General features: G+C 40.0%; 6 protein-coding genes across 10 annotated transcripts in view; 4 read left to right on the top strand and 2 right to left on the bottom strand.

Moving 5' to 3' along the window:
* Positions 1-52,053, top strand: part of FAM171A1 (family with sequence similarity 171 member A1) — an 86,109-nt gene extending 34,056 nt beyond the window's left edge. Inside the window, exons 2-8 of the mRNA XM_084207936.1 lie at positions 14,645-14,872; positions 21,019-21,111; positions 26,027-26,185; positions 31,078-31,254; positions 44,592-44,708; positions 47,250-47,364; positions 47,999-52,053. Of these exons, the coding sequence (XP_084064062.1) occupies positions 14,645-14,872; positions 21,019-21,111; positions 26,027-26,185; positions 31,078-31,254; positions 44,592-44,708; positions 47,250-47,364; positions 47,999-49,703 (2,594 nt within the window). The 3' untranslated portion in view covers positions 49,704-52,053. The remainder of the gene's footprint in view (positions 1-14,644; positions 14,873-21,018; positions 21,112-26,026; positions 26,186-31,077; positions 31,255-44,591; positions 44,709-47,249; positions 47,365-47,998) is intronic.
* Positions 52,054-61,326: 9,273 nt separating this feature from the next.
* On the top strand, positions 61,327-92,412 carry NMT2 (N-myristoyltransferase 2). Its single transcript, XM_084209231.1, has 12 exons — positions 61,327-61,456; positions 69,790-69,925; positions 74,838-74,982; positions 79,028-79,146; positions 79,241-79,332; positions 79,439-79,555; positions 80,086-80,256; positions 81,421-81,529; positions 84,948-85,118; positions 87,294-87,461; positions 91,410-91,547; positions 91,746-92,412. Exons 1-12 carry the CDS (start codon positions 61,347-61,349, stop codon positions 91,764-91,766), a joined length of 1,497 nt encoding a protein of 498 aa, XP_084065357.1. The 5' UTR covers positions 61,327-61,346; the 3' UTR covers positions 91,767-92,412.
* A 3,756-nt stretch (positions 92,413-96,168) lies between these two features.
* Positions 96,169-99,452, bottom strand: RPP38 (ribonuclease P/MRP subunit p38). Of its 3 annotated transcripts, none has more exons than XM_084206895.1 (2): positions 99,395-99,452; positions 96,169-97,166 (listed from the first exon to the last, which is right to left on the bottom strand). In XM_084206895.1, the coding sequence occupies exon 2, from the start codon at positions 97,137-97,139 to the stop codon at positions 96,291-96,293; it is 849 nt and encodes a 282-aa protein (XP_084063021.1). In that variant the 5' UTR covers positions 97,140-97,166; positions 99,395-99,452; the 3' UTR covers positions 96,169-96,290. The 3 variants fall into 3 exon arrangements, with proteins under 3 accessions (XP_084063021.1, XP_084063022.1, XP_084063023.1); XM_084206896.1 differs by lacking the exon at positions 99,395-99,452 and adding an exon at positions 99,084-99,321; XM_084206897.1 differs by lacking the exon at positions 99,395-99,452 and adding an exon at positions 99,037-99,163.
* Positions 99,453-100,813: 1,361 nt separating this feature from the next.
* On the top strand, positions 100,814-109,037 carry ACBD7 (acyl-CoA binding domain containing 7). Its single transcript, XM_084202451.1, has 4 exons — positions 100,814-100,927; positions 108,498-108,615; positions 108,719-108,781; positions 108,869-109,037. The coding sequence occupies exons 1-4, from the start codon at positions 100,916-100,918 to the stop codon at positions 108,940-108,942; spliced, it is 267 nt and encodes an 88-aa protein (XP_084058577.1). The 5' UTR covers positions 100,814-100,915; the 3' UTR covers positions 108,943-109,037.
* Positions 109,038-109,518: 481 nt separating this feature from the next.
* On the bottom strand, positions 109,519-120,656 carry OLAH (oleoyl-ACP hydrolase; the record flags this gene model as incomplete). The annotated part of the gene is made up of 7 exons (XM_084212649.1): positions 120,629-120,656; positions 114,508-114,639; positions 112,729-112,867; positions 112,044-112,143; positions 110,851-111,020; positions 109,885-109,970; positions 109,519-109,649 (listed from the first exon to the last, which is right to left on the bottom strand). Exons 2-7 carry the CDS (start codon positions 114,635-114,637, stop codon positions 109,519-109,521), a joined length of 756 nt encoding a protein of 251 aa, XP_084068775.1. The 5' UTR covers positions 114,638-114,639; positions 120,629-120,656.
* A 173-nt stretch (positions 120,657-120,829) lies between these two features.
* On the top strand, positions 120,830-139,964 carry CROT (carnitine O-octanoyltransferase). Of its 3 annotated transcripts, none has more exons than XM_084224992.1 (17): positions 120,830-120,920; positions 121,446-121,657; positions 127,577-127,701; positions 128,701-128,882; positions 129,066-129,190; positions 129,770-129,878; positions 131,333-131,426; positions 131,520-131,645; positions 132,067-132,168; positions 132,809-132,892; positions 132,992-133,099; positions 133,351-133,481; positions 134,785-134,908; positions 136,750-136,828; positions 137,628-137,721; positions 137,896-138,015; positions 139,038-139,964. In XM_084224992.1, exons 2-17 carry the CDS (start codon positions 121,543-121,545, stop codon positions 139,156-139,158), a joined length of 1,839 nt encoding a protein of 612 aa, XP_084081118.1. In that variant the 5' UTR covers positions 120,830-120,920; positions 121,446-121,542; the 3' UTR covers positions 139,159-139,964. The 3 variants fall into 3 exon arrangements, with proteins under 3 accessions (XP_084081118.1, XP_084081119.1, XP_084081120.1); XM_084224993.1 differs by having other exon boundaries at positions 120,856-120,920; positions 121,449-121,657; XM_084224994.1 differs by lacking the exon at positions 120,830-120,920 and adding an exon at positions 120,929-120,964.
* The last annotated feature ends 2,923 nt before the right edge of the window (positions 139,965-142,887 follow it).

The following is a 142,887-nucleotide window of genomic DNA, read 5'->3' as shown; positions in this document are numbered from 1 at the left end:
ATATTTGCTACCACTGCTACTTAAATAAAATGAAGTTTAAAGAAGACATATTGTCCCAGTGTACATCAGTTTATTACATGTTATTACAGTTAATTGCTCTTAGCACAGCTTTCTCTGTTTTTCTTTTTAAAAAAATGTGTATTAGGGAGTGATGGAGTCTTGGAACATGAGGACAGCAGGATGAAGGTAGCTAAATATGAAGTAAGGTGTTTCACAAGCAGTTTGAAAATTAATAGCTGAGGTCTAAATATACCATGTTAACCAAGTTATTTTGGCATTAAGTCATCAAGCCAGAGAGGTGGCAGATTTTAAGCCAAGTGAGTCTTCAGCACAAGAGCAGAAAGTAGCCCAGGATTCCTGGGGGAGACCCTCAGGCATGAGCATATTCTTATGCTTTTCCAGGAACCCAGGCTGGGAAGATGCTGTGCAATGGCTTTGCCTGACAGAGAGGATTCCTGGCTTGGAGTGCAGCTGCCTTTCACAGACCCTTTCTGCACATGATGTAGCCTGGGCAGCAGAAACAGGAGAGTTGGCAAGGTGAAGGCCACATCTTCAGAGTCCAGGCTTTGTTAGTGCTAATGTAACAGGCAGTTCCCAGGACATTTTGCCAGGAAACCCCTCTGATTTGTGGAAAAGGATAGGCATGGTGCAAAAGTAGCTTATGGCCTGCAGAGCCATCTGCTTCTACCACTCTCTATGTTGACAGCAAGTTTAGCACTGCATCCCGAAGTGGATCATGAAATCTCACCCGTTCTGCTTCACAGTTACCTATTTGATTTTCTAAAAGTCCTTTCTACCAAGGGAATTGGAGCAGTGGCTCTCAAAAACACTTTGGCTGAGATTCCTAGTTAAAAAGAGATTTTAAGAAATTCCACCCACTTCACTGCAGTTTTAGCATGGCAGTAACAAAAATGAGTTTCTAATCCAAACTCCAAGGTAGGCAGCAGTGTTTTATATGTAGAACACTCATTGAAACGAATATGAAATGTATTTTGCCTGGCTTTGGTCTTGCAGCTAACGTAAGAATCATAATGTTTTAAAGGAGTAGCTGTACACTATGAGTTGCTTTACTTAGCTCAGCTATTATCTTGCTGTTACATGCTGTTTGAGACCCAGACATTTTCGGCTCCATGTGAATGTAACTACAAAATAATTTCAGCCTAATTTTAATATTAATTTAATGGCTAGAAAAATGAACTTGAAATGTAAATATTAATTAGCTGGTAATAATTCTTACTTGCTTCAACTTTTCTTTATTTAGCTAGCAACTCAGATGGGAGTATCTGATTGAATGGTCCAAAACTGAAGTTAAAATCCTTCTTGTTCACCTTGGACATCTTAGCATTATAGTAACTCCATCATTTCTGAGAGAAACTTGAGTCTGCAGATAAGCTGTTTTAAGTTGCCATTTAAGGCAATTGCATTTTATATTTTTTTGTTTCTCATATATTGCATCCACATGTGTATGGGTACAGGACATTAATGTGTCTGTAGAATTTTATTGTAACTTCATAGAACTGCCACTATTTTGCTGTGGTATTTGTTGCTGATCCTGTACTAGAGCAGTGGACCCAAAGTCCTTTTGTCTTTATAAACATCTAAGGCAACTGAACTGGGTGTTGTCATCCTTGCAGTAGACCCCTGGTTCCTTCAGGATGGGTGCTGTGGAGTTTCCTAACATCTGCACTTCCTGTGCTCTTTAAAGGGGTGCACGTTGTGCTTGGCCAGCTGATGGCTGGAAGTCTTTCCTGTGCTGTTATGGAAGCACAAGGCTGGCTGGGAATTCAGGCTGGCTTTGAGCAGTAATAGCAATCTGCTGTCTTTTTTCCTCTTCCCTTTAGTAATTTTGCAACCTCAAGAGAACAACTGACCACTTTTGTTGTTAGACCTGTTGTTGAAATACATAAATCAGCTTTCCTGTATAACTGTGTGCTGCAGATTGTGAATGTATATAGATACACACATCCTTTGTGTTATGTGGGCTGGGTTTTTTTTTTCAGAGTCTTAGTGTGAAGAGGGACAAAAAAAGTGAAGAGCAATTTTGATTTAGAGCATATGCTCAGCGAAGCGGAAAGAATACCTTACTTTTATATTGCGGAATGTTAATTTCCCAAGTCTCAGGACATGTTGAAATGATGTGAACTTTAAAATTAAATGTATAGTGATTTAGATAAGTGAATGTCAAAATAATACATAACTTGGAGACACTGAATATGTTGCTAAAAATTGGTATTTATAGATTTCCTACAGCTGTTAAATTTGAGAAGGAAGGATGAGGAAATGTATCTCTATTTTACATGTTTACTAGAAGGTTAACACTATGGTATTACTCACTGGAATTGCATTTATGACTCAGTATGGTAGAATATGTTTTAAATTTATTGGACTAGTTCCTTTAAAGTAATGATTAACTGCTGAATACTGCAATTTTTCTTAGCAGCTCCTTTGTAAATGTGAGAACAGAATAAATTACAAATGAACAAAGAGAAGATATCCCTGTGTGAAATACATGTTTTCTTAACTTCATAAAAAGTATCTGTGAACTTGGTTTTTGAATGGGTTTTAGGGAAGTGATAACAACTGGTACTGTCCAGGAAACTTCTTAGTCGATGCTGTATTTTTTAGTGTGATTAGATGTACCTTGTGTTTTCAGTTTAACTTAGCATACATGTGTATGTGCATAACATACATCAACCTTTTATCTGCTAATTATAGAATCTATAAGGTCGGAAAAGTCTTCTAAGATCATCAAGTCCAATCATTAACCAAGCACTGCCATGTTCATCAGAAGACCATGTTCCCAAGTGGTAACACTATATTCATTCTGGGCACAACACACAGTAGAGCGTATTTTACTCTTTTAGAAGTTGATCATTGCTCTCTTGTATCTCCTTTTTCATTTGCATCCCAGCAAATTTCCCAGCACATCCTGGTAATGCAACATAAGTGTAGCATCTGTATGATTTGGGTATTTAGAAAGGCCTTCCTCCTGCTTCTCCTGTAAGCATTGTTTGCACACAGTAGATCACTTTCCAGACATACAGCTGTTTGTTTAAACCAATATAATAATAGTTTATAATGCTTGCTTAATGCATAGACTAAGTAGCCTACAAAATATTCATGTTGCTGTCTGTGCCAAGGAAGCAGAGCACGCCACTGGAATGTTTTCATTTTTAAATATCTGCTTGTCAGTGGGAAAGTGGCCGTATTTGTCCAACTGAAAATACCAGCAGCCCTTTCGTGATGGTGTTGCTTCTAAGTAGATGTGTGTTTTGTAACGCAAGTATAAGAAACTGACAAGGTAAAATGAAAGAATTTGAGGGATTCTTTGCTGAGGGAAGGGACTTGAGCAGAGTGCTGCTTACAGCTATAAATATCTAGAATGGGCTTATGCCAGAGTAAAAGCAATAAGTGTTTTATGTTGTCAAATGGACAAACTAGTAAATAATGTCAGCATTTGCCAGAATCTTACATGCTCTGACTGGACTCTTTTAGGTAGGCCATATGTGTATTCTAAAGTTTACTTATTTGAAGATACATTTAATATTACATGGGATTTTTGATTTAATAGAATGATAAAAAATATACCAAAATCACAATGTCAATGTAATTTGTACTTTGTTAATATGAAATACATTAACAACAATAATAATTCAGTTGCTACACATATGTGGTACATGTTCTTGGTCTCTCTAATGAGCTCACCATCATGATGCTGGCCATCACCAGCTGCTGAGAAGGATACTTGGGTTGAAACCAGCCCGCAACTGTCTTTGATTTTATTTAATGTTGCTAATTGTTCCATTCTTGCACACTTTGCTGGTCTGAGCTGTATACATACGCCTTCCCTCTGCTAGTTTGAGAGACGTTCTCACTTTTTAAATGAACTTGGAGAAATATTTGATCCACTCAGCAGTGGTGTAGTCAATTGATTCACTCAAATGACATAGCTGTTCATCTAACACAGAGGCCACCCTCGGGTGCCATTTGTGTTGAGACACAGTCAGCCCTGTGTGCAGCAGCTGTGGTCAGTCCCAGCCTGCATTATTTCCTGAGCCTCAGGGCACATAGCCCTTGCCCATCTCTTCTCAGCCTTCCTCTGCAATTTATTGGCCAGTCACAGGATTTTACATCAAGATTGATCTCTAAATAGAACAGATAATTCACTGATCTGTTTGATCAGCTGTGATTCATTGGTTTTTAGCATTTTGATTTGTGAACCCCAGAAGTCTTTCAGCAGAGTGTTATCCCTTTCAGACATCCCCCTTAGAGAGGCAATTATATATACTACCTAAAAAAACAGGCTACTCCCAAGTTACTTTCACCCATTCCCAAAGCCTGGTTTCTGGACCTCCAAACCTTCATTTCTAGCTACAGTGGTAATCATGTGTTTATGATAAATAGCTCTGGAAATCAGAGCTGCAAGGCAACCAAGAGATACAAAGATATTCTCCAGTGCTCTTCCCATCTTGCAAGGCAAGATAAGGCGTGTGAGCAGCATGTCAAACCCTCATTGTCACATTGTGGTTTTTATATACCACAGTCTAAGTGAGTCTAAGAAAGATGAATGTTGCCAGTGTAACTGTACCTTTCCATTATGATTTTGAATTTGTGGAAGAGCCAGTAACTTCTGATCTACATCACTGACTTCCAGTGTAGGGGAATAAAAAGTAATTTTTCAAAATTCACAGTTTCAATCTGATTAGAATTATTTTTCTCATGAAATCATAATGGCCCTTAAAAATAATCCCTTGCCAAGAATTTAGATCACCATGGCTGTTACAGTAATTTAAACTGACGCAAGTTTTGCTTACTGAGTCAGTTATGTATGCTCTGCATATATATGCAGTCATCATAGCTGAAGTATAGACAGTACAGCAGCCTGGTTCAAAAATATTCATTGAAAAATTAATTGACTTGGATCAGAAGGCTTCTTCTGTGTGACTGAGATTGGATGAAAGAGAAAACAAAGTGTAGTGATGAATGACCATGTATTAATCTGGGGTTGTTTTACAGTGTTAGGATAAATGGAACTGTAACGAGTCCTATTTTATTTAAAGTTTTTATTGATTATCTAGAAGAAGACCTAGGTTAATTAAATGTTTAAGCTATTCCAAATGAGGAAATAGAAATATTATTTTGAACAGAAAAATCTCAAAAAATTTAGAAATAAATAATTTTGGAGGATAGGAAAATTTCAATATAGACAAGTTAGGTGGCATTTAATGTTGGTGCTACTGTGACAGAAGTCACAGGAAGTGTCATGTAGAGATGTTAATTAAAGGAAGCTTTTTAGGATTGGGAGGAAACGGCAGTAAGCTCCTCCATCCACCCTGTTGCAAATACCAACTGACTGTAGAGGTTTTTGGGTGTTCAAGAGCTGTGTAAACACTCTGTAATGCCTGTGCAAAAGTCCATGCTGCTTCATACCAGCCCTTTCCTGGCATTGTCACAAGCATCCTGTAGTTATGGAGCCAGGAGATTTTACTGCTGTAGTGCTGGTATGCAGCAGCAGAGATTGGGAAGTTACTGGGGAATCAGTATGGGATTTGGAATTAATGCAAAATAAAGATTTACTGCAACTGTACATGCCAAATATTGACCTTAAGCTTGCCTAGGTCAGGAGATGGGCAGGTGCCCTTCCAAAGGGGTGCAAGAGAGCTGACTGAAATGCCTGTGAACCAGCAGGGGTGGTCCCAAATCCTTTCTTTTCCTTGGCCACCACTCTCCACCCCCACACCTGCCTGTTCTGCTGATTCTGGCACGTGGGGCTGCTTTGCTTCAGCAGTTCAGCCTGATAAGCTGGCATTGAGCCACTCAGTTTGTTAGGCTGGTGCAGTGCTGGGTTAGTAAATGCAACCAAGGCTGCGGCAGGTCCAAGGAGAAGTGGGATGGCCCAAGAGCAGGAGCAAGAGTCCACAGCCAGGCCAAAGAGGTGGGGAGGAAAAGGATGCTCCTGGTTTTGCTGTGGAGTAGCTGATCAGTAGTGCTGCGCTCCTCATCACTCTGCAGAGCTCTCTGCTCAGGCGGGCTGGGTTGGAGGACTGAGATGGTTACCATGTGTAGCTTCACCTACGATTTAATTTTCCTGTCTGCCAGCTGGGGATAACCTCTTCAAGGAATGCAGCGATTATAAATCGACTGTCGAGTTATTTGAAGAAAGGGTACGTGCAAGAGCCTAGACAGTTTCAGCGCAATAGTTCGCCTCTGTCTGTGCATGAGCTTACGTCAGTGCGTTACTGAGATGAAAGTGGAAGTTTGCACTGCAGGCTGCAATGGGAATGTAGAGAAGAGGCCCTTGAGATGGGTTTGTTTGAATTGTTACAGTGGTTTTTTTAAAAACAAACAACCCAGGTAAAAATACCCTCTTCCAAAGTGATATCTAGCTTTGCTTTCACAACAGGCTTTGGAAATTAGAGATTAAACCTAAGATTAAAGCTGCTTGAAAATGAGGGGAAAAAAAGTGCTTGTGTCCTCACAGCCCCATTGAACATACATTGGATTGCTTGAACATAGAATCATCTGCTTTAAACTGCTTTCATCAGATGCATACTTTATTAATGCAGACTTAGGATAAAGTTGTTTGGAGAAAATGTAACACGTGCCTTTGTCGCTAAGCAAATCCAAGCTTTCCCTTTCTGCACTCCCCCAAACTAGACTGATGGTGCAGTAGGTATAAAGTTGGCTTAAAACCCCAAGCAGCTGAGCACCGTGTGGCGTTATCCTCAGAGCTGATGTCACAAAATCAGCTGGGGTCTTGAGTCAGTAGAGAACTCTTATGCTGAGCAACTGGAAAATATCCGTGCATTAACTTCTCATTCCATATTGATCCCCAAACAGAGTTTCAAAGAGCTCTATTACAAAAAAAAGGGATTACTTTTTCATGTCTTGTAAAGAATATGTTATGTGTGTGGCAAACTAGAGCTTTGAAAGTCAACTTCCATCTGCCTTCCATGACAGTATTTTATTTAATTCCATGTCTAAGAGACAAGGTTTGGAAATGAAATTAGTTTGTGTCATGCACAGTTCCTGTAGAGATCAAAGGCAGACCTGCTAATGCAACTATTGCTATTCATGAGTTTCATAGCCGTGTGAGTTTCAAGTTAATTATAAATGCTTGTTTAATCACTTAACAATAGGGTATCGGAGTCTCATCTGGGCATAATGCATATGGCTCCCATTTTTTTTAATTAAAGCAAATTCCTACCTTTTTTCCCAAGAAATTAATTTTGGTGGTAATGCTCTAGGCCCTAGCAGGTCAGGATATGCAAATCTTCTTTTACATGTTGGACTGTTGCATGATGGATGTCTTTATTTTATTATCCTGTAACTGCCCCTCCCTCCCCTTTGAACACAGGGGTTGTATAGTAGCCTGGTTTTCATTGCATGAGGCATAAATTGCTCTAGTTCATATAGTAGAATTCCTTTTGTGACATTTTACTAAAAATTGTGTGCATTATCCTTAGGACATAATGCATTGTGAGATTAATGTATTTATCATTTTAGTTTATGAACACTTTGTTTAATGGATTTTAAACCTGAAGAGGTAAGTAGGGCACCTGCCTGACCTTCATATCACCGACAACTGTGCTGTATTTGAAGACTGAGGATTAAGACTAATTATTTTAGTTAAGATAAATGATTTCAATCCCCTGGAAATTAAATTCTTGTGCACTAGGGGAACCAGCCACAGTGCCAGCAAAGCCTGAGGCACTTGGAGCAGCAAGGATTGTTAGATGAGAAATACGAATGAATCTACTTGAGCTGCAGCGAAGGGTGAAAAAGCCTCAAGTGCTACCCAGGTGTAGCTTCCTCCACAACCCTGGATCCTGATTGTCCTCAGAGATGAGGTGAGCAGAATGCTCTGATCAGGCACCAAGTGGGGGCTTCTCTGTGTTAGCCAAGAGTGTCATATGCAGTTGTCATTGCACTCTGATGTTTCTGAGGAAGAGCAATAGAGAGGAAGGAAAGAAAAACTCAGAAATCCATCAGTTGTGCATTTGAGGAAGAAAGGTCCTTCTTGACTTCTGAGGTGTGGGGTTAATTATAGTCATCACACTGCAAGTACCCAGTGATAGTCATCCCCTGGACCTCTAAAGTACAAAGTGTTCAGCAAATTCAGATTGCAGTGCTAAAAAGAAGTATCCCAAACAACCACTTGGGCTGGCTTCATGACTGTTCTAGATCAAACATTATTCTCTTAACTCTTGACATTGATTGTAAGCCTTAATTAAACACCTAGAACTAAAATTAAAGCTGTTAACCCCATTTTTTTCTCACAGCCGGAGTGAGTCTACTATCTAGTAAGCTGTTCTCTTGTTGCCAAGAAATGACACCTGAATTTGCTTAGGTTCAGTGTACAGCTGTTGGCTGTCTCTGTCAGCAAGACTAAAGGTCCTCAGCTGACTTGATCTTTTGCAGTTTTGTTGTTATGCATGGTGATCCAGCCTTCTCTTGCAGGTGGAGGAGGTCATGCTCCTCTGATGGCCAGTCCCAAGGCTGCTTCACTGTCCCCTGGGTTTTTATTGTCTCTTCTCTGAACCCCTCTGCTTTCTAAATCCCTTCTGAATCTGGGTCTGAGAACCAAGCTGTCTTGTGTAGTCCTTACTGGATTTCTGACTACTGTAGTAAGGAATTTTTTTCCTGATGCCAGAGACTGTGCAGCCTTGGTATCATTCTCCAATGGCTGAACAGGCCCTGAGCAGACCTCCTCTGTCCCATCCTGGTTGGGTTCCCTGGAAACCACTGCTGGACACTCAGCCCAGCTGAAACCTGAGTCACCTGTGGTGGAGGGGAGAGTTGTGTAGCACTATTGATTTTCCTGTAATGAGGGCCAGAGCCAGTTCTGAGTAGAGGATGTCATCATCCTCACTGCAAATCTTGTTCAAGCACATGTAGTCTGCTATTTGAGGTGCTACTTGAGAACTTACTTTCAGCAGAAAACATCAGAAGATCAGAGTCTGTTTACTTCTAGAGGGATGTTACATTCACATTTCCTTTTCTTCATGCAAACTTATTCTGCTGCTATTTTGAAGTGTGATTGGCAGTAGAGCCTTCTTGATGTAGCACATTAGGAAGATGCAATATGTAAATGCTAGAGTTGGCATCTGTGGCTAAAGCACAGGGAACACTCCTTTTCTAGGAAAATGTTTTCCTTTAGATAAATGAAAATCCTGTTGTTTGGCTGAGGATTGACCTCACACATGGGCAAAAGGTTAAGAGACAGAAAGGCTTATCCATTTGGCACGTAGGATTCAAAGCTAGGCATGTTGCCAGTAAGCTCAATCAGAGCAGGGGACACAGTTTTACATAAAGTTCATAATGGCTTTTTTTAAATGAGCAGGAAGCTTTCTTTTTCTAATCAAAACCTAGATAATTTAAATATCTCTTTCTTTGGTAATATCCTGCCATTGTCCATGGATAAGGGACCCCCAAAGGAAAAGCTAAGTGATCGCAGCTGCCTGTGTCAGCCTGCTCCCAAAAGAGATCATCTGTCCAGCACACGTCAGTGGGAGTCTGCCTGACACAGGGGTGTGTGCACAGAAACCAAATTGCAGGCTTGGGATCTAAATAGGATTGTGATCTTTGATTTTCAATCTGTGTCATAACTTTTCTCTGTTTATTCCAGTATGTGGAATCTGAGAGTTTGCCTTTGCTCAGGTCGATCAGGATTTTATCTTCTGTTACTGACTTAAAAAGAACCAACACAACAAACAAACAAAGCCCCAAACCTCCTAAAACCAGTGCTTTTCTCTTTTCAAGAGTTCAGTTGTAGAAGACAGCAGTGATGATAGCAGGAAACCGTTCCCCAACTGAGAGTTCACAGTGATGTAAAGAGCAGTTGTGAGTATAAGAAGGGGTTACAAGTGAAGAAATGCTTTTTTTAAGGTTAATTGTATTTCAGGAGAGGCAGTAGGGTTCATAGAGCAGATGGCATAGGAAGGATTGCTCAGAGAAAGTTTAAACTTAGTAAAATCTCAAAAATCAGATTAAGAAGACAGATGGGATTCTGGATTGGAATGCTACCATTTAGTGGGGTTTTTTTGGTCTTTTTTTCACTTTCCCAAATTATAACCTTAAAGATGCTGGAGTTTTTTTATACAGCTTACAATAATTTTAGTACTACACAACTGGGAGGGTGCTGCACTTAAGCAGCTGTTTTCACAATAACTAGTAGTTTTGGTTTGTACTCATTTGAGGAACAAGTAGGAGGTTTAGTGTTTAAAAGAAGACAAAGGACTATAAGAGAACAAATTTACACTAGACTTGCTTGAGCATACCTATACATCATCCTTGATCTTTTTGTGGAATTTACCCCTGCATTTGCTGGTTTTGTTTTCTCTTTTCCCACTTACCTTCTTTTCCCACTTTGGGATTCTTGAAGCAGAGTTGAAGGGTTGCACTGTTTAACATGTGCAAATAGCCCATTCCTACCTGCACTTATAGACAGGGAGACACAGACTTTTTGCCCTTCCAGAAAGGGTGTTTTTGCCTGTGGTTTTTCTCCTGGAAATGACAGTTATCCTAAGTGGTTCTTGTTTTGGAGCTGAATCTTTTCTGTAAGAATATAATGGCAGGACACACAGTAGTGGTGCAGACAAGTGACTCTGGCTCTGTACCTGTGCCCACCTGTGCTACCAGCCAACAGGGAAGTCCATGCCAGACAGATGGGGTCTGAAAGAGACACATTCACACCACACCAGTCAGGAGCCAGGTGCATCAGACAGGGCTGTGGCTCAAGCATAGCCTGTTCTGACTGTGGCTGGCTTGTCTGGGGAAGTGAGAGAGACCACAGCTGCCCTGGGTGAGTTCCTCAGCCCAGGCTGTATCACCTCAGCCATCTCTGCTCTGCTCTTAAATGAGGAAGCATCAGCACTCTTCACCTTTATGTCCCATTCCTCCAGGACCTAACTAGTAGCACAGAACAAAGCTCCAGAACTCAGCAAACACTTCTACTGTACATACAATAGTGTGAGAATGAAGTGGGCTTGGTTTCCCTCATCTTTTGCAGTGCTTTCAGTTCCCTGCCTTCATCTGCAGCTGTGCTTCTTCTGAGTCCATGTGTCTTTAATTCTGTGTGAGCTCCTTGCTGTGGTAGGCTGCAGAACTCAGGAATAATGTACCTGCTTTATACCCACTGTTTGCTGAGAGTTCCAACTAAAAAGTTTGCCAGATATTTTAAATACTCTATTCCTTAGTTTTAAGTAAGTCTTCTAAACAGCTTCTAATTGATTTCATCCAGTTTATCTAGTCTTTCAATCTAAGACTTCCCCATTAATTAGAGATCAGACTGATCTTGGGTCACTTGTTGTCCTTACTCTGCTGTCTTACTTCCCTTCTCCAGTTCCCCTGATCCTTAAGAAGTGCCTGAATATATCCTAGCAATTCTGAAACTTACTGTCTCTTTTTATAGGCTTTTCTCATCACGTCACTATTTGAGAGGATGTTTTCTTCAACCATTTCTTTCCAGTGTTAAGCTTTTAATCATTCAGTTGCTGTGGAAATTACAGTGATAATGTAAGTTTAGTGTTCGTGACTTCACTGCTGCATTAGATAAGAAAAAGGAGCTGTTGCGTGGGAGAAGGCCCTGAATTAAGCAAGTTGTATACATTTCACATGTTTGTCAGGGAAGATAACACATGAAAAGGAATTAGGATTGTTCAGGCTGCTAGGGTTTTCTCTATCTGCTCAGGGAAAAGCATGTTAACTATCAAAAAGGAGAAAACAAGCCCAGTGTGTGATCTAGGGACTGTGTGGTTTGGAACAGCAGTTCCAGTCTGCTGCCTTTCAGGACATCAGTATTCTGTCTTAGGTGATTGCCTTTGTCATTTCTGTTTAGAAGAAGGATTTTGGAAGCCCCTGTCCTTCCTTATCAGAAAGCGAGAGGGATGCAGAAAAAGAGAAGTGTGCAGACAGAAGCCCATACATAGCTATGGAGTGGGAGATAAAGAAGTTTCCTATTGGAGATACCCATGGCTAGCTCTCTGATTTGGGAAGAGAAAGATGGATTTGTAAATACAGGAAATTCTTTTTTTTTCTCATGTTCAATTTTAGTAGTAGTCTCTCTTCTAGAATTTTGAATGTATATAAGGAATTAAATTGATATGAACCTTCTGTTGTTTTCTTACCCTCTTCCTTAATTAGTATTTAATATTCCAGAGCTCCCTGGTTCCTTATATGTGGTTGTTTTTAGAGAAGGCTGAACTACCATGTTACTGAAATTGCTAACAGCAATGTTCAGCTTGTCCTGTTCTTTTGCTTTTTCTTTAATGCACCACCCATTACTCTTAACCTCATCTATTCTTGCATTCTTTACTAGGAAATTCAAAGTGAGAAATGCTAAGGGTGCAGCTATCTGGCTTTGGATCTAAGCATATCCCTCCACTTTGAAAATTAAAACTTACACTGTTCGTTGTCCTCCTGTTTGTAAATACATGAATATATATATTTTCCTTCCTTGATTAATGTGGCTGCATTTAGCATACACAACATGTCACAAGTTGCTTGGTAGTCAAGGCAAGGTTTCTAAGGAGGCACTCTGTACTGGACATCAGAGTATGTGGACACTGTTTTTCAATGTACATTGCTTCCTTTGACTACTAAATGCAAAACTGGGAAGAAGTCCAGAATCTTTAATAGCTGGAATATATTTCATGCTGATCCCATCTAAATTGGCGTCCTCCATTGCCAAGTTCTAAAGCAGTGGCTACGATGATGATGAATTTCTCTAATGGGGTTTTTGTTCAGGGCTGCTTGATATTGGTGTTTTCAGTACTGTAGGATTCAAAGAGAGGGTCTCTGCTTATGAAAGGGCCCAAGATATTGATCTTTCTGGCTGAAATGCCCTTAGGACAGATGTGCTGATACTTTTGTATTAGGTCCTCACCTCCTTTTAAACTTCTAGGTTGTTACAGTGTGTTTCTTCCCATACTCGGTTGTGTCATTTCTCTATTGAAACTCACCACAAAGATTTTGTTAAATTCTGTGTTTTCTTCTTGGTGTCATGTCTGGTTGACCCAGGGCTAAAAATAAGTTCTTTTAAGGCATTAGTAACAGAGCAGAACTGTACCACCAGTACTGTTCTGTAGAAATCAGTGTAATGTTTTTGAATATATATGAACAGGAGGTCATGCCCTCTTTCCTGGGTGTCCCATGCAGAAGTGTTTACACACACAGTGGGAGGAGAGGATCTTGCTTGTGGAAGGCTGAAGCTTCCTGACACAAAAAGGGAGTTTGCAAAATACCATGTACTACCTTAGGGAATGGAGTAAGCTGAGATAGGGAACTTCATGCAAGAACAACAGAATTTCCAGATATTAAGATGGGAATGACAGAAAGGGAGCATTGGAGAGAAAAGAGAGAGGAAGAGGCCGACTGGAAGTGAAAAGAACCCAAGGAATGTCTTAATGGAAGCATTGCTGTCTTGGACCCAGCATTGCTCGGTCTTTTCAACACAGCATTGGATTTAAGTCATGGTTATTGCAGAAAGGCAACAGCTGCTGCTTTAGAGCATGAGGCAATTGAACTATTGTAGGCACAGAAAAATAATCATAGATACAGAAGAATGCCTTCCAGAGGGACTGTCTTGCACAAGCCACTCCATTTTATGTAACAAAAGCCTGGTGACACAATGCATGGTTTAGTCATAGGAGTGCCCAGAGTAGACAAATATTGTACATCTGGAAACATTTAAACTAGTAATTATTTTCTGGAAAAATGGCAAATTACTCAAGAAAAATGTAGTCCATTGTGTTGGCTTCAGACTGCGTATCTGCAGGATGTATGATTCTCCTGACTGCCTTAATCATCACTTCTTTGCTTCTCACCATTACTATGTGGGGACAGGTGATACAGTACTGTCAGGGCTGCTGCTGTCACTGCTAGCACTCTGCATCCCACCTGGTTGTCCTGTCCTTTGAGGACATGGACATGATCCCGTGGGACTTCTCCACCTTGGTTAGACATCATCAGGGAAGCCCTGTGCCAGCTGGGGCAATCTTTCCCACCCTAGCTGAAAATATCCGACTGTAGCGCAGCCCACTCTATTGCCCGCTTTCTTCCTGGGCTTCTGTCACAGCAGATTTCTGCCATTCCGTTGCTACACAGAGAGAATTGCTGTGGGAAGGAGTGAGGAGCATACCCAACTTGCAGCCTTTCCCTCTCCCCACTGCTGCTGGAGAGGACAGGCTGGAGCAGAGGCACAGCAAGGCAGGGACCTTACAGAGAGTTTCATACCCTGCTGTCCGTGACTAACACAGGATGTTAGCACACATTTAGAATTGCCATAGTACAGCAATACTCTGTGATTGACAGGTTGCCTCTCAAAGGGAGCGTTGCCTGCTCTGGAGATGTGCTGCCCAGCTGTATGTGGGTCACAGGAGGCATGTGGAAGATAGATGCCTCCAGAGTTGAAATTAGCTGTTGGGCAATAATTCAGGACCTGGTCTGGCTTGTAGCAGACTCTGCAGTGTCTCTGAAGAGTGACTGCCTGAGATGGACAGCTTCAGGCCAGTGTAAGAAGTCATACATAGCACCAAAATGTCAGAGCTGGTGTCTTTTCAGTCACTGGTGTCAGCATGTTCTAAGTGCTGCCTCCCACAGAAGCTTTACAGACAATAATCGCTGTGGTTGTTTGTCATTACAGAAGTAACGCTGAAGGTCCATGTAAGCGATGCCAGCACCCATCAGCCAGTAACTGAAGCCTTCATTGAGATTTTTACCAACCAGATCTCCATTGCATCTGGAACCTCAGGAGCAGATGGCACTGCCTTCCTCAAGTTTCAGTATAAGTTGGGCAATCAGCTGATAGTGACTGCTAGTAAACATGCATATGTGCCAAATTCTGCACCATGGAAACCTGTAAGATTGCCTGGTAAGAGATCTTTATTTTTGTTCTGAGGTAAGATATTGCATCTAAAGGAAGCTACACAGTTTTGTATGATGTGTTTTAATGCTTGAGATTCTGGGTGGGAAGAGAAACATCTGCACATTTCAAAAATAGTAACGTTTCTTCCTCAGTTAAACTGCAGCATCAAGGCTGAGCGGAGATTCACTCTCTTTCTGAAGGTCCTCGATGCAGTGCTACATCAGTTTTCAAACACCTGTTGGTGCTCCTACAGCTCCACAGAAAAGAGAAATCTCTTCCAGATATTTTTTTTTCTGGGAACTCTGTTTCTAAGAACCTTGTTTCAGCAGCTGTGGTGTATTCTTGCTTCTCTTCCAAGGCGGAGCAACAACTGTTGCACCATAGGCTGTAGTGTACAAAAATGTCCTGTCTTTTAGTTCTTAGCCATGTCAATAAAACTGCAGTTATGTTATCCAGATGTAAGGACTTCTACTAACTTAATTAGCATGCCTTTGCTTCTTCCACAGGCAAACAAGTATAACAATAATACTTGCATGTTAGTTTTTTTCAGAATGCCTCAGAACCTTACATTAGTTATACAAGAGGAAAAATTGAGTCATGAAGCCTATTTTTGACTGCTAAAGAGAACAGATTGAGGGTGGCTTTCAAACCTTGAGATGTAACATCTATATGAAGATCATATCCCAAATTTCACCTGTCTTTCTTGTAATCCTCAGCTACAATTAGGATCCTTGTAATTTGGGAATGGTCTCGGGCTTGTATTATACCCAAATCACACCTAAATAACACAAGCCTCAGGTTTGATAATTAGCCAGGGCCAAAGCCATGGGAGGTTTTAAATGCACTAATATTTAAATAGTGTATGTGTTCCCAGGGCAGTGTTGAATTCCGTGCCTTGGCTCCATTTTATTTATTAATATTAACATAGCCAGGAGGGCTGCGTGACTTGCTGCAAGGTCGAGTAGCAAATGTATTTTCAGAAGGGGAAAGGAACGGGAATCTCTTCAAACCCAGAATTATGCTTTAGGCATTTCAATGTGCTGTTTACTTATCTGCTTTCGCTTGCTTCAGATAAGATAGGAGTGCCTTCCTCTGCATTTTCTGTACTCTATTCCACTGTGTTTTTCAGCTTCTTAATGGAGCTAACAGCAAAGACTAAGTCAAGTTCTTTGGGGTGTAGTGAAAGAATAAGAAGCAACTGAAAAGAGTTGCAGCCACAAGACTTTTAAATAACTAAAAGGCAACAATTCAACAGTATGCAACAGTAAAAGGCAACAATTCAGAGAGTGCAACAGTAGCAGCTGTCACAGCTGGTCTGTAGCTGAGCAAATAATTTAGTTTTAAATAAGAAACCCGGCCAGGTTCTATAAACCAGCCCCTGCGTTGACACCCAGGGACTTCAACCAATCGCCAATGGACTATGATCAAATTACTCCACGAACTTCCTACGCTGCAGACATCTCACTGGTCAGGAAACTGGGAGGTGTTAAGAGCAGACCAAAGAGTATTATAGACTGGGATGTTTCAAACCTGCCATATAAAGATGGGCTCAAAAAATAAAGGTCTTGGTATTGACACAGGGAGCTTGGGGATGTGTGTCTGTCTGTCCTGACTCACCCCTCCCTGTTACCAGCAGCAAAATTGGAATAGGTTGTGCAGAAAGGTTGTGAAATGTCCACTTTTAAAGACATTCAGAACTCAACTGAACAACCCCTGCTTGGTGAAAGAGATGACGTCTAGAGGTCCCTTCCAGCCATAATTGTTCTGTGACTCTGTTTAGAAATTTCCTTTGAGTTTTCTTCTCTTTAAATAAGATGAAGTGCAGCTTTCTCAGCATACTTCACATGATTTTAACAGATGAAAGTATGCAATAACCATGCCTTGTGTCTTGTCTCTTTCTGACTTATACCCTAGGTCTTTTGAATGAGATGTACTCTTCTGTAGCCTGGAGTTTGTTTGGTTAGTTTTTTGCTTGGTGTTTTTCTTGAATACTGATTTTGAGGGAAGGGAATGAAACAGGGCATTTTTGTTTTAGTAAATCATTGAAGTTGAAGAGCAGTAATTGTATAGGTTCTACAAAGTCTTTCTTTTCATGGTTGAAACATGAGCTTAGCTCTGAAAGTAGATTAGTTTCACCTCTGATCATCCCCCACTGAAACTGGTAGATAGTTTGCCATTGATTTAATTGGAAGTAGAGTCCTTTACTTTGCTTCCTGTACCTTGAACTTATTCCTTTCTTTGATTAAAGAAACAAGTTATAACTTGATATGCCCTACGTAGATTTGATAGGGTTGTTCTTTGAATTAGAGCTGAAAAGGTACATGACATACAAGTTAAGATACTTGGGCTTTTATATTTTGTATTGACTAAGACACCTATAGTCTTTAAAAAACTTTCCAAGAAATGTTTGTATTTAAATGCCTATCATGCTTTTAAATAGCATAGTATAGAATTTTGGAAAAATGTATAAGTTGTTTTGTTGTTATTTTTAAGCCGGTTTGAACGATGGGGAACAGGCAGCACATCTCAGTCTTCGTTCTGCAGTGTGCAGTCTGGGCACACCCATACAGCTGCACCCTCATTTCCCAGAAATGCTTGTTAACAGTCCTAGGAGCTGTCCCCCACGGAGCAGATCCCCCACTCTGGGAAGCATTCTACCCAGGGCATTGTTTAAGCTGCCATCCTGTGTGCTGTGGTAAATAAACAATGGCCATATTTACCTCAAATGGGAAAATGACAACCATGAGCAGGGAGTAGGTTTGAAAGCTAAAGGCTGGTAATGTACTGTAGGAGAACTTGGCCAAAGGATCAGGATTCCTCCATCACGGGCAATGTGCATGGTGTTATGCTGAAAAGCTGTGCAGCCACTGAACTTGTGATACTGTTGTAGTAGCTTCAAGGAGTAAATATCGAGGGGTTTCTGTTCTTATAATTTGGCAGAAATTAACTTCCCTTATATTAACGAAAATAATTACCACCTCTTTACTGCTTGAGCAGAAGGATTATTTATTTACATAGTGATAAATGGTAGGAGGAAAAGATTTAAGATCTCTTCTTCCATTAAAATATTTATCAGCAGTGCCCTGACTCCACTTATTAACAGTTCATAAATTTAACATCACTTGAGTTGTTGAAGTGTTCATGATGGAAGATGTGTTCATCTGTCTGCTCTTAACTACGCTTAGATTTTTCTTTGTAAAAAATTCGGAAGAAAACATTTGTAATCCTTATTTAAAAGGACACTTCTTTTGGAGCAGTGTATGCAATGAAGAGAGCGGCACAGTTCAGAATTCCTTGGTAGAGGCACTGTCATGGTTTAACTCCAGTCATCAACTAACCCATCTGCTTCCTCCCCCCCAGCCTCCGTGGGGTGGGGAGGAGAATCATAGAAAGCTAAAAACTCTGGGTTGAGATAAGAACACTATAACAATTGAAATAAAGTAAAATTTTATAATAATAGGAAGAAGAATGAGACTTAACAAAAAGAGAGTGGGGAGTAAAACAGAGTTAAAGCAAGTGATGCACAATACAATTGCCCCCCAACTGAGCAGCAGTTGACCCCTGCCAGACGACTCCTCCCAGTTTATATACTGGCCATGACATTCTATGGTATGAAATTTCCCTTTGGCTAGTCTGGGTTAACTGTCCTGGCTGTGCTCCCTCCCAGCTTCTTCTGAAGCTTCTCACTGACAATGTATGGAAAGCTGCAAAGTCCTTGACTGAGGGTAAGCACTACTCAGCAGCACCCACACCATCAGTGTGTTATTGACATTTTTGTCATCCTCAATCCAAATCACTGCCCTGTACCAGCAGCAGAGAAGAAAACAGCTGCATCCTGGCTGAAACCAGGACCATCAGTCAAAGAAAACTATCGTGTTCACTGTGTTGAGATACAGTTTTAGGAGCAGAGGATGACGGCTATGGTATTTCTGGGAGAGGAGAGCTCATCTGGAATTGTTTACCTGTAAAATAAGGTTAAAAACTGGGAAAGCAGAGTATAGTATTTCAGGACTTGTCCTTGGCATAGTCATTCAGGGCTATGTGTGTCCAGCTCTAGATCCATGCTTCAAGAAGAATGTTTAAAACTGTGGACTTTTGTCAGGGGTGATTAAAAGATTGGAAAATGCAGTTTACAGGGAAAGACTTGGAAGTGCTTAATTTATTTTGTTCATTAGTGAGAAAGTTCATGGGGTAATTTGATCATAGTCCATCAATACCCTCATAGAGAACAGGAAACGGGTAAGAGAGAATTCTTCTGTCTAGCAGGCCTGTATAAAAAGAAGATCAAATGGCAGGAAATCGAACCTCTATAAATTTTGATGGGTAAAGAGGCACATTGTTTAACTGCCCTCATAATTATTTATTAGAACATTGATGTTGTGGTGTGGTCTTCACACTGGACACTGTAAAATAAAACTGGAGTTTTTCTACAACATATTTTCAAGTTTTGGTACAGTTATTGAATCTGCAGCAATAATTAATTCGAGGAAGGCTGTAGTTATACAGGAATAAGGCTGGATCATCACTGTCATCCTTCTGGCCTTAAAAGCTGTGTCTTTCTGTCATTGTCATGCTGAGAAAGGATTGTGCAGAAAAGCCCAAGGGAAGTTTAGAGGTTATATATTCGTTATAGTCTGGCACATATGGAAGAAGATGTTGGCATGGTTGATTGTATTGAGCTCCCCAGGGTGTCTAAATTATATTAGCTTTCTTCATACAAATTAAGTTATTGGAGTAAAGACAAATTTTGTAATTGCGTGGCCTTAGTGCTACTTGCACTAAGCTTTCTTACTTACGTTGCCAAATGTGTAGATCTGTTTCACATTTGGGCATTGGAAAGAAAATGCCCAGCTGTACTTGCAATAACATTATATGTCATTTTTTTTTAATGTTTATATATATTGTTAAGACCATCTTTTAGATGGAAGTTATTTTCAGGGTGTTTCTCCTAGTTTTTTTCTCCTTTCTCCCATGCTTCTCCCAAACACTAAAATTTCTGTTCTTTAAAAGGAGAATATATTTCTTAAAGCAGAAATAGTGTAGTCTTCCTATTGGTAGCTAACATCTATATGGTCTCTTGCATTAATTAACGTGTATTAATTAAGAGAAAAATCATAAAATTTCAGAAAATCAGAAGAGTTTGTGTTGTTCTTCTGTTGACTGTTTCTGAGAATGCCTTCCTCAGCTTGCATTTACTTCAGACTAGGATGAGTACTCTCCAGGTATGGGATGCTGCCCAGTTATTACTAGTTATAAATAGTAACAAGTTATTACCAAAAATAACTAGTCTGCATTAGTCTTCTCTTCTTCCATCTTTGAAAGCCACATGTGGGCTGCAGGCAGTCGTGCTCCTTACTGTTTTCATAGCTGCAGGAGGCAGGTGGGCTCTGTGGCTAATTCCTTCCATATTTTGGGTCTTCTGGGTCTGAAGAACTTGGCATGAAATTATATCCTGTTTTTCACTCTGCAAAGATGTGTGTGCATACTGACACAGCCCTGCAAGGAGTGTCAGTACCAGTGGGAAGGGAGGTCCTTGCAGGTAGACTTCTTGCAGCAAATACTATTTATCTGTCCCCTTTCACACCACCGAGAGGATGACAGTAGTTCTGCTACAAATAGCACTTCCCTGGCGTAGGTGGTGACTCAGTGCATGCTGCATTTTAAAGCAAATTGTTCTGACTTAATCATCATACTTTGCCTTTCTGTATAACTTACATAAGCATCTCAAAAGTACTTAAAACTTAAATTTCATTAAAATATTCCTGAGGTAAGAAGTATAGCTGTTGCATGAGAAATAACTCAGCCAGACTGAGTTAGCATTTCAGTTCTCTTTATGTATTTCTTGTCTTTCTGTGGAGCTGGGAATTGCTTCATGGAAGGCATGAAACCCTGCTTTCCACTGCACTCTCCAGTGCTGTGAGCTACCATGCATGACATGCAGGAGTCAAAGCACAGAACATTTTTAGTTCAGTAGTTACTCTGGCAATTTAACTGTTTGGTTCAGAATATGCATGTGGTTTCTGTCATGCATACAATATGATTTTAATAGTTTGGGTGGCCTGCTTTTGCAAAAACATGAAGAAAGTAAATGCTGTTGTTACTGGATTATGAGAATTTAAATATGTGCCACTTAAACCACTTCTCTCCCACAGTGTTCTCTTCACTGAGCCTCGGCCTTCTTCCTGAACGCTCAGCTACTCTGATGGTCTATGATGATGTAGTCCAGATAGTCTCAGGATTTCAAGGTATGCTGGCTTTGGGAAGTCAGAACTGAAATTTAAGGGACACTAAAGAAAAAATCTGACAGCCTGACAGAAAGTCTGAAAGCACTGACAGTTCAGTGCTTTCTGAACTCTGTCCTGTGAGTGAGACTGGTGTTCTGTGGGGAGTTCTGAGTTCCCTGAGGAATGCTTCTCTGTGGGATTGTTTTACCAAATTAATAGCTGAATTCATCCCTGACTGCTGTGACTAGGGAATTCAAGTTACATGGTAATAAATGAGTTTGGACTTTATTGTGCCATTTGAGAGCTAGAGATTAAATTTCTTACACTATCTGTTGGATGTTTTTTCATCTAGGCTCATTTAACCATCCTTGAAGGAGACATTTTCTGGTGTTTTAATGTCTAAGATTTTTCTCTGGTTTTATTTTCTTTTTCCTGCTTTCTAGTGTAAATTACTTAGATGTTTAGAGCATAGAAAAACTGAAAATTTTTTGTATCTGCATTGTTGTATACCCTGTATAAACTTGGTTTTCCTGGGGACCCCTTGCCAGACTGCCTGTAAACCCAAGTCCTACACATTGAAACCCACAGTATTAGAAAAATAAAGTTTAAATTACCTTTTTGTAAGGCCAAACACAGATGTTAAAGTAACTGTAGTATCAGTTAGAGGAACGGTGTTTTCTGAACTGCACAGTGAAGAATAACATGTTCATTTGACTTAGGGGTCTGACATAAATTAGTCCAACTACTGTGCTGGCTGAGGTAAGTCTGTTAACAAAAGAACAGGGGATTTTAAAGATACTTTGAACCAGAACATGGGCATATCCTTCCTATGGGCACTCATTGTGCATAAATGGTGTCTTACTCACAATAAGTTTTATGCTTGCCATCATTTTAAACTCTACTGTATAGTTAATAAACAAGGAAATAGTGCCCTCAATAGTATTCCAAGTTAACCTTGTTTTATCTGAGAGGATAAAATACAATTATGCCTTCCTGACATATTTTTTAGTTAGAAGCCATCCAGACACAATAGGCTTTTCATTAGTGATAGCACTAGATATGGCTGGGGCTGAAAATGCATTAAACAAATTAGGTAGCTGATGGAATGCTCAGAAGGAGCTGGAGAAAGAGCTGCTGTACATACATTCTGCAGTTTGAGAGCTGGACATTGTCTAATGGGGTAAATTAGATGGATGGTGAACTGTGTTAAAACAAGGGATTCCATTAGGCAAGACATGAAACATTGTTTACCAACAGTATTCCATTATCATGCTGTATTAAATACTCTTATTCTTATGCAAATGTGCTAATAATATGCAATTAACTGAAAAAGAACAGTATTTTCATGTTCACAGCTTCCTTCAAATAAACAGGGAATGCTGAAGGACTAGAGGGACGTTTAAGAGCTGAGTGAGACTCATAAATATTTTCAACATAATCTTCTTTCCTTCAGTGAATTGGTCCAATGTGTTAACAATATATGTGAATTAAAATAATTCAACTGCTTCTTCTGGGATAGCATTAAAAAACATAAAGGAAGAAAGGGGTACCTGGAGTATGCTAAGGATTGGGATTTGAACTTGCAGTCTTGCCCAGTAAAATCTATTTTATGGGTCCAGTCCTCATTTCTTTTCTTGGGACTTCTCTTGTGATGAAGCCTAAAAGAAAGACAGCCTAGACATTGTTCCAGTATTTGAATGGAGCCTCTCTAGTCTCCATCCAAAATCCTTGTGACCTAGTTTTTCTCTGTTATTTCTCTAATTTACTTCCCAGTAACCTCACACTCTTTCAAAAGAGCTGATCAGGAGTTACCTTAGTGCAAAAATGAGAGCAAACCAGAACTCATTAAACCAGGAACAGAGTGGGACCACTGGTGTTTGAAGCACCAGTCAAAGGGAAAGAAAAGCCTGCCTTGGTACACTAAGTTACCAATTGCATTTGAATAATTAATCAAGCAAGCAATGTATTATGCAGCTGAGAAATTTGTCTGAGTTGATGCAGGCAGCTTCATTTTCAGGATGGCATTACAATCCACTGTCAGTAATTGTGAGGGATGGGGCTTGCCAGCCACTGGGTCATTGAAGTTATTTAATGCCAGCACAGTGATGGGCTGAATTTCAGTGTGCAGTGAGTGGAAACTGTGTGGGGACTTTCTGTCTGTCTCTGACCCATGAGCAATCAGAGCATGGACTGGTGAGACTTCAGATGTTACTTCACATAGATTAAACCTCAAATGCTGGTGTGGTGCCACATGTCACATATGCAGTGTGACAAGAGGTGCCTTACAGGGACTCCTTGAGGTTACTTCCTCGGGAGTGTACTGGCAAGCTGGAGGTGACAGCATTTAAATCTGGCTGATGTGTTGACAAGAGGCTGTTTAAAGAAGGTAAGATCAGTGCTCAACAGTCTTTACCTCATGGCACACATCATGTGGGAAGAGCTCACATGCACATTTTACACTCAAATGTGCTTGGTTTTTATAAGTAAAAACTGGATTTTATAAGTAAAAAATAGGTATCTTCTGTAATAGAAGCAATACTAATAACCCACTCCCAGTGATAAGTGACAACTTGTTGAAAAATACTCTTAAGAGTCTGGTCAGCACAAGTTTCTACCATGTACCCAGACATATGCCCCAAAATCCACTATGGCCTCTGATAAAGGAGAACATTGGATTATCTTCCAGCAAGGTGGTGACAGAAGGTGAAAGCCTTGGTAGCTGCTTCCCTCACAAGCCTTTCTTGGGAAGCTCTCAGTCTTCTGCCCCTTTGGAGTCTCTTGCCAGGTGTGGGAGACCCAACTGAGGAACTGAGGGGAGAGTCAGAGTGAGTGTCAGGTTTTTGGTGAATAATCAATATGGAGAAATTTGTTTTTGTAGGGTGTGAATTAACTACTCTGCACTGATTTATTAAATGTCTGGGTATGCACTGTCACAGAGGAGGCTGTTTCTTCGCCCTCAAAGCTTATAGCTGAGTTCATTGTTGTGCAGCTTTTCTGCCATAAGAAGGCTTTGTACTGCTTGTAGGACTGAAGGAACTGAGGTTGGCTTTCTGAGTCCTCCTTATCTAGTTAAAATTTGGCAGCTCATGGATCCCTCACTGCTAAAATCCATCATTTTTTTTTTAATAGAAAACCCTTAAACTACTGTATTGCAGACTCAACAATAGTTACTTGGTTTCTAATTTTTGCTTAGTTTGTATCTTTGGAAATAAAACATCAGTTCTTGGCAACTTGGGTAATGCATCCTAACTAGAGATTTTACATTGAACTATTGGTGATAATCCTAAGGCCAGTTTCTTTGATGTGGAGGTTTATTCCTGTTTTTTTACTGTGGATATGTATACCCAAGGGCTGTAGGAGCCCACTCAGCAGTGCAGTCAGAAGGTTCCAAGGTGCCTGAGCACATCAGTCCCTGAGGTACAGCAAACTGCTGCTTGCAGAGCACACGAGATAAATCCTGCCTGAGTTTGCTGCAGTCAATTTAGTTAATCTTTTACATAGTTTTCCATTTATGCTTAATGACTATTTTAAACACTTAAGGCTACTGCCAGTTTTGAGAGCCTGCTGTAAACACTAAAAGGTTCCAGAAATTAAAAAATAAAAGCAATTTCATAGCTCTTTTTTTTTTTTTGCAGAATTACCAAAGAAATGACAGCTAAACAATGATCAGCTCTTTGGAGGTGCTTACTTCTGTACACAGGCATTTTTCCTAGCCAATACAACATTTTGTTCTGTTGAGTTTTGTTTTCTCACAGCTAGAGCTCTTGCTGGAAAATTATGCAAGAAAGATCCCAGTCTCTAGGTTAATGACACTGGCATTACAAAGCTTAGGAGGAAGTCAAGCTCGTTATTCTTTCTCACAGTGAAGCTACGTGTAACCTAAAAGTGCTGCCAGAGACTAATGGGGGAAAAGATGCAAAATTGTTTTGAGTTGACATCTTTGAATCACATAGTCCAATGTGAATTAAGAAGAAAACTGCTTGCCTCTTGATTTTGTGCTGTGTGGGAAGTGTTCTGTGTGTATTCAAAATGAGCTCTGGAGAATACAATAGCTTTTGATTTAAAAATTAATTTGCATGTTGTGCACACAAACTTGCAGATGGAGTCTTGCTGTGTGTTGCTAAACAGTATTAATGGTGAGTATCTTTTGAAAAAGACTATTGACTTTATAAGCTGGGATTTAAATGAGACATGAAATGTACATGAAACAGTCTTAAATCACATTGCTGCAAAGACCCTTCAATTAACACCTAGGGAGCTTGAAAGAAATGCTAACACTGTACAAAGCTGAGATAAAGAGAGAAATCTTACAGGCCAAGTAATCTGGTTCTATTTAGATGTGTTCTTTGCATATGGGAAAATATGGAAAATCTTTTCACCCAAGTGAATCTTTTTGTTCAGTGATTTCAGTAGTCACCGGTCTCAGTTCTAGAGTTAGTTTTCATGGCCAGAGCTTCACAGAAGTTAAATAACTTAATTGAGACTACAGGTAGAACTGTCTCTTAGAAAATAATTTTGAAAAGTATAAACTACATTTATTTTGCTATTTCAGGGAAAACAAAATTTGAACAAATATGGTGAACTGGATGCTTTCCTAAGCTTTTGCATACCCTACCTCTGAACTTTGTTTTAGTTTCAGTTATACTGATTAAAAGAGGCATGCAGTAGAAGTGGAGGAGAAACAAAATAGCCAGAAAAGCTTCTGACAGTAGATGCCACTGCAATTTTGCTCTGGAATACCTGTGGAGAAATAATGGCAACTGCAAAATAAATGTAAAAATACTGTTTTTCTATCTTTCATAATAGCCTTCTGATGTCTCTGTCCTTCTCAAGTTACTGCACTTTATAATGAAAAAAATGTAAAATTGCTTCCATGAATATGAACACCTAAATGTTCTGCCCACCTTGGATATAAAGTCCCTTTTAATATTTTTAGGTGCACGGACTCAGCCACAAGTTCACTTTCAGAGAAGATCTGTGAAATTGCCAGAGAACACTAGCTACAGTGATTTGACAGCATATCTGACTGCAGCCAGTTCACCCTGGGAAGTGGACAGTTTCCCTTATTTGCAGGGATTAGATGGAAATGGAACAGGTAACCCACTGCTTTGGTTTTGCTCTGATTTTCATATTAGTCCAGGGCTTGACTTTTGATCCTATAATTTTTTCCATTCCCTATTCCAGCAGACATTCTTTCAAATTTGGGTGACATGACATTTTCAACTGCCCTACCAATATGCTGTTCCAGTGAGCAAGAGGGCAAGGTCTCCTATCCCTTAAATGGGGCCACTGAATAGCAAAGATTAAAACTCCTTGGCCTTGGGAGATCAGACAAGTTGGTCACACTTTTAATTCAGAGCTGAGTGTTCAAATGCACTGCATGTGCACATAAAAGATGGAAATTAATGTAAAGGAACAAGAGAGAATTTAACCTGAAGATGCAATAAAATTCTCAATCTTTTTTTCTAAAAATAAATAAAATGCCTGCATATCAAGTATTTAATACTGTGTTGTTTCAATGGCTTTGTGGATACTTTTGAATGTAGCCAAAATGTGCAAATTTGTCTAGCACCAAAGAGAAAACAATGAATATTCATAGTAGAAACAAAATCACTGTTAAATTCAAAGTTGTAATACATTTTTATGACTGCAACTGCCTGCTATTCTTTTTCCACTTTTCATTCAGTCTTGAGTGAAAAAATTGGTGTTTCATAGGAAAGAGAAGAATAGCAGAATACAGAGCAGAAGCCTTCAAATTCTTAAAAGGCGGGTGCGAAAAGGAGAGTAATTTGTTTTCTGTGCCTGTAATGGGTTAGAAAGATATCAGTGGCCATGCAGTGTAGCAAGAGAGATTCAGACTAGTGATTAGGAAAACCTTGCTATGGTGAGGATAGTTTAAGCTGTAGAATTACTTGTTTGATGGTGTTGGACAGAGTTAGTCACCTGTGAGGATGGCAGAGGCATAGCTGAGCCTGCTTTGAAGCAGCCTGAATATCCCCTTGAGGTCTCTCCCTGCTGTTTCTCAGGATGTATTTACTTGTGATGTGTTGATCTAAGTGACTTTGAATGCTAGGTCATGTGTGTAAATGGTAGCTTGCTAGCTTCCCCCTTCTTCCCTTTGTACAAATCTGCACATCTCCTTTTCTCTTACAACAAGAAACGCGTCTGCAACCTTACTGCAATCCTTCTGTCTGCTCCAGTGACTACATCTTATCCTATCTCATTCTACCTCCCTGTCATTTTCCTATTCTGATCTTCAACCTTCAGTTTTCTCTGACTTTTCATACTCAGACATGATCAAAACTTCTTTATCTTTTTTAAAATTAAGGAATGCATTTGATCTCCCTCATTTGCCTATTTCCTCATCTCCTTGCTTTTTATCTGTAAACCAACTGAACAAACTGCTGGCAATGTGTGTGGGATTCCACTTTCCTAAATCTTTCCTAAGTACTCAGCAACCCAGCTTCCCATTCTTGCATTTATTTAGTGATCACAGGTCTTGCCAAGGCTTCAGATGATCCCATCTCGTGGGAACTGCACAACTAGGGTATTGTCTTTCTCCTGTTTTACCTCCTAGCCCCCTATAAAGCAGATTATTGCAGCCTTAGGTTTTTTATTCTTCTGTATTCTTGCGTGACAGAAACTTCCCTGCTTGAGCACAGGGACCCTGGATTTGACTTTTAGTTTTCAGGTAAAACTGTGTTGTAAAAGACCAAAATGACTGGCAAAGAAATGGTGTTTAAGAACTGAGAAGAGCTTTGTTTTCTGAGTACTGTGGTATTCAGCATGGTGTAACACAGACTGCAAATGCCATGTATTTTATTGTGCAGTATAGTAGAAGTGAAATGTCCTCTGTCTCTAGTAGAAGCCTCTCCTGATGTGGAAACATGTAACTTTAAAATCCTGAAGTTGCATTGACACCCTTTACTACATCTGCAAGTGACTTGGGGAAGACTTGGCCTGGAAAACTTTTGAAAGCATAAAAAATGAGGTCAACGCCTACTGGAGATTTTTAATATTTTTGTTCTCAAAAGAAAAATAATATTTACAAATTTTAGAATTCTAAAAAAACTTAGCATTGATTTGCATGGGAAATTTTGGAATTCTGCAGAACACTGTCTCTTCCCTCTGCCCCTCCTCTCCTTCCCCACAATTACATCTCTGTTTTTCCACACTTTATTTACATGTCTGTAGTGTTTTGGTGAGGTTGCTCCATTTAGACCCCTCAGTATTTGTCCACTGGCTTTTATAGTAGTTTTAGCTAAAACCTACTCTCTCTGAGTTCAGTATTTTTCAGAAAATCCCAACTGGGTGTTGAATTAGTAATAAAGAGCCTTGAAAATTCATTGCATGAATCAGCATGTTGTAAACATAAAAATTTGGAGAATTTCACTGCAAGTAGTGACAAGCCTGTATGGTGTTAGCTTTTTGTTCGTATCAATCACCTGTTAAAAAGCAGGAGATTGGGTTAACCCAACTAAACAAAACTTTCCATCGTCTGCCTCAATGGACTCAGCTGGCTGATAGCCATTACTCCTCTTGCTTTTTGTGGCTGCTTGTTTCTTTATAAAGAGTCATGTCTGAGCTGCCAGTGAATTATCTGATTATTTTTAAAGCTCTTTACAGGTCACCAGATGTCAAAAATGACAAGAAAGAAATGAAAGCTGACATTTATCGAAGTCCATTCCCATTTAATCTGTGTGTGTGCTTATCAGTTTTATAGCATGCAAGAGTTTCATTGGCATTGATTTTAATTTGCCTTCACAACAAAAAAGAGAAACATTTTATCTTTTTAATGAGCATTAATATACTACTGTACAAGGTGGCAAACTGGAAAATTATTTCTTCTTGCTAGAGGTCAGTGGATTTCAGAAATTTCTTCATCTTCTAATACAAATTGTTCAGTCCAGTGCTCAGAAAAGTATTAAGGCATCTTAATTAAAAATTGTGTTTCACCATCTGAATGCTTTTTTCTGGGACTGAAAAGTAATTTTTACAGATATATGCTATATCAAGATAGTAATAAAAGAAAAATTCAAAACTTTTGATATCTAAAAAGATGCAAAATATAAAACATTATTTAATCCTTTATGTGAATCTAAAATCTGAAGTTATACCGTTTTTGGTTTGGAATTTGTATACACAAGAATGTCATCAAGACACAGTACTTGGCAAGAGGAGTTTCTCTGATACCAGCCTGAGAACATTAGTGGCCTAAGTCCTGGGGTCAGGCATTCACTGACAGAAGTTACAGGTGCATGGCAGAGGCAGTGTAGTGAATGACCAGGAATAAAGAAACAACTTTTCCCTCACCAGTTCCTTCCTCTGTCTTGCTGTTTTATATTCTAAAGTCTTAAGGGGACAATATTATCATTGTAGCCTATATTTACAGATGCATGGGTAGGCTGGCAACCTTCCCCTACACCCTAGCTGAATTTTCAAAGCTTACTTGCCTGTTTTAATCAGCTAGCTCTCTGTCTCTTCTACATGGCCACCTTCAGAGTACCTGTTTTCTCAATACTTTAATTCCTCTGTAAGGTCAGCATCTGCCCCTCTGTCCACAGTCAATGAAGAGAGCATGTGTGTCCCTTGCACATCAGCTGTGTCACAGTGACACCCACCTGGAAATCTGAGCAAAGTGAGCATCAGACTAGATGCTTTCATAAATGAACCACATGCAACATTACTTCTGGTTATTTTCCATTTCTTCAGTTTGGCAGTCTTGCAAAATCCAAGGAATTTAAAATTCGACAAAGTTTTGTCACCTTTTCTCCCCTTTGCTTTGCCACTTCCCAACCCATTTCCAGGTGATGTCTTTATTTGGTGAGCTGTTACTCAGAGATATCAATTTTAATAAAAGCCATTCCTGGAGATTTAACCAGAGTTATGAGAAATTGTAAAGGTCTCAATTCTTTCCCACCGTTCCCTCAAATGTACTCATCCTGTTGGGCACTGTTGCTGGGCTACCTGAGGATACCCGAAGGCCACGTGGTGTGCCACCACAGCTGGCTGTGAATATGCCCTCACAGCAGTGTGGACCTAGGGCACCAAGCTTACAGTGGGGGCAGCCCCCCATCCCTGCCAGCCAGGCATCCCTCTTCCTTCTCCCTGATTCAACCCCGGCAGGAAGAGCAGCTCTGTGCCCCGGAGCCAGCACGACAGGGGCATCAGGAATGGTGCTCTTAGCCTGGCCCTGCAAGGCTCAAGCCCCTTGCAAAACTGGAAGCTCCATCTCTTCCAGTTTGAACTTGATATTGCTTTGAACTCCAGATCTTGGTTTTAAAATTCAAGAGGATTTTTTCTGCCTGTGTATATATATCTGTGATATTTATCCCTGTCATTGATTCATTTGGTTAAACAGTGTAGGGTTATAATGCTATTTATAATGTTATAAAACAAAGAAGTGTGTTATCATGAAGTAAAATTCATTGGCATCAAGTTTAAACATAAAGAATATATGCTAATAATCCATTTAGCATGGTTCTTTTCAGTGAAAGGCCAAAGGAAATGCAACCTGGCATTCTTAAACATGTGACTGGTCATTTGTGAGGTGCCACTGGTTATTTTGCTGTTTGTTACTTACCAATATGGGCATTTGAGGTTATAATAAAGACTTGTAAATATTTTTTTTTTTTTGCCATGAAACTGTGTTGCTTGTACAGGTTTATTTAAGATGAATTACCATGAAGAAATACGTGCAGGAGATTTTTACACTGTAGTTTTTTTGTCTTCATGTTTTTCCAAAATTAGGTGAAAACTAGACCACATACATCTTCATTCAGTTTTGTGGCTTGGGTTTGGCAGGGGGAGGGTTGCTGGTTGGCTGGCTGGTTGGTTGGTTTAAAGTTCTTTTGTAAGGCAGGGAGGAAATTGCTGCTCCCATCCCTTGAGAATGACATTGATGCAGTACTGCAGTGTGGAACCACACAGGTGTCCCTTAAATTCTGTTCACTCTGTAGTCACAGTGTTCATTCACTCTCTCGTTAGGAAACAGCACCAGGTATGACCTCACCCCTGTCACTGCCGTCAGCGTCCACCTCCTCAGCAGCGATGGCACCCCCGTCCCCGTCAACGGCCCCATCTATGTAACAGTGCCTCTGCCAGCAAACAGCAACTTGAAACACAATGCACACGTTCCAGCATGGAGGTTTGACCAAAAATTTGGTAGGTAACGTCTCATTGTGCCTCCCTAGATGGCTTTTGTTTTCTATCTAAAAGAAGAGACAATTGAGTTTTACTGATCGAGTAATATATGGTATAAATGCAAATATACTTAGCATTGTGTGCCAATTTTAACCAAAAGTTTTTGTAAATGTACCATTTTTCAATTAATAAATATTTTATTTAAAAACTTGATAGAACTACATTTCACCCACAGACTGAGGAGAAGAGAGATGTATTCACTACAGCATCAAATTGGAAGTGTGTAGAAATGGAAACTTGCCTTATCTTTGCCAGCAGCCAGCTGTCTGACCTTGGGTCCCCCTCTTGGCTCAGGCTCTGTTTCCTGCCTGCCAGATAGGAAATATAGTACTGACTTCATTTGTAAATCACTTTGAGATTTTCTAATACTGTCAGGAAAATACATGTAAATTATTTAAATGAATTTTTAAAAAGAAAAACTAATGAAATATTTTGAAAGGACAGAATGACTAATTAATAAAATTTGTACAATGCACTCAAATTTTTGGATTACAGAATAGTGTTTGCCATTGTGAACAGGAATTTTCCCAGAAATACATGTTTTAGGCTCTTCTTAAAGTTTATTTTATTTATGTTTTTGCTAGCTGGTACACTGTGCCGGCCTTCTTTACAGCTTCAGGTTTTAAAGGGCAAAGGAGTACACAAGTCTTGTCTTGGTGATCCCCTTCAGTTATTGTACTGTGCCTTCTGAAGTATGTACCAGATGGTTGCTAAGAAAAAGGAGAAGGGCGGGTGAGAAAGGTGGATGCTGAGACAAAAAGGAGCCAGAAATATGGGTCTGTACAGACTGTCAGGGGGGGTTTGTCCTGCAAGCAAATGTTTTGAGCCAGCTGATGATCACACCCAGAAGTAGAGGAACAGGCATGAAAGCAGCATGTTGGAGGAAGGGAGGAAGAGAGAGGTGAAGGGGGAAATAATGGTTTTGTTTATTACCTTCCTCTCTTTGTTGAAAAAAAAGGATGTATTTTCAATCAACATGCCTATGAATCTTCTGTCAGAAGTTGCCTGTATTAGAGGGTAAAGCAGCATGATTTAGTGAAGAGTAAATTTGAATATGATATAAAGTAGAATAGTAGAAAAAGAGTGCAATGAATGGATTTGGCCTTTTTCCCTTAACTGTGGAAATGACACTTCTCTTGTGCTGACCTGGCAATAAATTTCACTACATTTTTCCTGAAATGGAATAATTCTTATGGAAACTATTTTGTTTTCCCTTGTTAAAACCGAAGCAGGGAAGATTAAGTTTACTTTCCCCATAAGAAGCAGTCCTTCCCCAGTCCTTCCTGTCAGCTGTGCTAGACCTGCAGCCTGCCTCATTGCTAGTTACTCATTGCAAGTAAATGGTTCTGATTTTGATCATGTAGCTTTCTCATTTATGGCTAAATTTCCATGCCCCTACAGTGAGGCCACAAAAGCTCTCTCTTCTTATGGAGTAGGGTTTTTCATTTTCTATATAAAGAGCTAGTGAACCTATTGTCTGCAGCATATATATTAGTATAAAGCAATATAGGTAGTTAATTAATGTTGCAGGCTTGAGGCTCCCAGTCTTGAGACAAGTCCTGCCTTGCTTGATTCATGACAAACTACTGGAGCACTTGTGTTATTGGGAGGAGAAGGCATGAGGCCTGCTAAACAAAATGCATCTTTGTCAGGCCACTTAGCTTCACAAAGCTGTGGAGAGCAAAGTACTGAAGATTATATGCTCAGGCTCCAGCTCGCACTTCAGCTGAAGTGAGCATCTTTCTGTGCAACCAAAGATGTTGAACAAAGATGCATTTTAAGCCCTGACTGCAGCGTGCCAGTTCTATTAGAATTTTGGCCACATCCCAACCAATTTAGGAGTAGCTTAATTTAATAAGTAGAGCAGCCACACTATCTTGTGCAAGATACTTTAACACCCTAAGCTCTGTCAAACTATATGTAGCATGAACATGGTGGTATCCTGTCATTCCACGTCCCTGTTGTGCTTAGACTGTGAAGGGAGGTGGATGGATAATGACTGGGATGGCTCCATACTGGAGAAATCATTAGCTGGCAGATAAGGATTGTTGTAGCCCATTTGCACTGCCAGATCTGTGCCTTGTCAGGACAGGACCTCTGGCTTTATTATTCTGATTTTGTCTTTCATTTCATGGCTGCTTTTTTCGGTGCTGGTTATGTTTTGGTCTCTCCTTAAGAGATTTCCAGTGGCTTAAATTTTCATGCATTTATCTGAGCAGTGAGTAAATGCCACAGACAGAAAACTGGGACTATCTTACCAGGCACTCTCAGCACTTCTCTGTCTTGGATTAGCAGTACAGTGGACGCTTGTTCGTGCAAGCCATTGCTTTTGTTTATGGTCCATGTGGTTGTCATCATTACTGCATGGAATACAATTTCTGCTCTAAAAAGCAGAAGTACTTCTCACTTTTAGAGGACGTGGAGAAGTGACAGAAATATTACAGAGATATTTTAATTCTTAGTTTCTCATACGTTTTGCTGAGCTCATGATGAACTAATATGAACCCGGAGGCATCTGACTGGAAGTGCAGAGATTTTTGTAGTTTCCACAAAAATGAGGCGTATTTACATCTTATGGCAGCCCAAAATAACTAATGGCTTTTTAGGATGTTTACCATAAACAATCTGTATTTTCATGACTATGCTTTCTATCCTTGGGAGAGAAGCAGGAGAAGCAGCATAGTCTGCTTAAGGCTGAGAGTGGCTCCACTGACACTGATGAAATAAGCAGCCAGAAAAAACAGGCTGACATCAAAACAAGACAATCTGCTGCATCTATTTCATACTGTTCCAAATGAGATTTTTCATTATGAAACAAACCTACTGCCCTGTGTGCACAGCAAGCAAATTAAAGCAATAATACCATTTTGAATAGTTAATAAAATGAAGATCAGCTGTCAGTGCCCTGGAGGTGTTTTAAGGGTAAGTGAATACACGTAACCTTGCTCTTGTGTTGGTCCACCACCATTTCCTGCAGCATTTCTGAGTGTTGGCAGTAATAAACACAGATGCATTGATGTTACAGAGATATTACATACTGAAACGCAACCTAATCCCTCCATGCTGTGGACATGCCCACATCTTGTGTTTCACACTACTGTGGGACAGTGGTTTTATTTCATGGTATGCACTTAAAAGGTTTGGACATAGAGACAGGGATTCTCATTCTATAATCAGGAGTGCTCAGTGGGGTTTTCTGGAGTTTGGGGTTTTTTTTCCTTAACAAGTGCTGTGTTGGATTTCTCAAAATCTGAGGGGGCTGAAAATATATTTTTTTCTTTATCTGTAAACAGATGGTTGGGATCATGACTTCTTCTGTGTATATTTGCCTTGATGTCAGTAGGATTTACAGCAGTATAATTAATCTCTCTATTCTTGGACACCAAATTTCTGCTCAAAACTTCTTTCTAGCCTTGTCCTCTTAAGTCAGAAATACCACGGATCCCAGTAGAAATGAAACTTTCTGCCTCCTGTGTCATCTCCAGCTCCCACCAGCTGGACTGAATAACACAGCACTTGCTCAGCTGTATTCTCCTCAGCCCCCATTTAAATGGTTTATGTTTTGTGTTAAGGTGTCTGGTTTTCATTGGATTCAGGGAGCAAAACTGTTAAGTCCAGCATTCTCCATTTTAAGTCCCCTGTTTCTTTCCATATGGTATGACAGCATTATGTTGCACCTAGACCTCTAGATCCACATCTGGAGCTATATGAAGGACTTCAAAATTCTACCAACTATTCCAGTGTGCATAACAAGAAAGTGAGATTTATTAATATGATGCAGCTGCTAGTTAATTATTCCCATCCAATAACAGGAAAATATTTTCAACACTATTTTCAGTTGTGTGGCAAAGGACTCTGTAGTGGAAGGGTTAATCCTTAGTCCTTTTGTTCATCCTCCTTAAAATATATTATTTCTTGTGCACTACGTGTAAATGAAGTTCAGAATACAGTGTCTCTGTTCTCCCTTCTCCCCAGACACTTGGTTGTACATCTTGGACCTGACCTTGTTGTCTTTCAGTGACTGGCTTCTTTGCAGAAGAGGATGTTTCCCCAGTGCCTGAAATTTCACCCATGTGTTCATGAAAGTGATGGCAGAATATAGAGAAAACTATCTTGGGGGACTCTTTGTAACTTCATAAAAACAATGCTTTATGTACTCCCCTCTTCTTGGTTGCTGCTTTCTGACTGCATTTATGCCATAATAGATTTCTACATGCATTTAAAAGTCTGGTACTTGTTTTTTCTGGGTAACATTCTGCCGTCAGTGGTAAAATTTGTATTGATTTTTGTAGAACCAGAATTTCCAGATGTTCCTTCCTCAGCAAAATCAAAAGAATGTTTTCTGTCCTCAAAAGAAGTCATGAGGATATACTTATGTGTAAGCAGTATTGGTGCCTACTGAAACTTGACTACAATTTAGTAGAGGTGAATTTGTGCTTGTTTTTTGTTCATAGTGTTTATAGGGAGAGAGCGACAGCTGCTGTCAGGCAGAAAATGTAAGCAGATTACTGTACACCTACCGGTCCAGTTCACTGTGTATTGTTTGCAAATAAGATGACTTATTAAAGTCTTGGATTTAAGCTCCCCAGGTGGTAGCAGTGATAATCCACCCAAAGAAAATATTGTCTTTTAGTTTAAAAATGAAACATTTCTTTTTGTTGTGAATTTGATCAATTTCTGACTGCTACCACATTCATAACCCTGTGTGACTGACAGAAAATAATAATTTAACAGAAACATTTGCAGCCTGTCACTTGATCTGACACTGGGTGTGAGTTTGTGCCCTGACCTTGGAGAGATGGTCTGCATTTGGAGTGCATGCAGCTGCACACATGGCCTGGGACTTCAGACACTTCTCCATGAGTTGTTGTAGTGGGTTTTCTGTGCATGAGAAATGGACGTGCTCAGGAAATCACATTTTTCCCCAAAAAAGTTTGAGCTTAGTATAATCAGATCCAGAACATGTTGTTCTAGACCAGATTCGGTGGTGACATAGAGATTAGTTTGCAAAGGTGAAAATCACAGAAGTTCAAGGTTAAGCTAATTCTGTAGTTTAAAAATTCCTTGACTATTTGATTTTGACTTCCTTTTTAATCTCAACTGGAAAGCTTAAATTATTCTTAAAGACTAAATACGCACTAAAGAACACAGGTTCTTGATAACTCTCTCAAAGATTTTCATATTTTGTATGTTGCCATAGAAATGGCAGCTACCAAACCCAGCTTTTTACCATGTACAGTGTCGACATAATAGGTGCAGATACCATTTCAGAGTATCAGACAGACCCTAGCATTGAAAGGAGAAGAAGCTCTTCCTCTGATGCTTCACAGTGTAGCTCACAGAGGTATGTTCTCACTCTCATGATTCCTCTGCAGAGAATCATAGGAGACAGCTGGGCTTATTTATTAGTGTGTATTTTCAAAATGGATGTTGTGGCTTCCATATATGAAAGGGCATGAATGGATTGCATAATCCTCTGCCCACCTCATACACCATCTGAGCTGCATTTTAGCAAAGCAGATGAGGTGTGGCATGAAGGTGATGCTTCAAGGAACATTGAAGGAATCACATTGGTGCCAAAGTACAGGGATCTTTGTGCAAATAATCTACTATTATGTAGTGAAGGAAATAAAACTGGAAACAGATCCGTGGCTCCTGGGAGCAGGTTTTAATAATGTAGTGTCATGTAGGCAGCCCTATAGCTCCACCTATAGAAGCCATGGCAGGAGAAGTTGGGAAGAGGCAGGGATCAAAACTTCAGAAATAGAGAAAACACCTTTGTGCTTATGCAACTGCCTCAGTGGAAGAAGACCTGGAGATTGGTGGGAATCCAGGCAGGAGTGGGTAGTGCTGGGATGGGGCTGGAGAGGCTGAGGGCCTGGGAACCCCTCCCTCTGCAGCCTGGCAATGTGAGATCAAATCCCAGTGTGCCTCTGCTTCCACTTCCAGTTTGAAAACTAGAAACTGGATGTGAGGCTGAAGGAAGGAAAAGCCATGCAGTGTTTTGTGCATGTGCATTTATTTATTACATGTTCTAATAATTTTGTCAGTAACTGACTGAATGTGATTAATAATGTGGTGAAGCAAATTCTAAAGGCAGTATCTTTCATGTACACCAGTAACCAGGGATGGTGGTCCAACAGGTATAACTAAGCTTTTCCTTTTGAAATACAATTATTAACCAGTAATTATGTATGGAAGTAATTTTCTTAATAAGTCATTTCTGTTCTGGCATTCTGGAAGGAAATACTCTGAGAGGGCCGAAGTAATGTGAGCAGTTCTGTGTGCAATGTGCCCTGCCTTCTGCCCAGATATAATTAAGATTATTAAATAATGAAAACTGGTGTGTCATTTTGTTAAACACTTGACAGGTGATTTAAGGGTAAAAGTGAGAAGAGATGGAAAAACCCACAGAGCTTTTCAGGCACAAACAATAAATTGAACTCGTTGATTTCCTTGCCAAAATCTTCAAGGCAGAATGGTAAAAGCATTTCCCTTTTAGTTAACGAAATAATGGTGCTGCTAAAACAGGAGCAGGATTTAGCCCTGGAAGGGTTGTGTAACAAATTCTGTAAGAGTGGAAGAATAATGAGAGTATTGGGCTCTCAGAGCAGGGACATTTATTTTTTGATGTTGCCTAGCAACCCTGAAAACAAAATTGTAATATTAACTTAAATACTATGAATTTTTAAACCCATGGGTATTGGGGGGAGGTGAGGAAGAGAGTAAGCTCCACCAATATTCAGGAAGGAATTTTCAACTTCCATTTCAGGCTTTCAGCTTTTTAGAAAATGAACAAAAGTAAAACCAAAAATCCCATCCCTCTCAAGTAAAACTTCCCCTCCTGATGCAGATTAGAGGTGATTTTCAGTTGGAAGAAGAAATCTGATAAGCAGCTTTCAACTGGTAGAATGAAAAGCTACAATTTATGTGTGTCATAACATGCTTTAGGAAGTTCTTTTCACAAACTTGCCCTTGATTAACTCTTCATAATAACACTGCCATTTCCAGTGTCTAAATCAATTACTTCTAGAAGTACTTCTAGTGTGTTTTGAATATCCTTTGCTGTCCTACACTGTCTGATAACATCCTGCCTCATTCCTTTTGACACACAGACACACACTGTTTAACCATGAATTTCTGCCTGAGCAGGGCAATCTTACGAGACATCATAGACAGCACAGAAGAGATCCATGCTGAAAGAAAAGTACCTCTCATTAAGGAATATTTATTTAAAACATCTATGCAATAGCAGTACGGTTAAAAGTACCTTTCTTTTCTTTCCAAAGTACTTTTTTCCAGGGAAGATCATCTTGGGACTAAAAATAAATTCATATTATATGGGATTATGTTTAATTTGCTCTCTTACTAATGAAATCCTCTTATTTGTCAAACCTCTTGGATGGAAATAATTCATGTTGTAAATCACAGTTTTAGTTCCCTGCTTGAGTGGGATTGGATGATCCTATTGACAGTTAAAAGAAACAAAATGAAAAGCAAACAGTATTTGATCAATGGAAGAATTTTCTACTGAAAGCTCACATGTAAAAGTAATTTATGGAAATAAACCACCATAGCTACCATATATTTAAACACAAGCAATATTTAGGCTTTATGACTGTCCTTGGGGGAGGCTGCTGGCTGCAGCACACCCATCTGACAGTCATTTAGTAGAACCATTTTGGTCAGTGATAGAAAGAATGCACAATCAAAGTCAGCAGAAGTCCCTGCAGCAGTGATCTGGAAGGCTCTGAGATGGTCAGCTTGGGAAGTTAAACCAGAGGCAAGCAGCATTATACATCCTCCCAGAGAGCCAGGCACTGTGCTGGGGTGCCAGCAAGAGAAGTCCCCTTGCAGCCAGATCACAGGAGGGGAGGTTGTTCTCCTTCTCCTTCTCCTTGGCTGTAGCAAGTGTCCCATGCATCTGTCCCTAGAGCAGATGGTGCTGTGGGGCACTCCTGCCTCCTCAAAGCCAGTGGGAAGTTTGCCATTTGCTTGAGCTGGAGCAGCAGGGGATTGTCAGCACGCAGAGTCACACGTGGAAGGCAAAGGGGGACATACAATTCCCTGGATTTCACTACAGATCAATTTAAAATAATAAAGCCTAGCTTTAAAATAGGGAAGCAATGTCTTACTCAGAGGCATCATGTATCCATTCATGCTGCCTGGTTCCAGCAAGCTGTCACATGGAATAGCTGATGTCTTTGAAGACAGTGGGACATCTCTTTTCTGGGCAAACCAGCCATACCTGCAGTGACCTGACTGGGCAGGGGGATAGTCCAGAATAGCTGTTCTTCAGTGGCTTCCCTGCAATTGCTGCCCAGCTGGGCGCTCTCCTTGCTGAACATGCCATTTTTTAGTCTGATTCAGAAGTAAACCAAATTAAATTACAAAAAGGTGTTGTTTAATGCTGAATGTGTCTTGAAATGTGAAACCATTTTTTGTTAGATTTGTTCATAATGTGCAAACCATTTTTTGTTAAGTTTGTTCAGTGAAGGCCCTGTCTGGTCTCCATTGGCAAGTCCTAAAAGCTGCCTGAGATAAATGAGTGTGTTCATCACAATCAAAGTTACTGCAAAGTATTCAGATGCTTCTCTCTAGCAGAATTTATCTCTCTTGCTTTGCTGAAATCTTGAACTTCTCTGATATTTTTGCAGTCTGATGAGCATCAGCTTTCTTTATCTGATAATTTTTTGATTTGTGTATCTTTAAAGTACTCTGATTTTTATGCTCTTTGCTGTGTTCTCTTACCTTGCTTTTGAGTTCCATATGTGAAAGAGTGATGGGTAGATGCTTCTAAAGCTTTTTAAGAAAGAATGAAGAATAAATTTGTTAAATTACATCATTTATTCCAAAAAGTCAGTAACAGGCAGTATAATTTTGGTGAGAAAAGCATTAAGTGTCTAGGTTCTCCCCCTGCTGTTAGTTTGAGCCAGAAGGCAGCTCCCCTGACTTGAGTCTTGGATCAGCATGTTGGCTCCACTGAGCAGTAAGAGAGGAAAAAGAGGAAGAGAATGTAAAAATGATCTATAAGCAAGAATGTCTCTATATATAGAAGTTTTCCATGAAGCACCAGCAAGTCTTTAAGAATTAATGTTGAATTGGCCCAAATCATGCAGTGCTTACAAACTGTACTGAGCTTGCTGTTTCTGCTCCAAAGAGGCATGGACAAGTTTTCTTTGGAACAGCACAGTCTTGAACAAAAGTGATCAACAAAAGTGATCACTTCCATTACATCCAGCTGTTTTTACTGCTGGGGGTGGGGGGGTGTTTAAATAATCCTGTATTGCTTGTTACTTAACAATTATTACAAATCAAGTATAAATATCAATAAGCAGTGAAGCTCATTGATTTTGCTGACTTGGGTGGGGGGAAGAAACAGATGTTACAGGATATTTGGAAAATAACAAATTAATTTATTAGAACACAGCACACAGGGAGGTAAGACCTCTCTTCCCTTTTAAATCCTCCTGCTTAGTTCTGCAGTTATAATCCTGACAACACAGAAAGAATGAATGCTGCTTGTTCTTCTTCCATTTGCAGGCTACCACACAGGAATTGATAGAAAAATGGACAAAGATCTTTACTGACTGCCCCAGTCTCCTTTGCTTACAGCAGCAACTGTGTGAGGACATAGAGGGTAATTAGCTTCATTTTTAGAACAGGAAAACATCATTTTCCACTCCAGGGAGGAATCTGAGGCAGGATAGGGAATTCGTTCTCAAGGCTGCACAGCAATGAACTCTTGGTCACGTAAGGGAGTGTGAAAGGGAGGAGCACAGCAGTCACCACCAGGCAATTGGGTTTTGCTCAATAGAACATTAGTCCAAAATTAGTCATTACAGCAAGGCATTGCATGTAAGGAGCTGCAAGAACACTGCTTGTTTAATATTTGAGAAGCAACCAGGAAATTAGAACCTTTAAAGGATGAAATATGAGAGGCCTGGAAATGCTGATGGATATGCAGAATACTGGAGGTATGTCAGTTCCCTCCAGTAACACCAGGTTGGCTTTCAGCTATTTGATCACTGAAGAAACAATACAGGACTTTGTGTTTTCAGCTGTTTCCACTCAAACCTGTTTTGTTGCTGCTGTTAGAAAGGATGGAGTTCTTTGCTTTCTTCATCCCATGATGTGGGAGAATGCTCTGTTTTATTAGTGGACTACTGGTAAAAGACGGTGAAACTTTACAGGGCAAATTTAGCACTGAAGTGTTGGACAATGAAAGTATTAAAGAAGGGCTGACAATGAGATTGTGTACTCATGGTTCACGGGAGCCCACACTTGGTGGGCTCATCAGTTGTTGTCCTGATGAAGGAACTTGGGGTGGTGCCATTTAAAAGTTACTATTTTCTGTCATAATACACCAATTTGTAGTGTATGGTCAGCAAAAACTGCATTGCTTTTGTTTAAAGATGACCAATATTGGATATATCTTTTATGCATTTGAAGTAACTATCCAAATTACATTTTTCCTTAATTTATGCAGACCAGCACATTGCCTGCAGTATGACCAGTGTTAACAAGAATGGGTGAGCTAAGTGAGCAGCCAACAAGTGTGAAAACTGTCTGAGGCTGTGTAGTAGACTCTTCTTTGCTTCCATCACAAATAAGGATGGAAGCAAAGACTCTTTGCTTCCATCACAAATAAGTGATTCCTGTTGTTGCTAAAATATGAGCAACCTGAGCTGCTGCTCATTTGGCAGGACAGCAGCAGAGCTCTGCTCTGCTCACAGTGATGAGCCTTGATAAGCCTGCAGCCTCTCTGAGCTTCTTGATGGCTGCACTATGCAGAGTGTTACTGAGCAAAGGCTTCGAGAGGCAGCAGGGGGACGGCTTTCCTTGGCCTGCAGCACCGTGTGGGTAAGGCATGCTGGACACAAGGTCCCCCTAGTGAGGGGATCAGTAACAGCTTCTGCTCAAGGAGGCAGCTGTAGAAATAGGCATGGGAGGCACTGATCTTGGCTGAATTACGTATGTCTGCGCTCTGCTTGTGCATGAATTTAAAGGGCTTGGAGATGTAAGAAAAATATGGGAAACTTAATGTATTCATCACCCAGGTCCTTCCTTTTATTTTTAATCAGCACTTTATATCTCTGTTGAAATTTCATTTCACATTGTTGTGTATTTCAGTAGTTGGTGCATATTGTCATCATCCAGATCTTGCAGAAAAAGAAAAATGCCAAGGTTCAGTGTTAAAGGTTTTTTGTAACCAAATGGCATTTTAGAGACAAGATAAAAGCAATTTGTGACCTTAAGCGCTATTTTTCACCTTCAGGGCTATTAGTATAACGTCTTCCCTGAAATTGCATGGATAGAGAATCTGAAGGGTTAGTGGCCATGTTAGTGGAGAAAAATAAATCTACTTTTCCTAGATTTTCCAGAAACTCCACAGAACTGTGGACGATTCCACTCTATTTTTCCTGAAAATGTTTCCCCAAGAGAGGTAAATGAATGACTACATGAAGATGTTCTGCAACAGCAGTTATAAATCAGCCACGTATGCAAATCTGTGTACACAGATTTTGGTCTTTTTAGTATTGTAAATCAAAAATACTTGTCTTGTGTGACTTCCTTTATGAAATAACAGTTTATTGCTACCCCCTACAGACTGGAAATGATACTTGGAAAACTGCTAATTACATCAGTAATTCCTTTACCCTAAACAAATTCAGTTTGGTTGCAAATACAGTTGGCATCTGGCAATAGTAGTCATCTAGATCTAGAAATCCTTTCAATCCTGTATTCTTCTAAACCTTTCATTGTATTCAGGTGGATTTATTATTAGCCAAGGATGGTGGTCCTACATAGGAAAAATCAGTAGTAAGGGGGAAATAAATACTCAAAAAAGCCATTCTTATGTGTAGAGGGTTTGCACAGGTGGATAATCTAAGGAACACAGAAGAAATCATCAGGATCTTTAATGTATTATAATAACACAAACCTGGCTGCAGCACCTCTTTTGTGTGTTCAGATGATTGTCATCCAAAATGCTGTTGCTTAATCCTAAGTGACATCTAATGAAAAACACGATTTTGGGAATTACAAGCAGGAGACTTATTTAAAGGAAGGGGAATCACAAGTACATGATGCAGCTTTCCTTTCAAGTGAGCGTTTGAAGCTGGGTAAGGGTAATATAGTATTCTTCCCCCTTCAGCACGGAAATAGAGAAGTGCACCACAGAAATGCAGAGGGGTTTATCCCTCCTGTATACACAGATCAGCATCCTGGTAGTGGCCATCAAAATATGTGAGGCCTTAAGGAGGCCAAGCCCTCTATTTTGGCACCCACTGGAGGTGCCAAGCCAGGAGTGCAGGTTTGGGAAACACTGCCTGGCACCAGGAGTGGCCTCTCAGTGATTGCTCTTTATGTCAAGGCCAGCAGTTTCATTCAAAGAGGATGAATATAGGAGCAGTCTAAAAGCCCTTCTGGGTATTTATTACATCAGAAACTAAGGTGACAGCCCCAGAATCAGGGATCTTAATGAATTACAAAAAGGTATTCAGCTGGTTCAGTTGTAAAGGTCTTCATAACCCAACTCTTGGAATAAAAGTAATCTTCATGCAGTAGATCAACTCTCAACTAGTGCAGATTGTCAACCTGGACTTAAACACATTGCTTTAAAATTTTTAGTCTTACTTATTTTGAAATTATCATTTCATTATTCTAAAAAAAAAGGTATTTTGTTTCCTTTAAGAAATATGTTTTAAAAAACTCATCATCTGTTACCAAACATATTCCTGGGGCTATTATACAGATACTGAATGATTACCAGAGTTAATCACAGCAATGGTTCAATGTAATTCTGGTCATTGGCACTAACTAAGCTTGTTTTCTGCATAGGAAAGCCATTTTGAGGAAACATTTTCCTCTGTCTTGCAGAAGTTGACAGCCAGGGCTGGTAGAAAGGTGGTGTGTAGAACTCAGGTATGGTCAGAGAGATGTGATGTCTCTTGAACTACACTTTTTTATGTGGGCTGTCTGCATATAATCAGCTTCAGGAATGTCTATCTTCAAAACAGCGGAACCCAATATGACAATAAATGTTTTCTTTTAACAGAAGATTTACTAGTTTTATTTAATCTTAAAGGTTTTGGGTTTAGGTTGCTTTTTTGCTTCTGAGAAAGCCATGGGTGCTCTCAAATGCCAGTGACCAGAAGGCACAACTTCCCACTTCACAGCAACACACACAGTCCCTAGTGCACATGGATAGGTTTTGCTACTGCTTGATTTTCCTCTTGTTTGCAGAGGAATGTGTGAATATCTGTAACATCTTCCTACAACTTCTACATTTACAGGGACATGGCTGAAGAGTAGTTTGGGCATTGTACAACAAGAAGGAAATCAGTTGACTTGGACTTATATTGCACCTCAGCTGGGCTACTGGGTTGCAGCTATGTCACCTACTATCCCAGGTAAGATGGAATTGGATTTTATTGATATTTGCAGTGCTGGGTAATTATTTATTTATATATAATGTTTATATTTTTCAGAATGACCACATCTGAGATGCCAAGCTTGATCAATAACGGATTATTAGAAAACAGAAATCTGAAAGTAAAGGGTTAAATCTTTTCAGGATTTTGTGGGGCAACCTTGGTGCTCAAAATATCTGCATCATTTCAATGGGGAGCATTTCAAAGTGTTCCTGCTTTGATGCATTTGTGTCATCACTGCTAGAAAATGATGGGAGTCATAGCATCAGTGTGTTGGTGTTCCAGCAGGTAGAGAACAGGTGCTGTGAACTTTCTGTACAGAAACTCACAGAGATATGGATTCACCTAAAACCAGCATTATCCTGGGTTAAGACACTTACAGATGGATAGATGGATTTGACACTTTTCTCCTTTTGCACTGAAGATGCCCATTTTGCCCTGAGTTATGCTTTGCATCATCTTGGTGACTGATTAATTTATACTGTGAATAGCTTAGCTTAGAAGTTCTAGGAGATATTTTAGAGTGCCCTTAGTACGGAGCTGATTGGTTGCCATCTGCAAACCTCTTGGCATAACTGTAAAAAATTACTTTGAACTAGGCATTAATTATATGTGCTTTGGAGATTATAAATGCTGCAACTTCTGGTTCCTTTTTTTCTGTCTGTAGCTGCCTCAGATTTCTTGGTAGTAGCTCTTCAGTCACCAATAATCTGAGATACCTCTGTGTATAAAAGAGCCAATCAGTCAAACAATCAATCAAAAAAACCAAACCAAACAAAAAAAAGCCAAAAAAAACCCAACCAACCAAACAAACAAACAAAAAACTCACCAAAATTACAAAAAACCAACAAAAACAAACAAACAAAAAAACAACAACAACAAAAACCCAACCCAGAACTCCTTACAGATTTTATTAGTTTTCCAGATAAAAACCTAATCCAGTAGAAATTAAAACATGCTTGCCTTGGCTGTGCAAGCTCAGTAAACTAAATATAACCAACAAAACCAAACTCTTACATGAGTACAGGTTTTAAAGTTTACTCATACATATCATTAAGTGTTTCATAATATGTGAGCTTTTTATTTGAGGTTCTATTAAATAATAGCTATTAAATGCTGGGATATTCAGCTGATTCCTTGCTGAACAGAATTTAGAGGCAGGTCCAGATCTGAATAGGCTATCATATTAAGTTTAATGGAATTTTACAAAATAATTGTTTTTGAAGAAAAAGCAACTGCCCTGAGCCAAACATTTCCCAGTACAGCTCTGTCCCAGATTGCAAGGAAGTCACACTAGTCATGGAATTGTGCTTGTAACTCTGAGGTTACAAGGCCTGTAACTCTTAACAAGAGAAGGCTTATTTGTCCTTGTGATTTACCTTGTATGGCAGAGTTGCTACTTGTATTTTAATTTTTCTTCCTTCTAGGACTAGATCTGAGTTCCTAAAATTCTGTTGCAATGGGAGCAACATTTTCATGAAAAATTCAAGAGATTTATCTTCTGTTCTTTTTGCTTAATGTCCTAAAGCAACAGTAAAATCAATTATGTAATGGTAGTGGTGGGACAGAATGTATAAATATTTAGATTTCCCAAACACAATTAAATTTATGTTACTTTTAATGAGTTAATGTATTTTTGCATATTTTATCTCCTAATTGAATCTATTTGATTTCTTATCTCAAGAATGGACAAAAATGGTCTTTGTTTTCTTAGCAGTGGCTCTACTCAAGATCCACAGTTGAGGTTTTGCAAACTTTATGACCTAGACCCTCTAAGTTGGCCAAGTTTTGCTGTGCTTCACAGTACATGTTCGTCTGCCAGTTGGTGCTGTACCTCCTTGCCTGTAGATGAAAATTTGGGTCTTTATTTCAAAATCATCATAAGGATTTTACAAACCAACTGGGTCACACATGCACAATTGGGAACAGATGTTGTCCACATGTGTGCATTCCTTTGTGCGTTAGAACATTTACTAAGTGTTATTTAAACCTGGAGTTACAACACTGTTTCAGTAGTGGCCTGTTAATTAAAGCTACTGAAGACCTGCTTGTCTTGGCTTGATCTAAACTTCAGAGCACCAACACATCTTCCAGAGAATCCTGTACTGCACTGTCTGTACTATTTGGTGTGAAGAGCCACAGATGTTAAAGAGCAGTTGTTGCCCACAGCGTTGCTTTGTGCATTACAGTGCTGGGAGATGCTGAGATGGATTTTCTCCAGTGGTGAGAGCTTTCTGGCACACGGTGTCAGCATTAGGACCTGGAGAGCAGCATTCACTGATGCATGCTCCCATTGAAACTAACTGCTTTTCCACAGAATGAGCTGGTTGGACTTGCAGTCATGAAAACCAGCACATGCTTTCTCCACAACTTGCTCTCTTCTCCAGAGATGGTCTGCTCAGTGGGCACCAGGGCGATGAGCAGCACTCTCATAATAAGGGAAAGTGTCCCTCTCCTTGTTTGTCTGTTATTTCTCTTGCAGATTATTACAGGTCTAAATTATCTTTTCTGTCCTTCCAGGTCCCGTTGTAACACACGACATTACCAGCTATCACACAATGTTTCTTTTGGCAATTTTAGGAGGGATGGCTCTCATACTTCTAGTCTTGCTCTGTCTGCTTTTGTATTATTGCAGGTAAGATTCACCATCCTGGTTACTTAGTTCATGTTGAAAATACAAGCTTTTTTGTGCTTATGAAATTAAAAACTTCTGTATTTAAACATTTTTCCTTTGGGGGGAAAAAAGGCAAGCAAATGCTTGAAAAAGAAAGAAACTGTGAGATCAAATTTCCTGTGTTCCTGGTTACAGGCAGCATATAAATCCCTGCCTTTGGGAGGATGGTAGTTGAGTGAATCACACACATCTGTACCTGTGTTCTCCATGTAATTTCCTATCAAACATGGGCATAGGTTGAAGATCTCTCTACCTGTTATGCATTTGCAAATGATCTTTCTGTTGGCGTTGTATTAAAATGAATGTTAAATTATCAGCAAATGCTTACTAATGAGTGATTTTATACTTGCCTTCTCTAGACATTTACTCCAGTTTGTAATTGGTACTTGAGATATTTCCCAAATGACATTAGTTATTCTTTAATTTTATCTTCGCTGCTGGGATAAGCTTTTAATTTTTAGATTATGTAATAAAAGTTCAATTCCCCTAATACTAACCATTGCTTAAAAATCTTCTGTTAAGACACACTTGCTTCTCTTGTTTCTGTGTACAACATTCATAAATTTATAACTTCTTTTGTTACTGGCTTTTATAGAAGAAAATGTCTAAGACCACGTCAACATCATAAGAAACTGCAACTTTCGACAGCACTGGACACTTCTAAGAAGGATCAAGCAACCTCAATGTCCCATATAAATTTAATATTTTCACGTCGTGAGTCAGAATTTCCAGGTGGATTGTCTGTTGCTAGCAATGGACACGCTGAAAACTCAGGGGCAAAGGAATTAATCAGTGCTGTCCACATGGAGATGGTATCACCTACTGGAGAAGCAGATATGCATACACCTATGCTCAAACACTCCTTCAGTACTTCCCAGGAGTTTAGCTCCCGAGAGGAACTGCTCTCTGACAAGGAGAAAGACAAGAGCAGAATTTCCTTGGATGACCTGACTCCCAGTGGGTCTCTAAGAAAAGACTACCACAAGTCAGCAGATAGTTTTCCTCTAAAGACAAGAAAATCTACAGAAACAGCTGAAGGCTATGAGTCCCCTATCAAAGATGAGTATAGGAGAAGTTACAATGCTATGCTGTCTCAGCCTTTATTTGAAAAGCAAGAGAGAGAAATTCAAGTATCTATGAACCATATTGCTACTGGAAGTAAATACAATATTCAGGAACAAATATACCCCCCACCTTCAGCCCCTGAAAAAGAGCTGCTGGACTGCAGACCTACTGATTGTATGATGTCTCGTTCAGTTGATCACCTTGAAAGACCTACATCTTTCCCTCGACCAGGTCAGTTAATCTGCTGCAATTCTGTTGACCAAGTCAATGACAGTGTTTACAGAAAGGTTTTGCCTGCACTGGTCATCCCAGGTCATTACATGAAGCTGCCTGGAGAGCACCCTTTTGTTAGCCAGCCCCTGGTTGTCCCAGCTGACCAGCAGATTGATATAGAAAGACTTCAGGCTGAGCTTCCTAACCCTCACGCACGGCTTTTCCCACACCCTGCCCAGCAGCTGCAGCCCCAGCAGTTGGCGTCCCAAGCAATATCTCAGCAACATTTGCAAGATGCAGGTGCAGCTGAGTGGAGTCAGCAAAATGCTTCCATGTCTGAATCTATTTCCATTCCTGCCTCTCTTAACGATGCCTCCCTGGCTCAGATGAATAGCGAAGTGCAGCTTCTTACAGAAAAGGCTTTGATGGAATTAGGAGGTGGGAAGCCATTGCCTCACCCTCGAGCATGGTTTGTTTCTCTGGACGGGCGTTCAAATGCTCACGTTAGACATTCATACATTGATCTCCAAAGAGCTGGTAGGAATGGGAGTAACGATGCCAGTTTGGACTCCGGTGTTGACATGAATGAACCGAAATCTGCCCGAAAGGGAAGAGGAGATCATCTGTCTGCACCACAGAGTCACCCCCCAGTGCAGGAGCACCAGCAGAGAGAGCGGAAGGTTTCAGACAGCACAGCTTACACACAGCTCGTGTACTTGGATGATATGGACCAAAGTGGCAGCGAGTGTGGAACAGCAGTTTGTAGCCCTGAGGACAATGCTCTCCGATGCCTCCTAGAAGGCACCAGTAAGAGAAGTGGTGTGCAGCTGCCCAGCCTGCAGGAGGAAACCAGAACTGTGGATACCAAACCAGAGCCATTAACTAGTCCTGAACATGGAACATCCGTTCAAGATGATGATGATGAAGATGAGGAGGATGAGGAAGATGACCAAGGTGAAGATAAGAAGAGTCCTTGGCAGAAACGAGAGGAAAGACCACTAATGACTTTCAATCTAAAATGAGCTATTGTAAAAATCCACCCTTCAGTGGAGTATAAAATTGCCAAATATCCTTTCTGTGGAAGTGCTTGATATTTTTTTCTTTTGTTCTTCTTTTTTTTTTTTTTTTTATATTGTGGAGAGAAAAGAGAAAAACAAACTGTGGTGAGCAACATTTGAAAGAACTTAAATGCATTACTGTGTAAATGTTAGAAAAGAATTAAAATCATTCCTCTGATTTAACAGCTGCCTCCAGTGAGATAGCTGAACAAAGAGTGTGATTGTTATTCCATATACTTGATATTGGTCATCCAGGATGTTGAAAATACTGACAAATTGTTTTGGTTGGTTTATGACCTCAATCTCCTTATGAATGGGAGCTGGTAAAGCTTTTGTTTTGTAGGCCAATTTTATGTTGATAATGCTACTGAAAGTATCTTAAAACAGGAGTTTGACACATGGTGTCCAAAATTGTGCATTATCTCAATGAAAGGCTATGCATTGCTGCTTTTAGTAATATTTTGCTTATACTATGCTTTTCTTAATTTTACAAGTTGGTTGTAAACATATTATGTCCTTTATTATAAACTACTCAGCAATTTATTTTAATGTACAACTGCAGGAAACTTGAGTAGCATCCCTTAGCATTGAAGCCTTTTTATGAAACCAAACTGAATTTTGTGTCGACTAAGATTCCTCCAATTCTGGTACCATTTTCTCAAAGTGCCTTTTTTACAGTAACAATGAACAGTCCCTTCTTTTGCTAAGTCCTTTTAATTGACCCCATTTGAGATTTTATAAACTTCTGAACTTCTACCTTTTATTTTAAGCTGCATGCCAAGAGTCCCATTTTGTGCTGAGCATTTCTCATTTCAATACAGTGTATTCTGTAGCTATCATGTATATTGTGGATTCTGTTTAGCCAGGATAGACTTAGAAGACATTTTAAAGGGCCCAGAGTAGCCAAAAGAAGATAGTTTCAGTGACTGTATATATTGTTAGTTTCCTCTGGAATCCCATGAGCTCATCATGCTCATATAAAATGGACTATTGACCGAGCAAGTGGACTGAATGTGTCTAGAAAAATTTGGGGAAAAAATAAATGTACTATCCAAAAGTGCCAGAATTACTCTTCTGTGCTTTTTCCATACAGAGCTGCTTGGTTATCCAAAAATTATAATTGAAAATAAACTGCAAAAAGTATCTTTGTGGATTTTTTCCTCTGTTAGTGGTTATCACATTATTTTATGGTATTTAAAAAGAAAAATACTTTCGTTTCATTTTTCCTGTGCATATTTATGCTTGTGTGACTTACTTTCTTTTGCAGTTCTCATGAGCTAAGTCAATACTGAAATTTAGACTCCTTTTCAGAAAAGCTGTATCTTGATAAATACGTAATGATTTGCTAAAGAATCACTGAAGACATTGGAAATGAAATCCTGGTATCACCAAAATTTCCTCTGGAGTCACACTTCCCGTGGGCCAGTTTTCTTTCTTACATTTCTGTGGGTACTTACACTTACTGCACTCTCCTCACTTTTTTATGAATTGGGTTCAAAGAAGAGGAAGTATGTGACTTTCACTTTTGTGGACTCCTTCATTTACATTCAGTTTATCATGTTTCATTCAGTTATTTTTATGCAAATTAGCAGCAGTCATGCTTACTAAAGTTAATACATAATCTCCAAAGTTCCTATATAGTTCCTATTTAATTTGTAATAATAAGCCCCAACTCACATTCGTTGCTTTATTTTCAGTAAATTTCAACGTTTTCATAGAAAGTGAGTCTTGTAATTTCCGTATTACTGTATGTCTTACTTGGGAACCTGATCTCTAGCCAGGAGTTGAACCCTGATTTCCTAGTTCCTAGGTCAGTGCTCCTTTCCATCCACAACGCCAGATCACCTTTTGCTTTGGTTCATGTTTGAAAGTGGTATATGTTGTAAAAGGAATCTAAAATATTGTGGAGTGCATTGAATATTGAAATCACCATATTAGCACTAAATTACATTTTATTCATTGTGTATGTGGCTGGTCCTTTCCTGTTCTGTTTAGGAATTTTATACTGACCACCTGTGAACTGGTTTTGGGCTCTGGGTTACTTATTGTCAGTTTGTGCAAGGTCACTGAACAGAAAAACACGACTTTTAAGGGCATAGTATTTATCAGATGTCAGTAAGTGCTGGTAATACGGTGTCACTTATTAATCAGAATGCTGCATAAGTAAACATTCTGAATAAAATTTCTGCATACTAGAATCATTGTGCTATTTAATTTTCAGTTTTCTGTTGTCTTAAATCTGTCATTTTTAATTACATTCTTTTTTTCACATTCCTTTGCAAAGTTTCCATCATTGCTATCTTGTAAAGTGAGATTGTTGCTATTAAATTGCAGTGGTTTGTTTCTTTAATTGTGTTGGTTTTATGTTCTTTTGATGATTTGTGGTTCTAATACAGCAAATATACTTGAACAAACACAATGTGGGTATGTTTCAAATCTTCTTTAAAATAGCATTTTTTAATTGGTGTGATAGTTTAATTTTGCAAAATATATAGTTTATGAAATGTATTTCTCTATATCCATACTGGGCCATATGCTAAATGAAGCTGGAACAGAGTTAATGCAGTTCAGGTAACAGGTTAAGATTTAAGATTAGAGTATGTTTTGCCTAATCTAAAAGTCCAGTGATAAGTTCCATGTTTTAATTTTCAAAAACTTACTGATGCAGATACATCAGAAAAATACAAAGAAATTTTCTTGCTTGTATATTCACTTGCACAGTGAAGCAAGTACTAATAAAGCTTATAAAACACAGAGAAGAAAGTACAACATGAATAGGTCTTGGCATCAGCAGCCCCAAGTCCATGTAGAAGAGAACCTAGAAAAGCAAGTGTTTTCTTATTTTATGATGGCAGATATTAGTAAGGAAAATTGCAAGTTTGTAATAACAAAGCTTACAAAAATAATGAAAATATGTTTGTCTTAAAAAAATACTAGAAACAAATCTTAAACGTTCAGGTTCATTTATATCACTTTCTGAAATGTTAGCACTGCTGGGAGTTAATACACTCATTAAAAGTGCATTCATTTCATGGTTGTCCCTCAGCTCCCACTTTTTTCCTGCTCAAATACTTTCTTCTCAAAGCTTCTTAAACTGTCTGTAAAGCACCTTGACTTATTGTGATAATGACCTCTTACTACTCGATTAAGTGCTTTGTCAGGGTACCGGCATGCTAAACCCTCTGCAAATACAGGGACAAAAACTGGTTACTGCCTCAGTGCATTTGCAATCTCTCATATTAGACAAATTATATAAACTTGTGGTTCTGATCTGAGATGAACAGATTACAAAGAAAGGTCCAGCATTTGGAAATGGCTCATAATGCTTTTCTTTGTTACAGGGAGGACTGAGTAGCTTTAGTAAAGTGAATTAAGCACTCTTGAAATACCTTGGCAATATTTTCATTTTCTGCCCTTCATTTTATAATGAATGCTCTCAGGAACCAATTTTGTCTCACTATTCTGAACCAGTATGTTTGAAATTGGTAAGAAACCAAATGTCCTATGTAGGCTTTAGCCTACAGAACAGTACAGGTGTAAATAAGCAAGTGTTGGATGACATATTTAGTCTTAGTCTAGGAAGGTCTGTAGTGAAGCAAAAAGTGGTTTTTTTTCTTAACAAGAATTCATCTGGGAATTAAAATGTATAATAACACAGTAATCAGCTATCAATATTCTGTAACTTGGAGCATGGTAGGGTCCATGCAGTCCATCCTTGGACTTGGTCAAAGAAGAGCATCTGTTTACTTTTCTAAAATACATGTGCAACAAATAGGGTTTTTCTGAATCAGTGCTGCCGTTTGGTCTCTCCAGCATTTGAAATTCAAGTTGTGGTATCTGCCACCTGGTGGTGAACTGCTTCTCCAGACGTGCTGTGTGTGAAGCAGTTTGTCATTTCAATAAAAGCACAGCTAACAACTTCAGTAACACCAGCAGGCAGCTGGCACAAGTTCATCAGTAGTTTCCTGGGCCCACAGTCAGTGCAAGTGCAGAGATCCCTGTCAGCTGAGAGACCTTGCCCAGCTCCTTTGTTGGGGGAGTATTCAGCTTATGACATCTCTATTCAAATCCAAGTGCATCATCACTGATGGCTCTGTATTCTGCCTTGTAAATAGCACCTTGGGTTTAGAACAAAATAAAATAAAAATAAATTTAACTACTGTTTCCAAAGTTGAGGAAAATAGGAGCAACTCAGAAAAACTGGCAGGTTCAACACTAATGCTTCATAATGCTAACCTTACTATTGTTATGTGTGTTTGTGTGTGTGGATATATATATATACACACATACACTCACACATTATTTATAATATATATAATATTATGCTATAGCATGTCATGATAGATACAACCATACACTATATTTTCATCATATGTGCTATTTTCATTTCCATGCTGTAAAACAATTAGAATTGGAGCTTCAGGGGAACAAATAGGCAGCTGTCAAGTGCAATTTTCAGAAGAGAGTAGTATTTTTTATTACATTTACTCATGGAATTCCAACTGTTAAATTGAGACCAGGTATGTCTTCTATTTGTCAGTAATAACAGAAGAGTTGTCTAGTTCTTTTTAGCTGTAATCCTCTGGTATCCACAGTTAATTACTTTGCAAACTGTGGCACCTGGTCTAATACCACTTAACTGAAGTATTTCTTGTTTTATTGATGTGCTTTTCTTCTAGAAATGAGCAATGCCAGTTTGTTTAATCATCCAATAGCTTTTCTGCCTTAGAAACTTACAGGCATGAGGAAGGAAAATGTGATGACAACAGGGAGGTACAAATGAAATACTTGTTTAGGGGTTATTTTTGTAATTCTGTAGAGAAGGACTTTGTGTTCACATGACAAAAAAGACAGACTCCTCAATAAAACAAACAGAGGAACGCTCCTCACAGTTTTATATTATAAAGGGATGAAATGGTGCTTAAAATAATGCTGTGAGATGAGAAATCCTTTCAAAGGAACTGCTGGTCCTGCTGCAAGAGAGGTTGGGCATCAAAACTGAAAGAAGTTATTTAAAGTGGGTCCTGTTACAAGCACTGTTTTTAAAAGTGTGTTGTTGATTTAGTGGTTGTAGGGAGTTTAAAAAGCTTGGAGATGAGAGAAGCTATGGGCCTTGGCTTGTGTCTCCTCTCTCTTCAAGCAATGCCCATTCTATAAACCCAACTCCCTGATTCTGCTTCCAGTTTTGTGCCATGCTGTGAGGCCACACATCAATGAGACATACAATGTGACACCCTAAGATTAGACTTTTCAATGAAGCTACTTGAAGGTGTTGGTGAGGGCAAGCTTTCTTTGTATCTATGCTATATGCTCTAACTTGTATTTAACACCTTGCAATCCTGCATTAAATAATAAAATAAAAATGAGAAGCAAAACATGATAGCCAGGTTCTCCCAATGAGAAGTGTATTTGCCTTGACAGCTGGATTGGTCTTTCATTCCTTGAAATCCTTGAAAGTATACTTAGATAAGTGTGTGCACACATATGTGCATGGGTACACATTCACATGTGCATATAAGTGCACTTGATATAAAAGCTGGCTTAAATACTAGTGTCAGCATTTCAGCATCAAGTGATGGCCAGGTGAGGGTTGCTCGCCCAGACTGACTGGAAGAACTGGCATAAGAGCCCATAAAGGCTTGGATTAATTAACTTAATTGTCCTTCTGGTCTAACATTGCAGGGTCAAAACCATGCTTGATGCTGAGTTTCTGCTGTACCTCCAACTTCCAAGAGATTTATTCACACTTGCCTTCTAGCCTAGACCTGATGTATTAATTTTGTAATTAAAGCTTGTTGAGTATCTATATTTTAAGTAAGTTATTCTGCAGTTGTTGCACACTTGACAGAGTCTTTTCTTTTGCACAAAGTTGTAAAATTCTGAAGGGTAAAATCTTACTGTAAAATCTAAAATAACTCTGCATAGAAAGTGAAGAGTTGTAATAGAGTCTGATTTTCCATGGTCTTCATAGGGAAGACACTATGTCTATGAGACACTTCTTAATTCAGTGTAATTCTCCATGCCATAGGTGTGCATCCTGAACCATGCTGTTAATGTTTCTAACCACCCAGAAGGCACATCTGTCACAGGAAGGAGTTCTCTTTTGTGTGTGGGTAAAGAACTATCTGAAACAGACAAAAAGAAAACTCTAAAAAAACATACATTTTGGAAAAACTACTGAAATGGTCAAGAGATAAAGAATAATTAATGTATTTATCACTCCCTACATTCAGAATGAGGGGAATAAAGCATCTTGGCTGTACCTGCAGCCTCCCTGCAAAGAGAAGGGAATATTGATAGGGAGAAGTGTAAAAGGCTAGTGGGAGAACTGATTGCAGAGCTGATGGGAGTAAATTGGATTGATTTAGGGATTGGATGGGCAGAAGTAATTGCTGGGTATCAGTCAGAGCTCCTGCAGTACCTGTGTCAACACTGTCTTTATCAAAAAATCTGTCACCACTAATTCTCATTCACGTACATAGTTTGAGAAGGGTCTCAGAATAAAAATAGGCATAAAAGTGCAAAATATTTATATATTTGTAATAATTATTTAATTGTCAGCCCTTAATATTAGGGTTTTTTTTACTTTTTGGAGCTAGAGATCCTGGGATCTGAGGAACTGAGTAGTGCTGGAACCAGTTTGAACCTATGTTTGATATAAGTCTTGTATCCTGCTTCCAACAATCATCAAAACCAGATGGTTTGGAGAATTGAAATCTCTACTAGCAATAATAAGAGTCTTTCTATCCTTATCACTCATACCTTTAAGCACAAAGGTTTGTATTTATCATACACATTTTTTTTAATGCTCTGATATGTTTTCACTATGCACATGAATGCCTAACCCTCTTCAGTGCTGTACAGCCCACAGCCCTTGCCAATGCAGACACCAGCATGGAGAGGTAGATGGTTCTGTGCACAGGTAAGCTGTAAAATAGAAGAGATAAGGTATGAGCTGCATTTGAAAATGGAATTTAAAAAAGTTGAAGGAGAGTGCAGCAGAAAGAATGGGATACTTTGAGAATGCTTGTCCCCACTTTGACCACTGCAGCCAATACAGGCCATCAGGAAGCAGGCTGTGAGAACAGGCAAGTCTGCAACTCCCCAGGCAGGATATGCGGGGGGGCTGAAAACAGGTAGAGTGGGTGAGACAAACCATGAAGATCAGAGGTGGGATCTCACATGGAAACAGGTGTGCAACATGTGGGATCACAAGCTCATTTCCTTCTCTAACCATTTCTATTTCTGCTGTTGTTAACTGTAACAATTATGCAGTGTTTTGGTACATTTTTTGTGTTTATTTTCAATCTTATTCTTTAACACTTGCCTCTCATTCAGAATTAAGGAAGACAGTATTTAAGTTTTCACCATTAAGTGCAGCCAATTAGAAAAAAACCAATGTGAGGTAGTAGTAGTAGACACTTGAATGAACCAAAGTCTAAATATATTTGTTTGCTCAATAACTTTTTTTAATGTTAATTAGAAAAATACTGGAAACACTAAAATACTGGCTAATTTTCAAATTGGAGCCATTTTGCTTCCAATTTACAAGATTAAAGATGTTTACACCAAGTTGTAACTTGCAATCCAGATACATTTGAAATTTTAAATGCCATGAATATTTCAACGTGGTGTGTAAAGGTAAGAGCAGTGCATGAAAAATTTAGATACTTTTCTTCTGCAGTGTTTAATAATCAAAACACATAGACTAATCAGATTATGTCAATAGCCTGAATGCTGGATTATATATCACCAGCTCACTGGGATGTAATTAATGTGTTGCTAGGCAGGTAAACAAGTCTGGGTTATGCCTGGCTGCTTAAGGGAAACAATATCTGCCTGGCTGGCTTTATTCAGTCACAGAAGAGCAGGAAGCATGGTATAACCCTGCCCACATACTGCACAGTCTCGCCTGATAGTTCATCCACTCCCTGGACTGGGAATTTAGGCTTCCCTATCCCCAGTATTTCTTACTGCCAATCAGAGATGGGTCCTCCCTCAGGAGTCTGGGTTCTTGTGAACTCATGTTGGCCACCAAGATGCCCAAAGTATTTGAGTGCTTGTAGGGTTTCATTTTGAGTCCTGGAGTTTCCTCTGGGAGCCAGCTAGGAAAAAGTTAAACACAGCAATGGCAAAGTCCATTTGTGCATCTGGACCTATGCTCATACATGCATCTGAGGTGGCTCAAAGCATCTCTGAATTGGTAGACACAGGTTAATTTTGTGTAGCTATGACAGAACCTTGACTGCCTCTCTTATGGAGAACTGGGGAGAGACAGAACCTGGAAGGTAGAATGGGGAAAGAGCCAGAAAGCTGAGATTGATTGTGGTCTGGTGGGTCCCTAGACACTGCTCTATTCTTTGGTGGCTGATATTAGTGGGAGCAGCAAGGCAGAGCTAGATCTGAAGTAATTTATTTGCTTTTCTCTCTTCCTTTCTTCCAATTTGTTTCCATAGCTGGGTATTTTGTCTACATCTAGCAGCACACCAAGAGTCACTACTAAAGCTCTAAGGAGACACATGAAAATACCCAACTGATGAATACTTTATGACATGCTGCAAATATTTTAATTGATTTCATGATATGCCATTTAATATTAAGTGAAGTGTATATCCTGCAAAGGAAGTCTATTTTCCTTTGTTAATAATTTTTCAGCTTTTGTGCAAAATGACTGTGCTTTCTTCCTTTCAATCTTCATAAAATGAAAGGCTTTTGCTTTTATCTTCCCTCTACATCTAGGAAGAGGTCTTTTTTATCAATACAAACAGTAAGTTTGCACCTTTACACTTTTACAAGTTCTTTACCTGGGTAAGTTTAAACATTTCTGATGCTTTTTGATGGTCTGCTTAGACTGGTGTAAGTCTGTGGGTTGTGTCTGCAGTACTGGCGTGCAGCATTTTGGAGTGTTCCTGGATATACCCGCATGCAACAGCAGAGATGTTGGAAGTACAGACACCCACAGGGAGCCTTTTTGGGCACTGCAGGTGCCATGTTTGCTGCTTGCTGTTTTAATGTTTCATACTCCAATAACTCTGTGGCTGAGCATCTGGGGTCATGAATTCAAAGATACATTTTTTCACCTTGCTGCTCTATTTTCAGAAGACAACTACACATGTGATAGCCAGCATCTATCAAGTAGTGTAACTGCTGAGCAGTGTCCGCAGAGTGAATTTAAATGCTCTAGGAATATGTCTTGTAATTTCAGAAATGCAAAGCTACCTCAGAAATCCACAGTGCAGGACAGGTGCTTAACTCTCACTTTTGGTGAACTTCTCTGCTTCTGGTATAAGCAAAAATTACATTTTCATGGAATGCAAAGCACAATCCAGTGCTGTGCTTTGACCTTGCAATGGTCAAACCCGGATAATAATCTCAGGATATCAACTGCACTATGCTTAAGGTTATTCCTCACTTCACACATGCTATAAAGTAGAGAATAGCAGCCATTCTGCAGCTATAGCCCCCCTTCCAGGGAGAATGCCCAGCAGGGCAGCTTGCTGGGAGAAATTCATATTGCCTCTTTAACTGACAATATGAAATGCAAGAAGAGTCAGGACCCAGGCCTCCTGTACTCCATTTGTCTCGATGAAGTGAGGAAAATTGTGGTAAAGGAAAGAAGACAGTGAAATCTACAGCTTCTCCAACACAGTGATTCAATACAGCTGTTTAGTCATTGACCTACTGTTCTTCACTTCCTCTTACACATTATTATGAGGGGGAAAAAATAATTCCTAATCACTGGATTAACTTCTCTCCAGGCTACAGGACAACTTTACAATTGTTTTTTGTTATTGAAAACTACTGGGTATTGCGCCTTTGTTTTGAGATTTCTCTCCTATGAAAATGAATTTAAGGTTTACTCCTAAAGGTCATTTCAAAGTGGAGTGACATGATAGAAATATTTTTGCTCTAAACTACAGCAATGGGCTTGACACTGGGAGGTCAGACTTGGCCAAATGTAAATTACAGATTCCATTTAATGCATTTGAATTACAAGTTCTTGTGGCAACTCATAAGTTGTAAAGGACCAAGTGCAGTGGGACAAAGGGTGGCCCCAGGCTAGTGCTCAGTACACAGATATCAGAGTATGACAGCTGGAAGGACATTTAGCTTTCTTCTGTTTGGGCAGCAAGATCTTTTACTTGACAAGTCACCTGCAATACACGACAGAGCAAAATATGATGCCACCTCAAACCAAAAAGGGAAAAAAGTAATCCAGATCAAACCTTAAATAGGGCAGAAGCAATAGCTTCCTCACATTAAATTGCTTTCAAGGGTGCAAAGATAAGGAGAAATTACAATTGATGCACCCTATTCTTATGTTTTAATGTGGTGTTTGGCAGCACTGCCAAACCAAGCACTCAGAAATTCTGGATCTCATTCAGAAAGCTTGATATGACTCTGGAAATTGTGACAGTTCAAATACTTAACATGAGTTGCTGTTTATTTGTTTCCCTGGGTATTACTCATTACCATTCAATTCTAGCATGGAGCTTGTAGAAATACAAAAGGCTTTGGGAAAACAGCAAGTGCTGTGAATGCCCACCAGCCACAGTTCTGGGATTGCCCTGGTGGCCCCAGCAGCCTCCACCAGCAGCAAATTTTGTTGATAGAGCTTCATTTTGAGTCCTGGAGTTTCCTCTGGGAGCCAATTAGAAAAAAGTTAAACACAGCAATGGCAAAGTCCATCTGTGCATCTGGACCTATGCTCATACATGCATCTGAGGTGGCTCAAAGCATCTCTGAATTGGTAGACACAGGTTAATTTTGTGTAGCTATGACAGAACCTTGACTGCCTCCCTTATGGAGAACTGGGGAGAGACAGAACCTGGAAGGTAGAATGGGGAAAGAGCCAGAAAGCTGAGATTGATTGTGGTCTGGTGGGTCCCTAGACACTGCTCTATTCTTTGGTGGCTGATATTAGTGGGAGCAGCAAGGCAGAGCTAGATCTGAAGTAATTTATTTGCTTTTCTCTCTTCCTTTCTTCCAATTTGTTTCCATAGCTGGGTATTTTGTCTACATCTAGCAGCACACCAAGAGTCACTACTAAAGCTCTAAGGAGACCTATAGAAAATAACCTGGGCGTCCGAGTGTTTATGGTGTGAGAAGGAAACACGGGAGGCCGGCAGAACGCGGTCGGGTCGGCGCTGCCGAGGCCCGGCAGCTGCAGGCCCAGCCCAAGGGGCTCCGCGGGACGGACACGCCGGGGCTGCGCTCGGGTCTCCCGCGGCTGTGGGGGCAGCGCCCACGGACGGGATCCCGAGGCCTCACAGGGCCGGCGAAGCAGCGTGGATGTCGGCATGAGGGGGCCAGTGCGGGCCCGGCCGCAGGATCGCACCGCCCGAGTGTATCGGGCTGGGCAGGGCTGGGCAGGGCAGGGCAGGGCCGGGCGGGACGGGGCAGGGAGCGCTCCCCGCACAGCCCCGCCCCGGTCCCCGCGGGGTGGCGGGAGCGGCCGGGCAGCCCCGGCGGCCGCCGCCTCCTCGTTCCCCGGCTTTGGCGCGGGGAAGGACCGCAGCTAGAGGGAGCTGCTCCGGACCGCGTCTGCCCGTGCGCCCCGGTTCTTTCACAGGCTCCCCCGCCCCTTCCCTCCCTCCTTCCCCCGTGATGGCGGAGGACAGCGAGTCCGCGGCCAGCCAGCAGAGCCTGGAGCTGGATGACCAGGACACCTGCGGCATAGACGGCGACAATGAGGAGGAGACCGAGCACGCCAAGGGGTAGGGGCGCGCTTGGGGAGCGCGCATGGCTCGGGGAGGCAGCTCCGTGTCCTCCGCCGCGGCAGAGGCCGGGCCGGAGGTGCCCGGGCCGGGCTCCCCTGATGCCCGGCGCGGTCCCTCGGCGGGGCGGGTGTGGTGGGCGCTCCTGCTCGCTGGCGGGCGGCCTGCGCGGCCCGGCCTTGCCCGGCCCGGCTCATCCGCGGCGCCTGCGCCGGGCCGCCGAGCGGCCCCAGCCCGGGCCGCCTCCCGCCGCAGCATGCGGGCGTGGAACGGCCCTGCCGCCCGGCGCGGAGCCCCGCGCCCTCTGCCCGTAAGGGGAGAGGCGGGAGCCCGGGCCCGGCCCGACCCGAGGTGAGGGGGCGGCGGGGCTGGCACTTACCCGCCGGACACCGGCCTTGAAATCATGCCGTATAAGCGAGGGTAAATCCTGCCTTGTTGTTGGCGCTTTTAGGGCTTGGGGGCGTTTCTGCGTATTTTTGGCCGTCAGGAAGTCCCCTGTAGCGGGGAGATGCCCCCGTGTCCTCCCGGTGGTTCCGGCTGAGCGGCTCCCGCGGGCCGTCCCGCGCTCATGCACACCCGCACCCACCGCCCGCTGCCTGCGGCCGGCGTCCGCTCCGGGCATCGGCTGTGTCAGCCTGTCCTGCAGACACTCCTCCTCATCCATTGTCCTCCGAGAGATGTTACCTCCGGATCCACACGCTGTGGAGAGCAGAGCGCGTGTTTTAGCACGGCAGTAGCCGGGGCAGACGCTGTTGTCTGGTTGTAGTTCCTTCTCCACTAATCTCGCGTCTCAGATCTTCCCACGCTGAGGATCAGGCGGTGTTTCCAGTTGCCTGGGGAGCTGATGGGAGCGGCAGCCAGCATAGCTGCGGCCCCTGCCACCCGACCGGTGTTGGGCTGGCTGCAGTATGACTCCGTTCCGGCACGAGGTGCCAAGATTCTAGCTTGCGCTCAAGGCTTTTGGGGCAGGGGAGTGGGAGGAATATGTTTCAAAAGTCGGCTTAATTTAATTTTATTTTTTTTCTCTTTTTTGAGGGGTTACAAACATGATTGTAGAGAACGCACTTTGTTGTCGCAGCCAGGAGTGGCTGGAATAACCTCAAATAGAACTAGGTTAATCTATACAGTGCTACACAAATATCTTCCTCGTGAATTTGTGATTGATCTGCTTGAGAGCTTTTCTGTAGGTGACTGATGTTTGAGGATGTACTCTGTTTTTGTTGTCTTCTGCTTCTAGGATTTGGTTGACAACTATCTTAAATGTGGCAAGAGAAATAAATCTAAGGGACTTTGGAAGGCTGACTTGTCCAGAAGGCAGGAAGGGGGAAAACTTTGCTGCTTGCTGCTCTGTCATGGAGTTAATGGCACACACACTAAAATAATCACATTAGAAATAATTACAGTAATATAAATCTGGGATATTAAAAGCGACAGAATAGTGTTTTGTTATTTTTGGGCTTTTGTTACATTTGCTTCAGTAAATATGTCACAGTTGGTGATTCCCAAATACATGAAACTAAAGTCCTAAGAGCAGAGAGTTGTTATTTAGTGTTCTTCTTAGGAAGAACACTGGCATCCTAGTTGGGATTGTTTGATAGCCAGGTGATGATTCAGGTTTGATTAATGCCTGTCCAGGATTTGTTTGGATTGCACTCCTGCTTCAGTTTCCTCTCCTATCTGTCTGTCTGTGTGTGTGTCTGGGCTGTAGCTGCCCTCTGCAGCGTAGCTCTGTGTGTGGCTGTGTTTGGGCTGCTGTGACAGTGAGTGCAGTGTGTAAGGAACAACCAGGGAACAAAGAATTGCACTTCGGTGTGTTCTGAGTCACAGCTTGCTGCTCTACCCCAACACAAGTCTCACTGCTCTCTAAGGGACACCAGCTGTAGCCTGTATGGTCTTCTATCCAAAACTTGTCTCTGTTGAATATCCCAGATGTATTTTAATGAGTGTTTTTTAGTAAGTTTAGTTAAATTAGTGGTAGATCATTCCAGTAGAAAAAGCCTCTTAAATATTAGTATCTGCTGCATGAAGTCTCATATTGACTCTTGAATTACTTTATTTTCCTGTAATCTTTGAAAAATCTTGTTTGCTGCTCTTTGTCTGGAGGCTGAAATAAACGAATTCCAGCAAGTGAAAGGAAAAATCTCACAGTGGAGCATGCAAGATCTACCTTGATCTGAGAGATTGACCTATAGTAATAGGAGCCTAATTAATTATTCCCTGTTTTCTCCCTGTCATTGTGTATTAATTCTTGAGGTAACTTTAAAGTTTGCTTCAAGCTTTAGGTTCTATATACTTAAGCAATTTATGAGCGGTCCAACTGCTTGAGACTATGACTCTGTCAACTGACTTGCTAAATTCTGTGTGGTCTCCATTAGTGCTGATCAGTATTTAATCTCATTGTATTTTAACCTGCACTTTTTTAGAAAGAGGCAGGATAGTGTCAGTCTCTATTGGACTGCCATGTAAGTTAAGTTATTTTCAAGATGTTTCTTGACATTTGAAAATAAGTCCTTAGAATATTGCCCACAGGAAAATGTGATTTTTAGATACATATGACTTTTTTGGGTTTTTTTAAATTTGTGGGGTTTTTTGTGCTTGAGTGCTGAATGAGTGCAGCAGAAAATAACCATTTTGTAGCTCTCAACTGTGAAAATGTCTTTGTCCTCTGATACTGCTCCTGTTTTTTAGAGGCAGGATTATGTATGTTGTGTGACTCATTGCTGTTTTCCTGTTCTGTAGTTTGCTCCTGCTAGACGCATTATGCTGTATTTGTTCTGTGTTGTAATAAAGTGTGATTTACAAAATATCTTTGTTATTGTGTATGTAGAAAAAAATGTTGCACCTGGATCCACCCTGCTAAGTCCAGCCTTATAAGGTCTCTCACATTCTAAATAGCTCCTTATGCTCATTGCCAGAAAGGCCTTGGGCACAAAACATTCAGTAAACACATGAGAAAAAGGTACGACCTTTAAACAACTCCCCCAGCCCTCACAAATTATTTACTTTAAATGTTTTAGTAGTATACCCCTATGATTATTGTTTTTAAAGGCCAACTTTATCATGAATACTGCTTCTAGATTTAAAAAAGAAGCAAATATTTTTAGGGTTGTGGAAACAGTGCTTGGTTTTAACAGGTGGGTTTACGGCTCGGAGTACAGATTACAGGACTTGAAGGGTGAGGCAGAGGAAACATGCAGATCTGAGTAATACTCTGGGGTTAGGGTTTAAGGTATTGCTGCTAGGTTTTCATGCTAAAAACCTTGCCTTCTCAAGTATTGAAATGTATACAAATGAAATCTTCATGCAGAGAGATTCTTTGTAATGACAGTTTGTTAGTAAGTGGAATTTGAAGGGCATAGACCCTTCTGGTCAAGGCCTTTCTGTATTGTCTTGGAGTGGTGGTTTTTCACAGCAATGAGAAAGCCCTTTGCACCTAAACCTCCATTTTCTTTATGAACCAATGACAGCCCTAGTATAAATAATACTGCTTTAAAATTTTTTGAAGTCTTGCCCGTATACATGAGACCTGATTTTTGTGATCAAAAAGATCTGTGTAACATCCTCAGAAATGCAGCTTTGCAACCTCACTTACTCACAGAGAGAAGTACTGTGAAGGCAAGAACCCCACACAGGCCTTTGCAATTCAAAAATAAACATCTGAAGTACATGTTTGGTTTTAAATTTGAGAAATTGCTAACTTAAAATTACCATTCCTTGTAACATAAAACAGATGTTGACATTACAAAAGTCTGTTTCTGCTTAAGCAGAATTTAGTGTTCAAAAAGGAAATTAAAATAATAGTGACAGTCAGTGAGAAAGATAATGTCAAACCAAGGGAACCAAAACAGTTTGACCACCTGAACAGGATAATTGTCATGCTCCTCTGGATTTTTCCATCTTAGCTTTTCTATGGATTTGCTCTGAGCCTCATAAAGTAAGTTTCTCCACCCTTGCCACACTTTTCCCCAAATGCACTAAGTATTCCCATTTTTCAGTTTAAAAAGACCCAATCCAACCAAAACAACACCACAGGCAGGGAGAAGCAAAAGTATTTTTTCCCACATCTATGCAAAACACCAGATGTGTGTACATAAGTGGAAAGGTATGTGGGTGGGATCATGGGCTTGCATTTGTGACTTGCAGACAAAATCAAAAAACTGTAGGCCTAAGTGACTATCTCAGAGTCCTATCCACAGCCTGTTTCTGGGGCAAGGTTAAGTCATTTTGGGGGAGAATAAGGTCTTTTGACCCTTCTCCTGGCTCAACTGAATTTTGATTTGCATGTCACTTTTATGCTGGCCTCACCTTTTTCTTATTCATCAGACTGACAAAATTGTCATTGTGGGTGCAGTTAAAAATATCTTAGACTGTGCCTGTACTTACATATAGCTGAACCTCAGTGTACAGACTTGCCCTTCTGTCATTAAAGTTCTCCTGGTATAAGTGTGTCTCCACTAGACTGACATAGTCAAAATCTTCCAGAAGTCTAACAGTGAATGGTGTTCTTTGTATAATCTGTTGTGGTCTGTGTGTCAGGCTGAACTGGGGTAGATGTGTTGATCTGATGTGTGAAAAGGTCGTGTTTCCTGACCTGCCAACTTGACATGGCAGCACCCTGAGCTCTGTGTTGCTTTTCTGTTTCTCACATAGGACTTGAGCTCATAGTTGTGTCACTTTACAGGTGCAGGGTAATTTGGAAAAAGAGATTTAATGCTTAAAGGTCAATTTTCATAAAAATGGGAAACTTTTTTCCTCCCAGCTTCTAAGTGTGAGATATAATTACACGTGTCATCATATAGATGTGTCTGACCAGACAGGAGAATTCAGATCTTAGTCAGCACACAAGAATGTCAGAAAAAAGCTCTTAATAGGAGCCTTTGGTTTCAATCTTGTTACCTTTGCATATCATTTGTGTTGTCAAATCCAGCAAAATTACTACAAGTTGAGCAACACAGTTCCTCCCTTCCCAGCCATTCTCACTGCCAGTTTTAGAGCCTTTCAATTCTTTTCAGGGCAGAGCATGAGAAGGACAATAAATCCTGAGATGTTTTTGTTTTGCTTCTGCCCTGATTTGCTTGGTACTTCTGGTTGTAACTTGTGTTGGACTAACCTGTTATCCGAGTAGAAGTTTCTGTGTGCTGCCTGCTGCCAAATATCTGGGTTGCAGGCATACCTAAATAGTAGGATGAATAGAACTCTATTTAAATCCTCTTTTTACATTGTGTGGACTGTAACAGTAAAAAATAAACTGACCCAAGCAGGAGACTGCATAAATAACTGCTCAGGATCATCCCTGGATAACCTGTCAGACAAAGATGCCAGTATTAATTTTGCAACAGACTGTGTGAAAGATTTAAATCTGAAGGTCATAAACCGAGGACAGGGATTGTGGAACATTTAAAAAAATGAAGTAAAAACTAGTAGTATAGTTTTAAATGCCACATACATTTTACAGCAATTTACTCCTGTCTTCCTTCTTTCCCTGCTGAAGACTATACGTTTCTAAATGAAAAAGATCTTGAATTGGTCAAAGTACAAACTATGATTGTCCTGGTAAAAGTGCGGTTTGACTGGGGATAACATTAGTAAAGCTCGGCAAAGCTGATTTTTCTCCATAGCTGCCAAGCTTTTTTTTCAGTTCAATTGTTCATTATTTCACCAAACTAAATAAAACATTGACCCTCAGGTAATCCTAGTGAGCAGAATTCCCCTGTGGTGTATGTGACGCTGGTTCATCCTGAAAGACAAGAAGACAAGTGAGCTGCACTGGTGCAGTTAGGGGCTCGGTGCCTGCTCAGGGTGTCTGTTAAGAGCAGTGTTTGCTGAAACTCCAAATAGCCTGGTGTTCAACACACAAACCCTTGGGAGCCAGCTTAGAGACAAAAAGGCATCATTTGTTTGTTATATGTGAGGTGTTACAAAGAAAGACAAGTTTGTGGACAGTTGCAGAAAGTAAAAAAAATACTTCCTTAAGTGAATCTCAGCAAAGGTTATTTCAGTTTTGCCAGATAGAGGTGGTAAAGTCCTAGGTCTTGCACTCGTGTGAGGTTTTACTGGTTTGTATTTATAACCTCTTGCCAGTCTTTTGGGTCTGTTCTGTGTTTAAATTCTGTACAAAATGTCAGCTTGGTATACAGGCCTTCAGATAGATTTACATTTTATTCTTCTAAATGAGTCGGCACTGTGCTGCCCAGGTGGCCAAGGAAGCCAATGGCATCCTGGCTTGTATCAGAGAGAGTGTGGCCAGCAGGACCAGGACAGTGATCATACCCTTGTACTTGGACTGGTGAAGCCACACCTTGAATCTGTTTTGAGCCCTTCACTGGCCTCAAAACTAGAGCTGGAGCATATCCAGAGAAGGGCAGCAAAGCTGGTGAAGGGGCTGAAGAATAAATTCTGTGAGGAGTGCCTGAGGGAAGTGGGGTTGTTTAACCTGGAGAAAAGGAGGTTCAGGGTGGATCTTATTACTCTCTACAACTCTTTGAAAGGAGGTTTTAGCCAAGTGAGCGTCAGCCTCTTCTCCCAGGTAACAAATGACAGGACAAGAGAAAATGGCCTCAGCTTGCATCAGGGGAGATTTAGATTGGATGTGATGAAAAATCTCTTCACCAAAGGGATTGTTGACTATTGGTAAATGCTCCCCAGGGAAGTGGCTGAGCCACTGTCCTTGGGGCTATTGAAAACATATGTAGATGTGGTACTGAGGGATATACTTTAGTGGTGGGTTTGGGTTAATGCTGGGCTCAATGATCTTAAAAGGTGTTTTCCAACCTTAGTGCTGTGATTCAATGAAATTGTGATTCATTGTGGATCATGTAGGTGATCTGGCAGTATGCTTATTCTGCAACTAAAGATTTTCTCCCCGTGTCACTTACACAAGTCTGTCTTTTGTTTCTGCAGCCTTCTAGTAAATGCTTCAAACTCTCTTATCTCTCCAGTGTTTTTGGTCTGCTCTACTGTTGTCCATTGCAACTTGGTCCTGTTCTAGAGGCTGTGGCATTTACAGCAGTTTAGTTCTGGGAGCATAACCCAATGTAACCTTGAATGTTACAAACTTCCTGAGATTGATCTTTCATTACAGACTGTTCTAAAGTACAGTAAGGATCTCACAAAAATCAGTCTTTGCTTAGTTACATTGTTTGGTTAATTGCAGGCTTTAGGCCTCTCGACTGAAGGGAGGGTGTTTACTTGACAATACCAGCTCAGGCAAGGTATAGATGCTAAGACTTGTCATCATAATATTGAAAGTGAGCATGTTACAGCAAATAATATGTCCCTTGCAAATATGTTGATCATAATAGCTTTAGTTATGTTCTTCTGAGTTTTCTTTCTTTTTGTTTGTCAGTATGATACATGGGGTTTTTCCCCCTCCAGGATTAAAAGAAACAATTGTTTGTTGCATTGACTTTTTTTCTTTTCCAGTGAAAAACACTCAAGCCCCCCCAAACTCTGATATCTGTCTTCAGTTCCATTATGTGTCTATGGTTTTGCTGAGAGATTAGCCTCTTGAAGACAATTTAGTGTTAATTGACTCATTGCCTCCATATTTTCGTTCTGTCTGAGAGTTGCTAACACATCCCACACTTTGCAAATTCTGATCTAATCTTGATTCTGCATCTTGATTATTTTTTAAATAATAATCTTTAAGAATAACTTGTGTTATCAATCATCAAAATATATCAGAAACCTCAAGTGCAATTTTTACTTTGTTGCTGGGACTTTTTAATTAAAGTTGACCCCATTGTGCTTATTGTTTTAAAGCACAAATATTTAATTAGTTTTATTTTGTCTCTTACTGGAATTTCAGCAAGACTTTCATTGCAGCTTAAGTTAGGAACAAAATTTCCAGAAAACAGAATGTTTCATCTCAAACATTCTTCTCTAATTCCGATGTGTCTTATGGTTGAGCATGAAGAAGTGTTGGGGCACTAATAGTTAACTGAGTTTCCAAGGAGGTTACTTTCCTCTGTTCCCATACTTTCTTGTGTTCCTCTGAACTGTTGAATTTGGTTATTTTGTTTTTGTGCTGAATAATAGTCTGGAGAAGAGCACTTGTTTCTGTGTAGTGTCACAATTTGACATGAGTATGTCAAAATGCCTGGTTGTGCTGGTGTCAGAGTATAAAACAAATGAGGCAGCACTTGCAGGAAGTTTTTTATCAATGCTCTCAGTTCCCCCCTTCCTTGCTTTTTTTCCGCTGCCTTTTCTTTACACTTAAAACTCTGTTAGATTTTTCATATCAAAATGCTGGCTTTTCCATATTTAACTTTTTTAAAATTTAAGGCTCAGTGGTATTGATTTTTCTTATTGCACATTCTTTGCATCTCTGGCAGAAGTCCTGGAGGGGATTTGGGAGCGAAGAAGAAGAAAAAGAAGCAGAAGAGAAAAAAGGAGAAACCAAATTCTGGAGGCACCAAATCAGATTCTGCATCTGACTCCCAGGAAATTAAAATTCAACAACCTTCAAAAGTGAGAGCCTGGTTCTGTTTTAATTTGTGCGTGCTTTCTAATTTAATTTTAATTTGCATGTCACTTGTTGTTAAAGTGAGTTGGTAGTTCTGCCTTAGTGTGTGAAAATTAAGCTTCTCTCTGTCTTGAACAGAGAGAAGCAAGCCAAGACCTGGTGTTTTCAGAGGTGCTGTTGCCACCATGGTGGGGTACTGTGAGAAAGACAGAGGAGGAGTTTTGTCTTTTTCTTTAAGCAGTTAGAGCTTGGGCCAGTGACAGCCTCATTGCATAGAATCATAATCTGTGATGGTAATGCTTTTAAATAGATTTTGTATTTGATGAATTGCCTTTAGTTTTTAGCTACCATCTAACTTGGTTTAGTGCAGTTTTGGTCACTTGTGCAGCATGAAGCTCTCTCAGCAGCAGCAGCAGGAAGGAAGGTGGGCCTGCTGTGCTAACCAGAGTCCTTTAGGGCAAGCAGGCAGCATGTATTTGTACATAAAATGCAGTAATCTCAAACATGGAGATAAAGGATGAAGAAAAATTTTGCTGTCAGAAAGGCCTCCACTATAATTAAGAATGAAAAATTGCTTGAGGGAATGTACAGTCCTTGTGGATTTTCTGATAAAATAGCATTGTCTGCATGTGCCTTTGTCTGTCATGTTTTGAATGAGCATTGAATAACATGGTGTGGTGCCTTTTTAGCATACAGCTTTTATCCCAAGAAAAATCTGAGTCCAAGAACTAAAGTTTGTAGAACTAAGGAAGTTTATGGACTGTTGAGCATATTGAGGTAGTTATATTTGCTTTATCTGATTATTGTGGAGAACTTTACACTGTTGTAGCAACAGGAATCTTTGTCCTATAAGATTTGTCAAGTACATTGGGACTACCAACTAATTTTAGGGGAAAAAGATTGTGTTCTGGCTCATTAGCATAGTGATAGATTTTTTTGTTGTCCCTTTAGATCTTTTCCGTGTTACCCTGATTGCTTTCCGTGGCCACATTCGGCACAGGGGACACTTTCTAATATTTAGAGAGATCTTAAGTACTTTGCCACTTGTTTTGATACTGCCTTTCTGTAAAACATGTCATGAATGGAGGAAGGCTGTTGGCAAATGATGCACAAGTAACCTCACACTCTTACAACTGACATGAGATAAATTTTTATGTTACCATAACAGCATAGTTAATTGCTGTAGTATCCCATGAGTTCCTTGATTTTTTGCTGACCAAGGTTATTGTTCCATGTGTTGCCTCTAATTGCACTAAAAGAAAGCTACTTCATAGTTTTTTGCTTTTGTGTGCAAGATGTTAGTCCTGCACCTTGCAGTCTTACACACCATTTCTCTGATGTGATGTGTGGTGCGAATGTGGGAGCCTATCCTTCTTCCAAGTTGTGTGCTTAGAGTGGCACTGTTCATGATTATTTTATAGACACAAGTTCAGTCAGTTCATTAGTAATCTCACAAAATTTTCTATTTTACTGGCATAAAGAAAAAGTTCTTATATAAGTCTTTCTTTCAAGCTCTAGACAGCTAAACCACTTTACTCTTCTTTTATGGCTTTCACTTTTCTCTAGTTACAAATACATCAACATTGCCTGGGGGGTTATTTTGCCTTTTCTGCTGTGCTGCAGGTCTGTCTTAGACAACTATTCTGTTACAGATTTTTTGAAAGCCTCTTAGACCAATGATCTGGATCTGTATGGAAAAGTATATTTATTTTGTCTGCTACTCAAGTAATACTTAGGTTTTGTATTCATGTGCTGTATGAAATTTAATACAGAAAACAGGCTTCTAGTGTTTGTTTGTTCTTGGTTGAAAAGAGTGTATTTTAGAGGAGAATGACATTGTAGACCTTACCTCTAAGAGATATATGCAAGATCATCAGGTAGAACGCAGTGGGGCTCCTGACCTCATTGAAAAGGATTTTGAAGAAGGATTTTGAGTTTGTAACAGATCTGTCAGTCTGGAGATGAATACAGCAAAACAGTGGGTGTCCTTGGCTTCTGCCTTCCTTAAATGTGATGGTAGTAACAGTAGACCTTTTGAACTCTGGTGTGAGTGTAATCATAACTCTAAATGATTGTTAGCATTGTATGCTTACAGTGACCTTGAGGACACTTCACTGCCCATCTCACAAGATTTTCACCTCTCCCTATTACAAGTTCCAGTGATGTAGGCTGCCCACAGTGACACAAAGAAAACTTACCATATCTGCAGTCTCATTATTGTCATTATTGTAGCCTACACGACCTAGTCACAGAATAATAGATTGGAAGGGACATCTGAAGGTTTTTTGACCAACCTGCTGCTTAGAGCAAGTCCAGCTAGATCAGGTTGTACAGGCCTAGATGAGGTTGCTTGGTCTACAAGGATGGAGACTCCATGATCTTTGTGGGTAATTTATTCTGGTGTTTGACTACAGTTTTCAGTTGAAAAAAAAAGTAATTCCTTATATCTAAATGGATTTTGCTGGTTTGCAACTTGTGTCCTTTGTTTTTTGTCTTATCACTCTGTTCCTCTGAAAATATTTGGCTCAGCTTTCTTTATACCCTCCCATTAGGCAGTAAAAAGATTTCTCCTACTCCCTCAATCTTCTATTCTTAAGGCTGAACAAACCAAGGTCTCTCATCCTCTTCTCCTTGTGTGTGATGTACCTCAGCCCACATCTGTCTTGGTGCCCTCCAGAGAACTCATAACAGCCTGTCAATGTTCTCCTTGTAAAGGAGAACCCCAGACTATAAATTGTGACCTCAGGGATGCCAGACTGGTACTACCTAGTATGCAGCTGTCCTTTCCTGGCCAGCAATCTGCTGGCTCATGTCCAGCCCTCTGCCCACCTGTACCTCCAAGTTTTTTTTCTGCAAGCTGATTCCTAGCTAGTCCATGCTGGCCTCTGCCTTTGCATGGGCTTTTTGTAGCCCAAATGGAGGACTTTGTATTTGCCTTTGTCAAACTTGATTAAGTTTTTTTTTCCAGCTTGTCAGAGTAGCTTTGAATAGCTGCTCTGTGGTTCAGCATATCAACAATTCTAGAAATTCTTCTTCTAGGTATCATCTATGCACTTGCAGAGAAAGTACTCTTTGTCAAGTCCAGATCATTAAAGCAGTGTTGACCCGAGTTCTCCCCCTTGCATTCTTGAAAACGGGTATGGCATTTCCCTTTATCCATTTATAGGAAACTTCCACCAATTGCTATTTTAAACTCAATAGATGGTAGTTGCACTAACATCAGCCAGCTCCCTCAGCACCCTTACATGCATTTGGTCTGTCTTCAGGGACCTATGCATGATTAGTTTGCTCAGCAGTCCCTAACTTTCTCTCAGACTGCTGAAGTGCACAGGGACATCAAAGGCCTGAGGTTATCAACAAAAGTGAGGCAAAAACATCATTTCCTACCTCAACCCCGTTGTACAACAGGGCTGTCTTGTGCTGTGAAGAGATATTTGCCCTAAACTGAAATTAAACAAAAGAGCTGGATTTTGTTTTTCTAATTCACGTGAAGTTCTGTGTAGGTTTTCCTTGCTTTCTATTGAAGGAAAACAAGAAGTGTTAAAAGTAAACTTCTCAGTCAGGCTGATCTCTGAGTGTTTTGAAATTAAAGAAATTCATCCTGATGTTCCTATCCATTGTCTGTTTAGTACCTGAACATTAATTTCTTATTTAGTATTATGGTAGTAAGATTTTTCTTAGGAACTTTTTATTTTTTTTTAGATTTTCTGCTTTTTTAATGTAGAAGACATATTATACACTTTAAATAAATATACAGAATAAATAACTGTGTGTCAGCATTTATGTATGATTTCATGATGTACTGATGAGATTCCAGAATTTATCTAGTGGCATTAGTAATTTATGGCATTAGTAATTTATGTCTCTTGTTATCTAATTTAGAAATAAGGTAGGCTTTTTAGGCTGGAACAGTGCTGTTCTAAAGTGTATAAACATGTTAATTCACAGTTAGTCAGTTGACAGGTGTTTAAGGCACACTTACAGGTAAAATTTGCAATGCGTAAACATTAGGCATTTTGTTTCATTAATTTAGATAACAAAAGTGTTTATTATGAGTAGTAAATGATGAGCTGCTTGAGCTCCAGGCACAAAGTTTTGCTCTTTTTGTGATTGAGGATACCAGAGGCTGATCACCCAAATTAAGCTTTACCTTAATTATTACATTTATTTTATGGTGGTTTTTCAATCTATGAATCCTAGAAAGAAAGTGAGATACGAAAATAGTAGTCCTTTGCTATTCAGTAAAAAAAAAAACAAAAACAGTCTGGCTTGAAATCTCTTGCAGAATTGCTTAAAATTTTCCACTACATTTGAGACTCTTCTTTCAGATGCATTATTGCACTGCAGTGTAGGGAAACCTGAGCACAAGCATGCTGTTGGTATGCCTCAGAACAGGACTTACCACTAAGAAGATAACAAAACAAAGAGATTTAAAAAGAGGGAGGGAAAGGCTGTTGCTATTATTCCACTGCACTGTCCTTTGCAGGAAAAAATCTTATTCCTGTTACATTTACTCAGAGTGATCAAAAAACTCTATGTGTACCAATGGTACCTTTATTGTTAAATACCTAAACTGATCCTTTTTTTTGGTATTTTGTTGTGTTTTACCAGGGGAACGGGGAATATAAGAGGCATTATTTATTGCAATACAGTATCCTGCCTTAATGCTATATTTGTGTTAAAAATGTTGATGTTTCAACATTTAAATGCAAGTACTGCTGACAACTATTTTTTTTACTTGTTGCCCACCTAACTTTTTTCCACCCTCCTGTCTACAAACATGATACCTAAACTAACAGTGATGAGAAGAGTACCTGTGAGAATAGGTAACAGCAAAAGAAATTACCATGTTTGTACAGCTATTCACAAAGTAAATGTACTCAATAAGCTTCCTGTTCTGTTTGTCTGTTTGTGCAGAATCCAGCCATTCCAATGCAGAAGCTTCAAGACATCCAGAGAGCAATGGAGCTGCTCTCTGCATGCCAAGGCCCAGCAAAGAATATTGATGAGGCTGCCAAACGTAAATACCAGTTTTGGGATACGCAACCTGTACCTAAACTTAGTAAGTTTAACTGGATCTGTGTGAAAGAGCTCTCTTATGATCACTAAAGAAATGTTGTGCTAGCTCTGTCACATGTTGTCTAAAATGGGTATAAAGTTGGACTGTGTGTGGTAGGGATCCTTAGTCTTTTATGTAGTCTATGTGGAATTCTTGATGTTTTCCAGGGAAGTGGTTGTCTTCCCCACAGATAACATGCAAGAGACAGTGTTAATAAGTCTCATTCTGATGTCCTCTGTAAAAATTGGAAATGCTATTGAAATAGCATCCTTTTATATATTTTAGGTCTGAAATATTGAACAATAAAACACTGAAGTTTTTTCCACTTTAGGAGAAGTAAGAGCTCTTAAGTGGTGACAAAGAGTAAACTTTTAATTTTTTTATTAGTAGTATTTGTTTTGTTTGTTTATTTGTATTTCTTTAATTTTTTTTCAATAAATGGATTTGCTATCACAGAAGTAATGACTCTCCTGCCATAGGTTGCATTGTTTTCATACAGCTTTAAGTAGACAGTGGCATTTGTTTGATACACAGACTTTTTCTCTGCTATGTGTTCATGTTCTCCTCCACAACGAATTACCTGGAATGCTTTCTCAGATTCTGTTCTCTGTTCTTGATTGCAAGTGAGATGATGAGGTCATCTCTCCTTGCCTTTAAATTTATAATGAATTTAACAAATTATTTTTTATATTGATCTGATCCCTGATAACACAGTTGGTAAATCTTGTCATTGTTGGAGAAAGTAGTTGCTGACTTCTTCTGTTTTCTGTGTTGCTTTCTGAACCTTCTTTTTCTGCTTTCATTATCTTCAAGATAAGCAGTTACAGCTTTTCAGTGTGAACATACCTTGGGGGCCCCAAATTCTCAGCACAGTAGCTGGTGCTGCTCTGTCCTGCAAGTTTCTCTCCATTGCACTGGAGACTGATATAGAATAAGCAGAAAAAAGGTTGAGTCTAAAGCACAGGAGCACTCTGCTCACTCCCTCTCCACAGGCAGCTTTTCACATTAATCCATGGCTATAGCTTAATCCACAGCAATCTCATTTCTTCCTGACTTTTCTTGCATAGAGAAGTCCAGAGCAGAGTCCCTGGATACAGTATTTTCTTCTGGACTGGACTGAATTGAACTCACCTCCCATGGCTTTTCTCTGTACAAACTCTATCCAAATACCTGCATAAAGTAATGGTAGTAATCATCACCAGCAGTGGAGAAAGACCATAGCCAAAATAAGTTGAAGTGTAAATCAAAAAATGCTCTGGCCATAGCCATAATCAAGCTTTTCCAGAGCTAATTCAGGTGTCTGTACAGTAGTGCCAGGAGTTCAGTTCAGGCTAATCAGTGTATCTTAAGGCACTTAGATAGAGAGGAGAGTGTCGCTTTCTAGTCTAAAAAGGCCCGTGCAGTGGCTCAGAAAATGATTTATTAGTGTTGTTCAGTAGAAATATGTTTTATTGAATTTGAAAGCGAGGTTTTGTCTTACAGGCTCTATGAATTTCTTCTTAATCCCACAGATTTTTAGGCTTTTCTTTATCTGCTGAATGAACAGATTGGGAAGTCATCACTAGTTAATACGCTTTACATGTTTAAGTGGAAAAAATAATTTATCAATTCAAGAAAATGTTGTAGGGATCTTTGCACTAAACTCACTTCAGAATCCTCTGGCCTTCAAGTTAAAATTATTAGCAGTAGGTCCTTTAGTTATGTCAAAACTGCCAATTTAGTGGCAGTAATATTTGGACTGTTGGTACTTTTCAGAGTTTGCTTAAAAATGCTAATAATTATGACCTTCCAAACTGGATGGCAGGCCGTAACTATTAGTCAGGATTGTGCATCATGTGGAAAAATTCATATTCAAATGAAAGTTTGACTGTCTAGTTTGATGATGGCTGACAATACAGTTAAGTGTTTACAGGTGGGAATCAGGGGGAAGGCCAGCAGGGCAGATACCATGGTGTGAGTCAGTTCTAGCCTCCCAGACAGGATGAAGAGGCAAATAAAGTATTCTTTAAACATCTGTCAGAAGTCTCACAATCTAGCCATTGTTCTCATCAGGACTTCAACATGTGTAGGATTTACTACAATTATAAGAGTGACTTAATTACAGATTCTTAATTATAGATTCTAGATAACAGCATTCCTGCTATACTCAACTCAGCGCATGCACACAGGTGCAGAGTTGTTTACATGCTACCGTGTTCAAAGGTGCCTGTTAAAAATTCCCCTTGAGCCCAGTGACATACATTGAGTCCCTTGCATTTCTCAGCAGGCAAGGGTTGAACTTTGAGGGGTAGAGGGTGTCAGTGTAGGCTCGTGCTCAGCAAGTCTTGAGAGCATCACGGCCTTGAGGGTATGCAAGACTTCCCTCTCACAGTGAGGAGGTGGTGCAGCCCACTGTGGTCCAGGGCACTGTAGAGGGCCTCACTTAGAGGAGGTGGTGCAGCCCACTGTGGTCCAGGGCACTGTAGAGGGCCTCACTTAGGATCACTCTTCATAGGATTGCCAAATAATTGGCTTAAATCATCAGTAAGTTTCCATCATGGTTGTAACCCATGTTGGTAACTGCTTTTTGAAAAAGAAAAGCTGAAAAATCCTATCCCGTAACAATGGTACCATTTCACTTGGGCTACAGTTCAGGTAAATGGTGTTCCAAGGCTGTCAGGGAATAGCTGGTTATTAGGCAATAACTGATTATTCCTTGTTCCCCACCTGGTTCAGGCAAATGATGATCCTGATACAGTCAGTGTCACTCCCACCTTTACTGTGCAGGAGCTCCTGTTAACAGTCAAGGGACATTTCACTGCCCAGCTGGTTTGGTCAAGGCTTACTGGGATCTCCTGAGATCATAGAGCAGGCCCAAGGATGGATGGAGAGATGCACCACCAAAGGAGCTGCAAGGATGCTGAGGTTATGCAGGGAGAAAATCAGGAGGTCCAAAGCCTTACAGTGTAATCTAACTTAAAGGACAGTGCTACATGAAAGACATTGAGGTGCTGGACTGAGTCCAGGAGAGAACAACAAACCTGGTGAAGGGTCTGGAACACAAATCTGAGGAGTGGCTGAGGGAGCTGGGGTTATTTAGCCTGGAGGAAAGGAGGCTCAGGGGAGACCTTATCACTCCTCAACTACCTGAAATGAGGTTGTGGCCATGTGAGGGTCTGCCTCTTCTCACAGCCAGCAAGTGCTAGGACAAGGGGAAACTACCTCAAGGGGAGCTGTGCCAGGGGAGATTTAGATGGGATGTTAGGAAAAATCTGTTCAGTGAAGGATGGTTGAGAATTGGAAGAGGCTACCTCAGGAAGTAGTGGGGTCACCATCCCTGGAGGTATTGAAAGGATATGTAAATATGATGCCTAGGAACATGGTTTACTGGTGGGCTTGGCAGTGTAAGGTTAATGATTAGACTGATCTTACAGGTCTTTTCCAATTTCTATGATTTTGTAGGTGCTGCTCCTTAGAAGAGGAACAGCTGCAGTTTATTAGTGTATGCTGAGCACTGGTGCTGTAAAGTAAGGGAGGACAAGAAAGCGTGCCTTCAAGTAGGATTTTAGGAACACATTTCACATACCAACAGTATCTCTGAAATGCCCTCACTTTGCTATGTCACTGCTCCTGAGTAATCCTGTTGAGCTCAGGTCTGTTCAAGTCAGTGGTAAACAGGATCTGAGCCACAGCTTGTTAGCTGTGAGTACATGTTCTCATGATGAGGCTGTGGATCTCATGGCTGGCGAAATGCTGTGCGTGTGCTGATAAGTTGTTGTCTCTTGTGTCACAAAATGCAGGGTGTCAGTTAAGATGGAGTGGTTCTGTGCATATCTATAAATATTATGATGAGATAGTCATTAGTTTGAATGTGGTCTGTGAGAATGAGTAGTAGTGTAAACTAATAATACTAATTTTTTCAGCATTTTTAAAAAGCTTCTTGTTCCATTTACATAATTATGAGGAAATACGTGATGTGAATTAAGTGTAGTTTACAGAACTATCAGGAAAGCTAGCAATGTAACAGTTTTTTGTTTGTTTGTTTGTTTGTTTTCTCCTCCCTCAAAAGATGAAGTTATAACTTCACATGGTGCAATTGAACCAGATAAGGACAATGTCCGTCTAGAGCCATACTCTTTGCCACAAGGTTTTATGTGGGACACATTGGATCTTAGCAATGCTGAAGTTGTAAGTAGAACAATTTTTACATGTATCTAAAATAATTCAAGTTTTTTGATTGATAAGTGGATAAGTCTTTGGATTTTTTTGTGTATGTTTTCAGCTGAAGGAGTTATACACTCTATTAAATGAGAATTACGTAGAAGATGATGATAATATGTTTAGGTTTGATTATTCACCTGAATTTCTTCTGTGGTGAGTAGCAAGTTCCACATTCTATTCTGGCTGGACTGCAATGAAGGGTGCTTTTATTACATCTTCTTAGGCAGTAATTTGTAATTATTTCTGTCATCAATTCTAGGGCATTGCGTCCTCCAGGCTGGTTACCGCAATGGCACTGCGGGGTTAGAGTGTCTTCAAACAAAAAACTGGTAGGATTCATAAGTGCCATCCCTGCAAATATACGTATTTATGACAGGTAAAATGCACCAGTACTTTTGTATTTGTTAAAGAATAATGCCACAAAACAAACCTTAAACTGCATCCATTGCTATAGAGAACTTAAAAAGAGAGAACAAAGTGAAGAGCGCCAATATTTATTTAAGGAATTTTCTTAGTGATGAATGATACAGATAATGCCATACAATTTTCTGACCCTGTTGAAAAGCATTTATAGTTGATCAGCTGGGCTTCCTGGCCATATCTTCATACACTGACAAACATAAAGCATTGTGACTACATATAGCATTGCCTGGATGCTATACTGCATCTTAAAGTAAAGCAATGAGTTAAGTCTTGATAGAGCTCTGGTAAAGGAGTATTGCAAACCTCTTAGAGATAGCTTGCATATTGCAGTTTGTTAGTGTTCATTGCAAATGTACTTTGTCACAGGCAAGTTTATTTAACTTCAAATTCTTCTGTCACAGTATGGAAAACTGTAATTATAAAAATGGAAACATGCAGTGTGTAACTCTCTTTTAATTTTTCCACTACATAATGTCTTTTTAGTGTGAAGAAAATGGTAGAAATCAATTTTCTGTGTGTCCATAAGAAACTGAGGTCTAAACGGGTGGCACCTGTATTGATTCGGGAAATAACCAGAAGAGTAAACTTGGAAGGAATTTTTCAGGCTGTTTACACTGCTGGGGTGGTACTTCCCAAACCTGTGGCCACTTGCAGGTAACCTAGGTGATGTTCTTAATATTATTGGTTCCTATAACAGTAACTTTTAGGAAAATTTAACGTAATTGTCTAAAAACAGTAAAAGCATAAAATTCAAAGCTATTAAATGTTGTGGCCTTGACTAACCTGAAGGCCTGAGTGTTTGTCAGTGTTGGTTTTTTTTTGGTGTTGAGGTTTTTTTTATCCCCTCTTCTCTCCCAGTGCCTCGGATAAAACAGCTTCTTGGACTAAAATTTAATTTGTGGTTTGTTTAGCATACTTTAAATAGACTAACAGATGTTTCTGTTGACCGTCTGGTGGCAGCCATGCTAGCAATGACAACGTGGTATACAAATGGGATGTGTCCCTGCTAGGACACTTCCCTGTTAACCTGGTTGTTCGCCAGAGATGGCAGAGCATTTCTGGTAATTGTAGATTTGTGTTTTTGAAATACTTTCATCTTTCTTGGAGAAAGGAGAACTTTATTGGCATTTGATATATACAAGAACACTACCATGTGGGAAGAGTTACAGTCAAATATAATTTCATTTGCTTAGAATGGATTTTATTTCTACTTGGAAAAGTGCAGTTCCTGCGCTCTTAGTCCAGCTGTTTAGACTTCTGGAGGACAGAGTACCTTTTGATTTGAAATTGTTTTGTACCTTTCAACACCAAAGATCCTGTAAGTTTCTGTAAGGAAAGGTGGCGGGGGTGGGGGTGGCAGGATAAAAAGCTTTGCTGTGTTAGAATAACCAGAGATGCTGTGTTGCACAATGACCTCCCAGTAAAGGGAGAGCCCCTTTCAAAAAATGCTCAGACATGAGCAGAGGGTCCTGTCTGCACAAGAAAATAAATGTTGCTATGTATGTATAGTGCATTTTTCAGGGCTCTGACAAATGCTAAAATGTTTAGCCCTGTGCTTATTCATTCTGTATCAAAAAGCATTTGCTTAGATTGAAAATACTTTGATAGCAGGCTTGTTTTAAAACCTATTACTTGGATATGGCTTTTCCTTAATTTTTTTTTTTTTGGTTAATCAGCCTTCTTACAGACGTAGTACAGGCTTACTTAGAAACAAATTTGGAGAGTTGAAAAGGAGGAAGCAAGAAAGCAGGGCAATGGATGCAAGTGACACTGACACTTAAAATACTATTTAAATTTGTGATTTGGTTGTATTTCCAGGTATTGGCATCGGTCACTAAATCCCAGAAAATTGGTGGAGGTGAAATTTTCACATTTGAGTAGAAACATGACTCTACAAAGAACAATGAAGCTCTACAGACTTCCTGATGTAAGCAGTATGACTTCTAGAGAATCCCCACAGTTATTGTGAGGCCCAAAATAACCTTCCATCTGTCTCTGACAGCGCAGGCTTTTCTGTGTAAAGGCAGTGCATGCAGGACATTAAAAAAATAATCTCTGGTTGATGAAAAGAACCTTAAGGGCTCTACTAAACAGAAGAGACTATTGCTGGAAATCTGGATCTCTATGGAGAAAATACAAATTTTAACCTAAAATCCTTAAACAAAGGAAAAAAACCTCAGAAAGCTTGACTTCACAAATATGTGGGATTGAGTTGAAGATGCATAAGACTATTCTCGGTATGTTTAATCTGATAAGAGATTACTGGAACAGAAAATCAACAGTTCATAAAATTCTCAGAGAAGTCTGTCAGCAACTTGGCTGAATACAATGGTATTGTTGATTCCACTCTAATTCACATTTTTTCTGTACTGTCAGAGAGTGTTCTTCTACATTGAGCAGGCTAAGTAAAGGCCACTTCAGAACGTTGTGCACTGTTAGTTTGCATGGTCCAGTAAAAAGCAAGTATTCTGGCATAGCTGGGTTAGTAAAATATTTTTTCTCATGTTTTCAGCTAATAGTTAAGCTTGCAAAAAGCCTTAGGGTGTGTTTCCATGGCAGGGCAAGTCACTGTAAATGCTATGTACTGTTAAAAAAATCTCATTGCTGTAATTATTAGCCTGTAGAATTTAGACTGAGATTTATAGCTGTAAACAATTTATTTGCTTGTAAAAGCTACCTTTTTTGAAGGGATTGCAGAGTATCCCTTACCTGTACCTTATCAGTAAACCTCTCTTTATTTAAACAAACCCTGTCTTTTAGTTAAAAACAATACTTTTTTTCCTCACTCACAGTATTTATAATGATTTATCTGATTTTGGAGAATTGTGTGTGTTGCTTTATTTGACTTGATGCTGCATATTCTCTTAGTGCTCAGATATCTGAGCAGCAGGCTGAGCAGCCCTTGGAATAAAGCACATGCCATGCCTTGATCCGTCCTCCTGCTGCTGTCGGAGCCTCGTTTCCTGCTCCGCCTGGTGCCACCTGTGCCTGCACATGCAGCTTTTCCCTTGTGTGCAGGGCAGCAGTTATAACCAAATTAATTGGGTTTTGATCTTGGGCAGCTAAATATAGCTTCCATCAAATCTTGAAGACATTTTTAACAGTCTGAAGAGTGTAATATACAATTTCAAGTGTAGGCTTTGGTGGCAACTCTAGTAACATTGCTTATGGAAACAACTGAGTAAGTGATTAAAACATGAGGATCTTACTTGTAGTACCAAAGGTGTAACTACAGAGAATCATTAGAAATAGCAGTTATATCCTGATCATTTTCCTTTATCATAAAACCAAGTTTCACCAGAGAAGTGAATTATGGAAAATAAGTAATATATCATTATCTCATCCATAAAATATAGCTAAGGCAAACATACATTGTACATAGAAGTGCAAATAGAAGATGTGTTCTCAAAATCAGCTTTTACACTAAGTGATATAGGAGTCCCTATACCTCAGAATTTTTGTTATTTTTAGATTGGATTTGGGAGCATCTCAGTGGAAAATAAAGATTTAGTCTTTGTTCTGATGTTTTCTCTTTAGGTCTTGTGCTTTGGGTTTATTTGGAGGTCTTTTTTTTTTTTTTTTCTGAGAAAGGGATTAAGTGATGTTGAGGATTTTCTCCTCAGTTTCAGGCAGTTATAAACACTTCTCTCAAACAAATTTGTCCATTCAGTCCATGCTATCCTGTCCCTCAGCACCAAACACTGTTTCTTGCATTTTAACCTCTTTTCTTCATGTCCTTGGAATATCATTGCCACTAGGAGCTCATCTCCCTTTAAGAGAATTAATCATTCCTAATCACTTGAACAGCCTGAATTAAAAAAGTTTTCAGGTGTAATAAATTCTGTAATTAATAAATATCACCCTCCCTAAAGGCTGTGCATGTACCTATAGATACAAAAAAAAAAGTATTCTTTTCCTAAGTTTAATATCTTGAGCAAGGAGTTTTCTGGAAGAAGTAAAATTTGTCAGTATTTAGAGTCAGGACAGGAGTATGTTTGTCTCTGTTGTCTATTCCTGACTAGCTGAGATCCTGATGCTGGACAGTCGCATGATTACGTGCGCAGAAAAACAAATTTTAGCACAGTTCTGTACACTTCCCTCACCTCTGGGATTGCAAATAGTCACTTACTAGTGGTGATTCTGAGCATTACTTGGGGGGAAAGATCTTCAACCCCAGCTGTTTTTCCTCCATCCTTTCTGTATGTCAAGTGTACACCCTTATGGAATGAGAGCATTTAAAAATACAGATTTTGTGGAGTCAAAATATAGTCCCAGGCTGCCTAGAAAAGCAGGAAGACTGAAATGTAATACACAGGCCAGAGCTGTGGCAAAATGTGCCTTGATTTCTCATCTGGCTGCTGAGTCCCAGAGCGTGTGAATAAACATCTCCCCCAGAATAATGCCTTTTGGGCAAAGCATAATCAGCTGCACTCATTTCAGCCTTCCAGTAATCAAGTCTCTACCTGGCTGCTCTTGCCATCAACTTCGCTGTGATTAATGTGGTACGTGCCCAAGTATGCAGCTCAGACAGATGAGGCAGGATAAATGAGCACTGAAGGGAACAAGCATTAGCCTCCCCAAAAGGAGGCTGGCAAAAGATGGGAAGAAAACTTTAATCACTTTCACTTGTTTAATCACTAATTGCATAATAGTAGAAAGTAATTATTTCCTTTTCTGGTGTTTAAAGTCAGAAAAATATTTGTTAAAATAGGTTTTTAATTTCAGGCAGGTATAAGTTATGAGAAGCTTTCTTGTTATGAGAATAGCAGTTGTGCCTCTATAGAAGGTTGTTAGCAAGGAAGTTTACAAGTGCTAAAAATAGGTAGAATCTTTTTTGTTAATTTAATTTATAATTAAACTTAATCAGCTGACATTGATGTGTAGCTTGACTGTAATTTCTATAAGTTTGAATTGCATGTGTTCTTGTCTGGAGATTACTTCTGATATGCAAGTTTCTTTGTTTTGTTTCAGTGTCTGGGCCTCACGTAGTTTAGGAGAAGATACAAAATAGACTGACCTAAAAAAAACCCAAAAAATACAAACTGCACAAAGTGTAGGCAGTTGGTGATGGTATATCTTTCTCTGGAGAAATGAAGCTGTTTCAATAATGAAATTAAAAGATTGAAGTGCCCCAGACTGTCCCAATAATTAGAAGAGAGGGAATTCTGATTGAAAGCCGTTTGTAAAATAGCATAATGAATTAGGTGGCTGGGATAAAGTAGGCTAATAATGAATGCATTATAGCAAGTAGAGTGACTCTGCAACCTACTTTCAGCCTTTGCTGTGTGTGCAGTTTTCCCTTTAACATCCTAACATTTATTTTTCTTTTTTTTTTTTTCACTAAGGCCACAAAGACTTCAGGTTTGAGACCAATGGAACAAAAAGATACTAAAGCAGTACAAGAATTAATCAATACTTACTTGAAACAGTTTAATCTTGCTCCTGTGATGGATGAAGAAGAGGTGGCCCACTGGTTCCTGCCTCGGGATCATATTATTGACACTTACGTGGTAGAGGTAAAATATGCACTAACATGTATTAATGTGAGTGAGTGCCCCTCAGTAGTTCAGAGCACTCTGCACTCATATCAGCATCAAGTTTTTGAAATGCAGGCAATATCAAATATATGTGTTATATATGTGTTATAGGTAGAATTTGATACCATGAGTACAAGCTTTGTTCTTTGTATTACATTCTCTTAATAAGAAAATGTTTGCCTGTGATAAACTGCAGTGCTCTTATAATAGAATATCTTAAAGAAGAATTCTGAAATATCAAAACATCACTGTCTTGACAAGGACCCTACATATTTTAAGATCAACTTTTCTACCTGCATTTCTTGATTCTTTTTTACAGAGGTATGACATGATACTAAGCAGTGGTCTTCAAACCTCCTTTTCTAGAAAAATGGAAAAAAGATGCCATGACTGAGATAAGGAATTTTGTTTGGATTGGCTATCATTCTCCCAGGTGTACACCTTTCTGCCATACACCATTACAAAATTCTGTTTTAAAAAAACTGAATTTAGAGGCACCTGCTGGGGGAATTATATTTTTTCATGGTTTGCTTTTTTATTATATACTGGTAAAGTGTGTTTTTTTCCCAGTAAAAGAATGTGTGTATGTATGTGTATGAATTTGCATATATATATACATATATATATATATACACACATATACATCTACCACCCCCACCCTCCAGAGAGTTGGTCATAATGCTTCTCTCAAAATAAGGAGTGCAGGAATAGGAGTGCATTTAAATTGGAAATCTCCCAGACATGTTTGGAATAGGTGCACTAAAGCTAGTGGAAAGATACTCCCTTCTCCTTGAGTCCATACAAAATCTCTTGTAGACAGCCTATTTAGTGTATTGCTTGCTTAAAGTGATAATGTTATTTTAAAATTATCAGGACTAACATCCCTAAACATTCTCCTCATAGAAAAGCCGTAGGCTGTGAAGTTCAGTGTTCCCACACTGTAACCTGAATTTGTGCAGGAGCCTCAGCTGAATTAGGAAGCCTAGAGCTGCTGGAGATGAGTGTTCCTGCCCATCAGTTTTTATTGTCCAAACTTAGCTTTCTGCTTTGTAGTGGGTCCAGTGATCATTGGACTTTTCCATGGTCTAATTTATTGTCCCACCTTCTTTTTCCACTCCCTCTTCTCCCTGCCCTCTGCCCTGTTCTCTGAGTTGGTTTTTGGCTTGCTTTGTGAGTTGAAGCCTACAGGAGAGTTCACAAGCACCAGGATTAGCATGAATGTGACATTAACAGTGCCATATTAACTAAACAGCAGAGTCTTCACTTACTTGTTTTATGCTGTCTCTTGGACTAGTTTTTTACTATACAAAATGTAGGCTTATTAGTGCTTTAAGTCTTTTTAAGACCTGTGTGACCTGGAGAAGCTACTGTCAGACCTTTAAATCATCTTTGTAATGTGCGGATCTAAGACCTTAAAATACTCTGTATAATTTATATTTTTGTCATCCTTACTGAATTTAGTGAGTGACTCAATAACTTTTCTGTTCCTTGTAGTTAGTATTACTCTACTACAGAATCTGTACCTGCTCTAAGACAAAAGCTTTTTTGCATGTGGTATGTTCAACTGTTTTACATTTTACTGTAGAAGTACTATTAATTTAAGGAGCCATGTGAGGTCCTTCGTGTGAGCTCTAATTAGTGGTTACTAGTCATTCAAAAGTAAAGCAAACAAGCAAGAAGAAGTATTTGTGTGTCTACCTTATCTGCTTGGAGATACTCTGGGAAGTTTTTATTAATATGCTTTGTATACCAGCACAGTATATATTTTTCTCTCTTTTTAGAAAGATGAGAAAAATATTCTTTGATGTGAATGTCATCAGGTTTTTAAAATATCCATAATATTTTAAGAATATTTTATTAAAAATTAGTTCAGTCAGAAAAAAACTTTGATACTTTCAGTGGAAGTGTGCTTTGTTAGCTTTGTCATAGAAAACTACTGCTTTGACAATTGTTTGTCAAAATGTTAGTGGTGTAATAGACTAGAAAAATCTAAATGTTTGTTTCCTCTTAGCTAAGACAAGCTGCTCTACCATAGTACTTACAGTACACAAATCTTGCTGCATTTATTGCTTTCTGTAGAACTGTCACATTAGCCTAACCAATAACTGATTACTTTTTAATGGACTTTTTTGTTTTGGTTTGGTTTTTTTGTAGGGTTCAAATGGTATTTTAACAGACTTCCTCAGTTTCTACACATTACCTTCAACAGTGATGCATCATCCTGTTCATAAAAGCCTCAAAGCTGCCTATTCCTTTTACAATATTCATACAGAGACTCCCCTGTTGGACTTAATGAATGATGCACTCATTATAGCTAAATTGGTAAGTTGTAGGTTGGGTTTTTTCTGCTTCATTCACAAAAGTATTCCTAGGAGTAGTGGCAAGGTAAGACTTGGATTAATTTATCCATGCCAGTGCATTTACAGCACAGAGTGCAGTTTATGAGACATATACAATATACATATCAAAATATAAAGCAATATGTTTGTTTTTCCTTTTTACTTTGAGTGATGCTGGGGAATGACAAATGCATAAAGTATTCGCAATAGCCTGAACTGTGGATCCACCCAAGAGCACACTGATGACCACAGTCTCTAAGTATCAGAAGAATTAAAAGTATCACTAAAATAATTTCCCCTGGAGATGAATTAATAAGTGCTATCAAATACATTTTGCTTTTTAAAATTAATTTTTATTCCTAAAAACTGTAGAAATTTATTTATGTGAGCTTTATCACATTATCATTGCTCCCTGTAAAGCTCTGTAGATGATGTCATGGTGTAGCTTTTAAGCATACCCTTAGGTATGGATTTATACTGATTGATGTTTGGTTGAATGGAAGGGAAAAGTTTATAAATGAAGTTCTTAAACAGAAGAATTTTGAGAGCTTAGTACTGTCCAATGAAAAGCTATCTCTCAGCTCTTAGTGACTGTGGTTTCCTGGAAGTGCAGTGCTAACACCAATGGCACATGCCAGCACTCTGAATTGGCAAAGACCTGCTTGCCCTGGGTGGTTCAAAGCGCTGCACAGGCTTCATGTGGTCCATAGCACCCGCTCTGCCACCATTCCCAGCAGGCTGCAGGCACAGGAATGTTTTCTGCTCCTCCTTCCTGCACTGCTGGTGGTGTTACAGCCTCCAGGGGAGTGCCCTGGCAGGCCATGCTCTGAGCTGCCTGCACCTGCCACAGAGGTTTCTGTGCTGGTTCTGGATGAAGCCAGTGATGGTCTGCAGAGGCTGTATCTGTTCAGACTTCAGGCTGCATCAAAGCAGCCACACAATCTTCAGCCTGTCTGTCCCAGCCATGTTCATGCAGCACTGCAGCTGAGCTGCCATCTGTGATGGGAACTGCTTGCTGAGGCTTGTTCACCTAGAAGCAGTTCAGTAACTATTTGTCAGGGAAAACTCCTGAATAGTTATGGGAAGTATGGTTATTCAGGCTCCAGAATGATCCAAAAGGAAGTTCAGAGACAGATTTTGAGAAGCCAGTATAATTTTCAAGAGTGGCTAAAAATACTGGTAATTATTCTTAAAAGTCAAGGTGGAAAAGAGTTTGTCTGGGTTAGAAGTGTGGCACAGGGAGCTGTGTGTCTGGCCATTCTCTAGGCCATGGCTGGAGGAGGCGGTTCCATGGCTTGACCCCACGGCTTTGCACCTTCACCTGCATACATTTCTCTCTCAATGTAACATGCAGCTCTTTCCTTTGGAGCAGATCATCCTATATCCCTTGCAATACTGGGATTTAGACACCTGTGGATTTCTTAAGTACCTGCTGGGTACATTAGATGCCTAATTATAGTTTCAGATCTGGCAGTTGAGTTTTATATGAGGAGGGGTAAGGCAGCAGAGGAGGGATGATAACACAGTCCTAGTCACAGCCTTTGTTTACAAACATAGTGTGTCTGGCTGGGATGGAGTTAACTTTGTTCCTTGCAGCCCATATGGTGCTGCGCTTTGTCACTGAAGCAGGGCTGATAGCACACCAGTCTTTTGGTTGTTATTGAACAGTGCTTGCACAGCCTCAGGGCTTTCTCTGTCCCCTGCAGTGAGGAGGCTGAGTGGACAAGAAGTTGGGAGGGGACATAGCCAGGACAGGTGACCCCAACTGGCCAAAGAGATGTTCCACACACCATATGATGTTCTGCTCCACAATAAAGGCTGAAGGAAAGGCAGAAGAAAGGAGGATGCTTCCAGTGATAGCATTTATGTTCCCTAACAATCATTTTGCATGCTGAGCTCTTGCTTCCCAGGAAGTGGTTTGACATCTGTCTGGCAGTGGGAAGTAGTGAATGTATTCTTCTTTTTGCTTTCTTTGTGCCTTCAGCTTTTGCTTTCTCTGTTAAACTATCATTATTTCAATTCACAAGACATCTTCCCTTCCTTCTATTTTCTCCCCATCCTGTGGGAGAGGAGTAAAGCAAAGGCTGTGTGGTTGTTTGGCCCTTGTCTGGGGACAGCCCTCCACAGTCTCCTTTCTGTACTTTAACTCCAAAGCATGGGTTTTGGAGGTACAAATTCAGCTCAGCAAATTGCTTTAAGGGTTTGTATGCCAGCTAATGTTTATTTTTATATCTTCATATCACACAATATAAAATTAATTTAGAATTAGTTTGGCAGTTACAGGACAAAACACCTGACCTTCAAAGCAAAACCCGAAATTTGGAGTTATTAAATTAGGTTCTATGTATTCTGCGTGGAGAGAGAGTGAGATTTTGCATCAGGATAATCCCTCTAAAACCCTGCATATTTTATTGTTGAAACTGACACAAAGTCTCTAGATCTAGAACACAGGGAAGAAATTCTCTTCTGAGTCTGGTTAAGTGGTCTGTCAGAGCTGTGGAGAAAGTACCTTGAAACAGAAACCTTTTCATCCCTCTCAGAAGATCCTAACCCGAAACTAATCTGCTGATATTTAGATACTGAATTAAAACTACATCTGTAGAGTTTTGTTTGAATTTTGAGTGTTTAATTGCACAGTTTAGTGTCCTTGTATCTAGAGTGTGTCTCTATTCTCCCCCTCTTCCCTTCCAGCCTTCTGAGATTGCTGTTAATGTTACTTACTCACTTGGAATATTTCAAAATTTACTTTCAATGCCAAATGTCAAATACTGTCACCTCATTTGTCTTATTTCTGCATGTTTTTCACAGCACATTTAACTTAGCATGGTGTCGTCTGCACAGAGAATGAATGATCTTTGTGTAAGGTAGCAGGAAGCTTTACTAAACTCACTGTCTGTGCTTTGTAACTTTCTTTTAAATAGTCCTGATGAAGAGCTTAAGTGCTCTTTTTCTTCAAACCCACTTTTTCCTAATATGGGATGCTTATTTAAAAGAAAAAAAAAATCTTTTTCTTTTTTTACTGGGTAAAGAATGTTCCTTACCCCATCTTCTTGTGCTTAAGTAATTGAGCATTATTGTTTTGTACTTTTTATCTTAAAAGTGTATCATCTCCTGCTAGTGCTGTACCTTTGTGCTGTTAAGACTCCAGGAGCTTAGGTCAGACTCACTTGTAGTTAATTGCAAATAAATTGCAAATAAATGGATTTTATATCCACATCCCCGAGCAAATTCACCTCTCCATATGTGATGATTATTGCTGCAGTGGCTTACCAGACCTGGGGTTTAGGTTGCTTGTTAAGAGTTCCCAGTGAAGAGAAGGGATTTGAGTATGCGTTGATGGAGAAAAAGCTCTTGAGACTGATCTGGCCGTTGTGTCTCTTTGTGGTGAATTTGGGAGGTTTATGAAAAGAGGAGTTGGTAGAGGGTGCATAAGTAAGGGAGGGAGAAAGACATGAAAGATTTGAGTTCTAAAGAGAATGGTATTTCGGAAAAGGACTAAATCACAAAAATATGTTTATCATTAACAGAATGATAAATTGCTGAAAAACACAGTAACTGTATTTATGTAGCTGTAACTAGAATAGGCCATATGTGTCAAAACACTGTATGTGACTGTAAAAAATGCATGTCTGTAAGGATAAAATAATGGAAAATGCTTTAGGGACTCTTCAGACATTAGGCCCTGAAAATGGCTTTAAAATTCATACCCTTTTGGAGCTAATCTTCAAGCAGTTGTGCATTATACTTCAGTTTTTATTGAGAAAATGTCATCTTGTGTGTACCTAATTAAAAGGCAATATTTATTCCATTGTATTTTTTCTTTTAATTAGCCAAAGTCTCTTGGATACGGTATGCCACTCTGTAAAGTATCATTTGTGTGTCATTTGAAAATTTCAAAAGTAAAATTTTAAAAATGTTTTGCTGTTGCCAGAAAGGATTTGATGTGTTCAATGCACTAGACTTAATGGAAAACAAAACATTCCTGGAAAAACTCAAGTTTGGGATCGGAGATGGAAATTTGCAGTATTATTTGTACAACTGGAGATGTCCAGGCATGGAATCTGAAAAGGTAAGGGAGAAAAATGAGTTCCTGAATTCCATTAGATGTAATGGCACATTAATTTACCCTGGCCAACAATGGACAGAAGTTTTCAAAATACTGTAATTGGCCCTGTTTATGATCCATAATTGAGATGCAGGAGACTGTTGATGTTTACATTTACTGCCATGCTTGCACTAAAATACTATCTTTTTCTTCTTCCTTTAGGTTGGTCTTGTATTACAATGAGAACGCTTATGTTTCTAGAACTCTTGAGGTCATCGTTTGAGTTAATTTGATCTCCATAGCTCTTGAAATGGTCTTGTTCAAGAGGAGTAAAAGCACAACGTCAGTGATACTGAAATTGTCCATTAAATCTGATCAATGAAGACATCCACATGTGACCAAATTTATGCATTTTCAGATAGATCAGACAGTTCATGAAACTCTTCTGTTCTCCACGAAAAGAATAAAAAGCACATTCATTTAAGTTTCAAAGCTTAGCTTGCACCTGGATGAGAAGAAGGTATTTTTTTCCACTCTGTAGAAAAGACTGTTTTGTATAAACTGAACTTCAGTGGTGGATTAGGGTACAAAAATATTTGCTATTATGTGGATGAACTGCTGCATTTCTATTTATTAAGTGGTGATGTATGTATGTCAGTGTAACAGAATGAAGGATACAAACTGGAGTATCTTTGCTTATTTACTTAACATGGATATCATCATTTGGGGGAAAATCATGAAGTATGATACCTTTGTAGCTCTATGAAAGTCCTGGATGTTTTTGTAACTGGAGCAGTATGACAGTGTACTGGTTTAACTAGTGCATTTGTTTCTCCATAAGCAACGCTGCCAAATCAATAAAAAATACAGATTTGTACTTTGATCTTCACTAGATCAGTGGATTGATTTAACAGTATCGCACTGTTCAGTGCAGGTGTTATCTATGTTGCCAGAATGATAATACATTACTGTACTTAATTTACAGTTGTGGCACAATACCTTAGTTTTTCCTCAGTAGAATAACATCAGCCTGTGTGTAAAACTAAGAATTTTAGTAGTGCTATCAGGATATTTATAGTTTGAATGTTTTCAACGCTTCTGCGAAATTGCACATATTCCTTTGTCTACTCTGATTTCCTATGAAGTCTGTAATTCTAATGAAAAGTACCTTGTGTAAATATGTATTCATAAATTGTTCCTGGTAGTGTTTTTATCCTGACTTTGGAACAAGAAGTTTTGCTATATATGTGGCTGGTAAGCAGAAGAGAAATGCTCTGCCCTCAGTCCTTGGAAGTCTCTGTACTGCACTTCCTGAAATGTAGAAGGGCTGATCTTTGTTGTTGGGTGGAGCTGTTTTAATTCCCTCATGAATGCTCGGCAATGGGAGTGGCTTCTGAAGCACTTTATATGCATTCCAGCATAGCGTCATAGCTAGAGATGATAGCAGTTCTTTCAGCTCATGGATGCTGCAGAAGCATGAGCACTGAGAAAATCTGTGTTAAGAAACTGTTCTAGCTGAAAGTGCCAAATTGTGGTAGTGAAGCCTCTGTGCTGTGAGCATCTTTTGAATGTGACTTGAATATCTCATGAAATGCAAATGTCTAACTTTCCTTTTAAACATGCCTGTAATTCTGACAGCAGATTCTGCTGAAAGTTTAATTCTGTACATGAAGATAAATTTGTCTGTTCTTCATAACTGTTAGCCCTACCCACTACCTTGTAGCAGTGGGGTTTTTCTTTCTTCCCTCTCCTTTTCACTGTGTGAATGGTTCGTGGTTTGGTTTCTTTTTCTTGTTGAATTGTGGTGAGAGGATTCTGCCCTAGAATCAGTGATAAATACTTTCCCTTACTGCATTATAGCTGATTAAAGCATTCAACCTCCTTCAAACAAAGGAAGGGACTGAACGTGGTTTGTTTGACCCCTGGCTGTGCACCACCTCAGGACCTCATGAATTTAAAAGGACTTCACAGGAAATCTCACAGTGCAGTTGGGCTTTACATCTCTGGCCACTCTTGATACCTCCCTCCTAGTAGCAGTCAAAACAGGTGGTGCAGAGACAGCTTGGACTCTGTGTGAGGCCTGAGCAGAGTTAAGTGCCTGAAAATGTAATTGATGGTAGTGATACCTGAAGTAACAAGAGGGATTTAATCTCGACCCCGTCAAAGGCTTAAGTTTCCATCTCCTAGAAGACAAGATGGTGCCTCCTTGGCAGGCATTTTCAGGGAGTGCTCTGGGATGAGGTTCACCAAGAAGCTCAGTGTGTTCTGCTTCAGCTCTTGAAGGCAGAGCCTCAGCAGTCCTCACTGAGGGCTGCCTGAGGTGAGGTGGGACAGCAGGGCATAGCTCTGTCCTCATAGCAAAGACACTTCCTTGCTGAGACAGCCCATGTGATCACAGCCCAGGTGAAGGATATGTTCATGTTCTCTGCCTTCCTTCCCCTCAAAAAATTGTAAGTGGAAGAAATGTTAGGCAGATGATTTCTTTTCTCCTCTGAAATCAGAAAGCAGATCCTCCCAAGTATTATCCTTTGTAAAACTGAGGCCATGATAGGACCAAGTATGTCCAGGTAGAAGACAAGACTTGAACGTGGGTTTCCTGCAGCCTGGCTTTTGCCTAAATCTTCAGGTTAGGGCACATGAAGGAAGGAGCATGGCCAGTCTTGTGCTCTCTTCTAGTAAAATAGTGCCATTTGCTTCTGAATCCAGGGGATAAACCTCTGTCTTGTCTGGCTCCCTCTGCATGTTCACTAGGGCGCTGGAGGGCAGAGACATGGTCCTGTACAAGCTGTGCAGTGCTGTAGCTGAGAGAGAAAATTTATCAACCAGAGCATGAAGGAAGCAGGCATCTAAGTCTGAGTGTTGGGGCAGCTCTTGAAGAGTTCTCTTCATGAACTTGTGTGTGTTAAGCATGGCCTCTTCTGTCCCTGCTGAGTGCTCTTCACTTGTAGTGTTTTGCTGAAGTATCACAGCATCAAGAGGACTTGAATCTTCAAAGTGTCCCAGCTTGCACCTACATAAATAAGACTCCGGAGGTGAAAATTGTGGCAACTCACTTTGACTTCCTAAGCAAGTACTAAACAAAAGGTGAATATCTGTGTGATCTGTCTGGGGCCACTGTCAGGAGCTCAATAGGAGAGACCCTTCACTTGTTTCCAAGATTGAACCTGTGTGCATTAGTCCTGCTATGAAGGTAAGACTCCTCAGAACCTAATAGGTGTTTGCAAAGGCTTGGCAAATGTAAAGCTTGCTCTACCACCTTTTGCACCTGGCTTTTTAAACATCTTTCTTTTCCAAAGTAACTTCCTATCTGCAGAGGGAATCCAAATCCATGAAGACAAAGATAGACCTGGCCAGGCAGTGAAGTGCTTGAAAGATGATTGCTGTGCTTATGTTCTTTACCAAAGCTAATCCTTATGCTCTGTCTAGATGCTATGACTATTATGCTATGGTTAGCCAGCCTGGGAATGAAACACACTAGTGCTAGCATGCCTTCCAAGTTTTATGCACTCAGAAATCCAGAAAAAAGGACTTGTATAAAGGACTGTGAAGCAAGGCAAAGAAATCTCACCTCTTCTTGAACCCTCAGACCTGGACAAAAATTGTAGCATTTAAATGCTGTGTTTAAACTTCAAGGAGCATCATGACTACACAATCACTGCTCATTGCTACTGCCTGCCTTCGTAGTTGGTATCATGAACTAAAGTAATCTCTAAATAAATTCAAAATACAGATGAGCTATTGGATGGCAGTGAAAGTCTGGATTAACAAATCTCTGAAAAATAATGTAAATTTTACCTTTTAAGGAACAACAAAAGTTACTCAGTTAAGGTATTTTATGCTTTCTTCTACAAGTGAATTCCTAGGCTGTTGATTGCCTGAATTGCAGTGCTATTTCCCTTCCTTCCTGCCACCCAACTCCCTCATTAGAAAATTGTTCATTTTCTCCCTGTAAAATTAAAGGAACCTCAGAAATTACATTTTCAGTCTTGTAGCAGTTACAGTTCTAATCTACTTTATATAAAAAAGTATATGGCTTATGTCAATTTCCTGGGAAGTAATGTTAGATTTCATTTAGAGATCTAATGGAGTTTAGGTTTACATTTTCTCACAGGATATGTGTTAATAGTTTGCATATGGAAGTATTTTTTTTAAATACCGCAGCAGTAGTAATTTGGATTTGTATTTTGGAAATAGCTTTTCCTTCAGCATACCATGCACCAGGTATCAGGTGGAACCCAAGTCTGCATACATTTGTGACCAAAAACAAGTTGTTCAGCAGAACAAACTATAATAAGAGTTCAAAAGGGAAGTCTGCCTGTGCTATTTACTTGAACCCAGCTTTAAAAGACTTATACTGGCATGGACCTTTGTTTAAATAAACTTTCACTTTTGGTATTTATTTGTTTGAGTAATTATACTTAAATCTCTTTTGCTTAAAGCATGTTCATCTGTGTAAAAAGACAAAGTTCATTTAATGCTTTGTATTCATTCCAAAGAAGTATAAATTATGTCTTAAAATTACTTTGGCATGTTCATTACCGGCTTTAACTCTGATCTCCAGCTGCAAATGAAAATATTTACCCCCAGTAAAGACTAACACTCAAGTCTGAGCAATATTTTTTATTAAAGCAGAAAGTACCTCAGCCAAATGCAACATGAAGTTCACCTTGTATTCAAGACCTTTACACTGTAAAGCCTAAAAGAACTGTTAGAACTGTACTCCATCCTGCATTTAAAAATCTGTTTAATAGAAAGAACCAAACTCAGTTATGCTGAAAAAGCCTTTTTCTTTTTGCGAGGTGGTTTCTTTATCTTGTTGGGATTTGGGACAAGTTTCTTGATTTTCAAAGGCTGCAAAATTACATGTGAAAGATCAGGCCGATTGCTTTCCGTATGCTTCCGCTTCTGACTTGTGAGCTTATCCCCCAGCACGTCTGCGAGCTCTTCGGGTTCCAGACTTTCTGAAGAATCTGTATCTGCGTAAGCCATGGATTCTTCAGTTCTGTGCTGAAACCACGGCACTTCCAAAGCCGGTATCTTTGGAATTATTGCTGCTACTGCCTCAGTGAACTTGTCAGACTGCTTTTTGAAGCCGAGTGCTAAGATGGACGTTAAGCCAAGCAGGGGCGCGATGGTCTCGCTGAGCCGCGGCACCTGCCCAGCCGGCGTGGCGCGGCTCGCGCTCAGCTCGATCAGGTGCGACGTGATCATGGCAGGTTTGGCAGACTTGCACACCAGCAAGAGAAGAAGTTCATTTTTTTCCAATGCTTTTGTAACTTCGTTAACTCCAATAGCAAGCTGTCTTCTGATACTTAGGTCAGTCCATCCTGGTTTTTGCTGGTGGCTTTCTGCTTCCTCTTTAGGGAAATCATTGGTGCCAGCATCACAGTTTCTTTCTGTTTGTTTTTTTGTAAGGGAACGTTTTTTCTTTCTTGGACTCTCAATCTTTTTAAGTCCAATATGTTTAATCCTTTCTTCTAAGGTCTCTAGTATAAAATGCATATCTTCTCCATCTATGGTTTTCCATTGGAAAACAAAGGGGTTATCTAGACACGTTTTTACAGTGGTTTTCTTTGCTTTCCGAAGTGTTGCCGTGCCTTGCTGAATTACAGACATCCTGAGGCGGTTCTGTGTTTTGTCACCCTAAGAAGAAAGAGCAAAACATTAGTTCAAATACTGTACTGTCTGCTGTGGACATTGTTACCAGAAGTTCTGAGAATACAGAAGAGAAACACTGCATGTCAGTGATACTGGTATGTATCAACCTTACACATCTTCCACAGGGCAGGTGTGGAGCTGGGTTTTTTTTAATAAATAAAAAAAGCTGGACAGGACAGAATGGCAACAGCAGTGACAACAGACTCTTCTAAAGCTGAACAAAAGCAGCTGGAGGTATTAGAGATGTAAAAAAACCCACAACAACCTATCCCAAGAATCACAGGTTGAAGGACCACTCCATTTTCACTTGTACAGCTGCATTGCTCCCCCATGACATAGGAGGGGGAAAAAAGGCAAAAAATCAAAACATGAAACAAGTTCCTGGATTCATTTAGGAATTTTAGAAATCTTTTTTTTCAATCTTCAGTCCATGCCTTGTGTTTTCTTGTATTTGGAAGGTATGATAAAACCTTGCAGGCTCTTTAACAGTTTATGCTTTCAGGGAAGGAAAGCAATCCCCTACAAGACTCCAAAAGCTCAGGAGTCTTTTGTGTCACCTGGAAAATGCCTTCAGGGGTGAGAAAAACTGAAGAGGAGCAGAGAAAGTGTAATTCTTCTTGCTGTGATTGATCTAGCCCAGAGTAGCAATGAAGACATGAGGTCAGGCCTGATGACAGTCCCTGGTAAACTGCAAAGCCCCCATGCTGTGTTCCTGCTTGGGAACTAGTACCAGCTTCATTGTTGCACAGGCAAGCTCAGCTCAGGTTTCTAATGAGGGGAACCATGACATGACTCCCTCCTACGTCTCCTGGTTACCCAGGCAGGCACACAGATTGCATTTATGTACAGCTCATGAACACCTAAAAGCTGCCACCCAAAAGATACCATTTTGCTAGTCATACCAGTTTTTTGTGTACTGGTAGTGAACTACCTTGATATAAAATACAAATACCATCTTCACCCAAGTGTACTGCCATCAAGCAACATCCATCTGGATAGATTTTCACTCAGTTAAACTCTAGTCTGGAGGACACCAGGAGAAAGATGCACATGGTGTGATTCTGGGGGCAGTCCACAAGTTGGACTGGAAAGGCCAGGAGTTGGATTTGATAATCCTTGTGAATTCTGTCCAACTCAGGATGGTCTCTGGTTCCACCTTAAAGAGAGTTGTATCATTGCAGTGTGAATGAAAGTCGAAACCACTGAAGGCATTTTCAGAGAACAGTAAAACTGAGAATTCCAAAATACAAAAAAAAACACCGGGGCACTCTTGAGAACTCTCAGAATCATGTATGAAATGCCACGGGCACCTCAGCGATGGTCCATCCAATCCAGTTATCTGCTTCCAACAGTGGAAACTGGAGAAACCAGCTGGGGAACACAGGGCTGGCATTCCCTCAGCTCCCAAGCACCCAGAAAGATTGCATCTGGGATGTAAGGATAAAGATGTGCCTACTTAACCTATTAGTCCTTCATGGAGCTATCATTCGTGCAGTTATCTAATCCCCTTTGCTTACCATCACAGTAGCAACAAACAAAAAGTGAACACAACTACAAAATGGAAATGACCATAAGAATTCTTACGTGTGACTGAGTTAACATGAAAGCTTGTAATTGTTTTTTAAAAAAATGAGCTCTGGGTTATCACTTTTAAAAGCTTTCAATTAGGGATGCTCTGATGACCTTTGACAAGCAGAATCAGCGACACAATAAAAAAAAAAAAACAAAAACCATGGAACATGTTCACAGTTCAAAGATGCCATTTTCTTTTCAAAATGGGCACTCCTGAGGAAAACAAGCGTGCAGGAGTAAGGAAACAGATCAACGAGTGAATAAAGGAACACAGCTCCTCCACCTCGCTTCCGGCGGAAGGGAGCTCGCAGAAACGCCGTCCGCGCCCACCTCCGCCAGGAGCCTGCCCAGCGCTTCCGCTGCGGAGCGCCCCGCGCGCTCCTCCAGCTCCTGGCACCAGGGAAACGCGGGCTAAGCACGGCCCCGGCACACGCACTGCGGCCGCCGCCGCCTCCCTGTGGGCCGGGGGCTCCGCCGAGACAGCAGCACGCTCTCCCCGAGCCGCCACATCGCGGGTCGCCGCCGCCGCTCGCCCGCCGAGCACTGCGGCCCGGCCCGGGGAGCGGAGCGGGCTCCAGCTGCCCGACGGCGGGGCCCAGGCCGCAGCTGCCCCGCGCCCGCCGGCGCCAAGCCGGCCTTACCTCGGCCGTCCCGCGCTCCAGGAACACGCCGCGGGACGCAGCCCGGCCCCGCTCCGCCTCCGGCCCCGCTTTGGCCCCGCCCTGCCCCCGGCCCCGCTCCGCCCCCGGCCGCGGCGGGGCGGTGTCCGGAGCGGGCCGAGCAGGAGGGGCCCGGGCGCCCGCCGGTGCCGCTCGGGCGGGTGGCGCTGTGGCGGCTCCGCGGGCGGTGCCCGCGCTGCGCTCAAGGCCGCATGGCGAAGCGGCCATAAAGCGCCTGGTGCCGGCGGCCTGCCCTTGGTGGGTCTCTCCTTAGCCTCACTACTGGCGCTCCCAGGACTCGAGCGCTTCTGAAAACTAGCGCGTAGGCGATGGCAGACCTGCTTAGTCATGTCAGCTAGCGCAGTCAGGGCCAGGTCACCAGGTGCTTCCTAGGGACTTCACAGCCACAGGGCGGTCCCTCGCTGCAGTGTAGTATGAGCCGTGCTGTGCATGGACATTGTGTGCTGTGACCAAGGTGACAGGTAAGGAGTGGTTCCATTCAGTGTTTCCCGCCATCTGCCTTCAGCCTTTCACAAATGCGTTCATTTTCCACATTCTCTGTAGTGCACAGCATGGTTCAGCGCAGATTCTTGGCCCTGAAAGAACAGAGCTTCTTTGCTAGGGCACCGGTACTACAGAAATGTTTCCCTTTTTTTAATCTCCTTTTTACTTATATTTATTTTGATTGTTTCCTTGTTAATTCCTGATTTAATTTAACCAGGACTTGTTTCCCCTCAAATTACTTTTTTGGCATGGTTTTATGGAAGTTTGCGTGTCAAGAAATGCAGAACTACCTACCATAGATCCAACTATGCTTAGGGAATGATGTACAGAAGTGTATAGTGCATGAATATAAATAATTCATTGATACAGGAGGGATGGATTTTTTTTTCTTCAGTGGTTACACTTGCAGGGTAGTTTATCAATAAATTTAATAAATTTTTTATTCTGTGCTTTGTAGGCCAAATTAAAAACCAGCATTCACAGTGTATTTTGTGCGCGTAGCCACTTGTGTGAGGTACCCTTGGGGTGACCCACGTGTTTTTCAGAGCTGCAGCTGAAGGATGCGAGGTCCCAGCTTGGCTGGACATGGACATGGGTCGGGACTGCGGCAGAAGGAACATTTCCAATAACTGATTGCAGTTCAAATCACTCAAGAAATTCCTTTGTCAAGCAAACGGCTTGCGAATCTTTCTGTATCACTGCTCTCAGCCTGGCGGCCTAATCCTCAGTGGTATGGCTGGAGCTCAGGCTTTCAGCGGAAACCGCTGGGGGCTTAGTGCTCCCTGCCCCACCGCCCCTTCCCGGCGCTGGTCCTGCTCAGTTGGCGCGGCGGGTGCCGAGGGGCGCGGCGGCAGCGAGTCCCCGTGTGCTGCCGGCGCTGCTCCGCTGCCGGGCTGAGGTCACGGGGACCGTCCCAGCGCCACCGGAGCCGACTGGCAGACGCGCCGCGTCCCCGCCGGAGAAGGAGCGAGGCCGTTCCCTGCGCATCCCCGCAGCATCATGACTCTTCAGGTACGCGCTTCTGCGTCTGGGGAGACAGAGGCGAGAGGAGAGGGATGCGCTGCGCGTCTGTGTGATGCCGTGCTGGAGACTGTGGCATTTCTTCCGCATAGGATTTTTACTGCAAAATCAAGGTTACCTTGTGGCAAGGGAAATCTGCCTAAACCCTTGGAGGTTAAAGAGTGCATTCCTTTTCACAAGTGGAGGATGAGAAGCAAGCTGGTTAATTTGACCTGTTTCATGGGTCATGTAATATTTTGGATTTTTTTTTCATGGGTCACGTAATTTTACCTGTTCAGTGTATGCATGAATTATGTTTCTTGAGGTGTGCATCTGAGTTTGCTAGGACTGAGTTAGACATGGAAGGGCAGGTACATACTTACGTTTTTAGGACCTAATTGGTTGCTTGGAGCTGTTAAAGGAGGAGGGAAACTTCTAACACTGTGACTGTGTTATATGTGCATTTGAGGAACGTAAATAATTTTTAAGGAAGTTGTGTGTATTTTTTAGGATGTATGCATCTTTGGACTGCTACATTTTGATAGGTTTGTGTTTTGGTAGGAGAGCTTCTACTTTCTTACCTTCTGGCTAGAGAGAGCTTCCTGTTATGTACTTTCTGATGGTAGCTTTAAATAGCTGGGAAATTAAACATTTGAGGAAATTATCTTTATTGAGGAAATTATCTTTATTGCTGGCTTTTAGCCTCCTACTTTTGTGGGAAACTATGAATACTTCCCTTGTCTTGGCCATGTCCTGATAGATTAAGCTGATTTTCTTCTTTAGGCTTTCCTATTATCCCTTTCACTTTCAAGATTTGCAAGCTCTTCTATCCCTGTCTCATTATGTCTGTCTCAGCTTAGTTAGTGTGCATTTTACAAAGACTGAGCAGCACAATGCTCTGACCTAGATGCAGGGAGTGCACTGCCAGCAGCTTAGCAATTTTCTTCTGAGCTGCAATTATGCTGAATAGCACAGAGGTTGCATTGTGCTGTGCTACAGCTAAGAAGAAATCTCTTTCTTCAGTGGGTCAAAACTGCTAAATCCCAAACATAACACCACCTTTGCATAATTAATAATTGCTGAAATTACAGCTTGTTTCATTCTGCCTTAAACTCAGTCTAGCAAGTGAATTTATTAGCCTGATGATTAAGCCATAAATTATGATAAGAAAGAGCTGAATGCAGTATAATATGCTGTTCCATAGCTGTATACAGTTACACTTTCACATAAAAATCAGTGGTTGAAATTTTAAGATGCCGTACACATTCTGCGTTAGACATAATAGAGCTTGTCTGTCCACATTGGTTTGGTTGACAGTTACCAACCATATCCATACATTTACTGAATCTAGCTATATGGGAATGAGGACAAATGAATAAAATAATCTTCTCTTTAGTGAGGTTGTAAAATATTTATAAGGTTTGCAAACTGGTAAAATATTCTGCTGTAAATGAAGAATTCATTCAAGCTTTTTTTCTTTGCAAAAATGCCTGATAAAGTGTCTGATAATGGCCTGATAATTTGTGCTTTTATCTTTAAGGCATGTATATATGTTTATGTCTGTATATATTTTTATGCTTTTTATTTGAGGAGTTAAAGGGAATTTTATTGACGCATTATTAAAAGGAAATTATATTTTTACAGGCTGCTCATAAGTATATTGTGTAAGCAGGCAAATCCTAAGCAACAGTGTGCAGAATGATTAGCTCGAGGGGGATAAAGAACAAAAAGTTCTGTATTTAGATTTCACTTCTGCACCTTTCTTGTTCTGTAAGATATGCCTTTGCAAATCTTTAAACTGTCTTGTGATACTTGCCTATAGATGCAAATAGAATAAAATTATAGGAAAATAATGTTATTAACTTAATGATTTCCTTAACTTATTTTTTTATCTTTTGTCTTGCACAATTGAACAGGGCTTCTGGTTCATTCGTACTGTGAAGTTGTCATGGTTTAACACTACCCAGCAAATAAGTACCATGCAGTCACTTGCTCACCCCCTTTGCCTACAGTGGGATGGGGAGGAGAATTGGCAGTGAGGAGAGGGGGGAGGAAGCAAAAATTCATGGGCTGAGATAAGAGTAGTTTAATAATTTTTTTTAAAAGATGTAATACTGTGATAGTAGTAATAAGAGAGAGAGAGGGAACATGTGCAGTTAAACACAGGAGAAGCATGTGATGCACAGTACGACTGCTCACTACCCACTGACCAAGGCCAAGCCCATCCCTGAGCAGCAATCAGTCCCTCTTGGCCGACTCCTCCCAGTTTCTTCACTGGGCGTGGATGTTCTGTGGTGTGGAATATCCCTTTGGCCAGTTTGCTCAGCTCTCCCAGAGGTATTCCCCCCTTCCCCAGATTCTTGTGCAGCTCCTCACGTTCAGAGCATGAGATACTGGAAAGTCCTTGGCTCAGTGCAAGCACTACTCAGCAACAACCAAAACATCAGTGTCTTACCAACACATTATTCTCATCCTGCATCCAAAACACTGCACTGTACCAGGTACTAGGGAGAAAATTTACCATATCCCAGACAAAACCAGGACAAAAGTTTAGATCAGAAAACAATTCCAGACTTGTGAAAGATTTCCACAGATTTGAATGGTCCTTGTACATTAGTGCTGGCAGAAGCTCACATGCAGTAGTAATTTATTTAAACTTTAAACAATGTGGCAACCTAGTTATGGTTTATTATTGATACAAATTTTAAATCTTACAGGTAACAGACTCCTACTTTTGTTTGCATATGTGTGGATAATATTAAGATGTTTCTGTAATGGAGGAGTCAGTCATAGTTATAGTCAAGAATGTCACATTTCTGATATTTGGATTAATAATGAAATATTTATTTTAATAAAACTGTACCTATAAAAAAACCCTTGAGCAGTAGGTCATCACATTTATTTTCGTAAGTGAATGTCCATCCCTTTTTATACATCTGTTCCAATAGTGTGGCTTTAAATGCTTTGTTTTGAGGAGCATCAAATAAGTACAGGTCCAGTTTCTTTGAGCCACTATTTTTAATTCCTTGGTAAGGTAGTTTGCATTGCTAATTTTGTTTCCCCTCGTTAAATGCTTCTCCATTATAAATGCTGTACATCTACTAAAAACATTGTTAGTGCATAGGAGTTTTTGTATAATTAGACTTGCCTTGCTACCTCAGTACAAAACGCACTCATATCCTAATGCTGCAGTGCCTGGAGCGCTGCACAGCAGCATGGCACGGCTGGAGTGACTCAGGGGTAGGCTGGGATGTAAATTCAGAACATGTGAGTTCCTCTGCAATCCCCACGTCCTTGCCTCTTCTCCAAAGGGAGCACAAAGTGGAACAGGCCTGTTTTCATGGAAGGATAAGGCATCTGACTGTCAAAAAAAGCCCTACGAGCAGTCTCACAGGGACTGCGATTTCAGACTCCTGCTGGTGGCAGCGTGTCTGTCCCCTCCCTGCTCCCAGGATGAAGGCACTCAGGCTGTGCATAAGACACAGGGCAAGGAGCTTCTGTCCCAAACCCCAAATTCTCTGCCTGTGCTGCTGTGACTTCCTGGCCCCAAACACATGGGTTCACCATTTTGGGTTTGCCGCTGAAAGAAGAATTGTGTTATTTAATTACTTACTATGGCCTCAGCAATTTTTGGTGAAAAATTAAAACTGAGCTTAACGTCTGAACTTGTTGAAGCATTTCAGGTGGTTGTAACAAATCCAGGTACAGTTGCTGTGCAGAAGGAGACCAAGAGACAATACAGCATAAGAAGAAAAAAATGTCAAGACTTTCATGAAAGCAAATATTAATATTACAAAAAAAATTACAAACCTGAGAAGGGATACTGTAAGGCCATTTCAACATTATTGATTCAGCTTTTATATGTAGTCTAGAGCACACAGTTTTGGTTTATCTAAATTACAAATAACATATATACATAGCATATGAATGTATTCTGAGCCTTTTGGTTTTTTATTCTAGAAAAATCCTGTATTTGTTTTGCAGCACTCTCAAATGCTTGGTTGGTAAAAAAAATAAATCTACAGTGTTCTTAAAAGAAATCAGACACAAAAAGTTGGACTTAAAGCTTCATGTTTTTCTGGGTTCTATGGTATAGTTGCATTTTAGTAGCATTGAGAATTATTTTTATTAAAACAGGAGCAAACGACAAAAGTAATTACATGTTTCAGTATATAAAGTTTTAGATTTAAAAATATAATTTGGAAGTAATTTAGAATTTAGTGCAGAAAATCATATACTTTATTGAATGACCAAGTGTCAGATCATTAAGAAGACAAATGGCAGTTGGAATCTGCCTAATTCTCAGAGTTGTTATATTCAAAATAGAACAGCAGCACTTCTGAAACTTAAAACAATCATTTTCAATTTTAGCACACCAATTCTTCTCTGTACTCCTCCATCCACTACTGGATATTTGGTTCAGGGAGGCATTGGAGGGAATCTCCCAGACACTTCTGCTTGTCATTTATGCAAGCACTGAGGTTCTCACGGAGTTGGAAGATGATTTATTAAAAAGCATCTGCATTGCTGCAGGACTTTGGTTTTTTCCTTTCATTTCACTTCAAGGGTGCTATGAACTGACAGACCTAGAGATGTGTATTGTCCTCATGAATCCTTTCCATCTAATGTTCTGTGAATTTACAACTGCAGTTTAAAGAATACTCAGGATTTAATTGCTTTTTTGCAGGGAGCTAGAATGCCTTTTTAATCATACATCATGATTTATTTTTTTAAACATTCCTTTTAAATGCACCTCCATGCCTGCTGTTCCTTGTTGCAACATTGCTGTTACAGATGCACATCTTCCTGTGGCAAGCACTTCTGTTCTTAGAAGGCTTGTGCTTTCCCTTTGTGGGTTTCATACAGCAATTCAAAATTTGCAAAAAATCAGAAATTCCTCAGAAGTTTGTATCTGGCAAATCTCATTAGCCAAACTAAATTTCCAGACCAAAATAGAAAGTGAATTCCATCTCAGGAGACAGAGGTGACTCACTTGGTGGTAGTGACCAAGTTTCTATGCAGGAAGCTGCAGTGCACTCAGCTAACCATCCTTACCCTATTTTGCCAGCTGTTCCTGACTTAATGCAGCCACCAGCTGGCATGTCCTTACAGCAATGAATGTGTAGTTTCATGATTCCAGGGAGGGGCCTTTCTGTGAGGAAAAATGCTTGAACATCATTCTAATTAAATTACTACTCATTTTTCCCTCAATTTTTAAAAAAGAAATAACCTTTCTCTTGTACTTTCTCTCTGTTTAAATACAGAATGCTGTAGTGAACCTAGATCTCATTCATATTTGCTTATTTCCATCACCTGATCCACCCAGCACAGTCACTTGCCAAGGAGAAAGGCATCAATTAAGGAGACAAACATGCATTAGGTTTTCTTTAAAAAAAAAAAAAATCAAATCTTTCCTGTAACTAAAGGGAAAGGGAAGCACAGACTTCTGAGACTTCTGAGTTAATGCCAGGATCTCAGTGATGTAAACAGAGCCACAGTACTCATGCTGAAAATCATTGCTGACTTTTACACAAACTTTTAAGCTGAAGTAGTGTGTTGATTCTGGCTAGATGCCAGGTACCCACCAAAGCCACTCACTCAGTCTCTTCTGCAGCTGGACAGAGGAGAGTAAATTTAACAAACAGTTCATGGGTTGGGTTGAAATAAGGACCAGGAGAGAGATCGCTCATCAAAAACCATCAAGGCAAAATAGGCTCAACTTAGAGACATAAGGTTAATTTATTACTAACAAAATCAGAGCAGGATAATGAGAAGTAAAATGAGCCCTTATAAACACCTTCCTCCCTTCTCAGCTCTACCCCGTACCCCAGCAGTGCAAGGGGACAGGGAATGGGGGTTGTGGTCAGTTCATTACCCGTGGCTCCTCCTGCTGCTCAAGGACAGGAGTCGTCCCCCTGCTGCACCGTGGGGTGGCACAGGAGACAGTTCTCAGTGAACCTCTCCAACCTGAGCTCATCTCACGAGCAGCAGCTCCCTGGGACCTGCTGCAGCGCGAGTCCATCCCATGGGGAGCAGTCCTCCCCAGACTGCTGCGGTGGGGGTCACTCCTCCATGGGGTGCAGTCCTCCAAGGACAGGCTGCTCCAGCCTGGGAGCAGGGCCCCTCTCTCCACGGGTCTCCCCCCGGATCACAGCCTCCTCCCAGGCTCCTCCAGGGGCTGTGGTGGATCCCTGCATCCCCACGGCCCTCCATGGGCTGCCGGGGCACAGCTGCTGCAGCCGGGCCCGCACCACGGCCTGAGGGAATCTCGGCCCCAGCGCCCGGAGCCCCTCCGGCCCCTCCTGCGCTGCCCTGGTGTCTGCAGGGCTGCTCCTCTTGGAGCCCCTCCTGCCCCTCCTGCGCTGCCCTGGTGTCTGCAGGGCTGCTCCTCTCGGAGCCCCTCCTGCCCCTCCTGCGCTGCCCTGGTGTCTGCAGGGCTGCTCCTCTTGGAGCCCCTCCTGCCCCTCCTGCGCTGCCCTGGTGTCTGCAGGGCTGCTCCTCTCACCTTCTCCCTCTGCTCTTCTCTGGCCGTGGTTACAACTGGGCAACCACTTCTTGTTCATTTTCCTCCTTACATCTGTTACCACAGAGGTGTTACCACCATTGCTAATCGGCCTGGCCTTGCCCAGCAGCACATCCATCTTTGGAGCCACCAGGAACTGGCTCTGCTGGACATATTGGAAGCTTCTGGCAGCTTCTCATGGAAGCCACCCTTGTATCCCCCCCCGCCCCACTACCAAAAACCAGGCCATGCAAAACCAATGTGCTGGTTTTGTACATTTTAAATATTTGTGCAGAATATACTGTGCTTCTGTAAATGCAGATCCAACTCAAAAGCTAAAATAATTGTTGAAACCAGCATATAGTATGTTAAAGTGCTTGCATCATTCTTCATTAGAATAGTGTGGTAACCTGATGGTCTGTAGTTACTTTACAAAATCTGTCTCTCTTCGAAATGTTCTGGGCACGAAACCAAACTCCAAACCTTAGCCTGAGACCTGCTTTATAGCGAGAATGGCTACAGCCTCAGGTTGATGTGAGTGTGTGATTGACAGAGATGAAAGGAGTAATATTACACTTTACTGTGGTGCTCTCCTGTGTTTCAGAGATGGCTGTGGAAGGTGGTCCTGGCAGTAGCTCATCTCCATGAGGTACCTCTGTGCCAGCTGTTGGTCACCTACTTCCCTGTCAGCAGAGCAGAGGAAATGGAGGGTGAATTGGGTAGTACCACTCAGAGGGGATTTGAGCTCTACCACTTGAGCCAACACAGTGTAGGCAAGGTCAAAACAATTCAGAGGTTACTGTGAGATGTAAAGTTCAGTGAATGGCTTCATATCTGCAGTGTGACTGTAAAAGATATATACACCACATAAATTGTAGAGGCTGCCCTATCATCCATACAAGCCTATATCCCTTTCTAGCAATGTACACATGTATGAAGCTTCTTTCATAGGAAAAAGCCTTGTCTGATTGCTAAACTCAAGTGAGTAATTGAAAATATCTAATGATACTACTGTATGACTTATAACTCATGTTTTAAAAACACCCCTTGAGAGGAGAACCCTTTCTGTTCTTTCATCAGGCTGACTTTGATGGTGCTGCAGAAGACGTAAAAAAATTAAAAACAAGACCAACTGATGAAGAACTGAAGGAACTATATGGACTCTACAAACAGGCTACTGTTGGAGATATTAATATTGGTATTACTATATATACTTCACATTTACTCACATATCTTGATAAAATTAATCTAATGTGATGTAAATCTGCATGATAACCAAAGCTATGCATTTATTTTGGCAGAATGTCCGGGAATGCTAGATTTGAAAGGCAAAGCCAAATGGGAGGCATGGAACATGAAAAAAGGTGTTACACCAATTAAATTTACATTCTGTAGTCAAGTTTATAGGATGACAAATGAAAAAAGATAATAACTCCTACTTTCCTTTGCAGGTTTATCAAAGGAGGATGCCATGAATGCCTATATCTCTAAAGCAAGAGCAATGGTAGAAAAATATGGGATCTAGAATATTCAAAATAATTCTTACTAATATTTAACTCTTCAGTAGCTAATGAACTAACTCTGTTGAGCAAAATGCAATACTAACTCCTTATTGTGAGGTGTGACACTAATATCTTTTAAGCATAAGCTGTTTGACTGTAAAGGGTATTTACATATATAATCTATTTTTAGCTTGTATATTAATCTAAATAAATTTGAAATGAATAAATGAAGCTTTCTGTGAGAATTATGGATTTTTTGGGGTATTAAATTATATTTAGCATTTTGACAGGAGCAGACAAACAGACAAGCTCTAACAGTAGAATAACATAGACGTAATTTTTTTGCAAACAGGGTTATGGAATAAAGTGAAGAGTTTGTACACGTGCAAGAGAAGAAGGAAAAGATTAAACCTTTTTTAAGACCAAAAGCCAATGTTTGTTTTCAAAACATCAGGAAAAATCACCCTTATAAAGGATTACAGAGAAGGAAGAGAACAACTTTGAGGCATGAGTGCATGCAATGTAGAGAAACAAGTGACTTATTACAAATTGCTGTGGACTAACCTTACATATTCTGCTATTAAAATTGAGGAAAATACTCATAGACCATTTTCTATGCTTCTTGTGATGTGTTTTATCAAGAAGCTTTCATTAGATGGTTTCAGCAGATAAAGGTGATCCCCAGGAAGCTCATAAAAGGAAGTATCTCCACTCGTTAGTTCTCGCCAACCTAAAAAGATATTTGAAGTGTCAGAGAAATGTCAACTATTGTGATCATTTTGTATAACTATTTCAAAGCTAGAATTTAATAATTATTTTAAATCCCATATCAACTTTTTGGTTCATATATTTAAACTGCTCTGTTGATTTGAGAAGGAGGCAGACTCTAGAAAACTCTAATTAATTGAGTGTAATGCAACAAGAAAATGTGTAAGTATAAGAGGAAAACCATTTAAGCAAAGTACCTTTTGCATCATATATTTTATCATCAGACCCACAAAAATAGGTAATATCACAGGAGAAGGGGATATTCATTTCTGTCTTCTCAAATCTGTGAACATAAAAGTAGTCATAAAACATTCCATAAGATACGTATATTTGGAGTTTGCTTCCACACACAAAAAAGGTTTTTTGTTCTTCTCCAAAACTTAACAAATTTCAGGAGTTAGATTATACTGAACATCAGGAGAAGAAAATACTCTGGAAGTTTCTTAGCTCCTTACCCTACTGCAATTAGATATAAAATTGTAAAGAAAGACTGACCCAATAGTTAGGGGGAAAAAAGAGCTTCAACCTGCAATAAAAATTCTCACCTACAATAAATAATGATGTTACCTACTTATATACAAGTTCTAACATTTCAGCATCTTTCAGTGTCAGATTCCTAAAACCAAAAGGACACATCCAAAAGTGTCCTTGTTTTTGCCAGGGTAAGAAGCCTTAACCACTCAGCTACGTGAGCTGTCATGTAATGTGGGGACAGTTAGGTTGCTGTCTGGGTGCCCAGAACACAGGGATTGTTTTTTCTAGTTAGGTGAGAGGACCTTGGATCTGGAGGCTGAATGCAGTGTACCTGAAGCATGATGAGCTGAGGTTGTTAACCTCAGAAAGCAATAAAAGACATGAGAATGTTCTCTTTTAGTAGCTGCTAACTTTAGATCGTAGGTAGATCTGTAATTCTGCCATGACAGGTTCAGTACTGCAGTAACACTTGTGGTTGCTGCAGTACTCAGTGTTTCATCTAGGGCTTAAATACCAGAAAACAAATAGAAAAGCACACAAAGAAAAAAATATGTTTACTGTTTCTTATTCCTTTTATAACAGAAATAAGAACAAGTTACTAGGAAAGAAAAAAGAAAACTTAACATGATCAGACAGAAGTAAAAATGTAAACTACAAATGCAGAAGTAATACAAAGCTGTAAAACTTACGAACATGTCTGAAAAAGTTTAGCATCTTCTTTGAAAGTAAGCGCTGTCTCTCTCCAAACATTTTCATCATGTGGAAGCTCAAAATTTCCTCCTAGAATCTCCATAATTGCAAGAAGGTCGTTGTGTCCATCAGGTAGGACTATGCTTTTGACAGCAAGATATGCTGCAGACTGTCAGTACCAAGCAAAACAGATCAGATGTTGTATATAATATACTTTGAGTAACCTTTTTATTAAAATTATTTTAGTAAAAAGTACAATAATTTTCCATGTCCAGAATATGATGGCTGATTCATTTCACATTCACAGAGAACACTTCAAGGAAAGGGTTAGTAGTCTGTGCTTACTAGAATTACAAACTATGAGTGAGCCAAGTATCTGTACTTCTGAAATTTATACAGACAAATAACTGTTAATATTATTTTGTTCAAGCTTGACTCTTACTATTGAAATACAACTAGTAAAATAATCTAAGAGAAAGAAAAACCTAGCACTGGACATAAACCTGGCTAATGTAGGACTGAAGAGACCAACTGATTATGGAAATTTTTGGGAATAACAATTGCTTCCATGAATCACTAGCTCATACTCAGGACTGCTAAGCCTTAGAAACTGAAGAACAGAAATAGCAAATGCTGACTTAGGACAGGACTGGAAAAATGCCACTTCACTACTGTTTTTTCTGAGAAAGACTAGCAGAACAAGCAGAACCTCAGAAAAACACTGATTAAAATCCTACAAAGAATGAGGAGAGAGAAAAAAAATTGGACAAATGTATTGAGAGCTGATGCAGCAGATTTATGAAGGACTTGGTAAAGACAGTCACTTCACACATTACACAGTAAGGAGGACCACTTAGAATTTTGGTTTGATTATTTTTGAGTGTTAAGCTAATGGCCAAACTAAATAACAGAATATTCAAAAAAGTTTCGTTTAAGGATTAGTTAGTTTAAGCATTAATTAGTTCCAGCATTAGTTTAAGGAGATTGTTCCCCTGAAGGCTAAGTTAGCAGCAGTGAATATTATGTATTCTGCATCAACTTCAGAATACTTTTCACTTCACAAACTCTGAAGAAACGTTGATTTGTTTTTTTTATTAAAACTACTCTGCATATCATACTGTAAAATATTATTCTTACTCTTAGTTGCTAATTTATGGTTCTATTTCATAATGTTAATGATTCTGTAGCTTACATTTGGGGCATGTGCTGCTGACATGAAAAGATGGACTGGCTCCAGTCCGTACTTTTCTTTCAGATGAAGTGCAACAGCAAAACTCATGTAAGTTCCAAAACTGCAGCAAAACAAAAAATTAAAGCAAAGTAAGTAAAAACATACATAAAACCTGAAAAATATAAACATAATTTTCATTTCAGAGCTAACTGGCTATCTTGAACAATTTCTGAAACAGTATATGACATGCAGATCATAATTATATTAGTTTATGACATGAAGTATATTCCTACACAGTCTTATTTTGCAAATAAGACCTTTTCATATTCTCTTTCTTTTAATAGTCTCCTTAATTTTCAATAAGAACAGTTATTTTGTATACTTGGGACACAACAATCTTTAAAATCTGTGTTTCATGAATGGTTCACCCCCTGCATTCATATAGATCAAGCACTGGCACAAATATTAACAACAAATGCAGTTATAATTGATTAGAAACACATGCTCAGATGTTGCACCTGAAGGTATAAATAAATAACCAGAATCTTCGAGAGCAACTGCATGTTTTAGGATGACGTGACAGACGATCCTTGCAGAAGCATATTTTTCCTAAAGGTTTTCAAATAAGAACAAGTATTTCTCTACTCCTAGAGCTCAGCAATAGAAGCTCCTTCACCAAGGTATCTAAAAATGTATATATTTTTACCTGTGACCAAAAAATGCAAATGGCTTTTCTCTCAGTTCTTTTAACAAAACGCTTGTAATTTCATTAACTACACTTGTCATGTCTTTTGCAAAAGGCTCTTCAAGACGAGTTTCTCTTCCAGGAAGCCTTATACAGAACACTGCAGAGGAGGTGACAGAAGGGAGGGAAAAGAATTATAGTTATTTCAAATAGATACAGTAAAATAATTTTAATTAAGTTTTTAAATTATTCTGCAGAATATACATACTATTTTAATTAATCCTTCTTACAGCTGATCCTATGCACTTGCTTGCTATTGCTGCTACTGTGATTTAATCCTGCAAGAGATCAGGTTTCCACCCTTCCTTTAGTCTCAAATGCTGCCCCTCCAGCTGATCTGATGAATAAATGCCCCGGGTCAGAATCCACAAGATCCTGATTTCAGGTGAGATTTGAAAGCAACTTTATTGTCCTAAGTTCTAATAACAACCACAAATTCATTAATTTCAGTAGTAGTAAGTTTGAGGGTTGCATAAAATATATCCTTTCAAGGATATATTTTACAAAGTGAAACTATATCAGAATTGTACAATCCCCGTTTTCTTCTTTGTCAGCTCTTCAGCACTGCACATTGGAAAATGGGGAATCATAGCGCAAATTGGTGGATATTTGTATTTATAGTTACATTTATAGTTATTTATATTTTAGAGAAGGAAATTTACATGCCTTGACTATTTTCCTTTCAAAATTGAGGATTTTCCTCTCACTGTTTAGTGAAAGTAAGGAATGAATAGATCAGAGGAAAAAAGTTGATTTTTTTCAAATCTCCTTGACATCATTCATACTGCTAGTTATGTAGAAGTAAAGGGTCAGATGCAGACTCTTCTAGAAGAGACAGACTAAACCACAACCTAATACCATAAATACCAGTACAGAAAAGTTTGCATCTTCTATACTTTCTGCAGAAACCATCCCGTAAAGAACATGCTGTGCCCTGACTTTATTCATCTGCATCTGCAGTTGGCCCTAGGCCATTTCCTTAGTAACTTTCTTGGAAGTAGTTCCAGTGGACAAAATTTTTTTTCTTTCTTCTTTTTTGTTTTTTCCCCTTATTTCAAGGAAAATTCAGCGTGCAGCTGCTTACCAGAAAGTATACTTGCATTTAGAGGACTGGTAAAACTGCAATGGCAATACTAATGAATATGAAATTATTTTTTTCCTTGTGGAAGATTTGGAAAATGGCCTTGGTTCCTCTTCAAATAGGTCAAGCAATGGAGCTTTTTAGTGCTGATATATCTTGTGAGCAATGAGAATTACATCCTAGTGTAACTAAACATCATTTCACTGTTACAAAATTCATAGATTAAATTTCAGTTTTGATACAAGAAGTACGAATACTGGATAAGAGATACTCTGCAGCCTCTCAAAATTAAAAATAGTTCTCGTATCTTCACTGTTAACCTTGCTGAAGACTGGCTTATCAACAATATTCAGCGCAATTCTTTTCCTGAATCATACCAGTAGTTTCTGAAGCAGTCAAGTATACTATATTCTTGTGAAATGTAGTTTGGAGGATATAATTTTTTTACCCAACCAAATATAACTTGATTCAAGGTGGTACAGAAAATGTACCCTAGTGCAAATGCTAGTTCCTAATGAATGCTAGTTCCTTCCTTTCTGGAGAAGATATATTAGATAAAGATTGTGGTGCTTTCAAGACTATTATATTCAATTTAAAAGATGTGGCTAATGTGTATTTCAGAATTGCTTAACTTCTACTGCAGCTACAAAATTACTAACCTTCAATTGAGTCGTTGAAGAGTCTACCCCATGGAGCAAGTTGTGAAGTTCCACTTCCAGCCCATGGAAAGCAAATCAGTCTACAAACAGCATCTGGCTTTTTTTTTACACAAGCGACCAGCTTTTCCATTTCTTAAAAAAAACAAAACAAAAACAACCAAAAAAACCCACCATCATTCTAGAACAAGACTCTTCAGATATAGGAAAATTAGAGTAAATTAAGTCTAAATTGAAACAACAGGGTGCAATAGTCTCTGCCATCAAAACTGCTTGTGTTACAACTATCTGCTAGATATGAGATCATCTTCCTGCAACACTGTGAAACAGTTCTGCTTTTATAAATGATGGTAGAATAGCATTGGGCAAGACCCTTAGTTAATATTTCCTCAGTCACTGACCACAACAAACATTACAAGCAGCAAAATAAATTGTTAAGGGATTTAAGGAAGACCATTTAAAACCATAGGCTTTTAGGATATACAGAAAAATAAAAGGTCCATCTGAAGAACCTAGAAAACATAAGGACCACCTAGTTCAATGTTCTCTCTATCACAGTGATAAAATAGATGTCAAAGCCACAGTAGGATGTAGTTTCTTTATATATATAAAACATCTATGAATTACTCTTTCATGTATTTTTCCAGCCTCCTCTTGAACAGTTGGCATCCATGACATCCTCTTGCAATGAGTTGCACAGCTCCACTATCTGATGCATGAAGAATGAATCCCTTTTTTGGTTTTAGTGGCTCAGAGAGTAACCTAAGTCAAAGCTGTAACTGAGATGCAGAGTTGTCACCAGCTGTGTCTGATCATGGTGCTGATGAGACAATCTGTCCCTTCCCAGTTCTTGGAGCATAATGCTCTACCCCAATCTTTTACTCAGCACTAGCAACTACATAGCTATGTAGTAAGAGCACATTGTTTCTCAAGCTGTAAACTAATCCTGTAGTTTTCACCTACATCAGTCTCACCATCCCCCTGTTGAAAATGAAAGGAGCCTTTTATGATCTTTCATCCAGCTAGACAGGTGCAGGCTGATATTACATATACAGCCCCAAAGTTTGGATGCAAATATACATCTGTGCTAACCTAATAGAGTAATTTGCCTTTAAGGATTATTTTACAACTCTCCCTGAAACAAAGAACCTGCAGAGTCTGTCTTACTGGTTTGAAAGATACATTCAGACAATCTATTTTTCATTCACAAAAAGAAAAGGCCACAAACAAGAAAGAACTATTACATTAATACATAATCTTCTTTGGAGTACAGTTGAATCTCAATTTATTTGAAATCTAAGCATATCTGGTAAGGGAAATGTCTTTTTTCTCATCTTTTTACAAGACAAGACAGCAATTTTAAAAAAATTATTATTATTTCTAAATTGTCTTTATATTTTCATCTACTTCCACCTACTCGCCTTATACTTGAGCTCTAACTTTGACCCTATTATAACAAAGAGAGGATACATAAGAATTTTTCTGCAAAATCAAGATTTTCCTAGCTTGTAAGCTTTTCAAGAGAAACAAGCTTTTATTGTATTCCCTATAAATTTAAAGCTAGATGCGTGCTCTGATGAATTAATGGCAGAAAAATCTACTTTGGAGCGTTCACAATCAAAAACAATGTTTCTTGAACTATCAGCAAAGAAATGGCTCACACAGTAAAAAAAAAAAAACACTGGATTTTAAGAAAGTATTTCCTGTCATTTTTCTCTTCACATTTAGAATAAGCAGAAAATAAAATTCTAGTCTGATAGAGAGCTGTATAAAAGACGGAAAGAGCCATCATTTAAATCACAGAACAACTTAGGCTGAAGGGGACTTCTAGAGATCATATAGTTCAAATCTTCTCTCGTTAGGTGTTGAGTATCTCCAAGGATGGAGACTCTACAATCTCCCTTGGTAACCATGTTCCAGTGTTCAATCATGGCTCATAGTGAGGATACTTTCCTATCTATGTGCTTGTTGTCCCTTGTATCCACAAGCCTTCTGTCTTTTTCCTGAGTACAGCCAAGAAGAGCCGGGCTCTGCCCACCCTTCTATTAGGCAGGTGAAGACATCTTCATTTGGCACTCCCCTCCTAAGACAAAACCAATTATCTCAGACTCTCCTGTACACCACCCACTCCAGTCACAATCACAGGGAAATGTGCCACACTCACTTCAGTATTTCGATATCCTTGTAATACAACAGAATTAAAAATTGACCCAGATGTGGTCCATTACCAAAGAAATTCTGGATGACTTTTCAAACATGTTTTTGAGACAGGCTTTCAGGGCATGATGAACTTTTTACATGAGCTTTATTTATTGTCATGGCACCATCTTATAGGAGGGGGACAAGTATTAATTGAAAAGCACAACACAAGTGACAACAAAACTGCTTTCACACTGACCAGCTGCTAGGACAAGTGGACCAACAGCCCCACCCTGCAGATTCTGGAAGCCAGGGAAAAAACAACCCTTTCCCAGGTGGCAAGTAGATCCAAGTTCACTCATAAAATTTAGATTTAAGGTAGTCTATTCACCTCCCAGCAATAAGCACAGAAGTGGAATAGTGAGCCTGGGATTCAAATGATCAACTTCATGGTAGGTATGGAGTCTGTTATCAAAGCTGCTGGATTGCTTACAGCTAGGCATGTATCTGAGACACCTGGCTGGGTATTGACCACTTGGTATCTGCAATCCTGTAATAACAAAGCTGTCAGGCTGTAGGACAGTTAGGCAGTGTAATCCTCTACTGATTTTATCTTCACAAGAGAAACACAGTATGTATAACTGATAGATACCAATGTCTCTGTTCTAAAAATTGTAACACAGTTGCAATTTTATTTCTGCATCTGTATCAGTACCTTACATATTACTGGATCATACACATTTGGCTACATTCATTATTCAAATAATCCTTTAAAAAATTTAAAAATATGTTTTTCAGGGTAAGTATTTAAACTTTCTGGAAAATTACAGGTTTATGAAAAGAGGTGTCCAGTTAGAGAAAAAACACATCTGTTACATGCACTGTAATATTTATTACATGTTTTTGAGGTTTGTGGATTTATATCCCTAAAAGCTTTTTTACTCAGCAAAAGCAGTGGTGTGATCTTCCATTTAAGAGACAGCAAAATGCATAAACCACAGGGAAAAAAAAAAAAGTGGGAAGCCATATCTCAGTAGCTCCTGAGTTCAGAAAAATAGTAATGTTTGCTTCTTGAAAAATAAAGACTTCAGAAAATCCTTTGTCTTTATACCTAGATGCTATAAATTAATGGTGAAAAAAGTATGGAGCATATCCATCTTATTAGTCATATTGTTCCGAATAACATATCTCTCAAGGCTACATTTTTAGCACACTATATTTGAAACTGGTTAATGTCATTGCTAACATCTAAAAGCTGCTGATGAAAAAAACTTTGTGTCATTACCAACTGAAATCATGTCCTCCAGAAAGCTGTGTTCTCATCCCTTTACTTCTTCTTGACAAAAAATCTAGGACATTATTACAGAGAAACTTATTTGTGGAACACTTGCATCTGATAAACTCAAAGCATCACAAATGCAAACTTATTGAAATAAATATTAAAGTCACACAACACGCATTCTCAACATGGACTTTACTACTTGGACCTTCCAGGGCGTTGAAACTGCCAAATATACAGACCATATGGATGTTTCAAAAACAAGGAGCAGCATAATCTCCCCTCCTTTTCTACTACTACTGCTGCCATCCTAGTTCTGGGACTACCACCTAGCCTTTGCTCAGATGTTTGAGGAAATCATTCAATTGAGAGGAAGAGCTCTAAAGCAGTCCATAGAGTTGAATTGTGAAAGGTAAGAGAGACAAAACTGGAGAGAAAGGCAGGTGCACAGGGATGGCGCTAGGTAAGTAGCTCAACAATCAAGAGGAAAGACATCAATGTGGAAAGATAATTACCATCTCAAGGGAAAAAAATGAATTGGGAGATTGCAGCCTCCTGTTTAGTACCTGTATTGATAATCTGGATGAGGGGATTGAGTGCACCCTCGGTAAATTCTCAGACAACACCAAGCTGAGTGGGAGGTTGATGTGCTGGACGTCAGAAAGGCTCTGCAGAGGGATCTGGACTGGGTGGATCAATGGCCCAAGGCTAATGGTAGGAGATTCAAGAAGACCAAATGCTGAGTCTTGCTCTTGGGTCAAAAACAGCCCCATGCAGCACTATAGGCTTCAGGAGGAGATCAGTATATAAAGTGAAGGGAATAAGGTGGAATGGGGGGATGTTTTAAGTGATGGGTGTTTGTCTTCCCAAGCAGATGTTACACGTGACAGAGCTCTACCTTCCTTGGGATGGCTGAACACCTGACCATGGGAAATAACAAATTAATTCCTTGTTTTGATTTGCTTTTCTGTGCAGCTTTTGCTTTCCCTACCCACAAGATTTCTAACTTTTACTCATCTGACCTCTTCCCTGATCCCACTGGTAGGTGAGTGAGTGAACGGTTGTTGCATGGGGCTTGGTTGCTGGATGGAGTTAAACCACAACAGTAGGTAATAGGAAGCCATTTTGGCAGCAAAGACAGAGTGTAACAAAAACAAACAGAAGGTGCCACTGCTGCAGATGCAAAGAGGAAAGAAGTCACACAATCACTAGTTTGGAAGAGACCTTCAAGATCATTGAGTCCAACCCAGCCCTAACATCTTAACTAAACCATGGCTCCAAGTGCCACATCCAGTCTTTTTTAAAGCACATCAAGAGATGATGACTCCACCACCTCCCCAGACAAACCATTCCAATACTTTATCACCCTTTCTATATAAAACTTTTTCTTAATATCCAACCTGTATTTCCCTTGGTGCAGCTTAAGACTGCATCCTGTGGCTCTGTCAGGTGTTGCCTGGAGAAAGAGACTGACCCTCACCTGACCACAACCACCTTTCAGGAAGTTGTGGAGAGTGACAATGCCACCTCTGAGTCTCCTCTTCTCCAGGCTAAACAACCCCAGCTCCCTCAGTCGTTCCTTGTAGGACTTTGTGTACTACACTGGGCCTCACATGCCCTCCCAGTACCTGTGGTGCTTCACCATGGGGTGAAATGTTTGCTCCAGCATGTGAAAACTGCTCCAAATGCCACCCAATCACTCTGGCTACTGCTTACTCTTACTCCTGTGGAGCGGCAAGTCACATCCCACAAGCATTTATCCCACATAAAATTTTAACAGGTGGCACGGAAACCCATCAGCCCAGACCTGCTCCACAGAAACACCCTTGCAGATTCCTGTGCTACTGCCCACCCACAAAGCAGTTGGGGCACTTACCATGGGCAAGGAGTCTCCCGGGCCAGCCAGGGCTTGCACCTGGTCTCAGTCCGGCCAAGGACACCCCAGGAGTTAAAGGCACAGCAGGTGAGGGACAGCAGCTGTGAAGAGCCCCTGCCTCTAGTGCAGCCCCAGGTGCGCTTTCTCCCCATGTCACAGACACTGAGTTCTAAGGATCACTGAAGTCCAACTCCTGACCCTACGCAGGACATCCCAAGAATCACACCACGTGCCTGAGAGCATCTTCCAAATACTTCTTGAATTCTAGCAGGCTTGGTGCCATGAGCAGGTTTCTGGGCAACCTGCTCCAGCGCCCAACCACTCCCTGGGTAAAAACCTTTTCCTAATATCCAGCCTAAACCTCTCCTGACACAAGCTCAGGCCATTCCCTTGTTTCCTGTCACTGTGCACCCCAGAGATCAGTGTCTGCCCCTCTGCTTCCCCTCACGATTAAGTTGTAACTGCAGTGAGGTCTCCCCTCAGTCTCCCCCAGGCTGAACTGACCAAGTGATCTCTGCTGCTCCCCATGTGGCTTCCCCTCTAGACCTTGACTATTTTCGTAGCCCTCCTTTGGAAGCTCTCTAATAGTTTAATGCCTTTTTTGTATTGTAGCACCCAGAACTGCCCCCAGCATCGAGGTGAGGCAGAGAGGAGCGGGACAATGCCCTCTCCTGCCCGACTGGCGATGCTGGGCCTGATGCCCCCCAGGACACGGCGGGCCCTCCTGCCTGCCAGGGCACCGCTGATTTATATCCAACTTTCCATCAACCAGGAACTCCAGGTGGATGGAAAGGAGGTCTCCAGCCTCTCGTTCCCCAGTCTGTACGTACGTCCAGAATTACCCTCTCTCAGGCGCAGACCGGCACTTGCCCTTATAAAACTTCACACAGTGGCGACTGCCCAGCCCTCCGATTAGCCCAGGTCTCTCTGCGGAGCCCGTCTGCCCCTCGAGGGAGTCAGGACCCCTGCCCTACTTCACGCTGCCCTTTTATCTCCACCGCCGGCCTCCGGAGCGCAGGGGACGGCGAGGCCGCTCCCCTCCCGCCTCCGCGGCCGCCCCGCCCCGCGCGGCTTCCGGACCCGCTGGGAAGTGGGACAGAAGCAAAGGCGGCGGCCGGGGAGGTGGGCAGGGAGGCGGTGGTGGTCGCCGGCTTCGTTCTTTGGGGGTGCGCCGGGCAGAGGGGTGGGCTCGGCTCGGCTCGGCTGTGTCCTTACACCCAGGCCCTATCCGCCTGGGGCTTTCCTCGATGTGGGCCCCGAGCCGCTGTAAACTCTGCTGTGGTGTCGCGGGCCTCGGCTCGGCTCGGCCCGGCTCGGGGGGCGCTTGGGCCGGGGCTCGGGTGGCGACCTTGGGGAGGGTCTGCGGGCAGGCGAGGAGGCGCCGCCAGCCGGGCTGGGGGGTGGTTCCCCCTTCCCCAGATATCCTCTAGTCTCAGGCGGGTGTCTCTCGGCTGACTGGCTGCTCCCTGGGAGAGAAGGCGAGCTGGTTAATCGCGACATGCTGGGGAAAAGCATCAATAGCAGCCTGGTCATCGTTTCCCCCTGGTGTGTGTGTGTGCTTCTCATGGCTGCAAGCCAGCAAGAAACCCTCGGTTCATGCTTTGTCGGGGAAAGTTTCCTGATATCTGTCTTTTTCCATGTAAATAGCAGGAGGCCGGAGTGAGGGAGAGAACAGTGTGGGGAGATTCGTCATCGGACGTGGGCTTCGTGAATAGTCTGTTTGGTTGTGCTGCAGATCTGCAACATGGAAAAGCAACTGCTTGAATCCTCAGAGGAGCGAACGTTTCAGTACCAAGATTCTCTGCCTTCCCTGCCAGTACCTCCTCTTGATGAATCTTTGAGTAAATATCTCGATGCAGGTAATGACTTAATGTTGTAATGGTAGCATGTCATGTGCTGTTGTAACCAGGCTAATCTGAAGATGTTTGCTAAGTGATTGTAGACACAGCTTGTACTGTAATTGGGGCGTGGGATACAGACAAGCTTAGTGTGCCAAAGGAACTCTTTCAGGCTCAAAACCGGAAATTCAGTGCCCAGAGTAAAAGTTTCCTATTTATCCCGTATTACCTTTCTTCAAGGGAATTTGGCACTTGGTTAACTTTTTATTTGATAGTGGATTTTTTTTTCACCTTTTTTTTCCTTCTCAAAAAAAAAGAGGTGGTCTGGTGAAAGATACTTCACTTAAAAATTTTGGTTTGCATAACTGCTTGTTTACAACTGTGTTTGCCCAGGATCTTTTTAAGAACAGTTATTTAAAACTTTTCATACTTAATATTGGTGAGAAAGAACACTTATTAACGATACAGTAGTAGGCAAAAGCAGTGCGAGCATTTTCACATAATTTAGTTTGGATACTTTCTGCCTTGACATGTTGACTTGAATCTAAAGAACATCACAGAAAAGTTTTGAAAACAACATCCATGCACATGTATCTAATTTTGTTTATAAAGAAGAAATGAATGGTTAATTCTTTATTATGTATTGGGAATGGCAAAAATGCATTATGAAGTATTTTGAGATTACTTTTCTTTATTTCTTCAAAAATTGTCAGAACTCTGAGACATGGAGTTTTTTCTGGAACATCTACTCTGTATCGTACCATCTTACAGGTATTACACAAATGCTAACAAAGTAAGACTTGGAGTTCTCTCCTTAGCAGAAGTATACTACACCAAATTTTCCATTTCCCAAAATAGAATTCCTGAAGTTTACTCTTGAGTTCCTCTTTATTCTGAGTACTGGAAACGGCCTGCTTTGGTGTTCTTTACATAATTATTTTATGATGGAGAATGTTGAAGTGGTGGGTTTTGAGCAAAAGTGTTTTGTGTGTATGTGTGTCTAAAATAATGCAGTGTCTTTTTGCTGTAATGCAGATTAACTAAAGTCGTGCTGCAAGAGTAGAACCTGCAATAACAAAATTGCTGTTTAGTTTTGTAAACCCATCTGTCTCTCCAGATTAATGAATAACTCTCTCATGGATTGAGAAGATCTGACAGTGAATTTGTTTGCCCTTGTTTTCTGATTCTGATCTGTTTTCATAAATAACCTTATCACATGTCCCTTTCTTTTTCATGCTGGTTAGTTGCTGCTTACTGTTCCATGCACAAAACCATTCTATAATTTTGATCACTGTTACTCTTCTTTAGTCTCACTGGTGATGGAGAAAAGTTAGCCCAGCATTTCCCAGTCTTCCCTTGTACAAATATATTAAAGTCAAAGGGTGCAGGGCACAGTTCTAAAAATAGCTCTGTGAATTTCATTGCGTAAGCTTGTCATTTTAGTATGTAAATGTGAGTGAAGGAAAGGAGATGCTTCAGAAGAACAATTCAGAACCTCCAAATGCTTCTTCATAGAGGCTTTAAATTAGTCCTGGGAAACCTTCTTTCATTAGTTGGAGGAGGACTCCAGGCCATTGGCATTAGTCAGGGCGCCTGCTGGTAAAGCACTTACCTGTTTAGAGCCAGCTAACTAGGAAAGCTGGACAAAATATGTGTCAGAATGCCTTATTTAAGGCTTTACAGTTGCTACCTCTTTAAGGAGTAACCCTGTTTTGAAAGTAAGCCTTGAGCAGAGAAGGTGGCCATAGCCATGTTACTTAGCCTTCCAGCCCAGAGGTTGAGATTCAGAAAAATAGCCTCAACATGAAAGTATGAAAACTCAAAATTCCAGCTTCCCTGAGGATTCCCTAACTAGGCAACTGAAGGTGTCTTTCGTGGGATTCTTCTTGTTCATGGGCAGAGCTGATCCCCTAATCAGAGAGAAAGACAAGATCTGTGGGCTGAAGAAATGCAAGAGATGTTTCACTGAACTCTGGTGAGAAAGAGGCCAAGTTCTGCTCCTTAACAGTGCTGCTTCTACATCTGATTAAATAGTTTTTAAATAAAAAGAGACCCTGTGGTCATAGAATCATGTAGATTGGAAAGAGTTCATCTGGACCTAATTTCTGCTCAAAGCTGGTCCAACTACAGCATGTTGCTCAGGCCCTGCTGGTCCAACTACAGCATGTTGCTCAGGCCCTGCTTTGCCAGATTTTGTTTACTTACAAGGGTGGAGACTCTGTTTCATTGTGACCTGTTCTGGTGTTTGATCACCCTCATGATTGTGGGAGGGGGAGAAAAACAACTAGCAAACCATAAAAACCAGCAATGACCAAAAAACGCCAAAACCTTCGCATCTTCCATGTGAGAAATTTTCTGTATTCGGCCTTTGTTCCATTTTCTCTTGTCCTAATTCTTTCCATCTCTGAAAGGAACTTTGCTTTATCTTCACCAGGACTTTCCATTCAGTTGAAGAGGGCAGCCAGGTCTTCCCTTTGCATTCTCTTCATAAGCTCAACAAGCACAGTTCTCAGCCTCATCTCATTCTGCATTCCAGTCCCCTTGCAATCTTAGTCACCCCTTTAATGGTTCAACTAAATTAATGGCAGATCTTTTCTAGCCTAAATGATTCCATGAATTGTGACCAGAACCAAATAATTTTGCTTGGTTTTCATTTTCTATTGAATATTGCTCTGTAATGACTTTATAAACTGAGTAACAGAGGTTTATCATCCTCTCTTTCAATAGTGTGTGATAATAAGGTCATTTTCTGGGAAACCTTAGTGTTGGACTTCCCTCAGTCAGGGAAGGCTTTCAAATTCAGGATGAGAACTGTAATCTGCAAAAGGGTAAAGGTGAATGGCTCTGTTGCTGTTATTCCTTTTTTCATTTGTGTTGTCAACTGATGGTGTGCAACTCAAGCTGCATCTAGATGTGTAGGCGCTAAGTAAATGTCCATAGCTGATCATCTGTGGTGGAGGTGTAAGGGGATTGCTGGTACCTTTCCAGTGGTAATAGTGTTGTAGTGAAATTTTTGGAGGTCCCACTGCAATTTAAACACAAGCATTGTATGGTAATACTTGAAAGTAGATGTTCTGTCTTGCTGCCTAAGGTTGTCAGAATGTGCTTAAAAACACATTTGTAGGTAATATTTGGCCCTCACTCTCCATGTTTGTTCTGTGAAATAGAAAAAAAATCACTAGGACTTGCATTATTATGTGGAATACCATAAGGAGACCAGGATGTATCTGAAAATGGATCCTTATCTTTCACTTTAGGACAGGTAGTGCAAAATACTGAAATGCCTTATATAATTAAGATTAAAATGGAATTATTTTGAAGAGGAGTCAGGATGACTTAACCTTTGATAGAAGAGGATCAGCACTGAACAGATTGGAGATGAAAAACTATATGGGTCCTGTTGACATATGCCCATGAGAGCTGAGGGAGCTGGTCTTTGTCTTTGAAAGGCCACTTCTGATAATCTTTGAAAGATCATGATTACTGGAGAAGGTTCCTGAGGAAAGGAAGAAAGCAGATGTTGCTGTTGTCCTCAGGAAGGACAAGACTGATTAATCTTACTTGAATTCCTGGGAATCCCAGCCAAATAATCATGAAAACCATTTCTGTGCTTATGAAGGACAAGAAGGTGATTGGGAATGGGTAGCATGGGTTTCTGAAGAGGAAATTTTGCTTGACCAACATGGCATTTTATGTTGAATTTTTATGGTGACTGTCTTGCTGGATGAAGGAAAAAGAGTGGATATTGTTTATATTGACTTTAGTAAGGCTTCTGGCATATCAAGAGACTTTTTAAAAAATCATCATAGAGGAACTAATTAAGTATGGACTAGATACAGGACAGTCAGATGGGCTGGAAACTGTATCATCTGCTAGGCTCAAAGGTCTGTGATCAGCAACACAACAGCTGTAGGCCAGTCTCTGATGGTGTACCCCAGGGGTCCAATAATTCTTAGTATGGTCATTGGTGGTGATGGGACATGCATGATGGGACAGAGTGTACTCTGAGTTTGGGAGCTTCCAAAGCTGGAAGGAGTATACACCAGATGGTTGTTATGCCATCAGAGGGAGCTTGATAGGCTGGAGGAACAGGCTAACAGGAGCCTCATGAAGCTCAACAAACACAAGGAAATGCCAAGTCATTCATTCAGGAAAGAATAACTTGCCACAGCAGCACAAGCTGGGGCGTAGTGCCTGAATGCAGAAGAGCCCCTGGGGTCTGGTAGACATGAAAAGTTGAGCATGAGCCAGAATGTGGCCTGGCAGCATGGCATGTCAGTGGTCTCTGGGGCTCCCTGTATAGAAGGAGCATTGCCAGCAGGTACAGAGAAGTGATCCTTTCCCTTGGTTCAGTGCTGGGGAGGACACATCTGCAGTTATGTGTCTGTTTCTGGGCTCCCTGTACAAGCAAGATAGGGACATACTGAAGTGAGCCCAGAGAGGGGCTGAGACAGTGATTAAAGTCTTGGATTATCTGACATGTGGGAAGAGACAGAGAAAGCTGGGATTGTTCAGATCTTTGCAATATGTGTGATTACTTGTTGTAGAGGAGTAAATAAGACGGAGCCAGATGTCACAGTAGTATCCAGTGACAGAATGAGAGGTGATGGGCACAAACTGAAATACCAGAAATTCCTTTTAAACATAAGAAAGCTCCTCTTATTGCAGCAGTGGTCAAGCAGTGAACAGGCGATTGTAGTGTCTTCCTCCATGGAGATCCTTAAAACCCAACACAGTCCTAAGCAACTTGCTGCAACTGACCCTACAGAGATGAAGTGTTGGACAAGATGATCTCTAGGTTTATGAAGAAGAGAAAACTAGTGGTTGCAGGTGTAATTGCTGCAAGATGGAGTTACCATTTAATACTTAGGTTAACTAAGTATTTGGGACCTTGCCCTGCTGAAACTCGCCTGTTGCTTGCAAAAGCAAAAGATGGATGAGAGATGATGCAGATACTTATTTAAATTTTTGTAATTGTGTATCTTTCTTTGTTTCTTAGCAGCTACAAGTCAGTTACAGGGTTACCAGTAGCAAGGCAAACCAGAAATTAACTAATGATAGTGTCCAGCGGCCTCAAAAATTACTTGGACGCCATTGTGTAGGTGTTGAATCACCAGAAACACACCTCTCACACAACCCTCCATTCTGTTTCCCACTGACTTCACAATCTAAGTATAAATAAAACAGAAAATACTTTATAAACCAGGTGAGTATAGGAAAAAAATGAGATGTGCCTGTACAGAAAATGATATGAGCAGTGCCCATTACTGACCAGAGATTTCATGGTAAAAAGTCTTTAAGGAGTGTTTAGATTAAAATAATGACTATTTTTGCAGATGTTCATGGAGAACTTCAGCCTATAATGCACATGATCTGAGAGAAATTCCAAAGTATTTAAAAGCAGAAAAACTGTCTACCAGTAACTGCATTTTCTATCAATCAAAGGTGGATATAACATAGGGACAGTGAATGAGAATTGATGGGCAGGTTGCTTGTAGACCATGAGTGGACTTGAAAATACAGGCAAATAGCTTGTAGCAGTAGGGTGGCAGACATGTGTGCTCAATGTGTTAATTTACAAACAAAGTTCCTGCAAATTTAATTACTCGGAAGAACTCCATATTATTTACAGATGTTAATATATTTGATTTAGTTACCTGTTAGGTATTTCAGGTTTTCAGCAATTACTTCATCATCTGTATGATAAAGATGATAAAGCAATTGCTATCATCTGTATTTATTTAAAAGTATGTATTTATGTTTTATTAGAACATAGTGATTTATTTACAGACTTGTGAGAGGTGTTTAAAAGGTGTTTTCCCTTCAAATACTTGTTTAAAAAAATTAATTCTCATTCACTCCCTTGCCTGGGAATATCTGAATCTTGTAATAAATCTTAATATTCAGTTGTCTTTAAAATAAAACATATTCTTTTTACAGTGAAGCCATTTCTTAATCAAGAAGAATATCAAAGAACTGAGGATATAGTTAAAAATTTTGAAAATGGCATTGGAAAAGAGTTGCATCAGAAATTACTGGAAAGAGCTAAAGTGAGAAGGAATTGGGTGCGTATTTAGATATGTGAGAAATCATAATTCAGTGTAAGAAATCTTAATTCAACTTGTGGAGAGTTGGTTATTTAAGATGTAAATGAAAGAATCATTTCACTTTTTAAAATCTTCAGATCCTCCTTATATCTGCCACTTGACCTGTGGGTATGAACTTATTCACTTACATGTGTGTCATTTGTTTTTTTCAAAGCTGAGTGGTTAAGAGAGCTCACTAACTGAAATTTAAAGTTATTTACCAGCTTTTGGATGCTTTATCATTCAGTCTCTCCTTCTATGACATCTGTCCCTTCTCTCTCCGGCCTGGGGAAAAAAACAACAACCACCAAAATAATAATAATAATAATAATAATAATAAAAAACCACAGAAAACACCAAAAAACCAAAACCACAAAAAAACCCAACAAAACCAGCCCTGGAATTCAGAGTTTGGTTTCTTTCTTTTTCTTCCCAGAAGGAAACAATGTGGTAGCATTTTAAAGTTGTCTTTCAACAGAGAAAGAGATACAAGGAAGGTCATTCATTACCAAGTGGAATTCATTAGGGGTTTTTAAATCCTAACAAGACACACTCCAGAGTGAGGATTTTCAGATGGTGGCAGAAAACTGCATTACGAACTGTCTCTCTCAGATCCCTTCTCAGCACAAGTCTAGTTTCCTTCTATTCTTCATGGAGTAGTCTGTGATATTCACAGAAGCCACAGCTGGCATCTGCAAGAGTCTAAGATTATGAATATCAGGGAAGAAACACCATAATTTACAGTTTAGTATTCTTAAGCAGCATTGACTTTTATTTCAACCTTGAAAGCAGAAGAGCTAAATGTGTCATTAACTTCATCAGTTAGTTTTGAACCACTGTCCTGCCTTGTGTTATATAGGACCTACTATTCATAGTATTAAAATAAAAAAGTAAAAAGCAGGCAGTTGAACAATCACATAATTAATAAAGAATTAATGAACAACAATAAGTTCTGATGTTAAACATTTTTCATTTCAGCTGGAGGACTGGTGGCTGAATGTGGCTTATCTTGATCTTCGCATCTCAACACAAGTACACTGTAATATAGGAGGCCCTGGTCCCTATATTGAACACTGCTGGCCGCCACAAGAGGGCACTCAGATAGACAGAGCATGTATAAATATATGGCACACCCTGAAATACTGGGATCTACTACGAGCGTAAGACTTTGAGAGAAAATTGCTGATCCTAAATATTGATGATCTCTGTATCCCTTAATTGCATATGTGTGTTCATGTCTGCTGGCATGCATTCTTTGCTGCAATAGCCAGGTTTGTCTTACCTTGATTTAATGTCATCATTTTAATTTCTCTTGCTTAATGTTGCTGTGTTTGTAACTACAGAGAGAAGGTTGCCATAGAGAGATCTGGGAATACTGTTCTGGACATGAACCAATTTCGACTGCTCTTCTGCACTTGCAAAATTCCTGGACTTACCAGAGACTCTCTCAGCACTTATTTTAAAACTGGTAAACAAACGAAAATTGGGGATTAATACAAGCAAATTATTTTTATTAATATGCTAAAGGAGTGGTCAGTTTAACCATAAAATTCTTGCTTTCTTGAGTGCTAAATCAGCTGCTGGTTGTAGAGTGTTCATATTATGAAGCAAAGAAGGTGTCTCATCTACAAATGCCCTTTTGGTCCAATGTTTAGTCCTTATCAAATTAGAGTAAAAGAGAGGTCTGCTTCAAATTGTGTATAACCAGCCTGATGCCTGTAATAAAGATGCCAGCATTAAGAACTGATGAAAGACAAATTCTGTGTGTTAAAAGTATGTGTGGATTCAGCAAGGAGCACTCATTTCAGTAGAGAGAGTTCCTGCCTACAAAAGACACAAATAAATGAAATTTGCTGCTAGATTATGACAATGACTTGAAGCAGTTTCTAACAGTGAAAGCTATGTGTGACTTCTGTTGGTTTTTAAAATGTCTTCAAGTTTGCAGAACTGAACAGAAAAGAGTCTGTAGGACTTGCTTATTTTTTTTCGGTGTCCGTCACTTTATCCCCAAGGTTGGATTTTCATTTATTCCTGTTTTTCATTTCAGAGTCTGAAGGTGAATGTCCATCTCACTTGATAGTCCTGTGTCGAGGTCGAGTATTTGCATTTGATTCTATGCATGAAGGCAGCATGCTGACTCCTCCAGAGATTCTCAGGTTTTCAAAATGCTTATTTTAAATGATCTGTTTTATTTAAGCTACATACAAAAGAGGATTTTATTTTCTATTCCCTTGACCTCAAAGATTTAGGTATAAGAGAGACTACAGCTTCTCCTTTAGCTGAAAGGTTCAGATTTGAGTAAATTCAGATTTGAGTAAATCCTTATTCAGTGGATGGTAATTTCTTTCCATGTACTATTGTAATACATCTGTAGAGCATCATAAAAAAGGACTGAAAGAAGATATTTCAGTAGGAAATACCACTTCTTACAGTTTCTTTACATGGAATTAGTAGGATTGCAGCTATCATCATTCCTTCCAGGTACAATCCGCATTGCTACTTAATCATTATCAAAGTTGAAGCACTCTCATGTGTAGAACTGTTACATACAGACATAGTTTCAGCATAAGTCTCTTGTGACTGATTTGGTATCTATATGCATCTTCTTACTAAAAAAGGGAATAACAATGCAATTGTCAAAGTGCTGCTTATAGTGCACAACAGAAGGCTTGTAATTAAAATTGGCAAAAAGTGGATGGCCAGGTTCCTCAGGCAAGACAGACCTAATTAGAGAAGCTAAAAATGACTTTTTAAAAAGAGTCTGGTAGATTAATACCTAATATTTTAGCATATGCATTTCTAATTTTTGTAGTTGTCCCTGGTAAGTCAAGCAAGTAACAAAGAAATGAATGCTTGGAATTCAGACAAAACCCCCTGAATATATTGTCTATAGGAAGGGCAGGTTGGGTTTGGTTTGCGGGTGGCTTTTTTTGTTTGGCTTTATTTTTGCAAGGTCATAATGGGTATCTTACATTTTTGATATTATGTAACTAGTGATCAGTAGTGATATTTAATAGGCAAGAGTGCTAGAACAAAGAGCAAGCCAGATTAAGTGCCTGTAATTTATGGAGTTTCTTTAACATGGAGAACAGAATGTGGAAAACTGAATTTGCAAACTAAAACTTACTCCTCTGTAAATTGGTCTTCTAAAGGAAGAGGTAGGAAGAGAATTGCTCTTGTATAGTTCAGAATCTACATTCAGGATATACTGCAGCAAGTGTTCTGCTTTAAGGTTTATCTTGAGGGGAAGGTTTGCCCTTTATGTGATTAGCTGCTGTAAAAGCCGTAAAGCTGCAGTATGGCAGACGTCTCCTGCTCTGAAAAGTCTCAACCTGCACTGTTGAAGTCTTAAATCTAGTTTTAAATTAAGCATGTAATAATGCTTTAGCACTTTTGTTTATGTGTGTTTGTACTGGGCTCATAGGTGCTGAGTGACTGAAACCTGAGCAGGTCTTCAATTGTCCTTAGTTGATTCATGCTTCCTGAAAATTCACACTGGCTTGTGAATTTTGAACCGAAATTCCAGCTTTGCTAAAAAGAGAGACGCACAAGGTGACTTTTACCTTCTCTTCATCTGTTGTTGACTTCAGTTTTTGACATCTTCTTAAAGGCAACTTGCATATATACAGAAGAGATGCTACAATGAACCAGATGGACCAGGACTGGCAGCCCTAACAAGCAATGAAAGGACCAAATGGGCAGAGGTAGGAATACTTCAGCAGCTGGTTCCTGGGAAAAGCATTGTGATCACTGTAAGAACATTATTTCACTTAACTTTGTCTTTTTATGCCTTCTAGTTACGGGAATATTTGATTCATCTTGATCCAAAGAACTTAACTCTTCTGGAAAAAATTCAGAGAAGTTTGTTTGTGGTTGGCCTTGATGATTGTAGTCCTCATGCAACTCCTGAGGACTACACCGAGGTAGCTAAGAATTTTTGATTCATATCTGATAATCTTTACATAAAAATTTCTCCTGCATATATACAAAAGTAGCACCTCTTGCTCTTTCAGAAAAGTAAAAATGAAGCAGATAAATATGCAAAAAATGTGCTTTTTTGATCCATAGGAAAGCTTAAATAGTTTTAAGTGTTAGGCCGTTGGAAGTGGGAATGGGTGAAATCTACCTTCATAACATTTTAGCCCTCTATCGTTCAGGGTCATTAACATTTTATCACACTTCTGGTTAATAACTTTGCCTATAATCATGTTTCATCTTGAACTGGATGAAAATGTCATCTGTCAGGGAGGTCTTGCCATCTTAATGTAGACTAGGTTTAGCTTACAAAGACTGGCAGTGTTCTTGGTGTTTTTTAGACTTCACGGTATGTTTCTTCTGCTTTAGCTTACAAGGCTGGGGCTGATAGGTGATCCGACTGTGCGCTGGGGAGATAAATCTTACAATTGCATATTCTTTTCTAATGGAACCTGCAGTGCATTCTGTGATGTAAGTTAAATTTTTTCCATCTTCTGAATATTTGTTTACTGAGTTTTCCCCTTCAGAGTATTATTTTAAGTGCTTAATGTGTTACTCTTTGGTATAGCCTTGTTTACCTGGCACCTGGTCTGATAAGTTTCCAAAAGCAGTCTGCTTTCTCATGTTCTTCACTCTCTCATGGTGTTTGCTACTGCACCATTCTTGAATTAACAACAGGATCTGTTGTTAAGATTATGTAGTCATAATCTTATTTCTGAAAGTATTTAATGATGAGTTCCAAAGGAAATAAATACAATACACAAGAAGGCTTTAAATTAACTCTTTGTTTGATGTATGCATTTGAACAGCTGTGTTTTTTAAACTGTTATTTTAAACTCATTGCATGGCCAGAAGGGCTTATGTTTTTCCTTAAATCTGCCTTTTCATGGCAGTAGTACATTGTACCTTCCTGTCCAGCTGGAGAGCAGTTAAAATGGCGGGTGGACATAAAATACTTCTGTATTTATCGCAGAACTATAAAAAAAGTCCAACACTGTGCAGTAAAGCTGTTGGTCAGGAGGAATAGAGCAGGATAGGGAAAAAAACAGAAGAGTTTGATCTTCTTGCTGTTATGCAGAGAAATCTAATATCTTCTCTTATCTGATTCTAGCATTCTCCTTTTGATGCCATGGCTGTAATTACCATGTTATCTTATGCTGAAAAGAAGATTATTGAAAATGAGGGAAAATGGAAGGTATCTATCTTTTATAAACTTACAAGCTTATCAGTTAACATGTCTTTTCTTATGGATAACGTTTTCTGGTTTTGCATCTTTCTGTCTTCATCTTCCCAGGGATCAGATTATGTGAGGGATATTCCATGGCCAGAGGAACTTGTATTCACAGTGGATTCAAAAATTATGAGTGAAATCGGACATACTAAAGAATTGTATTACCAGAAGGTGAAATTTACTCCTGGTTCTCTCAGTTGTTACTGATACTATTTTTTTTTTTTCATTCTATTTACATGTTTTTATTTAGCCTTTTTTTTCATACTGGAGAACAGTAATGAATATATTCCTGATTATTTGATTAATTTAACACCATGGTTAAATTTGTTACATTTTGATTTGTGTTGAGTGTGGTTTTTTTGCAGCGGACCAAGTTGTGATATTTCTTTACCTCTGTTGTTTTTCCTCCTTTGGTATGACAGGTATCTGATGTGCAGCTGGTGTCTTATGCCTTCACATCCTTTGGCAAAGAATTGATTAGAAAGAGGAAACTTCATCCCGATACATTTGTGCAGCTTGCCCTTCAGCTTGCTTATTACAAATGCCATGGACGGTAAGAAAATAGCAGATTAGGAATAAAAACCTAGTTTCTTGAGTAGGGGTGTGCAGTGGCTTTGCAATGCCAGTATGTAATTTGCCATGGGGATGTAAGAATGAATAACTAAGGGGTTTTTACAGTAACAGTTGCATAGAGCCATACTTGTTTCGGAAGAATTGTGTTCTTGTGCCTATAGAGACAATGCATATACATATGAGTGGGTGGTAGAACACAGTCTGTGAAAACTTGAACTTGGGCCGTACAAAGGAAACACTTGGGCCAACATGAAATGCACAGTAGATCAGGATTCTCTAATGTCAAATAGTTGCTCAAATGTAGAAGAGAATTTTGTCTGTAGCGTGTGACAGCCACCAGTAAAATGTTTAGTCTTCTAAGCCTGTAAAAGGCCTCACAAACCTCAGTGTCTCACTTTCTTCAGCAATATTGGGTGTGAAGGTTTGGGCAGAATAATAGAGATGAAGATAGTGACCCTTCCGAGTGCCTGCGTCTGCATTTTTGGATGTGACATTTAATTTTGTATTATTGATTAAAAGGTGTCATTCTTCTTGTAGTTGGTGTTCCCAAATTTCTGTTTGCTACCTAGCACTCTATGGCTTTTTAAAGTCATTACTGGCCAGCAGAGTATTGCTTGCTTCAGAAGGAGGAGGGTTTCATCATAGGAGTGTGATGTTTTGTCATTGGTGGGATGTAGCTCATCATAACAAAGGGTGGTAGATCTTGGTTTGCTGAACATCAGGACATTAATTATCTGACTAAAATAGCCTTGGTCTGTTGTAAACATGCAAGTATATTTCCTGTAGGTTGTATATTAAGTGGTAGACCGTAGTAGAGCTGGAGTTGCTCCATGTAAAAGCTGGATGGCTGTCAGTATGCAGCAGAGAAGGTTTTGACCTTTCCCTCTAGATGTTTTGGAACACACTGCTTATTTCAAATGTGTCCCTTAATATATGAGAGTTTAGATGGTGTAGGTGGAAGTACACAGTGAAACTGAAGCTTGTGTAAAGTCAGCTGTTTTTGCTAGAGGCTGGTAGATCTGTAGTCTGCAGAAAATATCCATGGCAATGCAGTCTTTTCAAGGTATGAGTACTGGTACTTTTTTCAGTCATCTGTCCCGTAAAAGCACATAGATTGCTTTGTGGCTCTTTTACAGAAACATAACTTAAAGAAAATTAGTGGGTTTCTGGTACTGGTAATTGAGCTTGATGTGCAAGATCTTTTACAGGACTTCTTTAGCCCTTGAGACAGCAAATAGTTTTGTTAAGTTAATGAGACACTCTTTCCTAATTTTTGTTCTTAGTCCGGGCTGCTGTTACGAAACTGCCATGACCAGGCGTTTCTATCATGGCCGCACAGAGACCATAAGACCATGTACTGTGGAAGCAGTGGAATGGTGCAAGTCCATGCTGGATCCTTCTGAGAGTGTAAGTACTGAAATCCTACTTTAATTACTCTGTATTTAGAAGGCCTGTCATCTGAACCACTTCAAACTCATTTTTCTATTGTCTCATTGATGAGAGTTGGCGCCTTTCCAGGGAGACAACCTTAAATGTTAGGTGGCTTGAACTCTGATTCTGGTCATTGTGACTGAGATGTGCTGCCATGTGTGGGTTTGCTTGGTTTTGTGTTTTATTTACCTTTTGGTTTCAAGAATGTAACTGTCTCAATTTGCATTCACACTGATTAATTTCACACCTCAAAAAGTTCCTGGGTTGGAGCCAGTTGTGCTCCAACTGGCTGTGCAGTTGTTCTGTTGTTTTAATTTTCAAGTAAAATCAGGAAATGTTTATCTAATAGTTGCATCTGAGAACAAAATTGAAAGATGTTTGTGTCCTAGTGGTAACAGGGATGTATTCCAGAGTTTCTCTCTGAGTAACTGAACCAGAGACCTTTCCTTTTCCCAGCGGCTACCCTCTGGTGCTTGGCTGGCAAAGCAGGTCATGCCTTGCTTGCCAAGTAAGAGCTGTACTAAAGCTCTTTCTGTTGCCCTCACTGTACATTTCTCAGAGCCTGAGAAATTAAGCAAGGAGAAGGTTTTTGACAAAGGACAACACATCTTTAGAAAAAGGTTCTATATTATTAATGCATCTAAAAAACATAAAGGAAGATAGCTGTCAAAAAGCATGTGTGATTAGTAATTTTGGCCTTAAAGAGCACATTTTCCTGGTCTTCACTGGCTTTTTTTGGCATGTACAGCAGTTTTAAAAATCACTTTTCTGGCCATCTTCCAAATCTGCCTTCCTATTCCAAATATGGATTTCTGTTATTTCCCTGCTCTTCAGTTACTTCTAACCAATTATCAGGCTTCTGTGGTTACTACTACTACTAGTGTGTAACTTTCTGTGCACACTAACTTTGTAGGCTTTTTTTTTTCTATGTAATGTTAAATAGCATCTCCAAATATCTCCCTATTGTTGTCTTGTTTGTTTGTTTTTTTAATACTAACTCCTGGAGCTTAAAAAAATCTGTTCAATAGTATTGAAATGAACGTGCTTAAAAGTCTGCATTTATGTAATTTTTATTACCTTAAAAGTCAGATGCTTTGAAATAATCCTTTTGTCTTAAATTTTCTTTTGTCCCTTGTCATCTTGGTAGCTTGATTTTTTTTAATCCAAATCAAGTGACTTCTGTCCTTGTTTCACATTCTCTGCTGCAGCCTCTTGTGTGATGAATAAAAGGATAAATAGTCCTTTTTAAGAGGTCAAAGAGCTATCAAGATCTAAGTCTTGGAAGTCAAGATCTTGGACTGTTTCTCAAGGCCTTCTTTACAAAACCCATATTATTTGTATTCTCTCTGACTTTAATACATGAGTTTTAATTCTGCCCAACATTACGGAAAAACCGTAAATCTGGGAATGCACCTAGTAGGAGCTAGTGTCCTTCTGAATAAATGGTATTGTAGAAGGTTTTTGGGTTTGATCACTCTAGTTCACACTGGTTCCTTTCCATTGTTTCAGATTATTTGGGAAAGAGCATGAGGTTTAGAATATTGTTCAGTTCAAAAGTGATCTGAGAAGGAGAGCAGAGATGCAGGAAACAAACAAGCACATTTTCCTGCAAAGGGAATTTGGGTTTGGGAGTAAGGTTTGAGAGAGGTTCTGTCCTTTATGTACTTTTCAAGTTCATCCATTTTCTTCTATCTAAAATTGTTAGGAACTATGAAAGGGGGAAACCTGATCTGTGATTGCTGATGTGTTACTCATTTGGATTGATTTTTCTTTTTCTTTCTTTTTTCTTTTTATTTGAATCCTGCCCTGCTTTACAGAATTATCAACGGCTACAACTGATGCATAAGGCATTTGCAAAGCACAATAAAATGAGGAAAGAATGCGAAAATGGAAAAGGTACTCTGGGATCAAAATTTTTGGATCTTTTTCATGTGTGTGAAGAGGAAATATTGTGAGCTAGTAAATTTTCTTTGTCTCCTTATTTTCAACCTGAATAAAAACTACCGCTTAACATTTTATACTTTAATTTTGGGGAGAAGAACTAAAACCTGCTCATTGCACCCATCCTTGCACCCCAAAAATATGTTCACTTGAAATATTTATTCAGTTTTTCTGCCCAGCTAATCATTACTTTAGTGTACCTTCCAGTCAAATATGTGCTTGGCTGAAAAGTGAAAAAGGTGGTCTTTAGGGCAGAGGAGAGATTAGGGTGAGATTCTAACCCAGCTGTGTTAGTGCTGTACACTGTTCTGTGAATAAGAAAGAGTAGCTGGGAAATGAAGCTGATGAACTTCATACTCTGTCCAGCCTTCTTGTTGTGTTACCACAATTCAGAGCAGTCATGGCCCTGAAAGCCTTTTCACTGTGTTGGCATAATTGCCCATGAGCCGCTTCCACTGTGAGGAGCTCTTCCTCTTTGACTGAAGTGGGAGTTTTCCTGGGTTTTGTTTTCCGCAGGGACTGTGCTGCATCTCTATTACTGAAGTCATTTGCTTTTGAGCTCAGCACTGCAAGTTGAAAATGTTGAAGACCTCTTAGATCAAATATGTGGGAAATGTTTTTGGACGCTACAATATGATGCTGTTGTTTATCTGTCCTTCAGCTGCTATTTGAGCTCCCAGCTGTCCAGACCAGAAGAAGCAGAAAAACTGGGAATGCTGCTGTTAATGATTCAGTATTTGCATTTATTTGACAGGCTTTGATCGTCATCTTCTGGGTCTCCTGCTCATAGCACAGGAGCAAGGACTGCCAGTGCCAGAACTGTATGGAGATAAGGCCTTCACAGCCAGGTAATCATATTCTTGTCCCATGGCAAGTTATATCCCTTGATACCAAGGCCTTTGCTACACTGGCCTTATGGGCGCTGATGTCTTGATCTCTGCAACAAAATAACTGTTTTGAAAAAAACACTTTGTTTTAAATTGCTTTCAACAGTGCTGCTTTTATTTTGTGTTGCTTCACAGTGGAGGAGGTGGGAATTTTGTCCTTTCAACTAGTCTGACTGGCTACACTAGGTTTAGTGGATCTGCACTCCCTATGGTACAACATGGCTATGGCTTTTTTTATTCAATTAGAGATGACAGGTAAGGATATAATTTCATTTTGAATATGGCTCTGCATTTGTCACAGAGGAAAAGGCAGCTAACAGCTAGAAAGGAAAAAACTGAAGTAATATGGCTGAATGTGTCAGAAGGGATTGAGAAGTGAGGTACATGAGAATAGAGGCATTTGCATTCTGGGAAAGCTCATGTGGGAGGAGGGACGAGTGGTGGAGGGCAAGCGAGTACCAAGATACTGACAATAAGCAGAAACAAAGAGTAGGGAAGGTGAAAGAAGGGTGCCACAAAAGGACTTTAAAATAGGTTAACTTTAAAACAGGCTGTCATTTTAGATCATTTTGTAGCCTGTAAAGCTGTTTTTTGGCTGAGCTAGAGCAGATAAGAGGACTGAGCGTACTGCCCATCGTTCTTGGCAGTGACACAGTTCTTGAGGGGCTAAAAAATCACTTCTCCAAAATCATACTGTTTGAAAAGATCCAACTTCGGCTTAACTGATCTTGTGCACAAAAATTACTCCTTTTTTATGAAATCTAAAACTAATTTGGTAGAATGTGTAGAGATAAATTGCTAGTTTAGGTGTAATTCAAATTACTTTTTCCTAAAGCTAGGCAGGGGTTGTGTGCCCATTCAAATCAGTTTGAGAAAACAAGCCATTAATACTTTGATCTATGGCTCTCTTTAAATTAATAGAACTAGATCAAGATATTATTAGATAAATTTATTAGATAAATAGAAAAGAATTGATTGCAGAAAAAGAAGAAATATAATTCACAACTTTTTCAAATATAAGCAGAAAAGTTGTATCACTGTGTATGTAGTAACAGGTATTTAAATCAAAGTATCTGATTTCAAGATCTGTCAGCATTATTGCTTACTGAAGGCACTAAGGATCTGAGTCCTCTTTTAGTGTTAAGACAGTATGTTTATGTGACAATTTTTACTTCAGAATTTGTGTCAATAATTCCACATTTCAGGACAATTTGTGTAACTTTATCCTAGACCTTGACAATTAAGCACAGTGACTTCACTGTTTTCTGTATTGGTAGGATTGTTGCTACCTGTTCTTCTTGGAAATCCTGTCCAGAGACTGATGCAGAAGTGCTGTCCAGAACTCTGTTCCAGTGTTTCCATGATGTGCTGCAGCTAACACTTACACCTCAGCTGTAAACTTGATAATGATGTAAGAGGCTTTGCAAGCTCACAAGTTGTATGTAGTACTTAAAAATGAAATGCTACTCAAGAGTACTGTTAAGTTCAAGACATTTAATGATCTGTGTGACATTATCTATTTTTGTGAGATTTACTGTGGTAACGGTACCCATTTAAGAATAATGTAGCCATTTGCAACAGCAATGCAAGCAGTAGTACCTTATCTGTTTAGAACTATGCAATATTAAAATATGCCACAACAATGCAAACATACTTAGGGATGGGATGTTGTAGTAGAAAATTGATGGGAGACCTGTATTTATGACCTTAGTAGTCATATGTAGAATAGTTTGTAGTCTACTGATAGTGTTTATGCCAATTGAGCACTTAACTGTGTACTTAAAAGTAACCACACTATTCTCTTTTGTGATTATGCTTCCTATTCAGAGTGGTTAATGAAGCAGAATGCCTCCATCAGGTTATGTGGTATCTTAAAGTTACCTTTCATTTTTTACTATCTGGATTATACCAAATAAATGTTGTATCCATGAATGGGGATGTTCCCACTACATTTGTAGTATGAGAGCACTACAGTTTGAAGTATTTTGAAAAAGAATCACTCAATCATAAAGACAGAAGGCAGCATGAGTTTCAAATTTTTCAGTTTTAATTCTCTAGTGAACTGTGAGTATCTGCTGCTTTACACTAATAATGCACAATAAAAGTGAGCACTGAATACAGTTTGATACAGTTCTCAGGATTTTAATACTTGATTTCTCTGAGCAACTTTGTATTTTCCTGTTATAGAAATAAAATTTTCCAAAAATCAACCTTGTCTTAATTAATTTATGGCTGGACTGTTTAACATAGTGTAGCAACATTGAGAGAAAGATGATCTTGGTGACAGGTGAATTAGAAACAGAGATTCTAAAGGACCCATTGTTTTTCTCTAGCTTTTAAAAGATCAAATAATATTATTTATATTACAGAAACAACTCAATTTTCAGCTAATGTGAAACCAGTCTCTTTGCCCTCTGGCAGCTCTATTGCACATATTTTGTCCACAGTAGCAAGAACACTTCCCCTTGTGATTTTCTCCCTCAATGTCTGACACTTCTCTGCAGTCCAGGGTGTGTTACACTGTGTCTTAAAGCCTCAAAAAATGGTCTCCTCATTTCAGCCTTTGTTTTCCTTGCCTTTACTGACCTATCTGTACATCTTGTCTCAATTACATCTGACAACCATTCAGTGTTTAATAGTTTGGGATTTTCCAAAACTCACCATAGAGAAAGAATCCATTGCTGTTCTTCAATACTTAAAATAGCCCAGCCTTATTCTCAGAGGTAAATGACCTTCTGAAATCTCATAGGCAGTGAAGCTTGGGTCTTTATGATGCTGTGATTTCTGTGAGATAAATTAGGATTTTGGGTCAAGCTATGTGTGATTACTTTAGTGTGATATTTTAGTAAGTTCTGTCTGATAGTTACAACCTTTCACCTCTCAACTGGGTTAGTAAACTTGGTTGCAATTGTGATAAGGACAGTTTGCTTTGAACATTCATTCAAAACAGCCTGAGGTCTGATGAAGGGTGTAATTTTGCATTTATTTGCATTTATTTTCTATACGTCTACTCCTGTATTTCTGAGGATTTCTGGGAACATAGAAATCCTGACAGAAATACAGAGAAAGGATAACTTTTTCAGAAAATGAATCATTGAGAAAATGGCATTCAATCACCAGCATAACCAGAATTTCCTGTTCAGCTGACACAGTCTGAGCCTTGTCTAGAGAAACTGAAGCCAGACAAGTATTCAGGGAGAACAAATTTAAATTCTATGAGTTTTTACAGCTGCATATTATGTGCTATGGATGCATGAATTAATGAATGTGGTATTAATTTCCTTATTGTGTAAAGCAATTCATCTCCAGTGCCTCTGCCCTCAAAGCCTCCCTGTTTTTGTGCCCTTCTCCATGAGCACAGATGCTCTGTGCTGCAGAGCTCTATCTCAGTGCCTGGAGCTCTCCACCCAGTCCTTAGCTTTCAGTTTGGCAAGTCAGTGAGACTTCTTCAGGACTGCTTTGTACTCTTTAACTTGAGGAACTATGAATTTTGGGCTGGTGGAAGAGGGTTGGGTCCTTAAAGCAAATGTACCTCAGTTATTTATTAGTTACGGGTTTTTAAGAAACTATTTATGGAATTGTACCAAACCCACATGTATTGAAACATCCTTATCAGTCTTTATCTAGAAGACTGAACCTGCTGTGTTGCTGCACTTCAGCAGCTGCTACTGCCCACTCTCATGCATTTTCATGTCTCACTTTGAATATTGACAGAGAAGAGCAGGTGCCTTTTTCAGTCCAGAGCTGCTGCTGATTCTCTTGCTCTACAGCCTTGCACTCTGAACCACAGCAGTCTTGTCTGCTTTTTGGGTGGTGGAGAGCTGGTGAGCTGTCATGATGCATGTGTGACTTTTACTATCTTAATCTGACAGTTCCTGACAGTATGCACAATGGAAAAATCAAAAGGTGAATTAAAAACTAGTACAGCAACCGTTCCCACCTGTGGTGTCTCTGGTCTGTTATCTGTGATAGGACAATGACAGAGGTGGTGCTTCTCTGGCCTTGGAGGTGAAAAACTTTATCCTCATGACTAGTTCAGGTTCCTGTTTTTACATCTGGGATGAGAGACAGGAGACAGTGCTCACTGGATTTGCACTTGCCCCAGAAATCTGGTCAAACAGACTTTTCCAGGGTCACAGCCTGGCCCTTCTTTTGTGCTGCAAGCAGATCTTAGTTGGTAAGTTATAGAAATTGTCCTAAACAAATTGGCTTGGCTCATTTGACAAGTCATACACTTTCTGACTCACTTTTAGCAACATGGAAAACTCCTCCAAGTTCAGTCCCACTCATTGCAACCCAAATCCCAAATAATTGCACCTTAATCCACCAAAGAGTTCCATATAATCAAATAACATGCTGGATAATTTTGTATTTTAGTTTTAAGCACTAAGAAAGGACATACTTGATATACACTTAACACCCACTCAGAACCTCAGTTCATTGTTTATGTTCATTTTTAAAAGAATATTCCAATCAATTTTTAAAGAAGCATTCTGTACCTTTAAGGAATGTTCTGTGTGATGCTTGCAAACTTTATCCAGATATAAGCTAATATTTTTTTCCTGATTCAAAGTAACAACAGTGCAAGTATTTTCCATGGCTCCTGAAGGAGTCTCTGTCTGGGAGCAGATATTCATCAGCAGAAAAACAATTTTATGGTTATTTTTAGACATAATGCAATGGATAACTGCAGTAGCAGTGTGTCTACATCCTATTGAGAGCATAGTCACGACATTTGTGGATATGCTGCTATTAAATATATCCAATTAGACTGAATTACAGCATTGAAGTGGAGACAGCACACATTTCAGCAATGAGAGTTTATTTTCCATTGGTTTTGTGTAAGCTGTCATGAAAATAATGCCATGGAGTGTCACTGCTCTGGGATACACTGAACAAGCCCACATCACCTGCAAAGGCTTTTGGAACTGCAGGGTGAACATACATCCTACATTATCAAAAGCAACCATAAAGAGCTCGCCATAAGGAAATTATCTTTCACAGGGCATATTCTCAGAATGTTTTGCAAATCAGGAATTTTTCTAAACTCCTAAAGGAGAAATTCCAAACCCAGTGCCATTTAAAATGCCTAAAGGAGAACCACTGTTCATTCCTAAAAATATAGAG

The sequence above is a fragment of the Fringilla coelebs genome, assembly GCF_963513975.1.
Source record: "Fringilla coelebs genome assembly, chromosome: 1".
In the NCBI taxonomy this organism is placed as follows: Eukaryota; Metazoa; Chordata; class Aves; order Passeriformes; family Fringillidae; genus Fringilla; species Fringilla coelebs.
The sequence above is the reverse complement of the archived record's forward strand: the minus strand, read 5'-3'. Positions and strand labels throughout refer to the sequence as shown.

Excerpts from the sequence above, each read along its gene's own strand:
- ACBD7 (XM_084202451.1), top strand. Across the intron at positions 108,616-108,718 it reads TGTTGGAGATATTAATATTG|AATGTCCGGGAATGCTAGAT; the intron begins GTATTACTATAT and ends TTATTTTGGCAG. Across the intron at positions 108,782-108,868 it reads GGCATGGAACATGAAAAAAG|GTTTATCAAAGGAGGATGCC; the intron begins GTGTTACACCAA and ends TTTCCTTTGCAG.
- NMT2 (XM_084209231.1), top strand. The coding sequence starts at position 61,347 with ATGGCGGAGGACAGCGAGTCCGCGGCCAGCCAGCAGAGCCTGGAGCTG. Across the intron at positions 79,333-79,438 it reads TCACCTGAATTTCTTCTGTG|GGCATTGCGTCCTCCAGGCT; the intron begins GTGAGTAGCAAG and ends CATCAATTCTAG. Across the intron at positions 80,257-81,420 it reads AAACCTGTGGCCACTTGCAG|GTATTGGCATCGGTCACTAA; the intron begins GTAACCTAGGTG and ends TTGTATTTCCAG.
- CROT (XM_084224992.1), top strand. The coding sequence starts at position 121,543 with ATGGAAAAGCAACTGCTTGAATCCTCAGAGGAGCGAACGTTTCAGTAC. Across the intron at positions 131,646-132,066 it reads CTCCTGAGGACTACACCGAG|CTTACAAGGCTGGGGCTGAT; the intron begins GTAGCTAAGAAT and ends CTTCTGCTTTAG. Across the intron at positions 138,016-139,037 it reads TATTCAATTAGAGATGACAG|GATTGTTGCTACCTGTTCTT; the intron begins GTAAGGATATAA and ends CTGTATTGGTAG.
- RPP38 (XM_084206895.1), bottom strand. The coding sequence starts at position 97,139 with ATGTCTGTAATTCAGCAAGGCACGGCAACACTTCGGAAAGCAAAGAAA.